Below are 144,179 nucleotides of genomic sequence, written 5' to 3' on the forward strand. Positions count from 1 at the left end.
GACTAATCAGCTCAGTGTCTGTGTCCAAACTCAGATGAAGCTGAGATGAAGATCTGAATGATACGAGGGTCAGGGATGATAATGATGGCTGGAGCGGCAGACACAATCTTCCTTATGCAGTGAATCCTGATTGAACAGTTATGAGACTGAAAGCATGTGTGCCTCTGTGGGTCTTAAGAGAGGGAAAAATCCCAACAATACCCCTGTTATACTGCAATTCCCGCGTAGATACCATCAGTGTGAGAACCAAGGTGTCAGACTTGATATCAAGTCTATTTCTTGAACAGTTGCTACAATACAGGTGATTTATTGTCCTTGTAAACACAAGCCAAAGACATTCCCTCGATACTGACCTTGTTGTACACTATATGTCTATATGTCCAATCTCAAGGTCATTTGATCCATTTTCTCCATCATCTAGCCCATTCTGTTGGCTGCCTGCTGAGGATAAAGCAGGCTTATTACGCAGCCAAACCTCTGGAGTTGAAGGCAGCTAAAGATAGACTTTTTATCAGTCTGGGAAGTTTAAAAAATGACTTATTAACTCTGGCAGAAGCTTTCATTTTAAGTGACGTTACAAATGCCATTGAGCATCTGGCCTGGAGGGAGAGAGACGAGGGCATTTGATATAATAATCCCTTTCAAAAGATCCTAACTGTATTTTTCATTCTTCAGCTCTTCAGCATTGTGTCGGGGCAAAAGAGGGCTGGTTTCCATCAAAAGTGACAATGCTTGGACTGCTCTTTGAGTAATGAGGAGCAAGGCTTTTTTTTTTTTTTTTTTTTACCCTGTCTGTTCAGTCTGGCTCACAGGAGCACACGCTGACTGATCAATACAGGCAGAGAGAGAGAGAGAGAGAGAGAGAGAGAGAGAGAGAGAGAGAGAGAGAGAGAGAGAGAGAGCAGCATGTATTGATCAGTCATGCATTGACTGTAATCCCTGCCAGTACAGAATCATTACACTTTCACACTGTCCGCTGCCGCAGCCATCATGGGTGAAGGTGAAGGCCAAGGTCATAAATAATGCAACAACATTTTCCTAGCCACGAACTGAAGCAGCCAGACGGAGGGGTTAAATGATCGTTGTAACTGTTGATTTCTCTTTCAGTCGATAGCTTGTAAAATACCGAACACTCGTTGACAAACGGAATCTAATCAACCCCAGGCAATTAATAAACCCTGATCAATGTATTGGATAATAAAAAGGAAACCCTGTCACAGAGAAATTACATACCAATTTATTTTGCTAAATTATGCATGTGTACTAGCAATAGTTTACGAGTTGTAGGGTGGTGGTCGTGCGGAGTACAAAACAAAGGACCTCTTTGTTTGTCCTGAGTGGTAAGCACTTAAGTTAACATTAGGAAATGACTGTGGTTCCAGTTCAGTGTTCATACAGTAAACACATGCATCAAGTCAGGGCTTTCTAAATATCCAACCATGACCATGATCTTTTTCCTCAATCTCAACAAGTGCTTTGAGTGCCTAAACATAACAAGACTGTACAAAGGTGTAACAAAGCTACGAGCTAAATGCTAACGTCAGTATGACTCACCATTATCAATGCTAACATACTTATGTTTCACAGGTGATAATAAAACGGATTCACCATCTTATCCTGCCAGCAAATTTCACAGCAATCCGTCCAATAGTCAAGATATCTTTTTAAATATCATGATGGCACTGAAGGAAACAGTCAGAGGATCACTAAAGACATTAGAATTCATCATCTGGGAACCATGAATGTCTACACAAGGGAAGATGTCAAGTTATCCCACTGAACAAGTGGTGGCACTAGAGTAAAGTCAGGGGATCACCACAGCTATTTCTGTAGGGACCACAAATATTAAATTTCATGCTGATAAATCTAATAGTCGTTGAGGCATATCCTCAACCCATTCTTCACACTAATCCAATCCGGTCGCAGATCTAGACACCTAGCCTGGAAATGGGAACGTTATGTGGTGACAGTTTCAGCTCGGTAAATGTCATTTCTGTACATGATATGAGTATGGAAGTATGGAATGCAAGTATAAATGTGATGTCTTTCTCACGGTTCTGTTGTGGTGTATAATGTATCTGTGTATTTATGTGAGACTCTGTACAGACTGTGGCAACAAATTTCCTTGAAAGGACAAAGAATGTATCAATATTTCACTCTGGACCAAAGTGGTTGACCAACAAACAAACCGACGTCCACCACAGAGGAATAAGAAAACGTCATGGATGCTTTGGTTGAGCAGATGTACCGAAACAATACTTAATTCAGCACAATAAGTCACAATTGGTATTACATATCAAATTACTTTCATGGGTTGGGGACACAGTAGTGGTTTTATGGGTATGGGTTGTAATATCTGTTATGTTTATGCTTGTCAAATCCAAAGATTTTGGATTGGACATGCTGTATGCCTCAGTAAGTCTCACCACCAAGGAAATGTGAGCAGCTGCTGCCACAGTGATGCATAAAATGAGTGTGGCACACATGGAGGACAACGTGGGAATTAAACTCAGAATCTCATCAAATTCTGTGTCTTAATGTTATGTTTGCACTTGAAAAACAAACACTAAACACAGACGGCACAGACATGACACTTACCAGCACATGCTTATGTATAGTGGATCCTTATGTCTGCACATGTCATACATACATACACAGAGGCAAAGGCCAGACAACACAGATGTTCCAAGACAAACAATCTTTTGCAAATGTGGACAGAGAGAAAACAAAAAAATGAAACCATTGTACTGAAACATAAATCCAATAACTGAATAATAAACACTTCCGATTAGCATCATCTGAACTTTAACAACACAGGCAGCATCAAGGATGAATTTTTAATCAGGGAACTCTCAAGTTGAGGCGGGTTCAAGTTGGCATTTGGGTCACAGTCGCGAGCAAGAGTCAAGCTATTCTCATGTGATGCAAGTATCAACATAACAGCGGCAGACATGGCCTGTGACGTGGTGCATGTGTCGTTGCTATTCCAAACGGCATCCCTGCAGTGAAATGTGAAGGTCGTTGGCAAGGAGGAGGGCGTATGTTAGGGGAAAGGATCCAGCCTCCTGGATTAGAGATTCCCTAGTGAGAGCAAGCTCCCTGGCCCCTGCATGACATGCTGTCACAGTATTAGATTGGTGGGGCTACACAGAAAGACCCCCGTGAGCACTGGACCGCTGCTTTATGTCTCACCTGAGAGGAGTTAGTCTTCAGTAGCACAGAGATCACAGGCAGGGGCTTGGGTGCCAATAAAGTCTCTTCAATTGATTGTGGACTGAGCTTGGCTGTATATTTTGTCCAAAGGTTGATGGGAAGGAAAAGATAGAGATAAAGAAAATCAATTAAAAAAAAGAAAATCGAAATTAGAATCAGAAGAGAGTTAAAACCTGAAGAACAAACATGAATTTTTATCACCGTGTCCATAGAAAATATTCAGGAATTAAACTAAACTTAGGCCTGCAGTTTGATTATTAATTAATATTCAGGTTCTGGCAGATAAAATATCAGAAACAATAAATAACAAGCCATCACAATTTCCCAGAACCCACAGAAATGCCAGCAAATTTAATTTATTATTATGCAAAACATGTAAAAGAAGCAAGTTCTCATATTTCAGAACCTGGAACAATCAACTGTTTGGCTTTTTTGACTGGAAAAATTACCAAAAGATTAATTTAATTATCAAAAGTGTTGCTTGTCATTCTCTGTGATGTACATATTTTACATACACTCAACAGGTAATATTCGTTAGTTACCGGCAGGGTAAACAGCGTCACTGTAGCCTGGAAGGATAAAGTAAAACAAATGTTATTCCTTTAACTTTTTTCCCCTACATTTCTTATAATCACCACCCCGCTGTATTATTTCTGCAAATTATCAGGCTCGCACCTTCCAGGGTAGCCGGCGCGAGAGACGTCTTTGAAGTGCGAACCACAGTTTGTAGGGAGCAGATGGGCTGACTAATGTAACTCCTGACTGGGGCTGTGTGCGTCTCACTGCCAAATCACAGTGAGAGGTGGCAGAACGGCTCATATGGGGAAAGTAGCAGGGCTGCAGGAGGAATCACCAGGATGGAGAAGAGCAAGAACTCAATTAAAATCACAATAACCGACACCGGGCATATGCTTATTTAATTTCGGCTGCTGATTCACTATGTGATAATTTGATGTTGTTATTGATTCACTGAGAGCGTGGAGAGGTAGAAGTCTCCAAGTACATTATCTCAGCACACAAATACAGATGCAAAATATGATTCAGCCATTGAGAAGATTTTTATTAAGAGTGTAGGAAGGGTTACATGTTAACTGAGATCTAAGAGTCTGACCAGTGTGACAGTTTCTGCCTGGACATTGTCAGTATGCATGTGGATACGAATACACTTATTATTCTGGCAAAAAATGTCAAACTGCCATTTAGAGAGAAATTATGTATTCCAGAGTTAAGTCCCCCTGAGGCACACTGACCTTTCCAGGAAAATTCAGAAAACAATGTGTGTTTACTGTGAGGGGTGTAGGGGAAGATATCTAATATTTAAAAGCAGGATTTCTAAATCTAACTTTTAAGTTGTCACCATTGATTTTGCAGTTACAATAATAGTTTTTAAGTGCTAGATAGAGATTTATCAGCTTAAATCCTAAGTAGTAATACTACCATTAATTCTATGCCTTATAAAGAGTAACACTGATAATCAAAATATATGTTACAGGTAAAAAAAGAAGAATTTCTATGTTGTATTATTTAATGTTATGTACAGGCCAAGCTGCAAGTGCCAAAAACTGCAGTTCCTCAAATGGCTACTCGAGGATGGCTCCAGAATAAGTCAATCTCCACAAGTCCTGTTATTAAAACAGCAAACTTAACAGCAGAAAGAAACATGTTTACAACCTGTTACAAAAAATAGTTTTGGTCTCAATTAATTCCTCGTTCATGACAACTGTACGGAGGGTGAATTTTTATAGAACTCATCTGTTCAAATTATATTATGGCTTAAAGTTATGCAGCTTGGACTAACAGGTGGGTGCCGTTACAGGTAGCTTGTTTGAGCAACCAGGTTTTATTCAGCCTACCTTTGGTTTTTACTGATGATCCACATCTTGCCAATTTTTAGATTAGCCGGGAGGACTGCCAAGATGGCAGGAGCCAGAGTCACCACACTCTGAGCTTCAAAACGGCTCTTCATGAACCTGTAACCTGTCATATTTATACTATCTAAGGTACAGGCACATACTTTGATTATAGTATTGTTTTTAAATTTCCTATGAATATAACAATTACAGTGTTGAAAGACTGAATGCTTTAAAAAAATTAAGATCTATCATACACTTAATTTGCTGAAAAATCAACTGAGAAAAATGGAAAACTAGACTGGAATGTTTGTTTTTGGCCAATCCTGCAAACACGCTCATAGTATTAAGCAAGTATGATGTTTTCCTTGTTAATGATCTTAGTTTAGTGTGTTAGCTGTTAGCTGGGTTAATTTAAGCATGTTAATATTGCAAATTAGCACTTGTAGTACAGCTGAGGCTGATGGGAATGTCATTACTTTTGCAGGTGTTTGGTGATAACCGAAAGTATTGGACACAATACATACAATAGTTATAAATAAATTTCAGTCACAATGTTGTGCCAATCAAGTGCTGAATAATGCAAAGTACTCAACCAACAATGGGACAACTAGTATGACTAAAAAAAACAACGACTGAATGTAGGTATAAATACACAAGTATAAATGGAAAAGCAAGATTTAGAACATCTGACAGGGTACTGCCACAGCATACATCAGCACACTGCACAGAGACCTGATATTTTTTGTGCTGTTTGTTGCTTGTTTTTGTCTTCACTGAAGGACAGTCAAAGAGAGGAGGGAAAAGAGTGGAGAGAGAAGAAAAGGAAGGAAATGAAGAAAAAAAAAACAGCAGTCCAGTTGTCGATCAAGACTGTATACTGTATATTGTATATTGGCCAAGTTAAACCAATATCAGTGTGCAGACAGATGGTAGCATCACTTTGATGGTATTTTGGCATGGAGCTGGTAACCATGGTAACCATAGAAAAAAAAAAGAAAAGAAAAAAAAAGGCGGGCGGGGGTCTCCATGATGCAAGGGGAATTTCCTCACCAGTATTCCAGGCTGTGAAATTAACACTTTGAGATTAAATTTCACATGTTCACAGCAGATGTGTGTGTGTGTATATATATATATATACAGTATATATATGCATAACATGTTTCTATGCAATATATGTAAAGCAGGATTAGAGATATCTGAATTATTTGGCTTTCATTTCTTGCCATAGGAGGGAAAATCTTACCACAGTGTGAAAACATACAGCACACGTGTTTGCTCGCGTGCATATATGCAAATTTCACCCACATACTTCCATGCATGGACAGACACACATATGCAGAACAACCAGGCACTATGCCCAAGTTTCACACACACAAAAAAAAAAAACAATTACACAACTGCAGTTAATGATGTGTCTGTTTGTTAGCGATGCTGTTTTCCAATCAAATGCTCATCTGCAGCCCCAGGTAGTTTCTTATTACGGCTCCTGCCACTTGTAATTCACTGTCTCAGCATCAGCACAGTGACAGGAGCATCAATTAATAGTCCAATTATTCCACCTTAACACCTGCTGGAGATTGTAGGACGGTTGTACAGAGTTATCACAAATTGAGGTCTCATTTTCTTATAGTTTTGTCCATCAGTAACGTTAGCATGTACTCACCAATTTGATTACAGAGATCAGGGAACATGGCAGAAACTATAAACAAAATAAGTCTGAGACAGACCTAGATATTGGCTTTGAAACTATAAAATTATGACCCAAACTGTCTATCGCAACTCCTGGTTTAACTTCAGTGTGACATTGTATGTGTTCACTTTCAGTTTTATCTCCAAAAAGTGGTCTGTTGGCTTCTTAACAACCTGTGTGAACATCTGACTTCTTGTGTACAAGTGTGTACAAATACAAAACAGTAATATAAAATATCTCATTTGTACCAGACCAGAATACTCCTTTAAAAAAAAAGTGTTAGATTTAGGGATCTCTATTTAAAGAAAATTAACTATATTATTCATAACTATGTTTTGATTAGTGCATAATCACCTGAAAATAAGTTATTTATATATATATATCATTATGTTTTTCTTACCTTAGAGCCTTTTATATCTACAGACACCACGGATCCTCTTCCACATTGTCCACCATGTTGAACCATCATGTTTCTACAATAGACAGTAAACTAAACACTGCCTCTAGATAGGGCATTTGATTTGGCATTTTTCACCCATTTGACGGCCATCATAGTTTCTTTTACGCATTGGACACGAGAGGTTGAGGCAACACGGTTGCAATCACTAACTAAATCTCTAGATGCCACTAAATCCCTCAGACCCTTCCTTTAACTCACAGGGTCTTATATTAGAGTAGGAGTCTGGTGAACAGAAATATTGTTGTGAATGTGATGTCAGCTATAAATGGAAGCTCAGGGTGGACAAGATGAGATAATCCTGACAGTTCATGACAGTATTCAGTGGACTGATCAATGTTGCAGTCCACTACACTTAATGTCATGAAATGTCCAATAATTTTCATCTGCACTGACTATTAAAAAGGAAATAACTGCTTCCTATTTACAGCACACTTGCTCGGGGTGACAGATACGAAACCACAACCACATATCGGTGACAACAGCGACAGCATCCTTGCATGACTCTGTGTCACAGGACCGGCATCAGTTCGCATTGAAATATTTACTGATAGTGCTGTGAGGCTCTGACTGAGGTAATGATCCAGGTCAGTGGAGATGAGAGAGAGAGGCTGGGCACAGCTGTGGGAAAAGACCCAGTGAAAGCCCATCCTGTGTTAGCTCACAGATACAGAGGAGAGTGTTTAGTGCAGATTCAGTCAGAATAATTAGTATTAATTTCTTGCCTATAACAATGATACAATAGTCAAATACTTAAAGGATTTTTCTCTGGTATTTCCCAGAAGGACGACAAAAAAAGGGACACGTCATGTATCTGCTGTACGGGTGCTTCATCTTACTGTATTGCATAACGAGTTCACCGGGCAGGCAGTGTGTAAGGGGCTGTCGTCCTCCATTAACCATACAGTGTAATTTAAAGGGGGGTTATTACCATTAACAAGCCATAACGATCAAATCCAATCATCTAACAATGAGGTAGCCTATGGTTCCCCTTCATTTCTTTTTAATGTTAATGGCTGAGCAATTCATCTTTTCTGAAAATCCAAACAAAAGCAAACAGACCAGAAAGCTCTATGAGAACAGACTTCAAAGCGCAAGTCCTCATTAGAAAACCCTTTGAAGAGATCCTCAGTGCTAAATCACAGATGGATCCCTCTAAAAGCTCTCTTTTCTTCCCATTGGGGTCCCTATGATTATGAACACATTAGCTGAATGTATTATTTTCACTTTAAATGTGCAGGATATCTGGAGCAAAGTGGTATTGTGAATGTTATCAATGTGATCAATTGCTCGGATGGGGGGGGGTGTACCAATAAATCCTGTGGAAGTTTACTGCCTCGATTAAGAGAGTTTGGTGCTTGGGTCATCAAATGTGATAGAAATTAGTTCAATTACTGTATAAACCATTTACAGAAATGGTTTGTAAATGACCTGTTTGTGGGCTTGACTTCAGAGTTGTTATAAAAGGAATGAAAATAGTAAAATGTGCCATGTTTGCATGTTCCAAGATTCCAGTACTAATCGTAGATCCAACAGTGGCACAAAATTTAAAATCTGTGCACCTCACCACATGGAAATCCTTTTCTATTTAAGGTACTTTGAGTTCTGGGATTGCTGTGGAACTAAAGACCGAGTCCGTGTCCTGCTGTGAAAATGTGAATTTAATACCGATGCTGTATTTAATCTGGATTGGTCACGTCTTGTCCAAGATCTGATGCACTTAATAAGCTTGGGATGGCCACTAATACTGATACGGCGTATCGAATCAGTGTATTCTGAAGAGCAAGCTCTCTACGAAAAACACAAGTCACATGTTTTATAGTTGTCCAACCAGAAGAAGACAGCAGGGGTGAAGGATGAAAGAATATAATAAGCATCATATAATAAGCAATAAAACAAATCACATAATGATCAAGGCTATAGCTAAAATATCTATATACAACTGTGCACATGAAGATCTGTGGCTTCCAGTCAAATTCTGTATTAGCATAATCCAGCTCTCCAGTGAAATATCCAAAACAAAGATTTCCATTTTTTTCTGGCTGCACCATTCAATCAAATCAAAAAGGCTTAGAAGAATGGCTTTGGACTGAAACACATTCGTCGTACGTTCATGGGAGAATCATCTAGTGTGCTGACTATCTTTATGTTTTTACATAGTAATATGTAGTATTTATCGGATTTGGATATGCATGCTTTTGTAAACTTTTTCCAATAGCTGGGTTTCAACCAGGAAAGGGAGGTCGCTATGCATATTTATAGGTCGATAAGTAGAAAACTTTGGACTAGAACGTCAAGATGTCAACATGACTTAATACCATTATACATCATTTTTCTTCTTCTAAAAAATAACAGGTGGTTTGGGGCTTCAGTTACACTTTTAAATGAAGTTCTGTAGATTTGAACAATATCTGGCTGCGTGGTGAGTTTGAAATGACTGACCAACTGGCAGCTCAGTGAGCCTCAACAGGGTAATTAAATACAAAATGCCAGCTCAAAATATTTAAATATAAAGTTTGAACTGAAAAAAATAATATTTTTCAAATTCAACACCTTTCCTGAAGAGTCCATGATCCTGTGACAAATGCAACATGACAAAAATACATTTTTAACACATCAAAATAGAAAAATATTTAAAAGCTTTCCACGACCAAAACACTCACAGACACAGGCAATCACACACACACACACAGAGCATTATCCAAAGCCTTCAACAGTGTTTGTTATCTTGAGCGAACATATTTGTGCTAATGTGATAAAATATGAGGCATGCTCGGCTCGTTTACTGGAGCGAGCGGTGCTTGTAAAGCACGCGCACAGATACAGTGATTCATGCACACAATGAAGACAGCAGAAAGTGACAGATTTATTCAAAAACATCCGCTCAGACTTCAAATGTGTCATGTTTAATACCGCTCTTGTTCTTTCGGCACATCTCACTAAACAAACAAGTGAGAGATATTGGGCACAGTGGCTGCTCTTGCCACACCAAGGGGAGGTCTCACTTCTTCCTGCTTGTGCAATTGCCTTAGCTCAATGATTTATGAAAAGGAGAACAATCTATGCGCAGATGGGACATGAATATAAATATTCTGACCTGTCACAAGGAGGCCAGACTACTCTAGCCAGCTTCTGGCTTTAGGTGATCTATGACAAGGCACACACAGAGGACTGGGGCTGTGCTGGAATGAGGTGCCAAAATGACTCTAATAAAGCGTTGACAAATGGGAGAAACTCAATGAACGAATCTGGAGTTGTGTTTGTTTTCTTGTTCCTGTTCCAAATGGTCAAGGCACAAAAGTCTTGGTTGTTCCTGTTCTCATCTTTAATACGACAAACAACTTCAAACAGAGCTGTTTTATAATGATGGATAACCACATGTTTTATACAGTACTTTGCGTATGATTTAATGTGTGGTCATTCAGGACAGCCACAGTTGTTTACAACCTACACCTGATCCAGCCGGCAGATTGCCAAGCCAACACATCAGTACTTTATTTATTTATTTATTTTTCTATCAACAGTTCCCCAGGAGAGTCAAAGGCAATTTTCTGTGATGAACACTCCCTAAAGCAACTGCTCATTTCACACTTCCATTGATTTTGGGCAGTAAAGTCGAGTCTGCTCAGATTATAAATCAAAGCATTATGATTTAATTGGACGGTGCTATGAGAGCCCAACATACTGGATGGCTGATTTGAGCAAAGTATTGGTGTTAGTGTATGTCTGAAGTATGTAGTGAGATATGTTTGAGGTAAACAGTGCTCTATTGTTTTTATAACTACAAAATCATCATATCAATCTCACAAATTCAGCACTGAGCAGGATCTAGTTATTCAATCAATGTTTACGTTCGCATTGCATCCTACATACATCCTACACTACATTACACCCCTCTAAGGATCTATGCAGCATGAAATGCATGTTGCTGTCTATATATAGTCATCATTATTATGCAGGAATACCTTATGGATGAGCATGGATAAAGCATTCGTTCTTAAGTAGTTTTCTGTGAAGCTTTTGTCTATTCCTGAACAATCAGTCAGTGTGATCTGATACAGTCCTATACCATATCTACATCAGCAAGGCGATAATGCATTCCAGTCTTGAACTGTCACAAGGATGAAGTCACTCATGCCTTGGGGGCTTTATCAGTATAGCAGTATAGCATAGCATGCTGCTGCTGCTGCTGCTCACATTTTACCTACTTTCATGGTACAACCTGAGAAAACCTTCCTTCACAAAGAAAGCTAAATTATCCAATAATTTAGAGTTTTCCAAGAGTCAGTTTGTGTATCTGTTGTTGTCGGTCTTGCATCGTGAAAAGATCCCCAAGAGGGTTAATTTGCTTGTTCTTCTAATGAGCAGTTGGACAGGCATACCTGCCCTGTCACCGCTCCTCTGAGGATATAGGCATCAAAACAGGATGTGTTGTGCTATACATCTACTGGCAGGGAACAGAGGAGAGACACATGAGCAGAAGAAGAAGAAAAAAAGCAGTGGTAATGCTTTGAGCGTCTAAATACCAAAATGTGTTTTAAATAAGTTAACTATTCTAAAATGACAACTTGTATGTATGTAAACATTAAAAAAAAGGTTCAACCACAATACAAAACAACACTGATGTATAAGAATGTCGGGTCAGTAATACAAAATTGGATGGATAACATGAATTGACTCTGTGAGAGTAGGATAACTCAATTAAACCATTTTTACTCAACAACACAATCTATAAATATGAAAGCTATTTTTTTAATGAGCTATAATGTGACATAACACCAACAGTGTCACTGTGACTCCACAGGAGGGCAGCAGATAGATTTTGCCAATTCAACACTGCTCACACTCGTGGCAGAGACTGTGAGGTGTGTTTTTATCCATCTTGTTTCAATTTTGGGGACATTCAGGAGCAGCACTCCTGGCCTGAAACAGACACCAGACGAATTAATTGAAAATGACAGCGAAAGCTTAGTAATGCTGTTTTTCTTAACCCTCTCATGTGGCCGGCTGACTCACCAACTCAAGTGTGGATTAAGGATGTTTAAACTGAAAATCACATGCGCACTGCAACCTCACAGCCTGAGGTCTCAGAAGCCAAGGACACGGAGTTAAGTGTGGTGCACTGTGTTTAGTCTTGAGGTTAAATCATCCCTGAAGGTCACAAACTGGATACTGAACATATTGTTATATAACATATTCAATCAATATGCAGTGAGTGGTAGCACCTGTTAGAATGTTATTTATGTTCAACAGATTATACTGTCGAAAAACATCCATACATGTATGACCACTGGGACGCTATAAATTCCATACGAAGTACAACAGTAAGTGATTACACATTAATCATCTACTTTTTGAGGACATATTATAATTCAGGCTGCGTTTGAGCGTAGCCGTGTTGGGAATTATGTTGATATAGATTGGACACATCTGGCCTCCAGATTGCCAAATATGCTGCGTGTAAGTTTTCATGCCACAAGTGGGTCTAATTAAGTTTAGTTGTGTGAGATCAGGTCAAGTGATTATGGGAGAATTACATTTCAATATACATGAAGAGTTTTGATGCTTATCAGGGCTGTATATCTAAAATAAAATCCCTAGATATAAAGAAATAGAAATATAAAATATTGTATCATTACTGTGTTTCATACTGGCTAAAGTAAAATAACACCCAAAGTGCCAAAACCAGTTTCATTTTTCATGCTGCATAAATATGAATATTCATAACAGCTAGTTTTTTTTCACACTGTAGATGCTGTGACTTATTTTTAAATTACTTAGAAGTGGTGACATTTCTGGCTTATAAATATTCACTGGTATCACAGCCATCAACTATACTGTCATGCAATGGTGTTATTTATTTTAGTGCTGCTTCAAAATGTTACAGAAAGTGCTATAGCATGGCTAAGAACCATTTTAACACAGCTGTACTTGTTGAGAGTATTCTGTGGATTATTACACGTTTCACTGCTTCCACAGGTAATTCACAGAGACGATGTATACTTTTTTAAAACTTATTATTTTTAAGTACGGACATGTGGGAGTAGTGAAATATTGGTGAGGACAGGAAATCTCTGCTCAGTGAGGCATGCTGCAAAAATAACTGGTCATTGCAAGAGGGAGAACAACATCATGACTGGAAAAAGGCCAGAACAGTCACATACAAATCTGAATGCAGCATTAAAGAGTCAGCGGATATCTAGAACCAGGCCCAGGGGACAGTAAACAGTCACTAAAGGGGCATACACGGTGTTCAACTTGCCCTAAAGACAGTTGCCAGATACAAATGATACCGATGATTGCCACACAGTGCAATACAGATTTCAAGTTCGGGGAAAAGAGAGCAGGATGACTGGATGTGTGGGTAAAAAAGAAAAAGTTGGATCGTTGCTCGTTGATATTGGAAGGTTCTTCAAAACTTTGGATTGGATTCAATACCAATATTTATTTGTTTTTTTATGTCCAATACAAACTTTTCTCACATTTCCACTTTCTACAATATCTACACACAGTAACTGCGACATGGTTGAGGGCAAGATCTTTCACCCATCTTCTTCCACTTATCCCAGGGTCAGGCAGCAGTGGAAGCAAGTTTAGCAGGGTGCTCTAGATGGTTAAAGCTAGGGAAAGATCGTATTTTGGCAAAATTAAACTATGGTTAAGGTATGTTTGGGTAAGGCAACTAAAACACTCATAGTTGCTGTTTGAAACCCCTTGCCTCACCCTAGCCTTCCTAGTGTGATGGAGAAACTACAGTGCCCATGAAAAATGTAGATGGCCCTAACTAGAGCCTTGTCTGTTGTGGGCTACTGTAGAAACATGGTGGACCCTGCAAAAGAGGACCCGTGACATCTGTATATATCAGACATGGGCAAACTACAGCCCACGGGCCGTATACCTTACAAAATCTTACAAAGATATGTGTCTCATCACTGTGCGATGAAAACTCAGCGAGCTAGCCCACAAAGAGTAGCAACAAAACCCACAAAACGATACAGTATGTCTTATCTTTGCTGTTTCGTGTCAAAAGTTCTATTCCAGCATGAGAAACGCTGCTAATGTCTCCTGCTAATGTCTCCTGCTAATGTCTCTGCTTTAGTTTGAATCAATCACGAAGCTCCTGGTTGTTACATAAAGACAAAGAGGCTTTGACAGTGAAGTGTGACCTCTTGGTGTATATGTATATATCTATACCACCTTTGGGTTTACTTCATTCTGGATCGTCATTGGTGGGTCAAAGGTGAATGTGGGTGGTACTAATCGATTCTCCTGACTCTGATTGGTCGACAGGTGACAGGTGTCAATCATCCACACTTTGTGTTGTTTTAACCTTAGCAGCACCGCTAGCTGCTACCTGCTGCTTCATATTCTTGTAATACCGCTTGTTTCAAACATCGCCCAAACAGGCTTGTGTCCTGCCAATAAGGCGCGATAACTTTTGGGGATACTCGGTCTGCAAACGTCGGATGATGAACATGTTTAAAAAATCAGCCGAAAAGTTAAATTGTGTGAAGTTCAAAAGTGAAGATTCAAATGTGTTTAAAAACACACAAAGATGTTAAAATGTGTTTTAAAAAGACATTAATAACATACACAAAGATTGTGTTGTACATTCAAAGCAACATCAATAACAGCAATATAATAATACTAATTGTGTGTGTAACAAAAACACAAAATGTCTTATTTTCAGCTGATTATACACTAATGCAGACATAGTTATGCATATATTCCATTTCTGTCATACAGACAGCTCCCGAATTCTTAGACACCAGACATTTAAGGAAAATTCTCACACTGCTTGCATTGGCACTGTATGTTGGTGTTGGACTCAAGTGAAGTGCAGATTCATCCAGTATTAACATAATTTCCAGGATTTGACTGTCAGAGAAAGGAAACGGTGCAATACAAAGTGCTTAAACAAAGAAAGTTTGTCAATCTGTTGCACAATGAACCTTTTGACCAATCCAAGACGTGTCCAGAGATGGAGAAGGATATTTACACAGACTCTCCCGACAGCAAACAGAACAATAAGCAAACAAGAGATGGACTTAAATTGTTTAAGAGTAAACATGTTTTATGTTTTAAGATATCAGATTTATTTTTGTTACTGCTAAAACAATAGTTTTTTTTTTCTTTAAGCAAAGATAAAAAAACAGGGACAGACATTGTTGGCCCTAAACTTACAGTATTTATTGCATTCACCCCATCCAAGTATCTGTAACCGCAACACGACCAGAGAGAAAAATTCCCTGTAAAAGAGACACAGGCCTGTGTTTCACTCAATGTGTCCTTAGTAAGGGCGGAAGGTTTGATCGCATACACTGTTTCAAAGGTTGGAGGGTCACCTGATCCTCTGGGTGTGTGTGGTAGTGGTGGTGGTGGGGGGTGTTCAATGCCTTGGAGCAATAGTATAATAGGCACCAACCCACCCCCGGGGTCAAACCTCTCCAGCCATTGGACAAAGTGTCCCGCCTCCGCCATATTTGATTTCAAGGGCCAATCTTTGAATTGATGGGTCCTGGACAGGTACGAAAGAGACGGAGGGAGTGGGTTGTGCTCTTTTGATTTGCTACTCCACACTTTTCACTGTCAGACTAATATAGTGCTCTGTCTTTTTTCTGTCAGCCACATCCATGTCAATAAAAGGAATTGGTAAAAAAAAAAGAGGAAATGAGAGTTGATAGAAGATTAAAACATTATAATGTTGTATTTCTTGTGGTTTACATTTGGTTTATAATCCTTTATAGCCTTGTAAGCCACATGAAACGTCCTTGCAGAAGTCATCTCTGGTTCATGCATTTGTTAACCACTTGAAAGGATTTGTCATTGCTTATAAACCATTGTGCAGTTTATAAATGAAACAGAACTATGTGTCTGATCTGGCTAAGCAGGCTGAAAACAAATACATGTAACATTATCATTTATAGATTAAAGACATAAAACATTAATCAAAAACAATACTTTACCAAAAATAGACATTTTGTGGGTCTAATGACAACACATTTTACAACTGAGAATAGAAACCAGAGGTTTCTACTTAGAAAATTGGTACTTGAGTTTTTACAAACAAAGATGAGGAAATGGTTCTGAATACAGGCAATTTACCACGAGTACATTTGATATAGGGAAACATTCCAACTGAATGACAGACAAACATTCATGGAAAAATCTTGTATAATCTTGGTGTATGTGACAGCAGACTCCTCTGTCAAACTCTGTTTTCCACTGATTCAGTATATTAACCTCCAGGACAAAACTGCTAGGCAGTGGCCTTGAATCAATGCCGCGGGGCATCAGTGGTGGGAAGAGAGCCAACCCGGAGATATAGTGGCTTGTAGAGAATGGCAGACTATATCACAAACCCTTATTGTGGCAGAATGCCACGTTGACTGACGTACATACTCTGGCATTGAGATCACAATCATCATCATCAATGATTCTTGAAATTACATGAAAACGTATGCACACACTAACTGCATATAGGGTATGTTCAGTAAAATATAGCTGGCTTAGGTTTAAAAAGGACCATGATTGAAAAATTACACTTAATACTCGTCTAACTGTTACAGTTTTAAGACTCATTTTCTTTCTCAATGCAAACCATATGTTTATGTTTAATGTCAACTTGCTTGAGTTATTCAAACCATCAATGTTAATCATTTTTGGCCATTATTTATTTACATAATTATACAATTATTATTGAAAAGGTTATTTGGATCACTATATATGCATCCACAAGATATGAAGATCAATCAATAAAGGTAACAGGCAAACATGAATGTCATGAAAATTTTTTTTTTTACTGTTATGGCAAATCTGAGAAATTAAAAAGTCAGATTGTCCCTGACTGTATCAACATGTAGTATTTAAAATAGTCTCTACTGGGGGGCAAAATTATGCAAAACCCACCACAGCCTTTAAAGTCTGTGTAAAGTAAGAATACATATGTGTTCTGAGTTTGTCAGACCAAAGAAGAAAGTGTTAACCACCCAGCCAAATTTTAATGATTAAAAAAGTTTATGAAATTAGGCGTCGAAATGAGCAGTATTCTCAGCTCCTAATGCTAACCAGCAGTTTTGAAGGGACTGAAACGTGTCAGATGAGTTCAGAAAATGACACGACTCACTCAGAGTGAGATGAATTAATCTCTATCTCTCTGCTCAGGGTGCAGGGGTATACTCAGGGTGGCCTCAGTGTGTCATCAAGCCACCCTTTAGGACTGCCCACAAAGTCCTTGACTGAAAACTGGTGAAAAACTGTTTTAACCTCTAACATCTTTACTGAAAACTGGTGAAAAACTGTTTTAACCTCTAACATCTTTTCACCTTTTTAGCAACTATTTTCCAACATATTTAATGTATTTTGAAAGGGATCGCAGAATTGCCTTTACACAGACTTTAAAGTAAAATATTGGACCTAAGATAAAGATGGCGATATGCAGACAAAAGTGTATACTGTACACAACAAAAACAAAAAAAAGAGTAAATCGACACAAGTCATTTATCATGTATAAGTATAAGAGAGGTTGGTGATTCTACCTTTAGTGAAAAAACCAAGCAGCAGGAAGTGAAACACTGTCCCGATGTGATAGCTGATAGTATGAACCATCAGCACATTCATGTGACAAGTGTGGTAAATGAGATCTGATCTGCCAGCAGTCAGTCCTCACAGAGCGACACAACCTCCCACCAGCCGCATACAGACTGAGGGCTTTGTAAACAAACACTAGCTAGAGAGAATAGATCCCTCGATCATCATCATCATCACAGCTGTAAACACAGATGTGCTGAGAATCATGTCATGTAACAGAAACAGACACGGCTGAGCAGGAAGTACAGTAGGCTCGGAACAAATCATTTGCACATTTGAAGAAAGTGGCGTAGCCTGAGAGATATGAAGCCAAATATATTTCTAAATAAGAAGTACCAGCGGAGAGATATTGGGTGCAGATATGGATTCAGATGAACATGTTGGTGGAGAACAATAAGATTTCAGGATAGTAAAGACTCAAGCAGTCTGACGTGAAATTACACAATGGTGGTGAAATTTTTTGAATTCTTCTGTTCTCTAAGAAATTGAATCCAATGCAGAAATGGTCCTTTCTGTTAAAGACAATACAGCCATTGTCCTCCAGAGTAGGAGAGCCTTTTCCTGAAAGGCTATCTGCCTGGTGGCCCCGGGCTAATCTGGGCTGTGTGGAGTGGAGGTCACAGGGCACATGCTTAGCCTGGTTTTGACTGGTGGTCTGAGCAAAGATTCTTCAGATCACTACTTAGGTCAGGTGTTCAATTTGCTTGAGATAATCTGACAAAAGAGCTTACATACCTTTTCTTTTTTTGTTCCCCCGGTACTTTTGTTTCAGAAGAATCAGCCCACCACTTTGTGAGACTTAGTTTAAGATTGATGGTTGAACTCAAACCAGATTAAACAAGCTGAGGTCAAGAGTCAAAAACAAGAGTCTCCTCACATGCACACCGATACTGTGACTAAAACAAAGTTTGAATAAATTCCCACTAACATAATTTGTTACAATTGATTTGAATACAACCCATGTGGTTTATCCTAAAATAAGCTACGGTCACACCAGATTCACTCCCAGAGTTTAAGACATGATGCTCAGGGTTCAGCGTCATGTCATGCAAGCACATTAATAATGATAATGTGTTAAACTGATAAAACACTGTATAATTTTCTACTTGTTGAATACGAACCACACTAGCTCCAACAGATAACGTTCACAACCATATACATGCTTTTTTCCTGTTATGTCTGCTTATTTGCTTCAGGCATGCATGCACCTCCTTAGGATGTGCCTGTGCCATATCATATTGTTCGTGATAATATTAGCATATATTTTCTTGATGCGCAATGTGGTAAGAAATTGTCATAATATGATAAACAGCATTGGGACACTGTGCTAATTTCGTGACTACATTCAGCAGTAACAAGCTTCAAAAAAGGTAGAAACCTGGAGAGATTTTTTTTAAAAAGTGCAATTGTGAGTGCAATTAATGTACAAAGTAGCTTTATTGTTTTTTTTTTTTTACTGTACAATTTTAAAGGTATTTTACTTTTTCGTTTCCAATTTTTGCTACTTTATCTTCCGCTACATTTTGGTAGCTACATTTCTTTGACAGCTTTAGTTACTAGTTATTTCACAGAATAAGATGAATAATACAGACTATCATCAATAAACAAATTCTGATGCATTATTATAGATTAATCTACCCAGTCATATGTAAAGTGATTAAATTAACCCCACCTTTAACAACTGAAATATAGTAATATAGATTACTCTAAAAAAAGTCACTCTGCATAATGAACAGCCGACTGTTACTCCTGGCACTTTAAGTATATTAATGCAAATACTTTTACTTAAGATTTTGAATGCAATGCTCGAAACAGTATCTTTTACTGTAGTATTACTGTTACTCAAGTTAAATATCTGAATACTTCTTTTACACACTTGGTGCAGTAAAACAAACTAATTTCACCACATTTCATCAAGTTTACTGCCAAGAGAGCACAAAATCTCAGAGGAGAGCACAACAGTGCATTTTAAGTCCAAACAGCCAGACAGACCTTGTCTTCAGCTGGAATGCAATGTTTTTTTAAGGATTTTGCCATGAAGCCATAGCTATAATTATCACAAAACTATTCTGGCATATTCTGGTATTATTTTAAGGCAATATGGCCCGCACATACCATTTTTTCATCAGCGAGTCCGCAAACAGACAGACAGTGTGGACAGTAGACAGCACAGTTTGTTGTGCTAATTTTAAGAAGTGATTACGGATCAGTTATGCCTGTTTGGACTATTTTTTAAATTTCTAATAAAAAGTACTGACCCTACATTATTATTTAAAATGTTCACTGATGAGTTTAAGTTTAAAGTTTCACACACAGAACACCTAGCATGAATAATGAAGCAGGTGAAACAATGAATAGTGAGCAATATTTTTTGTTAATTTTATGTTGCATATGATCTACTTCTCTGAATATGACCTCATGTCAGGTCTTTGCAATCTAGCATCCTAAAGCAGCAGCACAACCACTGTTGACCAGAAAAGGTAAGCTGGCTGAGAAAGATGACCTTGCTCTGCTGTGTCTTTGTGGTAATCAGATCTGAATGTTTCATAGAATGAAGATTAAGCCCTTACTTCCTGCTCAGTTCCACGAAGTCAGCTGTCTTTTCAAACGGTCGGTCTGAGTTGATGTGGCTGATGAAGGCCAGATGTGGATCACCACAGAGCATACAATTTCTTTCTTCGGAGAAATTGTTAAAGTGTTGCTTTACATGACTAACAGATCTGTCGTCCTCTATGAAATACAATTCGTGGGACTGGTAGTTCGTAATGTATTAAGCAACACCTTAGTTTAGTTTTGGAAGGCATTTGTTAGTTTAATAACAAATCCCTTCCAATCCCTATATTATTTTTCCCGTGTCTGGTTTATATTGCTTTATTTAGTTAGTTATTATAAAGCGTCGGTGTAACAACATGAGGTTAGTTTCTGCATTTATTTTTGTGCTATTTGGCTCTCCTTGCTGTTGCCAGCAACCTAGATTTAAACTTTTTCATGCTTTTCCAGTAAAATCATCCCACATAAGACATTTTTTCATGCTTTTCCAGTAAAATCATCCCACATAAGACATTTTGTAACAAGAAAATAATACATGTTCTATTCCTCTCAATTTCAATTTTATTATCGAAATAGAAGTTGAAATAATCACTTCACTATCACTTCCTTTTCACTAGTCGTCCCCCTGCCATCTCCCCACTGGATGTAAACATGTAACTGTAAACATGAGCCATAACACTCTTCCTGTCATCTACTGTGCACACATTGAAAAGCTTATCCTCCCAATAAGACAGTGTTTCATTGCATGACTGGCCTTCATTATATAAGAACAGATCTGTATGCTTAAATTACATTGATTATAAGATAAAGACCTTGAGGTACTGGAATAAGAAAGGCGCATAAAACCCGATAAAATGCAAACACATAGTTTCCCATGGTCGAGGAGTGGCTGCGTGCTACTGCTAAATTAAAATTTCAGAGCCAATTTTTGCTTACACACGATGCTACAATACAAAACAAAAAATAAAATGACCTTCCCGTATTTTCTTTCCCCTCAAGGAACCTGTTTGTTTAAATACTGCACATAAAAGGCATCTGCGAGCTACAAGTACACATCCGAGTACTGGAAACATTGATCAAATGTTATCCGTACCCGATAACAAGCACTTCTGACTTATGTTTCCTCCACAGTTACTTTTATTCCTGGCCATATTTCCTCCTCTGTTACGTTCATTCCCGGCCATGTGTAAAGATGTCAGAAATCTGTGATAAACAGCAGAAGAGTCTGGTCTGGCCTGAGTGACTAAATGGATTCCTGCAAATTAGTTTTACAGGAGATCAGTAGGAGGCCAGGTTTCAAATCCCTAAAGCAGGAAGAAGCCACTGATCTAACTTGTCTCTCAGGGGTGTCTAGTCATTCACATTCCCTAAAGACAAGTCTAACTGTAACATTCATACATGACAAATTGAGTCTAATCCATTATAAAGCAGATCTACTCCAACTAGCTGAAAAAAAAGATCAGAAAACCAGGAGACAGCTTCTCAAAACATGGTCATGACCACTTTTAAAAATACCAGCCATGCCATGAAGAGTTCAGAGGTATAATCGAAGCCAGAGTGTGATCCTTGTGTAATATGGTAAGCACATTTTTGCTTCCATATGTTCTTATAAGGATCCAGATGTGTGAGACTGGTAGGGACATGAATATGAATACAGAGAAGCCCTTATTTAAAAAAAAACCTCAAATCTCAACCATTATCTAATTTATGAAGAAAGTTCAAACAGACTATCCAGTGACCTTGAGTCAAAACTACTTGTGGGGGGAGAGATTAAAGAGAAAGGACACAGAGATCCATACAAACACACTTACAGCCACATATGTACTTTTTCCACACCTGGATTAGTTTATGTTGTCTCACCACTAAGCTCAAGTCTAATATAAATATAAGCACTATTCACTCACACACAAAGTGCTTCAAAACACCAATACACTTCATCCTGACTAAGAGTTGGTGTCGACAAAAGTTGAACAATTTCACCAATTTAAGAAATAATTAAACCAAAGAATTCACAAGATGTTTTGGATCTCTTTTAATACAAAAAAAAAAGTATTGTGTTGAGTATTGTACATTTTTCATCTTATAAACATCTGTCTGTCCGAAACATCTGCTGCGACTCTTGAAGAAACCAAAATCAAAATGTGCTAAACATTTGAGACGTCAACACTTTTGGGAAATCATACAGAGACAGATAACATTCTGCCTTTTGAGCATTTCTTAATGTATTACATCATTATCAAAATATGGCTCTTCTGCAAGCAAATGATGGCCATGGAGCTGTCAAAGCTAATGAAAAGGGGGAAAAAACAGCTATGTTTAATTCTGTTGAGATCAGTGTCTGTTAAGTATAATTTAATAAGACAGAAACAAAAGCATTGAGATGTAGTGACAGCATCAAATCTGAAAAGACTTCATGAAGATTAGAACTTTATTAATTATGCCCCCTATGCCTAATACAATAAGTAAAAGAAGCGTGTTAGTATGTTCAAAGTTATAAGCAATGGGAAAAAAACTGTGAAGAAAGATTCAGGAATGAGTGAGTACATCATTATATGTTCCACCAAGTATCTGTACTGTGAACGGTAGGACTCTGAAAGAACCCGAAAGATGTACTACATCTGTTGCATGGACAGGTTTCATTTGGGTAACAGTCTGACACGGACCAGAAAACTGTCTGTGTCAAACTGTGCTTTAAACATAATTATTCAGATTGGCTTACATGACAAACTCAACCACGACGAACATCTTTTACCACCTAAGAATTGTGTTAAACAGTATGGGGAGCCTTAAGCCACAAAAATACTGTTGAGAGCTCAAAACAAACCCCAGGCTCATCATACGCCACAGACTCGCAAAGATGGAAGAAGACAATGGCTGCCAAGGGTAAAATGTAAAAAGAAAGAGGCCTTTCAGGATGCACAGGTAGCTCACCTGGCAGAGTGTGTACCATGTTTCAGGGCTGAGTCCTTACTGCAGTGGGTCTGATTGTAGCTGCTAGTCATCTCTCTCTCTCTCTCTCTCTCTCTCTCTGAATGAAAGAAAAATGGCCTTTCCAACAAAAAGCACAACAGAGACTGATGAGACATTTATCAGTTTTCCAGATATTTGGTCATAAAGTATTGGACCGACTAAAAATGTATGATGATGGTTTTTGACTTGAGTTAGGAAATCCCCAAACTGATCACAATTCATGCTGGGGACATAAATATCTAAACCAATTTTCTGAGAACAATGAATGAGAATCTTTTATGCCAATAAATCTTTCACGGGTTAAGTGACAGCTGGTGGTGATTTAAAGTCAAGGATCACTTATCATTAGGTAGAGCAGTTTTCCTAGTAATCTGAGGGTGGCCTCTTTGATTCCTGATTCCCCCAGTACAATCAAAGTGTCCTAGGGCAAGATACTGAAACCCAAATTGCTCCCAATGTTTAATATCCAGATTTCATTGCATTTCATCAAATGGTTGTTGACATATTTCAGTCTGGAGCTAAGTGGTGGACACAACTGATAGACTGAAATTGCAAACCCTAAAACCACACTGCAAAGCAAGGCTTAAGATGAGATCCAGAAGCTAACAGGAGCTAACAGCAGTGGACTGAGTTCAAGTTTGAGAAAGAAAAGAAGAAAAAATAAACAATAGTTTTCTTTGGAATGAGATTCATGTTAATGTTTATTCTTGTAAATCCACAGCAGTAGCTACAATAACAGTAGTAGCAGTTACTAATTTGGGTCATGGAAGCTTCTCTTAACGTGACCAATCCTAAAACCAAGTGAATTATCCACCCCTGCCGTCACACAGAAGCAGGCACTAGGACCTGCAGTGCTCTGCAGTCAGACAGAGCCTGCAGCCTCTGGGACGCTTCTCACTTACTTTGAGAACAGTTTTCAAACAAGTGCAAGACTCAGAAAGGACTGTTTGGGATAATTGACAAAGAATTTGTTCTTCCTCTCCACGGTATCTGGAATTGGACACAAACTGGAATATATTTCAGTGATCCTGGAGAGTCTTGCGTCAGTGGAGAAAAGAGAGAGCTTTGGCACAGGTAGAGGACTATTTTACCTTCATCTACTCTGCATGAATCTACAGCAACTTGCTTCTGGTATAAATTACCACCTGTATAGCAGTTATTGTAATACATGATTTACATTACATGATCAATCAATTTAAGGGCCTTTTTTTTAGAATACTGAATAGTTTTATATGTGCAGCTTTCAAGTTAAGAGTAAAACCTCTGCTAACTAGGTGAGAAACAAAGTGTTGAACAAGGTTATCTTCACATGCAGCACAATTTTATAGGTTGTTTCTATATTTTTATGATAGTTACCTGCTAAGAATTGTATTGAAATGGTTATATTTTAGACAGCTAATGTGGGTTTCGGGTTAAAGATCAGACCTAAAACTGATCATCTCCTCCATCCCCTCAGAAACTGCTGAAGCTTATCCTCGGGCTCATCAGGTTACAATAGCACTGATCAGACCTGCATTCGTCTCCTTGGGCTAGGTAATATTCTCAACACATTCCTGCAGTTGAGTTTTTGTATTTGTATGGCATGTTGGGTTGGAAACAAGGAGCTAGCTGCAGGGTAGTTTTCTGAAATTATGTGTGCCACAGAGTTAAGACAAATGATTGCATTCTTGACATAATAGCAGGTGATTATACTCGAGAAGACTTGCTGTGCTATTTTTAAAAAAAAGTGAGACTGTATATTTGTCATTTTGGTATAGCAACTCACTTTTAAATATGCATAGGATTTATTTTTGGCACGTTGGATTATATTTTCATGAACTCATTTATGAGCTCCTGTATTGAACACGTTCCAGTTTTGAGGAAAATCACTCACTCTTCTTCTAGAGGTTTCCAGGTATATGGTGAGATAGACAGAGAGCGGGTCTGCATTTAAGCTACATGCTGTCATAGTTAAGTAAATCATATAGCTGTTGGCATGAAAAATAAACTATCAATAGAGAGGCTTCTCTGCGCTCAAACAAAAGAGGCAGTAGTCAGTTTACAATGACAAAGCGTGATGAAGTCAGAGTGATGAAATCGGAGGGGGATGGGCTGAAGGTAGGATGTTGCTCTCATTGCTAAATTACGGTACCTTTGTAAAAGGAAATGACAAAAGTAGATTTCACTTTTTTTCTTCCAGTATCATCCCTGGTAGTATCTTTGGTTGGTCTTGTCATCTTCATCAATGGCAGCTTCACTTAAAGGCCAATTTTACTCTCTGCGACAAGGGTTGAGTTTGTCATCTCGTCTTTTGAGGCATCTTTCATGTGGTCACTTTTTCTGTACCGCTGATGCTCAACACTGCCTTCAAAGGGAACTTGAGCACTATTCATGGCAATTGTGGTTACACTTGCACTAGAAGCAACTGAAAAATGTCTCTTTCACTTTCTTTTCAATGGCAGGCCTAAATAAACCGTGTTTTTTTGCTTTTAAACTCAGCCACAGGATGCTCTGTGACAACTACACTGAAAACTCGTGAATTGCACTATAGTGGGTCATTCATATACACGCTATTAATAAAGATTAAATGAAATAATAAGTAGCAACCTTTTGTGAGAAGCAGCAACATTATACCTACTTTGAAGTTTTGTTTTTTTTTGCCAAAAACATGGCATAAATTTCACTACATGTCTGATTTATGCACCATGGCTCCCACCAAAGCTACATGTCTAGACTCATGCTTCTGAGTGTTCCTGATTACTCGAAAACTGAGCAATGAAGTATGTCTGGACCTCCCAAACTAAGGTGCTAATTAAGGTGGTGGAAATATGTTTTTCTGTGACTTGTCCTCAGCTGACATGTCTTTCTGAATCTTTAATTGTGAGAACACTGAGGTAGAAATTGGTGAAGTTTTATGGAGTCTCCAAATTAGGCCTGCAACATCATCACCAGTTAAAGTCTCTGTTATCTTTTTAATGAAATGATAAATGTTTAGTCTCTAAAATGTCAGGGGGAAAATGTCCATTTCAAGTTCCAAGAGCCCAAAATGAAGTGTTTAAATTGCTTGTTTTTCTAGCCAACAGTCAAAACAGAAAAATGTTTAATAAGCTGAAACAAATGATGACTAATGATTGAGACATTTGTGAAATTATGAAATGTTAAAACTCTTTTCACAAGCAAATCGCCAATTGCCTGACTGACTAATCCATTTTCAACACTACTCAAAACTACTCGTCTCCTTAATTCAGCAGTAACAGAAGTGCTGCCCAGCAGAAAAATGATTAATTAATATCTTCACTGACCTTTAAGTGACTAAATAAATTATCAACTTGGGCAACTTCTGTAACTGTAACTTCTTAGTGTAGTTTGTTCCATGTTGCCAAAATTCGTCATTTTTGGATCTGAGAGAAATGTTTAAAAAGCAGCGCAGGAAAGTATCCAGTGGAAATAACGTCGGACTGCCAGGTCTCATCCCATGACTGACTAAATGAAAATGAGACCACACACGTTGGGACTATTCCACAATTGTCTGTTTGGTTTTTTAACATTTTCATGAACAAAATGTGATGTATGTCTAAAGGTTCTGAGGTGGAAGATGGTAAAAATGTGGCGTTCATTTTTTTTTTTCTCCACTTTTGTCTTTTTCCATCTCTTCTGGTATGCAGGGCAACATTGTCCATCAGGGAAGCATTTCTACACAGCAGCATTCCTCATTGCTGAAAAATCTGTTCCACAGGTGGATGAAGAGGGTCTGACAGACCAGGCTTGGACTCTTAGACAGGTTGCAGATGGTTCATCTGAGTAGAACCTGGGTGTTAAGGCTTCTGCATGGATAAAAACAAACTTGTTCATGCAAAGAACCAGCTGTCTGCACTGAGTGACCATTGACGCCTTTTTTCTGAGTAGAAAATGAGGTGAATGGTGTGCATTGTAAAGAGGTGGCCTGATAAACATGCACATGCGTTCTGGGTCAATGTTGTGTTATATATACTGCAGCTTTTCCCTCCCTTGAATCTGTTTAAAAAGGCATCTGACTGTTTATCTTTAGCTCTGTTTTGCTTTGTTAGAGATGTAATGAGGTCCAGTCATACCTTACAAGATTTAAAAAAAATTAAACCAGTATAAAGCAATACATGGAACAGGAAAGGTAGGGGAGGGAGGGTGTTGTTATGTGGTGTGCACTCTACCAGATCAGCTACCTACTGTTCTAACCTGGTGGCCACACTCGGCACATGCTCAGCAGCTTCACAATAAATTCTTTTTAACATTGGTTTCATATAAAAGACACAAGAGTAATTTGTCCACGGGGTACTGCAAAGCAGTAAACAGGGATGTTACAGGCCTCATTGGAATGTTTTCTGCCATGTCGAGTATAGTTACACAACTCCAGTCATTCAGACATGAACAAAACTCTCTTCCTCCTCTTGTCAATGTCAGAATCCCATTGGACACACATTGAATAAGACAGCATATTTGGCCTCAATGCGCAAAGTTCAATCTAGTTGAACTCCTTCTGTCATTATGGCTCTATTGGCAAAGTGGCCTTGCTTTGCACAATGTCAAGCTTCAGAGTTTGGTGTTGAAGCACTGTAATATATATATATATATATATATATATATATATATAATATATATATATATTATATAATATATATATATATATATTTTTTTTTTTTTTTTTTTTTTTGACATGTGAAGGACATTTCGTGTCCTTCCACATGGCGTGAAAGCAGGCAGGAAATCAACACACAGTCAGCAACAAACAAGTCAACACAAACAAACATGTGGACAGCGAACGTCAGACAAAATGGGGTAATTCCGAACGGGTGAAGGGCGGCTTCTTCTGACACGTGTTCATGATTCTTTTGGGTATGTAAAGTCTGACATGGACCAGAAAATGCTGCAGACGTTCGTTAACAAGATTTGATAATAAATAGGCCTTTCCTTCTGGTCCTTTGGAGTGTCTAATTATCTAGTGATCTAGAGATTTTGGTCACATCCCATAGCCCTATGTAAATGTATAACAATAGTTTAGAGCAGAAATAAGACAATCAGCCAGGTTTGGCATGGGCATCTTCCACTTGTTGGTACATGCGCCCGTTTTAGTATAAATTGCCAGAACTAATATTCTGGTTTGTGTGTGTTCATGACGCAGAGGTGTGTGTGCTTGAAAGGTGCTGATTGCTACAATATGTTTCCATGTGACTGGTGGAGGCTATGCAGCCATCGGCCTTATCAAGTTTCCCCGATATTGATCGGTTGACTTCTATAACTACCTTTACTATATACACTTGATTTATGAGAGAACTAAAAGGAGGGTTTTTAGCTGTTGTGAAAGCTAATAATAAGGGATGTAGAGACTTTCCCACAGTAGAAGTACCTGGCCAATCACTGAATGACATGGAAGGTCTGAGTTAAAGTCAGATTCAGTGGCATCTGGCAGTGTAGTTGCTGATTGTATCCTCTCCTTCCTAGCAGGTCCAAGAATTAAGTGCCAATGTATGTGGATATAAAAGGCTCATTTTAAAAAGGTAACAAAAACATAATTATTATTTTCAGGTGATTATGAAAACATAGTTATGCATATTATATTTAATCTCAGCCACATCACTGTAAATAGAGCTAACTAAATCGTACACACTTGACTTTTAATCACCTAATCCTGAACATGTTTTGATGCCATAATACACAGGATGAATATTTTGATAATCTTCTCCTGTCCCAAAAAACAGCAGGCCTGTTAACAGCCTACAATTACAGAAACTTCTGTTATTCCTCCCCTCACTGACATCAAACCTGATTAGCCACCCTTCATATATAATTGCATCAGCATCTATCCTTCCTTCCATGCAGACATGTCCAATCATCTCTTGCAGCCTCAGGCACAGTTCAAGGAACATGGTACATGGCACTTACAAAACATGGAAAGAAAAAAAAAAGAAAGGTAACTGTGATAACTCAGGCCACCAGTCAAAATGAGAACGGATGACGGCAGATTAAAACAGCGCACAAAAAATGGTGAAAAAGGGAATATCTGTGGGGATAAACAGCAGATTTACACCAAGCCTGTGTCTGCGATTGACTTGTATGGCCTCTCTCCACTGAAGTGCCCTTGCAAGCAGGAATACCTCATCATCTCAGTAAAAATTACAATAAGGCCACACACACTGTGTGTGGACTGTGACTCACTCTTCATCCAGCACGCCAACTACAACTCAACCTTGACAAAGTCGACTTGACAGGGAAAGATTGTAAATTGTAAATGACGATTGTTGAAGATGAACTGCTCACACAACGATCTATGGGCTTCTTCAATATCCAAATTTGTATTCTGGCTCCACTTTTTCAAGCTTGTAATTTGCGAGAGTCATCCCAGTTATAGAGTATAGACTAATTGTGTAAACAAATCTTCTTTTTGATTTGAGCCACCAAAAACAAATAAGGCAAGAGCCCAGACGACCGCTAAAAGCAACGCGCTACAAACAGTGAAATTAGCTTGAAACAGAAAACGTCTAACAGAGCACCACGTATGCATTTATACACGCCACCGCTTCTGTGGTGTCACTTTATTTATGCTCCATAAAAGCGGGGGTGAATTTATTTGGAGAAGGTGGAACCATAATGTAGGGATACGGAAAATTGCAGTGAGGAAAACAATGGCTGCAGTGACGGAGCCGCAAAGGTGTCGGAGAGTATGTGAGGAGCTGTTTGATTGGTCATAAAGGTGCAGATATATCACACGCTCAGTGAACCGAGACTTTAAACAATCCATTTGGAAAGAGTTTACCACAAAATGTCAAAGCAAAGATGGAGACAAAGGCCAGAAAAAGACACTTTGGAGTGTCTCACATTTAAAGCTGCTGCAATATAATTTGAAATATTCTGGCTAAGGAGGGTCAGCACTTCTCTGCATAAGCCTCTTTGGCCCCTCTCCATCCTGGAAAAAAACAGCATTTAGGGCAAATGAGTGATACGCATAAGAAGAGTCACAGACCACAACACGATTTCTTACGAAACTACAAACTGGCTGCTTGATCGTTCAAATCCTGAGAATACATGTGGATAATGTTTTCAGACTAACATTGCCACTAAAAACCAACATGTGATCTAAATCTGTTTGAATTGGCGCTCCTCTGTGATACTGCTGACAGACACAAACATCAATAAACCCAAGTGTAAACAGAGGGCTCTTCTTCTTTCGAAAGCGAAATGGTAGGTCTGTTTTTTTAAGCAGCATTCCCAAAAATCGAAGATGTCGTCTCTGGCACCATTTTTAAATGATCTGCATGATTTTTTTTTTTTAAATTACAGTAATAGACTTAACACAAGCCAAGTGTGGATACAGGACGGTGAAAAGGGTGCTGGCCAAAACATTTCTTTAAGTGAGGGGAGAAATCACAGCAGCTATTCTGTCCAAGCACTGAGAGCCATATCTGATCTGGCATCTGCCACCGTAATGTCCTCCAATAATTGAATTGGCCATAATCCTGAGAACAAAAATCAGCGGGGATTACACTCCAAATCAGCATGAGAATTTGATGCTCTGGGTCACTGAGACCCAAGGCTCTCATCTGAGCCAAAGTTAATTCACATGTAGACTTGAATGATAATAAATAGTTAACCTCAGGAGACACAGGTCTGCCAAGATTTGATCACAAACTGCGTACACTAAACTTCCGCCGAATTGTTGGACGATGTATACTCCCACTCTCTTGAGTCATTATTGTAAGAGTTTATTTAGCTAATTTGAAGTACTCGAGCGGAGCCCTGTTTCTCTGCCGAGCCTGTTGTGTTTAGTCATGTTGTGTATAGAGACTTGGGTCAGCTGTGTTTCCTCAGCGCAGTGAGACCAAACACAGCCATCAGTGAGTAATGAAACTGTCCTTGTTAAATCCGCCATTTACCATTCTCATGTGGTTGTTTCTGTTGTCGTCAATGGTCGTATTTCATTGTTGGGTTTGGATACTATAAAGAAAGATGTTGTGCTCTTTATGACACATTCCTTCTCGAGCTGTTTTCACTTATCTTTGATGTCGTAAAGTTCGGCAGGTTTTCCTGCGTGACCTGCTGTATCATCCGAGGGGTCAACAGGAAGGATGTCCCTCTGCGGGAACTCCTTATCTTGTAAATACAAAATCACAAAGCTAAATTATAATTCAATCTGCTATTGATCATCCAGATGCTGCAATCTAAATATCTATTCCCAGTGATAACTCTGAAGTTGCATCACTAAAAGCTTTGGATGAAAAGCTGCTGCTGACTGACTCGTCCTCCCTGATCTGCTCTTTGGTTTGACTCAATTCGGTCCCAGTTTGGACCTGATGTGGTCTTTGGGTCTCAGCTCCAGGCAGACTTTTACACATCTGCCTTAAATCACAACCGACTGTCAGCAGAGGCCCCATTTCTTAACCAAAAGGTCATATTTTACTGAAAACTTGTTTCCCACATAGTTGTTTGATAACAGTAAAACAGAAAATTACCTCAACTAGATGCAACAGGACAGCAGTCAAGAAAAATGGGAAATTATGTGCGTCAACTGCACGCTATTATCCTTCTTAACATGTTTGCTTTGAATAGTTGCCAACAGACAAAATAAGACATTTCACTTCCCTAAAACTCGTGGACAAGCTGAGGCAGGTATACGCAAAGGCTCAAAACCTTACACGTATCTTAAATGTGTTGCATGCGAGTCTTTGAACGTAGCATGTTCACATTTATGTTGAAGGAAAGCATGTGTAAGCACGTCTGTTAACACGTGTGAAGTAATTGCAATAAAAGAAATGTAGATGTATCATATTATGGTGGGTTTTGATAGTATCCATAGTAACCTTAAGAAGTGGGCCTGTTTTCATCCTATAGTCAGTTTTTTATTCATTGTAATTAAAGAAAATAAACTCACATAACTCCAAGTTAGTCTAAAGCCCTGGGGTGAAGATGATATTTCCAATAATTCATCTTCATGTTAACTGGATATTCCTAAAATATACATTCATTGACCTCATTCTGATTTTATTCATTCCCTCGGTAAAGCAGTTCTCTCTTCTTCCGTCCACATTTCCCAGTATTTACTCTAAAACGGCACTTTTACAGATTTAACTTAACAAACGACCTTCAGTGACGGACACAACTCCCTGCAGTTTCATCTTCCACACAATTTCACTGTTGTGTCTTACTGTTTTTAGCCCGCTGCCAGCTCTCACCTGCTGCTGTTGCTGCTGTGTTGATGTGTTGATGTGTGGGTGTGCTTGGGTCTGTGTCAAACACACTCCTATTTGAATACACTGAGGGCTGCCTAATGCAACATCTGTATTCAGGGAGAAAACAATTTCTCCAATGACCCAAGGGGGGAGTATCAATGAGAGAACAAGAAGTGAACTATGGTTCACCTTTTTGTGCTGGACTTCAGTCAAGATGCATTTTATTAATCAGGAACACTGACTGTATTAAAGCCTTCCTCTTTAAAGCCACATATGAACTGTGTGCAACTTCCAATTGTTACTGAAAATCCCTTTTTTACGTCTCTGAAGCCTTTTTTTTTTTTTGGTATAATTTTAAGCTTACGTCTTCCTGTGTACCTATTCTTTGTGACTTGTAAAGAAAAATTGCCTCAGGAAGGAATATATTGTACAGTTGCCACAAAATTATGCCCATTTACCTCCGACTGAAAACACTATTCAAGGTACTGTAAGAGATGTTTATACACTATCTTTCCTGCGTCGTCCTGCCTGTCTTTGTGTATCTATGAAATCACCACAGCAGGCCTGCGTGCATGCTTAATTGATGGATTCCCATCCATCAATTAAGATGTGAGTGGCTCAAGAAACAGGACATAACAACTGCAGGGGCTGAAATGCTTTGCCAGTAACTAGAGCCTAATTATAGTGGCAAGAGGCAATATGGTGACAGTCTAGTAATTTAGTCACAAAGGAGATAAAATATATATTTTAAAAGAGTTTTTTCCAGAAGTTATAGTTAGGAAGTACATTTTTTTTTAATTCAGATGATTGCTATAGAGCTACCACCAACTACCATCTGCATCACTCTGGATAACATTAGACCATACTGTGAAGCTTTAAAGTTTCATTCACACTTGTAGAAAAAGACATTTTAAAGGGTCTTAGGGAGATGTAATACTGTAAAACTTCTGCTGTGTTAAAAATATTTCTTCTGTGATACATACTTCTAGAGAAGAATAAATTATTTGTCAAATTATGTGCACAGATTGGTGAAATCTAAATAAAGCATATACTGAGAAAAACTGGTTCTTGATAAGCGCTAATCCTTAAGAACCCTTTTTGCTGTTTGCTTTGGGTAACTAAATAAAAAAATATTTAAGTCACAATTGCAGCACTTTAGGTATAAACTATAATGTACAATAATCTATTTTTGTTCGTTTAAAAAGGTACTTTCGAGTACTGATTACTGGTTCTTTAAGTGGACCCTTTGCAGAAATGCAGCCTGGTAAACACTTGTTGAACCCTTTAACTAATGTCTGCTATTTGCCTAACCTATTGACCAACTTGTGACTGTTTGTAGAAATTATTGTTGTAGTGTAATTTCTAATTGTAAAGAGTAATATTCTACAACCTCTTTTTAAAGAGAGTGATTAGTAATAAGTCATTTTTTAAAGCAATTTACCCAATGCTGCATTTAAACAAATATTTTAATTCAAATTTTTATATATTGAACCTTGACTGACGTTAGAGAAATATACGATTTACACTAAATTTTGTGAAGATCCAGCAGGTAAAAGGTTCCTTGCAGAACCGTTTATGAAATATTCTCCTTTGGACATTTACCTCAACACTAAGGCACAAATGATTGTGATTTTTTAAAATATGAATATTCGCTGCAGCACCATTTGGAGAGCTGTCCCATTATTTGAATATACTGCACTACATGTTATTGAGGTGCAATGTAGTTTTAGAAAGAAGGAAAATAAAGAAAGCTTTAAAACATGTTTCTGTTATCAGTGTAAAGACGATAGTATTCACATATTTCATACAGATCACCCCCGTTTTACTCCAGGAACCTCTTAGTTTGAGGGCTTAAATTCAGGACACATCTACGCTTCAACCCGGTGAGCAGTTTTGCATGAATGACCACAGCAACGTAATGAGCAGCATATCATTCAAAGCTCGTTGGTGGCTTTCAGATAAAGTCACCTGCGCCTCCCTTCCTCTTTGAATGAGAGCCAGGCATGGTGGATCAGGTTACCAGACGGGCTATGTGACTTTTAGCATATGAATGAAGCCAGTGCCATTTTTTTTTTTTTTTAGGGGGAGGTAGATTGTTCAAGGCTGCAGACTGGATTGTGTGCCACCCCAGGCCGTGTGTCAGTCATCCCAGACGGGGCTCATTAAACTGACTCCATTAGAGCTAATGAGTTGTAGGTCAGTGGTTGCGGGTGGCCTCTCCATTCAGGGCTAACAGACCACATAACTGACTGGCTTGCTGATTCAGTTGATTCACACTGTGGGACGAACTGTTTTGTCTGCCTTCACTGCATACCTGCATCTACAGAAGCCTCAAACTATCCTGCATAAGACATTTCAACATAAGCCAGTCAGTCAGATCACTTAGAATAACTACTAATAACTACCACCAAAAGGCCAGTATCAGCCGATAATAAAAGCCGGCCGATATATGAGCTGTATCTATCTAAAAACAGAATTTTACCAGCACAGAAAGTCAGCAAATCTTCACATTGAGATGCTGGATCCAGAAAATGTTAAGTAATTTAGCTTGAAAAATAAATAACCAAAGTCTACCTATGATCCATAGACAGTACTTTGTAGCTAGTACAGGACAGTGTAAGTGTAGCAGTGCCTGCCTGAACTAGCATGCCCCCATTTCAGTAAATGACCTCACGTAAACTGGATTTATTATGTGTAGACAGAGTAGTGTAGACATTTGGTGACTGAGCTCTGATGTCATAACTTTCTCCAAGTGTGCACTGAGATCAAGCAGCACGAAAGGTAAACTTCATCTCCAAAAACCTTTTGAGATAAGGGAGCCGACAGACAAATTATGTGGAAGCTAATAAGCAGAGTCAGCAGGAGAACTCTGGGAACTCGGACTGCGAGAGGATTAAACAAATGACTCACTTTCTACATGTGAGCCAGGATCAGCTATCCTGCAGATATTCTCCATCAAAACACCTCCAGAAATATACTATCTTCTCTACTTAGATTGATAAACAGACACCCGGTGATAGGCCGTAACAAACATTGCTGCATTACATTTAGGTTTCTCAGCTCCAGGACTCCACTAATGTGCATGCCTGCTGATTGGCATGACTTACTGAGGCATTAAAATGGATCGAGCATCCTTAATGATATTATGTGTACTTTTGTTTTCCCCCCCTAATGTCTGCTGTGAAAAAAAAGGTCAGTTCACCTGAAACATAACAGACTAACAAACACAAGCCATGCAGCAAACAATAATATGAAGAATATTAAGGAAGTTGTCACATACACAAATAAGACGCAATTAATTCACAAGTAAAAACAATGCATATATGGGGCATTTATGTACATCATACAGCAGATTAGCAGCCATGAAATGCCAAAACAGCTAACCACAAACATATAAATATTAGGCATAGCTTTAAAAAAATAATAATAATTTTAAAAAAAGACCAGAAACAAGTAAACCAGCAAATTCAGCCCTATAATCAAGCACTACAATAAGCTGCCTTACTTCAAAAACAAAAAAAATTGATTAATGTGACAGACAGCATTGTTTAATATGAGTTAAATTAATGAACAGTATGCAGCATAACAGCCAACAAAAACCAAACTAAGAAACAAGAAGAAATAAATTCACACAAAAATAAAAAAAACAATGCAAATGAGGCATTTGAATACATGACATGGATACATGTTTTAGCGGATCTAAAACAGCAAACCTCTCAGCACACAAATGTCAGCTGAACAAAGCCAAAACATTAAGCCACCATACAGTATGTTAACACAAGCAGCAAGAAGTTACTTAGCTTTGAGAAGCGAAGCGGTGATTCTCGGTATCCCAGCTTTAAATATCCCTTTTGTGAATTTAGTTAAATTAGTTAGTTAGCCAGTTTAGAAACGACGTTTGAGGACCGCAGCTGAAAAACTAACGCAGTAAGTGAAGCGACATGTAACCTGACTTAAATGTTTGTAAACAAGTTTGTGAATGAGTAAAAATCAGCGTGCAGCTGCTCAAACAATCGTTTTTATGATACCCTCAACACAGAAACATAGAGGACTCTTCTGTATATTTATATAGCCGTACATTTATTTTAACAGCGTCTCTGAGAACTCTCCTTAGTTCAGTATGGTAAAATACTACGATACCCATAAGCCTCCGCTGCCTCTGCTGTGGAGAAGTCAGCTGTGAAAACATAAGCTTAAAAACTTGTAGCAAAGTCTTGAAAACAGGAGTTAACAAAGTCAAGATCCATTTAGTACTTGTTCTTAAACAGGAGTTAACAAAGTCAAGATCCATTTAGTACTTGTTCTTTGAGATTTTTTAAATTTGCATGTTAAATTTCTCATCAAGTTGATTTATAGAATATATCATATTATACAAAATCTATTGTTAAATGCACAGGATACTAAACAGGAACAAGTATATTGTATAGCCTACATTGTGTGTGTATTATATGAAGCATGGACATTTTTAAAAAGGCTAATAGGTTCATTATAATTTACAGAAAATATTAACTATGAAGTGTATTGGGAAACAATCACAAAGTGAAGATATACTGTATATAAATATTTCATTTGCCCTTAAAGGAGTAGAATTACATATTAAGTTGTCAGTGTTAGCATTATGAAACTTATCATCAAATAATTTTGCTGTACTTCTCAACTTCAGTTCAAAATAAAAGGGCAGAGCATGGCCACAGAACTGCCTGAATAGTCCAGAGCAGGGTTTTAATAAGATTTTAGATATAATATCCCACGAGTATTTTGCTGATGCTAATTCAAAAACTTATCCTGCTGTGTTATTATTATTGGCACACTGCAAACATCCTGTTTGACATCATCTCAGTCGTGTTTTATTGGGATAGGTCTGGGAAGTGACAGTTTCAGGAAGCCAAAGTCAAACATGACGCAGCGTCTGATCCATGCTATCGCACATTATCCTTCCGAAAGACACAGCGGGGTCTGCCAGGAAATAACCCTTCCTTCACTGTTGCACCATCACCATTAGGAAACAAGCAGAATTGTTTCCACTCTCCTGTCATCAGGTGGCTATGTGCTGCTGCAGCCCATCTGCTTCAAGGCCCAGTGAGTGGTGCGATGCGAGATGCCCCAGTGCACACTAATGTTGTACAGCACTGTTATGTGCATATTTGTAGCCCACCTAGTAGTTTGAATGAATAGACTGCTGCTGACTACATGTCTCTTAACCACAGAGCAGCTGGAACAGCTGTGTGTCGAGGGGCCTAATGTGATCATCAAAATGTCTTCTATTAGCACAATTGCTAGTTTTCATGATAATAATGTCGTTAAACATCTTCAAAGCAAAGCATGAAAATACTAAAAGCACAAATATTCACATCTCCCATGGTGCTCCTTTCACACATATTGACTTTAATAACACAATAGACATGCCACTATTTTCTTCTCTGTAATGCAGTTGATGTATGAGACAATCTCTGGCACTTCATAGTAAATATCATAAGGTTTTGTGATTCAGCTGCTGGTATTAACTAGCGATTTATAAATAATTTCAGGTCCTTTTTGTGAATCTACATGAATATCACGTTTAAAGAAAAGTCACCTGCATCTCTCTTCCAAGGAAAATTGCAAATCAAAAATATACACGACATTCAGTGAATTTTTGTTGTTTTTACTGGTGATACCTTTTTTTCACCTTCACCTTCTTATCCAACCTTTGCTCAGTTGCCATGTAGATGGATCTGTTAACATGCTCACTCAGTTTATGATATCATTGCTCACAGTTTCCCGACATCTCCTCCAGAAGAGATAACCTAAAAGTGCTACTGATCTCACATGTCAACAATGACTGCTAGGAGATTCTTTCCAAGAATGACCTGCCTATGCTTGGATGCTTTTTTAGAGGCAGTTTTGCAGTTATGATCCTAAAAGTACTTCAATGTCAAAAAAACAAACCTAAACCACACAGCTGGAAACATGCTTCTTGTTAGCATCAGGTTTTACTAGGTAATTTACAGGTAATTCTTCATCTTCTGTGTGACTCCAGCAGTTCACTGCTTTGCTTCCTGCAGAGAAGATGAAAAGGACTTGCAGTTAGACGTCATGACAGAGAGACACTATGACTGAGAAGGATTAGAGAACATAGACAGAGCACAAAAGCAGGATGGCTCGTTTGTCTAACAGCAAGACCTGTGGTTGAAAGGTCACAGGTTTAAATACCATGACAGCCAGAGACCACCGCTGTTGAGGTGCTGTAAAGCACGATCACTTCCTGTATAAATGTAGATTTTTTTTTTACAGGAATACACTGGTGTCATATAGATTTACAGCCCATTTACTCCTGTTTACATATATGCATGTATATACATTCCTTTCATTTTGCAAGCGTTCCTTAACCTACTCACTGTTTCTAACATCCCCAACCACGCTTGAAAGTACTAGAAAACATTGTGAATTTAAAACATGAATATAGGAGAACCTATTGTAAGGTAAGATGTTTTAATTTCTTAGCTTTTGACTTTATGTCTGTGGGCGTCAGATGATTGACACTAAGTAAGGTGTAACACAACACGCAGTCTGGTGACACTTAAGGACGGCGACATAACAATAAAATAAAATGACAAAACAAAATTAAGGCTTCTGGTTTACCGTGATGGATTATCTAGCCCAAACAGTAGCTGTGTTTCATCACCGCATAGAAATGAATCATGGCACTCTGAATGTAGGAAATCAAGGCTAATGGAATAATTTACCAGGGAGAGACAAAACAGACAATGAACAGCGATATCCTGATGGATGAAAATGAAAACGTTTAACTCCTCTGGTGTGTGCTCCAAACACGAAACACCAAATACCTAAACGTTCTGGTTTCTACTTGCTCCTCCAGTGAATATTAAACTTGTCTATATATCTGTCTTTTTTTATCTGTCTTTTAAGGTACAGGAGTGTTTAAGTCTCAACCAACCTGTCAAAACTCATATATTAAGGAATGCTGACAGTTTACGACACTAATATAAAAACTAAACTACATGTTTCCACTCTACATAATCTTCTACATTATGCAGGTCTGCTTCTTTATTGCGGTATGTTCAGTATGTGAGGAGCTGGTGAGCGGGAATAACATATTAACTTTCTCTTCCAGTATCAGTCTCACAAAGAATGTGTTTACAGTGGGTTTATGAGCTGGGCGAGACACTTTCTCTTCTTGTCTCTCAACAGGGATACCGAGTGGAGGCTAAAGAGGGCAGAGGCGTGTTGGATGGGGGCCACAGCCAGGCCTGATGGCAGGAGCCCAGAACACATCAAGCTCTGATCACGTCCTCTAGAAGCCACAGAGGTGCTACAGTTCACGTGGTGACACTGAAAAGGTACAGAGGATGGATGGATGGTGATCAGTTAGTCAAACCTGTGTCATAAACACAACATTTTATGTCATTTTGCCATGTTTAAAACAGAATTAGACTGCCCATGGTCACTGCATGATGACCAGGGCCGTAGTGAGAGGTGGCCCATGTCAGTGCAGTTTATCTATCTCTTCGAAATGAGAAATTATAAACAGTTAATGTTTTCACAAAAAAAATAAAATGAGGAAATCATTCATTTAGAAATTGTTGACCTCATTGTTCATTCTATATTTAAATCTTCCACATTTTACACAGTGATATGTTATTCTGACACAACTAAACAAGTTTTTATTACCAAGTGCTTGCACATGAAGGGAATTGTTGAGTCTTTGTAAGTAATATTATAAAGAGCACTGTCAAATACCTTCTCTTATGGAAAGTGATAACTTATGAACTTATGAAATTCAATTATATACACAAATTGCCCAGGTACTGCAGATGCAAATTCTTATTTCTTAAAGCTGATATATGACATATACATGGTCCCTTTTAAAAAATAAATACATATACAAATATGGGTAATATAATAGGAAACTGGCTGTAATTGAAACAACAAATCAAATAAGAGAGAGAGAGGAGAATTTAATAACCCACTTAAAATGCAATAAATAAATATAGCTTTGACTCATAACCGCGCGACAGCAGTGTTTTCCTCTTTATCTATCTGCTGTGGTGCATGTTGGCTCACCGGAGAGTCTAAAATGGAATGGGGCCTTAATTAGTATCATTGGAAACACCTTTCATGTCATGGCTGCTGTGAAAAAAGGTCTATTACACCTGCTTCATATCAAGTCTGACATGAAGGGGGACTAAGACATTTGTGCTCACCCAGATCTCCAGTGGTAGCAATTTAAGTGTTAATTTACTTAAAATTCAAATTAATACAAAAAACAACAACAACAAAAAACACCATAGACAAGATCATTTGATTAGTTTTTGTTGCATTTCTCAAAATTAAGACTTACTTCCTATTTCAAAGGACATGTTGTCACTAGGGACTTTTTATCAGCCTTGTGCTATTTCTCCACTGTTTCCTGACGTAAAGCGACCTTCCTGTGTGACCTGAAGCAATTTAAATCGACACAGTGTAATTTTGTTCGTGTCTAAATGTTGTACCGCACACAGGAAGAGAAAGCAGAAGGGCGTGATGTGAGAAGAGACACTAACCTGAATTGGACAGACCCCACAAGCATTTATTGGTGTAATCATACTGTAGTTCACATTATGTTCTTTTGTACAGTATGATTTTTTTTTGATTGGTTATGCCAACAATTCTAATCCAGGGGCATTCACCCCAACACCTGAGGCAAACATAGCATATAATAAAGCTACCTGACAGAGCCTGCCAGCAGAGCCATCACAGGTGTTAACACGCCTTTGATTGCTGTTGTACTCTGGTAAATACAGTACACAGCCTGTCAATTTATGCAAGACAGTGAAGACAGATGTTGTGTGGAGTCACGGTGTGATGAATGGTATCACACTGATGGGATGTCACAACAATGTCTTCTTACATTCCTGTGGATAACAAGATTTATAAACAATTTCCCTGCGGGGATTAATAAAGTACTTTGGATTCTGATTCTGATTTATTCACGTATGTGACATCCTTCACTGTCCCACAAAGGGAATTCAGCTCTGTTTATGGAGAATTATGCACATCTATTGCCTGCTTACCCAAAGACAAATCATGGATTCCCTTTACATGTCTGTGAATACAATGTGAAGATTGTATTAAACTGTGAGCTGAGCTCAAATCGTGGATATCTTTGGAATCAAGAAGCAAATGTCATGTGTGTGACACATGGTCTTGGCAGATGTCTTTATTACTAAATATTTCCACATCTTAGACAACCGAACAAAACCCACAGGTTTCCTCTATGGATGTTATTAGATTTTAGATTTCACTAAACCAAACATTCAACCACTTCCTGTGTACATGTTTAAATATAAAACCAGGGACTCTGTTGCCCTCTGCTGAGCCTCTCAGGCAGTGCTTTATCTCATTATCCTGCCTCTTTCTTCAAGACTCTTTACAATGCTCTAACCTTGATAAATTTGTGGTACAAATGGGTGGAAGGACACAGCCCCATAGAGTCCTGATGAATGTAAATCTGTATTGGAGACCTCCCTGTTAGGCAAGGTGTGTTTTGCACTTTAAAGAGGAGCTGCTACATGCACCTATTGGCTTAATCTTACAGTTCGACATGTTGTAGCCTACCTTGAAACTGGGAGGGAAAAATGTGGAGTATCCACTGGATTAAAGCTTCAGAAAAGCCGGTAGAATTAAATGAAACTGAAGCTTTAATCCAGTGTTCAAACACTCAATACTTCATTAAATCTGTTGCCCTGCACCTCTTTGTACCTTGAAACTGCACCAAAAAGTATCCATGATATCATCTTCCTAAGTAGAAAAAGTGGTAAAATTCCTGAAATGAAACAGCCAGCATACCAGTAAAAGTCACTAGGATAATATACTGAACTGAGTGCTCTCTGTGCTGGTTGACACCCTCAGGTTGTGTGCCCATGAGGTCGTCCATGCTGGTCCTGTTCCTCCTCTTTAGTGTGCAGGCTGTGGCCGCCATCGGAGGAGCAGCACAGCAGCAGTGTCCAGGCAACAACCCCAGCTCCCTCCCCACAGTGGACCCTAAACTCTTCACCAAACGGCGCTACCTCTCTCCCAGGGTGCTCTTCAGCGCTCAGCCCCCTGATGCAGAGCCGGCAGGGTCACAGAGTGCCGGCAGAAGGACCCGCAGGCGAGCAGGGCAGCCTCAGCACCGTGGAGTTTACTCAGTGTGTGAGAGCATCAGCGTCTGGGTGGGCAACAAGACCAAAGCCACAGACATCACAGGCAATGAGGTGACAGTGCTGCCAGACGTGAATATCAACAATGTCAACAAGAAGCAGTACTTCTTTGAGACGACGTGTCACAGCGCCCGCGCAGGCAGCTCTGGATGTTTGGGAATTGATGCCAGACACTGGAACTCCTACTGCACCAACTCCCACACTTTTGTACGAGCGCTGACTTCCTTTAAGAAAATCGTAGCGTGGAGGCTCATACGCATCAACGTGGCCTGCGTGTGCGTGCTGAGCCGCAAGTCATGGCGGCAGTGAAGACTTCAACACGCACATCACGCACACAGGATCTCACACACACACTCAGTGAAATACAGTACAAACACAGACATACTCATCACCAAAGACTTCTCACCTTCTGCACAAACTAAATTATTGGTATATGACAAAGTATCAGGACTGCATGTATATACACCAGGCCTGGGTCAAAGAGTATCTGAAGTTTGTAGATATTATTTTTTACATGTTAAGGAGAAACAAACATTAAGAGGTTGTTGCTGTCTTAGCTGTGGTTTGTAACAGGTTCTCCTTGCAGAGGAGCTGAGTTCAAAGTCTGTTTACAGGTCTCGGTGAGTACTACTGCATTCATAACAACATCTGTAGAAAGTATTTTGTGGCTCTGATAAACTGATGTCACTTGAGTCAGTGTCAGCTGAAGACTAGAAGTTTGAAAATAAAATATTTGGAGGTGTGGAGCTTACTAGACTTCTGTAGCCTGCTCTTTATCTCTGCTGGAGGCTCGCAGCTTGAGGCGACTTCAGCATAACACACCCAAATATTCACCCGAACTGTTGGCAGTTGAACTGTCGGTAATAAAGGCACCGGGTTTTCATAAGGGAACAATGCACTGAATAAAAAAGACAATATTTTATGAATACACAAACATCATGGGAAAGAAATCCTAAACCAGTGGAATACTCTCTTAAAAGTAAGCCAACTTGTAGTGTAGTGTAGTGAAGACTAAAACATACAAATGACTTGGCCCTAGTTCCAATAAAATATATGAGAAAACTTTAGCAGCAGGTCTGATTTGATATAATTGATCATATATATGATTAGAGCTAGAGCATCAGAGACAGGAATGCTGCATCTGCCAAAGTTTGTGGAAATTATGCATTATTCTGCAAAAACAACTTTTTAAAATTTTATTTTGTTTCATGTGAAAACATTAATATCTCCAGAAGCAATGACCATGTGAAATCACAACAATCTAATATATTTAATATGGATGAATATGGATTGATAAATATGGATTAAATAATTGGAAATTTGTGACAATAAAACATACAAAATAAGATCAAATTGCCAGCTACTGCCATACAAGATTAGACATGAAAATCATATCAGGAGAATTTAAACTCACATTGAAGAGTGGACAAATTGGATTGAAGGTGCATGAAATTATGGTTCCAACAAAACCAAAGAATGCAAAACATACAAAAGAAGTTGTGTCACATCTTCTCAAACGTTCAAATCATGTCCAAATAATAGGCTAAGGTTACCCTTCAAGCCAAAAAATTATTCATCATAGCTAATGACATTTTATACAATCATAAAAAATAAGAATGTGTTCTCATCTTAGTTTCTGAGCTGCAGTCATCTATCTCATTCTCTTTTCCAGTTTAAAAGACCTCTGGTACCCTGTTAAATGTAACCACCTCTTTAAGCAGAAAGACGTTTTTCTCTTAAGTTTAAAAGTGGAGGATTTTTACAGTGCCCCCGAACCACAACTAAACCGTAGCTTAGCCATAAGTATGATTAAGTTACCTTTAAAGTATCTGTTACACATGGCCACAGGTGAGTCAGACTAGTAAAACTGTAAGTGAGAAGAAATTAGTTTCAGCTCTTTGACTTTGACCATTATGATTAACAGCTAAGGAAGGAAATTAAATATAGCTCTAGAAACACAAACTGTGTGTATTTTGTCCTTTAAAGTCGAGCTTCTTGAACTTGATTTGAACATCAGATCTGATTACTTATTGTAACATTTAAGTGACCACCACAGGACTCAGGAACTGTTTTAAACTGACACAGCAATGGTGTTTTAAGAAACAACGTGATTTTGCTCAGGTTTAAACTTGTCATGAACCTTAAACCACTGTTAAGATAGTGACAGAGCAACAGGCCTGTAAGAGTTTTAGCAACACAACACAGTCCTGCTAAATTATAGTATTTTTCTGCCACCAATTATATTGTCCTAAAGCAGATAACACTCACTCCGACTGACACAACCCACAACATTTTGGAAATACAAATTGACCCAGGTCTGATATAAGTAAAACTTTTGTTAAAATGTTGTTGTTGTTATTGTTATTTATTAAACACTTACATACATGCACTGTGTGTTTCATGAGGTTTATTGTACGGATGGTAAGCCTGTTGTTCCTCCTGCAAAGTAAGCGGAGTAACCCTTCAACACAGAAGGAAAAATAGCAAAGATGGAAATGAAGAGAAAACCCATATGGCTTCATTTTACTGCCCCTAATTTGGTGCTTTGGCTTTGCTTTGTGTTTTTCTTCTGCTCTCCATTGTATGGTAGATATGAAAAAAAAGGACATAAACAAAAATAAGATTGACGCTGATTCATCAGACTAACTTTAACTGATATCATTAGGGCTTGTCTTTTTTTTTTGGCAGTAACATTTCACTGTCATCAGTGCACAACAAATTGTACTGGAGGCTGACAGTCAGTATCGGTGCTTTTGTGATTTTTTTTTTCTACTTTTTTTTGTAAGGCTCAGAGCCCAATTTTGTATCACATCTGACATTTCAGATGTCTGATGTAAGTTCAAAGAGCTTGGAGGTAAAGTGGAAACAGAAACAAAGAGGCTGCTTGAGATTATGTTTCAGGAAAACTGGACCTGGACTGGAGAAGTATTCCCATTTGACCTGTCTTATCTCTCAACTGTAAAACGCGATTTTAATATGACTTTATTGTTTATTTGATAGGGATGATGCAATTTAACACAGTTCCAATACAGACGATTAAACTTATGTGCTAAGCACTGATTTTATGGCTGCTGCTAAAGTTAAACTCTTGTTCATAGTTGGGTTTTTATCTTGGAAATGCAATAAAATACACATGCCACAACACACTGATTTGCTCTTAGCCAGCAGTTAAACTCTGTTGTAAAATAATTTCTATCTGGAATTAATCTAATTTGATTTGGTTATGTGTTCCAGGATTAAATAACCATTTATGATTGTCCAAATTGGGTTCACATTGTGGTATTTTACAGCTGCAACTCATGCTTTTAGTAACTTTGTTATTGTCTTTGAGATATTTCTGCTCTGGGGTTAGACTGATTTGCGAAAACAAGAATGAGTAAAAAGCTCTCAAAGCTACACAGATTGTATGTTTTAGTCTGAGACAGTGATGCCGCCGGGCAGGCTTTTTGTCCATTATTTTCAGTCTGGTTGCATAAGGATGTGAGGTGTGTCATTGTAGATGGTGCTTGGGGCCATACTGTCATACAATATGAAAAATGAGAGAAAATCATAGAGTGCATAAATAACTTCCTGAGTGGGTATGTAGGGCCAATTAAGGTTGGTCCTTACTGTTATTGAAATCTCCTTTACATGTTTATTGAATGTGAGTTGTGTAGGCTAGCCCAAATTATTCTCAATAGTTGAACTTGAGCTTGTTTAGTTTACTGCTGCTGCTTGTTTACCTCCAAGGAGCTCTGCCTCGACTTTAAACGCAGCAGCGCCATCTAGAGGTCAGACGGAGGAACACGTCCAATGTCTTCACATAAAACATGTATCAGCACCAATGATTAGCACTGAGGCAGGTGTTAACACGGTATATGAATACTTACGGTCATGGGCTGAGTTAGAAAGCTGAGAAAATGAATAATTCCCTACGCTGTCACCGAGAAACGTGATGTGGCAACGTGAAGGGCGTAAACTGATGCCAGTCAATGACTGTCTACTGCGCATGCGTCGTGTTGAGTTCACGGATACACCCATGATATCTACTCGGGGAAAAAACAGCACTGCCTCGTTTTTTGATCTGTTTTGTACTTGACATGAAGTAAATGCACGCAAACGCAGCTTGGAAGTAAAGACATATACACTCAGGCAAAGACATTAAACACAACCACCTTAAAACAGTCTTATGTCATCTTATTTTTATTTTATGTGAACATTATGTCATCAAAAGATTCAGTAATACAAATTATAATAATAATGATAATAATGAGAAGAAGAAGAAGAACAACAACAACAGCAACAAGCACAAGCAGAGCTTATTTTGGGACATATAGCCTAATGTGATTAATGCAACAACAATAAATAAATTAGCTTGATTCTTGACTTTGGATATAGACAAAATAACATTAGCTCTTGGAAGACCTGGGGATGTGATTAAAAGCTCCAGAAAAAGCTAGACCTGGAACTATATAGTAGAGATATAGATATATATATATATCTCATCAGGAAGAAGGAACATGAGAAACCTGAGAAGCATCAAGGATTGAAAGAGCAGCTGGAACGGATGTGGAACCTCAAGGGTAGTGTGGTTCCCGTGGTAGTGGGGGCACTTGGGGCAGTAACCCCCAAACTGGGAGAGTGGCTTCAACAAATCCCAGGAACAACATCTGAAGCCTCAGTCCAGAAGAGTGCAGTCCTAGGAACGTCGAAGATACTGCGCAGAACCGGACATAATAATAACTATTTCAATAAATATATAAGAATGGTGATGCTAAGAATAAGAATAATTTGGTATTAAGCTTTGGGTAAAGTGAAGTTAATACCAGCATAAGTGCCGAGAGTTTACAATAAAGCACCTTCCTTTGTAAGAGTACCAAACAACAGACAACTTCTCAGTCTGTCCACTAGATAGAGACAAAGATCTGACTGAATATTCAGTCCCATAATACTTCAGTGTGTCTGTGGTCCTTTCTCTGGTTTCCATGCAATTATTAAAAAAAATATATGTATAAATATATATATATATATATATATATTTTTATTTAAAGGGTCAATTATTTATAATTAATCGACTGTCTTCATATTCAAAAAATTATTTTGGTTTCACCAGATTGTCTGTTTCTTCACCTCTGACGTGTCCTAGATCATGAGGATGACTCATAGTTGCACCATATGGAGATCAGGTTACATTATTGCATCGGATTTACATATCAAGCACAGCAGAGGAGGGTGAGACGGGTGAGGATGGGGCAGCTATGGAGGGATAATGGGATTTTGACTCCATTAAACCCTGAGGATATAGTTTCAGTTTGGTTGTACTACCACTGTCACAATTACCGCTCTGAATTCATGACAGGATTGGATGACCAAAGTGATATTAGATTAATATTGATGCAGTTCAGTGAACTTATTTAGAGTTACATGGCAACTATTAATCATTTGTAATCTTATCTATCTATCTATCTATCTATCTATCTATCTATCTATCTATCTATCTATCTATCTATCTATCTATCTATCTATCTATCTATCTATCTATCTATCCATCTGTCTATCTATCTCTTCAATGGATCCTTGTATATTTTGCTGACTCTTGCTATAGATGTCATCTGATAAACAGAGGAGGTAGGCAGTGATGTGATGTGTCTCATGATCCACCCGGACTGATCCTCACAGATACTCTGGCAGACAAACAGGGGGTCGCTGTTTCCCTCCCACATCAGTGCAGCAAACAAAGGCAGCAGCACAAACATGAGAAGCTCGACTGTCAGAGCGGGTGAACCCGAGCTGACCCCCCTCCGGCCTGCAGAGAACGCACAGAAGAGCTTTGCTGACGCTCCATATGTGGTCTTCATTCACAGGAATTGTCTTATATTCAGTGAAAAGCAACACTACTGTGCATGCAAACAAATAACTGTCTTCATATAGGATACTAAGTACAATTTGTACACACACTTATACAAGGAAGTATAGCTTTTCATTGTGACTTGCAACAGTAATGGCAGTCAAATGATCCAAAAGAGCCAAAACAAGTTCACCATTTCCAATTTAATTATAGTTTCTGTGCATATTTTGAGAACACAAATTAGTTACTGTATATTTTGTTATTAATTTATGCGAAGGATAGGATAAATGACATGTAAGACTTCTCACAGATATTCAGCTCATTCGGAAATGGACCGGTAGTATTTGAATATTGTCACATAATTTCTGCTTATTGACTTCAGGGATTAATGAACATAATAAAATAAACCACAGAACAGGTGCAGAATGTGCAATAAATACTTGACCACAGACAGCTGCGTTGGTCTGAGATAGCTACATAATTTTGCATTTTGAAGTTCCTTATTTTTTACTCCATCTACTCATGAAAATTGGACAACTCTCTCAGACCTTCCCATCTTTCACAACATGACTGAATGATGCACATCAGAGGAGATTCAAAAGTTGGTATACCCAATGCAGAATGAAAAATAATACTCCATGTACCTGCGTATAAGGATGTACAATGCACATTTTTTTCCTGCACAGAGAGTTTATGTGTATGTTTTTCCTTTGTATATTTTTTATATGGTAGAACTCCATGTGGCTGTACTTTACAGCAGTGTTTTGAGCTAAAATTTAAACCACAACTGTAAAAACTCCAAATCCAATAGTTGGTGGGCCAACTGACTAATGCCTCTGTAGGATTCGGCTTTGTCTCCTTTACATGTCAGTCATGTTCTGTCAAGGTTAAGAAACCTTTCAAACTAAAATTACAATATTATTAAACTGTTAAGACTTCAAATAATTAAAACATTTGCAGACTTTTATTGTGCCTTGTAAGAATCTTCTGGGCTTGTGGGAGAGTATTATAGGTAGTTATGACTTCAGGATTTCAGGTCAGTTTTTGGTAAAACATCTTAAAACTGTGCCAATCAGTGACTTTATCTCAGGTCACAGGGTTTTAGTTGCATACTGTCCACAAGTTCCTGTATTTCTATAATAAACACAGATACCAGAGGCACAGTGTAGGGCGACATACAGGTTTAAAAGTGTCTCTGTGACTGAGGTGATAAACCTCTCATGTGGAAGTCAAGGAGGTGAAGCTGTATTAAAATTGTGTTAGTGGTTTCCTCTACAGTTTGAATTCACTATATTTAGTCTAAAATAGTACTGCAAACAGATGGCAGCTTTCTGCACCAGTTTCACATCCCACCCACAAGGATTGTTATATAATTTGGTTTACAAATGAGGATTATTGTGCAAAAAGTGACTCCTATTTGGAGAATTTTATCTTTTAAGATATCATTTACCAAACGATTCTCTTTGTTACCAACGTGATCGCCTAAGCAGTGATATCACACACTCAAATGAGCTGATTATGTTGTTGGCAGACATCCTGGAGACTCCCATGGGTCCCCACAGATCGTCCCTGAAGCCCACCTTTGAGCACCTCAGCGAACGTGCACACGCCGCGGATGGGCGGTGCAAGAGGCAGCGTGGAGGCAGCCAGCCTGCGCGGCTTGTGCGCATGTTTGGATGTAACGTTAATCGCGGTGCAGGTCCTTTCATCATTACATGGTTGATGCACAACTGTAAGAAGCGAGGGTTTGACACACATAAACAGCGCTTAGATCGGAGATATCGACAAATCAGGTGGCATCATGAGCAAAGTGCAGGGTGGGATGAAATGCGTGAAATATCTGCTTTTCGTTTTCAACTTCATCTTCTGGGTAAGTCTAACGGTTTGCATGGAAACAACGTTATTGCTGTTTTTGAACAGACTGCTCGTGTTTATTTTCTGTCTTGGCTTGTTTAATTGAAATGCTTATTAAGCTCTGTTTGCATGTAGAAAACCCGCCTTAATGTAGTGTTTACATACACTGCAGGATAACAGCATGGATATTAATATTGTTAGATATGGATTTTAATTAACCTGGTTTCATTATACGTTGGAGATCTGGGGAGTTTAGATTGCTTCTCTCCACCTGCTCGGTGCCAACTCCTCTCTGACTCTTAAACCAATCCTGCGTAATGTTATCAGTCACCTTCTTTCCATTTAAATTCATTATACAGCTCATTACAGCTCTTTTAGCCTCTTCTATCTATGAAATGCTTTAATAATTAAGGAGGAAATTACTTTAGAGCCTGTAAGCCACTTATCTCTTTTAGCACTCAAATGATTTATATAGTCATTAATGTTCTGTGGTCCGTCCTGCAGCATAAACATCAGAGCTGCAGGGTGTTGTTACTTTTCCAACACACCCACTTGTTCATGATTTTTGGCATTGTGCTGTGACTTTCCCGCTGCAGCTCTCTGGGAGTGTGTGTGTAGGGTGTTTCCTCGCAGACAGGGTTAATCTGTTTTGGGCATATCATGGAGTTTTGTTTTGATTTTTTATACTGCATTAGATCTGCTCAGATAAGGTTACCTGTGGCTCCGGCTGCTGTGTAGTCGCTTTCGATTTTTCTGTGCAGTTATCATTTAATATTATTATGTTAGGTCTCCTTATTAGTTGTAAAGATGGTGGGAATGGATATACACAAAAAAGTTTTGGCTTGTAAAACAAAGCTACTCCTTGTGATCCTTCAACGCGGGTTGTGGACTTACTGTTCAACTAAAGAGTGAAAGAAAGATTATTCCTTTTCAGTTTTATTTTAATAATTTAAGAACACCAAATATGTTAAATGACAACAAAAAATAAATAAATGAAAATCCAGCTTTAATGCCCTTTTATTCATCTCACAACTGCAGATTTGTTCTGCAGCCTACTGGGGGTCCAGAGAACCACATTACAGAACAACATCAGTGCCAAAGTCATGCTTTGCTTCCTGTTACTTGCAGGATCTGCATACATGATTTTGTTGTTTTATATTTTTTGGTTAATAAAAAGTCTAAAAATAGTCACAGTTTTCTGAAGCCAAAGCTGATGTCTGAAAACAGACTCTTGCACTTGTCATCATCGGATGTTTTTACTGCTGAATGATACAGTATATATGGATTTAAACAGCTGAATTGACTCATCTGTGCTCCGTAAGACCATCACTTGTGTCACCCGAACAGACAGCGGCTCCTTTGTTTGAGAGTTTCAGGACTGAGAAAGCAGAGCTGTTGTGGTCGGAGCCAAAAGGGGCGTACAGTACGCTGTCATTTTGGGGTGCAGAGCCAAAAAAGCTGCCAATGGCGGTGTGAGTTACATCACCAAGGCACTGTGAGGCTGGCACAGCCTGTGGCTGAAATACACCATGGGTGATGGACCATTAATGCTGTGATACTACCATTTAAATAATGTATTTTAATGGTCTATATGAGACGCTGGTAGAAAATGTTCAGGTCTTTCTTTTTGCAATCAAAGACTGTAATTTAGTTTTCAACCTGTCTGGATTTCCTGTTGTAAAACTGAATTTCTAATTTTTCTAATTTTGCTTTATCAATATGCATCAATACACAATATAATATTGGCAGTTTAAACCAAATAATACCAGTTAGATGTAGATAGAAGGTCAGAAGGATTCACTTTCTCAGGGTGACACCTGGTCGATCGATTAGTTTATTTCTGGTCATGCTTGTCCAGGGAGCAATGATATCCTCTTTATTGTTGTGACAACCCCATTAGGGACATAAAACCTGATATTTTGTTTTTCAGCTACCCTATACCTCAACATATGAACACTACAAACAGGTTTATTACATGGAATTTTAATTTAAGGAGAAAAATATGTGTCCCTTTAATTATGTGCAGGGAGGCGCTCAGTTTGAGAGTCTAAAAAATACTTTTCTTTGAGGTGCATTAACATTTCTGGCAGGAGCTTGTTTAGAATAAACAGAAAAAGAAAAAGAAAAAACAGCCAGTGAGCATCAAGAGCCACTTTACCGATGAGACAAAGACGAGAGCGCCACCTGCAGAATCTTAATCAACAGAAGAGAAAAGAGCACATGATGGGCCTCAATGTTTCACTGTGAACTGATTGAAAGTTTTACACCAAAGACATCACGATTCAAATCCTAAAAACAGTGACTGCATTTCGAGGAGGTTTTAAAAAATGTGCTCTGTTATTCTGCAGAAATGTGTAATTATGAGATGAATATTTATGATTTATCACTCCTCAGTTGTCGGGCCTGCTGGTGCTGGCTGTGGGACTTTGGCTCAGGTTTGACCCAGAAACAGTGAAGCTACTGACAGGAGATGGTGCCCCTGACACATTCTTCATAGGTACGTACAGCCTCTTCTCACATCTTACTTTACACCCACACATCATAAAATATGGTGCAAGATAACAAAAGGAGGATTATCTTGATTCAGGATAAGTCACTTGTGGATTTTATGAGCGGCAAAGCAACTTAAATTTGATTTATATTTGACATATCAAATGCTATGTTGCTGATTAATTACTTCTCAAATCATTTTGATGACATGATGATGTAACAAGAAGTGACAGTAAAAGCTGCTTAAAGACATCATTTTTGTTGACATGTCTTCTTCAGATTACACAGGGAAGAACCAGATTTTACGCCTGATGACATCAGGTTTTATGGTGCACTATAATAATAATTTAACAAACCCTCGAACTTCCCAGGGGACTCCCAGCCGGCAGTCTAACTTTCAGGGGCCGCAGGTGTTACTGAGCTGTAATGAACTCTTAAGCAGCACATTTTATCCTCAGTGCACTGTGATGTTTCATCGCTTCCTCTCTACACTGCAGTCTTGCAGTACTCAAGATTGTTTTTTTTTTGAAGATCACATTACACATTTTTACTCTTTTTTAAATATGTTATTTTATTTTATGACCAAAAACTGTGGGGATATCACCAAAAGGTTTTGTTGAGATCATTACTGTGGATTGGATGTAAGACTTCCTGCTTCAAATGCAATAACTCATTTCTAATTTGAAATTTTTGTTTCTGTTTGCAACCGTCACCCCTCCCCACCCGCCTTCACACTCATTCCAAAAAAGTGATTGTGTGAGAAGAAGGTGTCAGCCAAATCATCTGTAATAGAGATTTGGCTACTTAAACCACAAACAGTTCATTTGCAAAAGAAAACACACAGCAGTGTGTAAATCCGCCTCACCCAAAGGGATTCTTGACATGGTCTCGACCCCTCAAAGTCTCAATCTCAATACGGTCATGACTGAAGTGATCTTGACAACAATGCTGCCACACCACATGACTGAAACTCACTTTTCTGAGTGGTTCCCATCCTCACTGATGTGACATATGGTGCTTTGAGCTGAGGGGAGGAAAAATGCACCATTAGTGGTAGTGCTTTGATTTATGGGTGACGGAGAGAATTCCTCATGTATACAAATGTTGATTTGATTTTTCCTTTCACTGGAACAATAATAAAAAAAAATCAATCAGAGATGCTCAAACAGTGACAAATGAACCAGAGGCTGTTACTGATTAATGAACAGCTCCGTCTCATCGTTTAAATGTCTTGTAAGATCGTAGCACTTTGTACTCAAGTGGCCTTTGATCAATACTGAATGAGTTTCTTTGCAGAGCTCCAGAAGACAGTATGTGATTAAAACATACAGTACAACACTACTACATCCTTGAGTATGTAGTAGTGTTGCAGTACTCATACAATAGGCCCTCTCTCTCTCTCTCTCTCTCTCTCTCTCTGTCTCTCTCTGTCTCACTCTCTCTCTCTCTCGCTCTGCGTAGGAGCAGATGATTAGAATGAAGCCTATTCTTGTTACTCCCGTTTAGACCATGACCTAAAATGGTGACTTCACTTCATCAGCTCTCTGCTGTGCTTTCACGGAGCTGGCCGCCTCCCTCAGGACATGTGTGGGTTGGGCAGGTGACAGGAGTCATAATATTGCACCTTGCAGTTCATCCTTAAAATAAAAAAAAAGAAGAAGCAATGTTTCATCAGGTATCTTGTGCAAATGTGAGTAAATAAAGTGGACGTTAATGCCGTCATACAGCAAAGGGTATTGAAGATACTGAGGTAAAATACACTGATGTTCTCATAGCTGTCGGGTTATCTAAACTGCTGTAGGTGAGATAATTTTTCTTCAGTTTGGTTTAATTTGACATGCAAATATCATCTAAACTATGCTGGAGGATTCGAATCGAGGTGACAGTGCTAACTACCACCACCGCTGTGCAGAATAACACCCAGCAGAATAATGTCCATCCTGTCCAGCTACAACATTAAAAGGCAGCAATAAAAAAATAATCCAAAACATAAAATGAATCATTTAAAGGCGACAGTCTGCAATGGATACTTTCCACTGATGATACAAAAGCCCTATCCAGAGGCTGCAGTGTTTAGTTTAGTGTTTAGTCCATTCTGGGCTACTGTAGAAACATGGCAGACTCTATGGAAGAGGACCTACGGCATCTGTAGATATAAAAGGTTAACAAAAACTCAACAATTCTAATTTCCAGGTGATTAAACACTAATGAAAACATAGTTATGCATAGCTTATTACATTTACGACCACATTTTGCAAATAAATCTGAGACGCTGGACCTTTAAGGAAAAGTTTAAATGCGTACCTTTAATTTCTAATGGTGTATTTGTAATTTCTTGTGTTGCTGAAGGTCTGAAGTGTTGAACTGGTTGTTGCTACCCAGCAAAAGACTGCAGCAGATTACAGAGTACAAAGGTATCAATGCATCTAAATATCTGAAAGATCCTGCAGAGGATCGATCATCTTACAGAGGAGCCTTAGCAACAAAATCCATGGCATGAGCTTCCTAAGCAGTCTGGTGGAGCGATGCTTCATACATACATTCATACTTCATACATTCATCCTCCTGCAAGGGGACTAAACAGAGTATGATACCATAACAAGGCAAAGTGGCAGCATTCCCTATGGGTGAATCATTTTCCATTTTGTCACCTTTGTTGCTCAGGGCGCCAGTGTGTAAACAGTCATTATGTGCATATCCAAGATACTGACAGAGAGAAACTTCAGACACGGAGAGATGTTTACACTCACTAGTATGTATTGCTGCAAGCTACCTGCTACCAGCATTAACAAGGAGAAAGTATAGTTGGTAGCTGTCTGCTGGATATCACCAGCTACAGTAAAACAGTGCATATTTAAGTCAGTGATGGAAAACATCGCCAGCCAAGATAAGTTCTGTGTCGACACTTTGTATACACAGCAGAAGCTGTCTTGGCCCGTTATACTTTCCATTGCTAACTCTTTTCTTTGAGGCAGCATATCCGTTGCTTCCAGGAATCTGTTCATCTTGTCTTTACCTCCCCTTTTGTTCAACAGCAGGAAAACAACAGCTTGCAAGCCCCCCTTGTGGATTAATTAAATTGCTGCAGTGGTTGCTGTCTATGTCACTGATTAGACCCTTAGCATGGACCTCTGGGACCGGTCCGGTGTATGGTTACAGTGTAGAGGGCTCAGTAGTGAGGGCTGGGAGCAAGAGAGCAGATCGGGGAGGTGACGACATCCAGGCTCGTAGGGAGGTGGGATGGTGGGGGGTGTAGTCGAACTGCAGCAATCAGGGCAATTTGATTTTGCTTTTTACTGGACAGATGGCATCTGTTGCACTGGTTTACAGCCGAAGATGCACAATGTCTAAATAGAAATAACAATAACATAACAATCATGTATGAAAAGAGTAACACGTAGGCCTTCCTTCTCAGTAAACCCTACAGACTCAGCTTTATTTTACATCTATAGATGAGGAGATTCAGCTATCTGCAGCTTGCCCAGTATCTTGTTTTGTTTAACACGCTGACGGGGACAGACAGATGGTCACTGAAGATATTTATTTTAAGCAGTGGACTGTCACTGGACTGTCTCAACAAGCTCCAATATTTCCCTGCATACTTAGAGACGATGACCACTACACCAGGACACAGTTTATACACCAGTTCTAATCTGACAGATTAAATGAATTCATTTATCCCTCGTATCATACCAAATGACAAAGAAGTACTATTTTAGGCCAAGCGAGAAAAGCGCGACTTTGTGTCAAAGCTTCTCTTTGTGTTTCAGACTTCTTTCATCTAGATTCAAAGCTCTAAAATTCACAAGCGGCTGAACTGAAGGAGTAGGCTGATAATCAGACTGAATTGTGGGAGGCGATTCAGAAGATTTAGGCCACACCAAGAGTTTCCACCTACACTTTTCTGCTCGTAGTCAAACACAATAACAATCCTTTTTAAATATTCTGCTCCAACTCCCAACAAAGACATGGAAGCAGTTGGATCATGCTGCCATCCTCAGTTGAAGCTGTGAACTGCAGTCATGTGACAGAGCACTAACACAATGTGATTAGATTATTTGTCTGCTAAGGCTATAAATGACTATATTATGAACATTACACGATTGGTGCATTGTTAATCTATCTGCCTTTTTCTCTCCCACAGCTGTGTACATCCTTCTTGGTGCAGGAGCGTTGATGATGATCGTAGGGTTCTTTGGATGTTTTGGGGCTGTTCGTGAGTCTCAGTGTCTTCTTGCATCGGTGGGTTGAAGTGATGCCTTTGTGTTTTGATGAGATATGCTGTTTTATACTAAATGTGACACAATCCCTCTGATTCATATGGAATTTGGCATATGGCACTAATTATAGGAGAAACCAAACAAATCAAACCAATCAAACATTGCCATACTTTCAAATAATTAATTCCAATTAAATGCTAGGGTAACCAGAATATTTTAGTCAGTGCACAGCAGGTAAGAGAAATGTGAAATCTGTGTCCAGAAAGGCATATAACTAAACAAACATGGAGAATAAGGTTTAGAATAAAAAATGAATAATGGATAAATATTTATTTTGGTTTAAAACATTTTTTTTTTCATATTTTAATATATTTCATATATCCCTATTTTTGTATTTTCATTGTGAAGTAGCATAAATTGCGTACTTCTTTCCAGGAAAGTTTTAGGAAATTTACAAAAGAGTCTGTTCAATCAGCTGCTTTTTCCAGGGTCAGGATTGAACTTTTAATCTCAGACTGGCCCATAAAATTAAGTGCTATCTTATTAATAAATTACTGATATCAACTCTTTTTGTATAAAAAGTTGCATCGATAGAAGACGATAATAATCAGTCTCCTCTCTATTCTGCAGTTCTTTGTTTGCCTTCTGATAATCTTTGGAGCCGAGATTGCCGCTGGTGTGTTTGGATTCATAAACAAGGAGCAGGTAAAACACCGAAATGACAAGTGAAGGGATTTAATAATCAGATTGTAATACCTTTTAAATTCACATTTACTGTTTTATTTTATCAAAAATAGATTGTTGAAGAAGTCCAAAAGTTCTACAGTAGCTCCATCTCTGCTGACGTCTCCAATTCGAATGGCACCGCCATCGCACTCATTTACCACCAGACTGTGAGTGAACCTTCAGATCAGTCACCTCATTCATACAGTTTGTTGCAATAGATTACACATTTGTATCATTTTTTTTACATTTACAGCTGAACTGTTGTGGAGGCTCAGCATCAGACGCGACTAGCACACTTTGTGCAGACATTCCCGAGGAGACACAGGTAAACTCTTGTGCCTGCTATGACACTATACACCCACAGGGTGGCAGTAGAGCACAGCTGCAATTTAACAAAGGATCAGTCGTGTATCGTTTATCATCAATCAACAATGTGAATATTTCATGATGTTTTTAGGACTGTCTCAGTGCAATAACAGACTTCTTCAACGAGAGGCTTCATATCATTGGATATATTGGGATTGGTGTGGCAGGAGTAATGGTGAGAAGGAACAAGACCTTGATTTCACAAACACAAAATAACGATGATACTGGGTCGTTGAAGCTGCTTAAATGTTTTAACAGGTCTGGAAATGTGTCTGATTTCAGATCATAGGAATGATCTTCAGTATGGTTCTGTGCTGTGCCATCAGGAACAACAGGGAGGTCATATAGATGGTGAGTTTACACATTCACTGACTCCGTCTTAATCATTTACATAAGAGGGGAAACACCAAACTTACATCTCAATGTCATTTCTCCCAGTCCTGAGTGGAGGTTCACTGAATAATACAAAGAGAGAGTACAATACATCCCAGACGTCCCAGTTGTCCGCGGGCCAAATTCAACACGATACGCTGGATCGTTATTTTCACACCGTCTCCTCAACTCCACCAGCGCTGATAATTTATTTCTCTGTCCTTTTCCATAACACATGCTCTGCTTTTGGCACAACTCTGTGACACTTCTCGGTTTTAACATCTTTTTTCTTTTTTCATTGCTGTTGCTCCACAGGGGCGACAGTGCTGCACATGACGAAGCCTTCTTTGACACAGGAAATGTTGTGACTGAGGAGTATTTGCTGTAAATATGGACACCTTGCCGTTAACATTATTTATCGTGCCTATTCTAGCATCTTTTATGTAATTTCTAGGCCTTACGCCAATCATACTTTGTGTGCTTAAATGTTTTGAGGACTTGTCTACCTTTGCAAAGTCGATTTCCATTATGTGCCTATATCTAGTCACACAGACAAGCCTGCAGCTGCTGTGCTATTTATCTATTCCATGTGATTTGAATATGTACATAATGACTGTGCTTGCTCCCAGCCACCACTCTCAAGTATTTCTACTTTAAAGCACAATAGAAGAAGTGTAGATGTGATATCAACCCAAAGGGTTAGGAAAGGTCTGATGAAAAACTGCCACTCTGTGAATCTCCAAATTCATCTAAAAGGTCACGAGTAATACGACGTCTTGAGCTCTTCTGGAGCATGTGTGAACTGTAACAGTGAGCTAGTCTTTTGCATTTTGTGTGTGAATTATTTTGGATGTAAATTTTGTTGGTGTGCCAATAAGATGTGAATTATAGAATAATATAGTTTGTCATACCGTTAACCATAATTAAAAGAAGAAACTGGGTGCTTTTATTAGTGTGTTTGAGTGTTTTCTGTTCTCCCGCCTGAAGCGTGTGAGTCACAAGTTTGTTTCTTGTATGTGTGTGTGTCAGAAACAGAGCAGGGTCATAAATGTAAATTTTGTGGTCGGTGGAGTTCCTGAACACGTCAGAGCTTCGTGTAGAGTCACTGACATGAAATGGCTGCCATTCTGCCACGCTGGACCAGAGATAAGTAATCCTGTTTATTCAGACGATACTGATTAAAAAGTCAAGATTCATCTCTACAGGAGGCCACTTACACACTTATTACTGCTTAGACACAATTAGAAACTCTGAGGAAGGTCACAGAATGTTAGATTTCTTACCAAACTTATAAAGTAAGATGTAGATGTAGACTTTTGACTAGGGAAGTCTATTTTCACTTTTGTTATAGGGCCTGCACTGTTTTCAGCTTAACTGCAGTTTAAGTTTCGATTTGATTAAACACTAATAAAAAGTTTAAACAAAGTTTCTTCAAGTGGTGGAAAGTAGCTCACTCACTCTATTCTCCTCTTATATATTTGAAAAAGTATATATAAAGTCATTTCATCTCTTTATCCTTTTACCCTAAAGAACAGACCTGCCCCCACTATAAAAATACGAGCAACAAACTATCAAAGGTTGGCTGCTTAGCTATTCATAATAAAGTAATTAAAATCAGTCCTACCTTTACCTGCCAGCTACAACACTAGTGAGATAGTAATGCATCAATAATTATAATCTAGTAATATACTATAGATTACTACACTACATAAATTGTAGTACATTGTAACACAAGTGTGCCACATTTATCAAACAATAATTCACAATCATAATCTGAGCTAATTTTGCACCTATGGTAGAATCATTATAGATAGATATCATTATCTGATAGTATTAATCATGACTGCCTTCATATTGCATTAATAATTTTGTCCATGCCCTTCATATAAACTGATACAATCAATATAATCAATCCACACACACACAGAATCAATGTTTCACATTTTAATGTATATATAAAGGTATGTACAAAAATCCATCACAAACACAAAATACAGTAACAGTCGTCTTTCACAGTCACAGTAATAATGCTCTTTTTTTGTCCAAGAACCTTGTTCAGAGACGTGTCGATCTGCTCTGTAAAGGCATACACTAAAAATAATATATATACACACACTGGTGAGTGAAATAGGTAGGTATGCATATTTAAATGTAATTGAGGTTATGTGGACAAACACATACATATATAATGTGCATGCATCTCAAGTTTTTGCGGATATTAAGATACAACGACTGTAGTTCTAAATATCAAGTATATAACAGGTTACTGTTTATGGTTTGGCAAGTATATGGTCCCTTGTCTTTAGGAAGGTTCATGATCAGTCAAATTAAACATAACACTCACAATTATTGTCGAAATGCATGTAAAACAAAAAAAAATATCCCTTTACATTAAAGTGTGTAAATTGTGTCCCCCATTTGAGGCCTTGAAAACTTCCAGGCTTTGTAACATCAGACAGCAACAGGAAAGGAGAGGAAAACACAAAATACTGCAAGCTGCTGCATTTCAGCAAATTCAAAATAAAACTACAAATAGAAAATATGAAAAGTGATAGCATAGAAGAAAACACACAAAAAAATATAGGTCTGTCTCTTTGATGGAGTGTGCTTCCCTCCCTCACAGAGGGAAACAGAACAGGACTGTCCCGGGGACAAAGAAAGAATAACACTGCAAATCTGAGTCCCGCAGTCCAGCACAGCTAACAGCTTCAAGTGCAAACGTTGGCCCGTAGCCTACTGAATAAGTCACAAAAGTGTTTAAGTGCAACACAGCTGTTGGACCATACAGACGATGTAATCTTGGTCTTTACAGCCTGAAGGCTTTCTGACTCTGTCAGACAAGACTTGTAAACCGATGGTACGTAGCTGCCAGTTGTTCCACAATCCACACTCAGAAGGTCCTATGCATTAACCACTGAGTGGATACGCTCACGCAGACAGGAGGCTGAGGGGCGAGCTGTCCATGATGTATTCGCCAACGCCAACAAAGTACATAACCTGTGCAATGCCGAACAGAGGAGCGATGACCAGAGCTCGACAGCCGGCGCCTTTCAGGAAGGCAGAGGGTCCTTCCTTTCGCATTATTTTTCTGCGGAGAACCAGAGAGGTGGGTTTACTTACAAATGTGCACACACACAAAAGGAAGGTACTTACGTAACAATGAATGACTCAGTCTTACCTCACACAATCCACAACTCCATTGTAAGCCTCCTCATTGGAGCCTTTGTTCAGTGACTGCAGTCTAGTCTTCACGACTACAAAAAAAAAGAAATTTTAGGCAACGTTCTAGAAACATTACAGGGTGCTGTTATGACATTGTGGCTTTCAAAACTCACCATCACAGGGGTTTACAGCCACAGCGGCTGTAGATCCTGCTGCACAGCCTGAGAGGAAAGCCCAATAAAAGGGTGATGACTCCTCAGGGCCGGGTTTGCCCAGGCGGTTCAGGTTGGCAAACAACGGGAAGTAGACAATAGAAAAGGGAACATCCCTGAAAGGAAACAAAATAAGTTGAACCAGACTGAAAACATGACACAAAAGGTAACTGGTCTAACAAGTTAACATGGTTCCTCTTCAGGATCAGGGAGGAATAAGAGTTTTACCTCATCAGTGTTGCCCCCAGACCTCTGTAGAGCCCCTGGATGCCCTGAGTATGGAGAAGCTCCTTTGCGATCTGTGTGGCAGACACAGCTCGTGGTGCTGAAACCACTGTGCCAGAGTTGTAGGAGCGGCTGAGCATGGTGTTGGTGGCCACGAGCTTGGTGGGCGCCATCATGCCTGGTTTTTGCTGCTGGGCCGCTTTAAAACAAAACATAAAACATATTAGGACTGGCGCTAAGAAGCAGTTAATCAAGAGAAATTTCTACGTGGATAATAGTAGGTATAATATTTGTATTTGTCTCACCGAGCCTGCCTGCATCCTGGAGCTGTATCTTGAGCATTTCCATGGGGGTGGTGATAATGACCTGACACATCCCTGCACCACAACCTGCCAGCATCTCTTTGAACACTGTCAGCCCCTTTCTGTTGACAGACAGGAAAAATATTTAAGTAACACGGCCGGCTGAACACATTTCTTGAGCAGAGGTTTTCACAAGTTGATTTTGCTTACCCATCTTTGGAGAGGTGATGCCTGAAGAAGTCATTAGCAGCCAGCTTGATTGCTTTCTCGGGGGTGACCAGGGTCAAATTGACAGCGGCACCTGAGGAAAAACAAACACACAGTTAGCACTGAAGTCACAATCAAGTTTCCATTCAGCACATGTACAAAAAAAGAAAAAGAAAACATTCCCCGCCACTATCTTTATAACATTAAAATGTAATAAGTCCATTGTATAATCTAAACACAAGACAAATGCTGAATTTAAAGTAGCTTCAGTCATGATGATGGAGGGGGATTACATCAAGATAAAATTACAATATGTTTCAGAAGGAAAATGAGAAACAAGCCAAACACAAGACAAAGAGAAGAAATTAGGAAGGTAATGGATATCCAGAGGAAGATGCAAAGACTATGAAGGACAATGAGTCAGTTTACGATAACAGGGCCCACTTTGTGTGGAGAAAACTTTAAGAAAGGAAATCTGTGTCTATTGAAAGGCTCCAAGATAAGTCAGTTGGTTAATGACAACAACAGACAAGAGGAACACAGAGATGTTAGTGAAAGGACAGACCGAATCCTTTAGACATGGACTGTGTGTGCAGACTTTAGGCGAGCTGAAAACCTCATCTGTTAGGCTGCTGAAATAAACAGCGCCCCAGATTTATTTTCAAGATCAACCAAAGTCTGTAAAGACACAAATCATAGTCTAAAAAAAAAAAAAAAAGGATTCACGACAAGTCGACAGTGAAGAGACAGCCAAGTAGTTATTAAAAAAGTAGTCAGATAACAGAACATACAGATGGCAAAACAAAAACATGTGCCTATAGTTTTAAATAGAGCAATATTGTAAGAACCATTTAATGATTTGCCTCCAGCGTGGCTGCGCCTTATCGGCTAGCCTTCAATATCCCAGGGGGACCCAAGTCTGTAATATGAAAAACACAGATGCAAACAAACAGCATTCCTCACACAAGCAGAGACCCAGACTAAAAAAAAAAAAAGGTCTCAATTTTCCTCATATTTAACTTAGCCCACAAGATTGCACTTTTTTTTCTACAATTTTTTACATGCATATACAATTTTATTGATAATAACTGCATGAATGTTATTATAAACACCAGAGCTTAAAGCTGTAAAATCACTTTGCAAGAGAAGACCTTTGGCTGTCTCTCTTTCACAACTATATTTTTAAGTAATTCAAGCTTCCTGTGCACTCAGAATATACCTTATCTGAAGCTTCAGCACCATGTACCCAGTTGTAATCATGTAATTAATGTTTAGGCTACACTACATTAAATCCTCTTCACACATGTTACAGCCTATTGGTTAATATTCAGATGTGTGTAAATCTTACCTCTGTACATTCCAAAGTAACCCTCTGATCGAACTGTCTTGACAAGGCAGTCCATCCTACAAAATAAGAAAGCAGAAAATATATTAGTATGAACAAAACGAACATTTAAATATTGTGCAGAAGCTTAATTTTTTAATAGAAAACTGTCAATGCTGGTAATCTTTCACAACCAGTGGAAATGTAGGTGCCCATTGGGTAAATGGATTAGTAAATTTCCACAAGTCACAGACGACCTCATTCATGAGGCGTGAGATCATCACTAAGCATCAAGTGATGAATGATCCTAATTCGACATAACCACCTGACGCCCTGCATGTGTCACTGTGTGATTAGCAGGAACAGTCCTGGATTATACATGGACATAGTAGGTAGAGAGATTTGGCAAACAGTGTCGCTGTGTCATCTCGTGTACAACAACAGTCCAACTAAAAATACTTACATGCTCTTGTAGACGTGCTGACCGGGTCTCTGATTCTGCAACCTGGTCTTTGCCAAGTCAATGGGGAAGACACAAGTAACCCCAACAATGCCAGCAATACCGCCATTAATGAGCTTGGCTGGGAGGCTGAAATGAGACGACAAAGAAAAAAATGTCAACACTTAAAAGTGGAAATTAATCTTGTGTGAAAATCGCATTGAGGACCTATAATAAGTGTTAAAATAAGCTAATTCTCTCAGTTTAATAGGACTGTAAAGTCAATATGCCTGGGTTCTCATGTCATTTAGACACCGTAGCCTATTGGAAACAGTGCATCCATATTCATATTATAGATAAAATGATTTTTGGTTCATTAAAAACAAAACTGGATTCAAATGGAGAGTGAAAATAATCACCAGCTAAGGCTGCAAATAAGAACTGCCTTTATTTGCTGATCAATATACCATTTTTTTTTTTTTTAAATAAAACTATCTGTCTATGCAATAACTGTACTTTATGGAGAATGAATGAGAGACTCACCTGATCTGCTGCTGAGACATGATGACTTTGAATTAAGCGAAGAGAGCGAAGTAGAGAAGTAGATTCAAGTGTCCTTCAGTCTAATCAATGAGTAGAGTCCTAGACAGAGATAACGGAAGGAGTTACTTCCTAGTACATGAGCACAGAGTATAAGTACACACAGCTTATCCTTCTCACAGCGGCGGCTTTAGCTTATCTACGCACAACACATGGCCACGTGACCGCCTTGTAATATGAGTAGTAGTAGCAGCCGTGGGCGTGTTCTAACTCGCATAGCGGAACCCCATATAAGGGCATCACCGCCTTTCATACATTCCTGAACGTTATAGATCTGTATGAAAAGTTACATTAAAAAAGGAAAATACAAACACTGGCGTAAACTGCATTATAAAACGAAGCTTTATAGGATAGTGCCGATGCAAATAAATAATAGTGCAAATATAAACACTTTAAAAAAATATATATCTGCATTGATATGTCAAGTATATTATGTTGCAGACAATTTTAGGTGAATAAATAGTAATATTAAAAAAAAGGTAGAATCATTTCTATACAGATGTGTCTCGTCACGGAGCTGTTAACTCTCAGTTTCATGCATAAGATTAGCAGGCGGGCTTAGCTGAGGACCCCCCATTCAGAACAATACCGTCGTTTAAAGCGAACAAACCGACTTTCACGAACAAGCTACCGACTTTAAAACACGTACTATGTTACTTTTAAATAAATGAAAAAGCTTGAACTTACCAAAAGATTGTCTTGTAGCGTTTCTTCACGATTGTTTCGAGCTGTTAGCGCTTCCTTCTGACTGCTTCGCCGGTCTCTTCTGCTAATATAGCCCTGACACACTGACTGGAAATTTCCATTCAGCTTCAAGCGGAGGGGTGGATACGCCGGGTACTATCGTTGTATTCCAGCCAATGACGGATTAGCTAGCGCTCATACTCGGCGTTGATTGGCTGACTCTACCTCCCCTTTGTGTGATTGGACGATAGACTCATCAATCAAACTGTTCCACCAATCACAGATGGTTGTGGGTGTATGTTGAAAGAATCCATTGTTACACAGCATTCCTGCAGTATGTACCGCTAAAAGTTAAATAATAGGGTTAATGTTTAAAGTTTAAAGAGATTAGTGAAGTATAGGTGAAAAGGGGGGTCAGGGCACCATTTCCCAAAAGGATCTTAAGGTTAATATGATCTTGGTCACATTGTAAGTCTTTGGGCTAAGGTCATAATGACATTAAGACCACTCTGGTGAGCATATTGGTTACACCAGTGGGATGACATCATTCTAATCTATTCTATTCAGGTGTATACAGATTGCTCCAAGTGGTGACTAGGTTACTAAATATGTTACTGAATACACAATTTGTCATGTGTAGGTTAACACAGGGTCAACAATGCAATGTGTTGGACGAGAGGACAGCTCAGCATCATGAACACTAATAAAAATAAGCTAAAGAAGTTAAATACAATAAAAAAACAATAACCTAAAAACACAAAATATAAAATATTATATGAAATATATGTATAAGTGTGACAAGGTTGTGCCAAGTATTGTATAGTAACACTATTATTATGACACTACTTCACTAAATTACAAAGTTAACTACTGTAGTATACAGTAGTATACACTGTAGTATATAACAACCATAGCTGCTAGTTCTTTTAAATTTTTAGATGTAGTTAATATTTTACATACAAAATATATCACCACTTTATAAAATATGGTCCATTCTTATAGGCTAATTACCCAACTGTGCTTAATGCAGCAGTAATAACGATAAAATGAACAGAATTTTGTGGATAACGCTTCCAGACATTTTCTAAAGTAGGAGTTTTACTTGTAAATGGGTATTTTTAAATTGTGTTATGACAATTTTTATATAAAAGAATCTGAATACTTCTGCCACCACTAGCTGATCTTGACTTCTTCATGCCTTCAACAGCAGCAGGTCAGAAACCTAACTTCCATCCGTCTCTCATTGCCCACTTATTCTAAACTGTTGAGATTGTATGCAACCATGTGTATAGGAAGCAGGTTTCGATTAACAAGAGTGAAAACTGTCCTAGATAAATAAATGTTTTTTAAAAAAAGTTTTAATGTATTAAAACCAACATGGCCTATTTCTTGTCTGTGTTAAACAAGGAACAAAAGGCAGGATATTGAATTTCAACAGAAACAGAAAGTCTAGTAGATTCTGTTGGAAAGGTTGTACAATGCCAAGCTGAGCTGCAATTGCAGGGTTTATGCCAAAGACAAGAGGTTATGTTCATGGTTCATCTGAAATGTTTATGTCAAGTTCCAAGCAAGGGTGTGTCTTTTGCTGCTTATATATAACTGAGGCTAAAATGTTGCATAACAGTGTAGTATGTATGATATGCAAGTCAAATACAGTACTCAGCTTTACATCGGCAGCATCTGACCTACAGGACTAAGTCATCTATTGTATTTGATCTTTTCTATTTAACTGTCTGAACATTTAGTCATCCAGTTATCTTGAAATAATGAAATCTAATCAGGCAAGGCGCAACATAACAAGAACTCCCCAGGGCTTAAGTGAACATGTCTGTTTTGTAACTTGTCTTTGGATAAACATTGACAGTACTGATATGTATTATCTTGGTTTATTTTGCATTTTTTATTTTGTTATTATGAAACTACTATATGTGTTACAAACATACTTTTGTCTCTCCATTTTTTTCTTGGGTATGTGTAATTGAGCAATTATGACAAACTAAAACAAGCTAAATTATAAAGGCATTAGGAATTATAATGTCAATTTGTTATGTAAGCTTAAAGGCACAGTTACAGTTAGGCCTGCTGGTATGCTAGCAGCTCTGTTGCTGTACTCAGGCACAGTGGTCCTGGGAACAAAACACACTTAGTTTAACATGCTGTCATTTGCTAAGTAACAGTGAAGATGAAGCACAGCTGCAGATGCTGAGAATGTCATTAGTTTTGCAGGTATTTGATCATACACCAAAGAATCCAGTATATCTCTAACAAATTTCATAATAATCCATCCAACGGTTGTTGAGACATGCCACTAGAAACAAGAACATCAACCTGAAAGTGACACTGAGAAATGAAGGATGGCCAAGTTTCATGTTCGTGCTGAATTTAATCTCAATCCTCCCATGGCAACAACATTTCTCACATTTTTTCCAGTCGGATAAACACAACACAAACAAAAGTGTTTTGGTTTGTCTGAATGAAAGAGTGGTCGGTATGTGGACCTCATAGCTGGTTCTCTTGGAGTGCTGATGGAAGCAAATTCCATTTCATCCACTGCTTTATCCATTTGGGCATTAGGGTTTTCAAAACACCACCACACGGAGAATTTTAGCTAGGCAATTCAAACCATTGTACCATAACAGTCAGATGATCTTTGAGTCATATCAGGTCAACTGTTTTTTTTAAAAAGTATGCAACATAATAAACCTTCCAGTTATGTGAATTTATAATGCTGTGCTACACCTTATAGATCATTGTAATGTACTATATATATACTACTGAAGTAACTAAAATGACAGTATGGCACAATCTGTCTAATAAAATTAACCACATTTTCAACAGATATGAGTCGAAGGAAAAGAAGCAGCACAGAAAAATAAAAAAGGACTACAAATCCCAGAGTGGATACAATACACCACCATTTTGTCAGCTGACTGTTAAACTGCAAGGTTAAACTGAGGGTTGCGGGAAGTTGTACAAGCTTCCGCAAGGGTGTTGTTAGTGTTAAACTGTCTAACTATTTTTTCGACCAACAGGATTTCACTGTGTGTTCCATTTCTCCCCTCAAGGCTGCTTCAAGATTTGTAATTAAATGGAACAGAGGCAGAACCTGGGAATAATATCACTCCTATGATGCTTCTTGATAGTGACACTATCTCTTTCTGTAAGAGGATAATTCTTCTTGTCCACCGTGCAAACCAACTCTCAGTTCTATTTGATGTTTTAGACCCATGGGGCTCAGTTACATACAATAACTGTCTGAGCCAATGTTTTTCATCAACACAGACACTTTAATATTAAAAACTCATATGGAGATGAGAGAGCAATATTACAGAGTTCCACATGATGGACTTGTCATACTCTGACCCACTCTGAACTGCTGAGCTATTAATAAACTCCAGCTGTCTTCCCAGATTCCCTTTGTGAATGGGAAACTAAATACATAAACTCTGCTCTGGCTGTGATAAAATGACTCAACAGTTTAAAAAAAAGATCAGTTTAAATGTAGTGCTCTGCGTGCACTGTGCCTAATCTCTGTAGTCCGAGCTCTTTACTGATAATCCATTTAATTAGAGGCGTGTCAACAATCATGTGCCTTCCAGAATGACTCCTGAGGCAAATATAGTATCCTGAGGTGAAATTTTTTGAGTGTCATGGTCTCGTGTTTGTTATGTGGTAAACAGAATAGTCCGGCATAGGATGTCATCAACGTACAGTAAGCACCATTTAGTCAGAGACCTTTTTAGAGACTTCAGCTTTAATTGCGTTTCATTCATAATATCCCTTTCAGAGTGAACGTAATAAGTCTGAAAGTCACAATCATACGAGTGTACAGGAGGATACATAATGAAGCTAACAGAAATATGCCCCCAGATCAACCCCCCTGTTGTAAACAGAGAAGGAGAGCTTCAGCACGGACAGGTTGAGCAACAAAAGCACAATAAAGCCAGCTGGTACAATAAGTAACAGTACAAACAGTGCAGATATCACCATCTATCACAAGACAAAACATTCTCAAAACATTATTGAATCATGCAGTTTGAGCTTAGTCGTTTTGACAAGAAAAGACAACCTGAAAAAAACCACTTCAACAAGAAAAATCAGAAAGGGATCATGTAGTTGCTTTGGCCAGGATATGGGTAGAGTCGTTTGACTGGTTTGGTACACCTAGCACCATCCACACCGGCCCTGTGTGCGCACTCATCACTATCAGTCCTGCAGGCACCACAGTGACAGCTGAGAGCCACAGGGTAGGTGAAGACAGGGTTGGAGTCGATGGGACAGCCAGGGAGTATGGCTGTCCGGTATTCCACCTTGTCATAGGTGCAGCCTCTCTGGATAAGGAAGCGTCGGCCGACTATATCCCTCATGTTGCTGTCCTGCTCATCATACACAAACACATGAATGGATCAATGCCTGAGAATGCAATACTTTAAGTAGGGTGCTCGTTTTCAGCTGAAAATGTGGTAAAAAGGCTCCGAATAGTTAGATGTTTATGTGAGTTACTTAAGGTTGAACACAGCTATGAACTTTTCAATAAATGTTGCTCATGTTGTAGTTCATGTTACAGCAAAGTTTTGGGCAGATTTGAGACATTTTCAAAGTTACCAAGAGTTGAATGCTACTTTTTAGCCATTCGGAATTGAGAATGTTAATTGGTCATGGTATAAACTATGTTTTTACCTTAAAGGACATGCAGTACTTACTCTTGAGTAGCAAAATCCCATGCATATGGTTGTGTTGATGGCAACACAGAAGTCACACTCTGGCCTCTCCACATACAAGCTGAAGTCAGTGGGTAAACACATGGGAACAGCTGGACTGAACATCAGAAAAAGGAGCCAGCAGGTGAACACTGCAGTCTCCATGTTTTTTCCAATAACTTTGGAGCCTGCGTGGAAAGATAAAAAGACAAATTGACACCAGATAACAGAAATGATCAGAAAGTTTTGTATCTTAAATATGTTTGTTCCCCTCTGCATGTGAGTCACCTGCTCAAGAGTTGCCGGTGCCTGCAGGTCTAATGATGCTGTCTGAACATCCCAGATGACCAGTATTTATATGAACATTATATAATCCATCTTTATCCAAACTAGACGTTATCTTCTATCAGTGACGGAAAGGAAAAATTGAACTTTTGGTCCATTATGTGAATGACATGCATTAATGATTCATCCTTCATGAACAAACCAAGGTCATTTATGCAGTGGATTCTGCAGTAGATGAAAATCTCTGGGCGATACAATCTGATTCTGTCCAAAGTAGTGAAAATAGTGTCCACTAGATGTCACAAAGTGACCAAAGCTTCATTTCTGCTTGAAAACTTCACCTTAAGTCTCTTTCTGTTTCTTATTTGAAGAAAATGCACCTCTTGAAATAGGAAATCATTCAAAGCACTTACTGAATATGCATGTCCAAATGATGCTTGTACAATGTGGTTACATCTATACCATTGAGCAATGTACACAAGTCAATTTACAAGCTGTCACTGTCCGAACATGTACCAAACCTATGCAGAAATCGTTCTGAGGACGTTTAGCTAATCTGCTCTGATAGTAAGTCAATAAAAACTGCTACAGTATTGTTCTTTAAAAAACAAATCCTTCACACTGACAAGTCGGTACCTTGACTTAAAAAGCCTGACAGCCTAGTCGTTATCTATATTTAAGTTTAATGATTGTCAAGGTTAGCCAAAGTCTCTCTGACACATTCAGTAACAATAGTAAAGCACATGATTGTTTGTAATAACAGTGTTGTGCTTGCTTTTAGCTCCTATTTTTGTATTTTGCAATAACATTTTGAATTTCTCTTGGCAGTCCTGTCACTGTGTCATAAATTGGCCGATCTCACAAATACACATCTAATAACTGTTATTTCATACAATTCACAGGGCTAACTGGCTGCATGTTTGGCCCTTCTCCAGTATTGAAAATAAAACAATGCAGCACAGTAAAAAACGGTATAATTAAGTTCAATGTCCATCCTTCATTCATGAGTTCTGACTCATCTATATAAACATTAACACTAAGTGCCATTTTACATTAACTCACTGAATGCTGATGCTCTCCCCACAAGTAACTTGAATGTAATCAATCAAGTATTTTATTTATTAACTTAAAAATACATGAAGAGGTAATCACCGACATAAAGCTCCCTGTCAGCAGCTATTTCTTTCTCATCTGCAATATTTTTTATTGCTGTTGTCACATTTTCCCCTGATGTCTGTTTTTTTAGTTTACATCACTGGACTGATAAGCAAAGATATATCCAAATGTGCTAGGTAAAGCAACAGTAATCACATGTGGCTGTGCAACACATATGACAGCAGAAATTAAGATCCAGTGGAAATTCATCAAATAACCAACACCTACTGAGTAACCTGGAGTATAAAGACTCCTCCAAGACGTGTCACTATGTCACTTCATTATATAATGAATGGAGATATTTTGACAGCAGAAGGTCAGAGCACAGCATCAAACCAACAGGAAAACCACATTTTACGATCACGATATTATGGCTGACTACTGCATGTCCTTGATGGATTATTAACCAAAGTGAACTAATCTTTACAGCCTGTTGAAAGAATCAGAGTAGACCAGACCTCCTGAGGAGATGTAGCTGAAGTATCTCATTGTTGTACATTCAGTTGGAGTTGATTGTTGGGAAGACAAGAGAGGACTAAAACCTTAAACTTTCTGTTTTTTTCCCTATTCTTTGTTGAAGGGAAGTGCAGCTGATTTAAATACGTCTAACAGGTGACAGAGTCCGAAAGCATTGAAAAGTATTTTTCAAGCTGTCTTTAGTGTGCATGTTTGCTCTCTGTATTGGTATATGTGATTATTTCTGGATAATTTAGATGGAAGAACATTAACTTAAAATCCTTCTGAATCTAAGCAAGATCAGAGAGAAGTGTTGGTAAAAGGAAGCTTCTTGTGCTGAACTAACCATGGCTGGTACAGGTGGTCCTGTGGCCACTTTCTCTGTGTGGGATTATGTGGTGTTTGCTGGAACTATCTTGGCATCAGCCGCCATCGGCCTTTTCCAGGCCATCCGAGGCCGTAAGGAGACCAGCAGCAATGAATTTCTGCTGGGTGGACGTCAAATGACAGCTGTGCCTGTTGCCATGTCGCTCACTGCCAGCTTCATGTCTGGCATCACAGTCATTGGCACACCTACAGAGGCCTACCGGTTTGGAGCCGCCTTTTGGCTCTTTGGTTTTTCCTATGCCATCATGTCAGTCATCACTGCTGAGATCTTTGTCCCGCTTTTCTATAGACTGGGGATCACCAGCGCCTATGAGGTAAGAAAATCATAAGCACAGACTGTTACATATCATAATGGTACACATGCTGGGTGACGAATGAAGTAGGAAATAACTAAGATCAATAAAGTCAGCATGCTGTATTAGAAAGAATGCAACTGCTCTAAAAGTATTTCCTTCAAAGGCAGGTGGATATTTAAGATAAAAACTGAAAAAGAAAAAATAAAAGAAACAATCTGCTTTAACATTTTGTAAACCTGGATGTATATACTAAACCACTGTGTTTCATTTCTAGTACCTGGGACTGCGCTTCAGCCAGCACATTCGGATAATTGGGACCTCAATGTACATCGTACAGACGGTAACTAAACATGATTTTATTGAAAAAGAGGAATATTCAATTATTTTTCCTCTTTAGGTAATTAAAAACAAAAGTGGGAAAACATGAATAATGGAACAAACATCCATAATTAACTAACTAAGCTTTTTCTCTGTTTGATTTATTTATGTAATTTCAAGATTACTATGAATCACATGCTTGTTGTGTTTCCACTTAATCAGCTAATGGTGACCTTTTTTGTCAGGCCTTGTACACCGGTTTGGTCATCTATGCTCCAGCTCTGGCACTAAATCAAAGTAAGTCGATACAAAAAGTACTTTATATGATATATGATCCTCCACAAGTACCTGTTATTGTTTGGGACCTTTCTTCTTTTTCACCTGTCACAAACTTACCCATCTCCTTCTTCTGGACAGTAAACTTCTGGACAGACAATGATTTTTGTAGCCTGTAACTTAGTAAACTGCAACTGCAACCTGTTGATATAGCATTCTGTCGGATCTCTCTACAATTATTTATTTTGACCTGATAACAGAGTTTATATATTGATAATGGAGTTACATACATAAGATACAGATGTCGCTTTCTGTGGTGTTTATCTTAAACATGTCCACCCTAAAAACAAAAGTGGTGAACATGTGTGTTTTTGATTGAAATAGAAGGAAAATTCATTGTAAGTACCAAATTATTAAGATAAATGCAAAATGTCAGATGTTATGGAGATTCAGTCACATGATGTTGTGTCTTTAGATTATTGTGAGTATATAAATCATAATAGAGCTTTTCTGTTATTAGTCACAGGACTTGATCTATGGGGAGTGCTGGTGGCTACAGGAGTGGTGTGCATCATCTACTGCACTTTGGTTGGTACTGCGCAAGTCAAAAAGTATCATATATTGTATTGAATTAATGATCTGCAGAGCAAACAAAAAGTGCCCAATGCAATTATGCAATTATGTTTGTATTTTAAACTGTTTAACTAAAAGCAGTCTGGTTTGTTATGGTTCTCATGACCAGTTTTACACCTTGGTATAAACATCCACCTATGTTGTGGTTTATACCTAGTTTGTGGTTCATGGAACTGTCCAATCTGCTTGTGAAACCAGTGCAAATTATTCTCTATATGATCATTTTTACACATTTTAACATTACAGTTAGCCTTAACAATCACTAAATTGGAAGGACTTAAGTACAATAAGCTGGCTATAACATAGATTTTGTTTCAGGGCGGTCTTAAAGCAGTAATCTGGACAGATGTGATACAGATGGTGACCATGCTGGCCGGTTTTGTGGCTGTCATAGCTCGTGGAGCTGTACTGCAGGGAGGCCTGACAAAGATTTGGGAAGACGCCGGCCAAGGAGGCCGATTATATGCGTTTGAGTAAGTACACAAGCAGATTTGTGTCAAGCAGTTTTTTGTTATAAGTTTGAATTAAAGTAATTATGTAATTGACAGATGGATGGGGCTTCCTGATCATAGACATTTGCAGCCACAGCAAAACAAACTCAACTTTCCTGAATTTGACTGCTCTTGAATGCAGGAAACTTAAATGAAAACTGTTTGGCACACAATAACCAAAAAAATGTTTTATTGCCTCAAAAGTTTCATCCCACAATATTACAAGTTTGCACGTCACCAAATAATGACGATTGTGATGGTGTACCCATTACTGTCAGTTTTCTTTCACGTGTGCCTTTTTTTCAGTTTTGATCTAGATCCTCTGAAGCGACATACTTTTTGGACCATTACAGTCGGTGGCAGTGTGATGTGGACGTCTATCTATGCAATAAACCAGTCCCAGGTGCAGCGTTACATTTCCTGCAAAACCTTGGGACATGCCAAGATGTGAGTGCTCCTGCCGTGCAATGGACATAATATACTAAGAGCTGTGAGCCAAGGTTCATGCACCGACATGTCTTCTTACATCTCTCAGGTCTTTGTATGTCAACATGGTTGGCTTGTGGATAACTGTGAGTCTGGCTGTGTTTTCTGGCCTTACAATGTTCTCCATTTACAAGGACTGTGACCCACTTACAAACGGTGATATAAGCACACCTGACCAGGTAACTGCAGCTGCAATTTAATTACATTTGTTATGTAACAAAGTCCACAAATGACGCTATATTTAGCATGTTAAGGGAGAGCCCCACAGACTTTTCTCGTTTAGAGGTTGAAGCACAAAACTGCTGACAGACGAGACCTTTTCTATATTTTTATAACTTTCTACATTGTAGAATAATGCTGAAGACATCAAAATTATGAAATATCAAAAAAGGTAAAAAAGTATAAATATAGCAAAATGTTTTATGTTTTATATTTTTCAAATTTGCTTTGATGACCGTTGGCTTGCTCTCAATCACCTTAATGAGGTGCCACTTGCTTCATGGTGGGAACCACACATGCACAAGATCTGCGTCTCACAGAGATGCACTGGATAAAGTCTAACGTTTCAGATTTGGTCCGTTCTTTGTGTTTTCTGATCAGAGCAATTCTCCTCTTTTTCTTGGTCTCTCGCAGTAGTCGTTTCTATCACCACAAAAGCCTGATTCACACAGTTTGCTGCCTGAACTCTGTAAACTATTAATCTGAGGCACTTTTAATCGGTGATTTCTGATGAGTAGTAACTGTAATGAACTTACGTAACTTAAGCCAGTTTTGTCATAGGGTGTGATTTTACAGTATACTACTATAGTAAAGTGGTACAATAGTTACTGTATTACGGCTGTTTAATGTATGACAACACAAATGATTGATGAAGAAATCACACTATTATTAACTCTTTACAAGACATACAGCTTATTTGCAAAGCATTCCAGGTGACCTCATAAAGTTCACTGAGAGCCAAGAGTGTGCAAAGCTGTCATCCAAGCTTTGAAGAATCCTTTAGTTACTCCATGAGTCCATATGTGTTATTTTATAGTTTTGATGTCTTCAGCGTTAATCTGCAATGAAGAAAGTCACAAAAATAACCCAAAAAAACAAAACAATGAATCAGTGGGTGTCCAAACTTGTGGCTGTGTGTAAATCTGTGACTCTAAATTTGTTTCTTATCTTAGATAGTACTTCACCTGTTATAAATGTCTACTGTGGACATTAAAGAGTTAACTGTGAATATACTATATTTGTCCACCAGCTGCTGCCCTACCTTGTGATGGATATTCTGGCAGATTACCCTGGAATACCTGGCTTGTTTGTGGCTGCAGCATACAGTGGTACCCTTAGGTGAGCCATGACACAAACAAGGAAATGTTTTTTAATTTTTTTTATATCAGTCATAATGTGTTGATAAGGAAATGCTCTGGTAGACAAGAAACAGTTCTGAAGAAAGAATGATTTGTCGATACTCGGATTATGTTGCTTCTAGAGAAAAGTCCAGCTGCATGATACCTGAGACGAAACGAATCTGTAATCTAATCTGTCACTTAAATGCATCAGTCTGTTTGTTCTGTTCAGTGTCTAACGACTACATATTTTTCAGCACGGTGTCTTCCAGCATTAACGCTCTAGTTGCTGTGACTGTGGAAGACTTTCTTCAACCCGTGTGCAAAAACCTCACACAGAAACAGGTGACCTGGATGAACATGGGCCTGAGTAAGTTGAGATAAGAAGTACTTCAATAGTAGCTTAAGAATGAGCAGACATTAGAAAACCTTAAAGTTTAAAGCTTTAAAATCTTTGTGTATCTCATTTATTAAACACATATTTGGAAATATGAGCAAAACCCTCAACATAATTCAGTATTCATATAGAGTTCACAGTAATTGCTGACCATTGTGTGTTCACAGGATGCCAGTAGACACTAGATAACCATAATCTTATCTTGGTATTCTTAGCAGGTAATTAAACGATTTTACTGTGCATCTGAGTTTTGACATGATCATTATGTCGTAAAGATAGCTGTAAACAAATCAAATATTTATCCAAAAATAAAATAAAATTCTTATTCATGCACAGACTTTACAGAACACAAAGTAAAAGCCATGATCAATGCTATAATAATACAGTGTTTCAACACTAAATCTAAATGGTAGGAACATGTTGGTTTGAGAAACTTCTTCTCACAGGGTGAGATCATGGGTGTAGCTCCTCTTCTTCTGTGAGAGGAATTCTGCAGCAGCAACAATGCACTGCTCTCTTAAATATGATAAAAGTAGGTTAGTATGAGTCACAATATTCCTGATTATTACAATGCACGTACAGTATAGGAAACACAAAGAAAAGTGCAAGGTTTTTAGAATCTACACTACTGTCTTAAGCAGGCAAGAGAAAATTTAGGTACTTAAATCGAATGTAAGCTTTTTTTTATACCTAAGGACTTTTAAAGGAAATTGCATTGAAAGAGAAGAGCGAAGGAGTTCAAGTATCTTGGTCTCTTCACGAGTAATGTGAAAATAGAGTAATGTGAGATGGACCGGCGGACAAGGGAGCTGAGGGGGAAGGTCAAGCTCTCGCTTTTCCAGTCCATCAATGTTCAACCCTCACCCATGGTCATGAGCTTTGGGTAGTGATCGAAAGAAAAAGATTAGCCTGGGAATGCCTCAGGATCCTCCAGGCGCTGGAATGTGTTGCTGGGGAGAGGGACATCTGCAATGTCCTGTAGATATCCTGGACAATATAAATGTCTCTAACCATAACTCTATAAAATAAAGAGCCCCCGGAGCACTGATGTAATAGAAAAAAACAAACAGTTACATGAATCACAAAATTTTGATGAGTACATTTAAATATGTATAAAAAACATAAAAAGAATAAAGCATATTTCATTTAGGATCTGTAGTTTGGTGTGATACAATCCTTTCTTCTGTTTCGTAATGTTCATTGCAACATCTCCCAGGTGTATTCTTTGGTGCCCTTTGTATTGGAATGGCTGGAGTTGCTTCACTGATGGAAAGCATTTTGCAGGTAAACCACTTTCTGCACTAACACTACAGCACCACCAAGTGTTAAGTATGAATAACTACAAGCCTCCTCATTGTCTATTTTCAGGCAGCTCTGTCCATATTTGGCATGATCAGTGGGCCTCTTCTTGGTCTTTACTTATTAGGCATGCTATTCCGCACATCAAATTCAATAGTGAGTGTTTCCTTGAACTGGAGTATTCACTATCACAACTGCACCTTCTCAGAAAACTTGACAATGTGACGCATGCAACAAATATCTGACGGCAGTCATATTTACTTTGCAGGGTGGACTTGCAGGAATGATCATTGGTCTAGTGTTGACTTTGTGGGTGGGGATTGGAGGCCAGATTTACCCACCAACAGCTGAAAAGACAAATCTTCTCCTATTCTCCACTGCAGGCTGCAACAGTACAATGAGCCAAAACTACACGACGACAATCAGTCCCGTGACTCTGACCTCACAGCCTGAGTGAGTCATACATAATACATAAAATAAAGGTCCATTAAGCACATGATATGGTCACAAAAATAGGATTACTTGTTAGCATTTTAATGTAGTAAAATAACACAAAGCACAAAGATGGTTCAGTGCTTTAAACTGTCCTGAAGTGATTTAATTTGCCATGTAAGAACTGCAACAATCAGTTTATCAATCAATTAGTTAATCAACAGAAAATGACTGTTTTGATTGATTGATGCTAAACATTCTTTGGTTCAAGTTGATGACTGTTGGTCGGACAAAACAAAACAACATCATTTTGCATTCTGACATTTTATAGGCCAAATGATTAATCAATAAAATAATCCGGAGATTAATCCACAATAACGTTAACCATTACTCGCAGCCCCATCATGAAGAAGTGCCGATTCATGTTGGTGTAACAGGTGTTGAATGCAAGGAGGATGATGACTAAAATGTTTTCCTTTGTGCGTCAGTATCAGGCCTCCTCTGGCAGACTCATGGTACTCTCTGTCCTACGTCTACTTCGCCCTCTTGGGTACACTGACCACAATCGTGTCGGGTCTGCTCGTGAGCATGATGACTGGTGAGACATTATTTCCTCTACTTCCGCTGCAGAGTTACATCACTGTTTGTGTGGTCTAAATGTTAAATATTTTAATCTCAGTCTACAATAAAACAGTCATGGGAGTGCGTATCTGTTTCTTTTTAGGTGGATGCAAGCAGGAAACAAAGAACGCTGATCTGTTTGTGAAGAAGAGTGATCTGATCTGCTTCAGCTGGTGTAGTAAATCAGAGGTAGGACATTGACCTTTTTTGTTAGACAACTTGTAACAAACTGAAGATTTATTACCCATCACACTACACAACACTGTCGTGTTATGAATAGCTTGTTCAATGTTTTCTACAGGCATCAGACGTCACAGAAAAGGATGCAACTCACTTTCACATGGAAGCGGACAACCCAGCGTTCACAGAGTCTGATGAGACGAGTAAACATGCTGAAAAAGGCACCAAACTGTAAAACTACTATATCAATACACTGTTCCTTTATGAACACATTAATAAAGTGTCACAATTGTTTTGCTACCGCATCACCAAGGTGTGTTTGATTTGCAAAAACAAATTGTGTGTGCCTACTTATGTTCATTTGAATTATGATGGTGAACTTTAAAATACAAAATAAATCGGATCTCACATTGAGCAGCTGAACAGCTCAAAGTGAACTTTAAAAGGATGTAACTCAAACTCCCAAACTTGTCTGTTTATGTTGCTAAAACAAAAAAATCTATAGCAGGAAAATGTTATGCAACATTTGGTGGTATGGTCCTTTAAAAAAAGCAGGACGTCTCAGTTGTTGTAGTGTTTTTCAGAACAATAGGTGAAAAGCCATTTGAAATAACAAGGTCACTACATCTTTTGCCCTACACTCTTTGAGCTGCTCCCATTTCCTGTTTAGCAGTGATGTGGCAACACTGTTTTGCTTTTATTGCTCTTTGTACAATTGTTTTTCCTGATAATGGCTGCCAGCTCTACATTCTCTACTTGAACATTGTCCTCTTTTATTAATTCATGCTCACACAGTCCGGCACACTGGAATAATGTTTGTTATTTTACAGTATCTATACTAGCTTTTACTGTTTCGAAGAAAAACTAGGTTATTTGTTTTTGAGTTTTTTTTTGTGTATTGTATTATTATTTTATGCAGAAAATGTGCACACTTTATGAACTAACTGTATGAACTAGTCACAAATTATACTTGTTAATAAATATTTTGTACAAAGTTCAACCGTGTTTACTGAAAACACACACACATGCAAACGCTCAACTTCAGTGAGGGTATGACCTTCAAATGTATGAGAGAGAAGACGGTGCCAAGAAAGATACATTTACTGTGCAGTTAATTTGGCATTGCAGTTTCTATTCTACTCAGGGCTGGTAAATTTAACAAAGCAGGGGAGCGACAGACAAACAGAGAGATTGAGCTTTGGTCTAGGTAATAGCCCTACCCTTTGTTTCCCTGGCAACATGCAATAAAAGAAGTTTACAAAGCACTGACCTGCCCACTTCTACCTGCCACTATGCCAGCATATCAATCCTTCAGCCGTATCAGGTTTACAGGAAGTGGAGAGTCAGCTGTGATATGGAGGCAGACTCACTGCTAGGTACATGAACAAAGTTACTCTTTTCACTGATACTGAAAAAAACAACAACAACAAAAACAAGGTGAGTTTGATTTAATTCAGTCTACGAATTAAGTTTTGCAAAAGTAATTTAGTTCTTGATCAAAGTTTGGACTTCCTTGAGTCAAGCTCTCACAGGAGAGATTAGAAGATTTTCTATTGACGTAGCTACAAAAGATTACAGCTGCTCAGCAATTATGTTTTCGTAGTTCCGTACATTGTCATATTTAGTCCATATGAAGTGATTTATTGCTGCTGTAAGCACACGTAAATAAGCTTTGAAAATACATTGCATATGACGTACCTACAAAAGGTCATACACCATATTTACGGTATTGTTTTCACTATGTGGGGTTCAGACTTTAGGTCTAAACTCTCAAACTATTGCTAAGATGAATGTTTCTACAGTGTTTATTTCATTCAGGTGTCAGTTTCAGTCCATATTTTGTTTCCCAGTACAGGACTTAATAACCATGGATACCATCTTTCCTACCCTGGCTTGTTACCTTCTGGTCCTTTCTTTGGCTGTGGCACAAATAGATCATGGGAATACGACTGTCACACCTACAATAACAGCCCCAGACTTAAACCTGACACACACGACTACAATGGTAACTCTACCTAACTCGACTGTGCATGCAACTGTAATCTCAAACTTGACTGAGAACACGACTCCATTCACCAACATGACCCCTGGCAATGAAACATTTACCAATACTACAACAGCTGCAGCTGAGAGCACAAGTCAACCCCAGACTTCTCAGTCAACAACCATCATGACTCCTCTGACAAACAGTACGTCACCAAAGACCTCGGCACCTGGCACTCACACTCCAACATCGACTGCAATGACAACGTCAGCCATGCAGACCACAGGGGGTTTCACAAATACATCTGACAGTACGGTATTTACAACTGCAAATTCATCTCACACTGTCAACACAACCACAGAGTCACTGGACAGAACCACACAAGGTAAGCGTCACACCTCCTGATTTATTGAGGATTAACTGCTCGTTGCACGTTGATATTTAACCAATATGAATGGTATTAATTGCTTCCCTTTTTCCTGTTACTAGCTTTGCGACTAAACAGCTCAGAAAAGAATATGACCATTCTGTTCAGCGTTTTTCTTGGAGTGTTTGCGATGTCATTGGTTGTGCTCATGTTTTACAAATGCAAACACAAAATCCAATACTTGCATCAACCTCTTAACAACACTGATGACACGGGTAAGGACTTCCCCTTCATCATGCAATAATTATAAACTATTTTGTTTGTTTGTTATTAGCAGTTAAATATACCTGCTTAATTTTCAACAGATGCGTTTGTGGCAGATGATGACACGCTCGTAATTTCCGGAGGACTTTATGATGGCCATCCAATATACGACAATGTACCAACAGCCTCAGCAGACCAATCTCAATTCCGCCTCCAGTTCCTTCATTAAGGAGAGAGCGTTCCTACAATTTGAGATCACCTTTGGTGCTCAACAGGCATGAACAAAACCAATTTTCCACATCTGCCAATTAGGACAATTTCAAGACTGAAATTTCACCCTTGTGGAAATCAAATTCTTCATGAGAGGGTAATGGCAGAGAGACAATGAGCAGAACATCCAAACAAGGACAATGCTGTCAAATTTACTTCAATCACTTTCAATGCTAGGACACAGGAATACATTAATATACTGTATATTAAGATAGTAATACAGAAGAACTACACATTTACCACAACAACAACATAAGCTTATGCAGAACCATTGAGATTTCATGTGAACACCGGTAAAGACAAATTATTACATACAACAAAGTTCAAAGTGGAGAGGATAACATGACAATCACTTAAAATCTAATTCTAAATCCAAAATGAACTGGAACACGAACACCTAAATCTTTCTGGTAAGAACGATGTTTAACTGATCCACAGCAATACTTTCTATGCATGTTAAGAAATAAATGTGCCTCTTGCTAATACAATTATTGTCTATTTGATTCCTAACCGTGCGATGTATGCATGTTATGAACATTTAAACATGGACACCTAAAACTGTAACAGCACCATTTATGCAAAGATCTTCTCAATGGTCTTCTTTTTTTTCTTGTCACAGCCAATCACAGCAGTCCAACCAGCATCTCTCATCCTTTTTATTGCAGCTAGCTTCAAAGAGTTCCCTGGGGATTTGTGAGTGACAGGGCACTTGACCTGAAAAAAATGTTGATCCGTGTTTTTAATGAATTAATGGTTTCATTCTTCTTTGTCTAAGCATAAAATGCATAAATATAATTTTCAAAGAGCATCACAAGACAAGAAATTGCACTGCACTAGTTCCCTTCCTTGCTTTAAAAAAGGGATTTCTTGTCTAAGTTTCTTAAGATCTAAAATATTGGGAGGGAGAGGTGCCAACTTGAGAACCAATTGTATTGTACTGTACAGTATTCACTGTGCTTTGATCTGCCAGGATTTTAGCTTTCTAGCCTACGTCTTTGGCCTTCCTCATGTGATGTTTTGGTCATTTCAGTCATTGCACAGATTGATGCATATGTACTTTTTTTCTGCAAACTATCAAATTGTTTGTTTTCTTTTGTTCTACTTTGTCATGTTTGTTTTTTGTGTTGGAAAAAAAGGAAAAACAATCATAAATAAAGTCTATGAAAAGACAAAAAAAACAAAACTAACACAGATCGTGATGCTGTATATAAACATTAAGCAATAAAAATACTCACAAAGAGATCGGCTTGATCAGAGCTGTCAGACTTCGGGTCGAGCTCTATGACGCTCTTCTCCCAGTGTGCTGTCTGAGAAGGAGGGGGTGTCTTGATCCTATAGGACTATGAGGGATTTCAAAAAGTAAATGTCAGCAAAAGTCATTAATACTTTTTATTCATTTTGGAAAATGTCACAATGATACAGTATATTACTTTGATCTTTGATGCTCCTTCCACCCTGTTTTTTTTGTTTTTTGCGATTTTCAGGTCTTCAATGTGAATTTCCTATGATGAAAGTCACTGTCACGGTTAGAGTTTATACGAATGATACAATAGTACATGGACTAACATACACCGAGTGAACTCTTATGGTATACTCATTTCTATAATTGCCAGTCAACATTACATTTTTTGAATTTCCTACCTTGATCTTTGGTGATATTCCACTTCTTTTGGATTCAGAGTCAAATTCTTTAACCTTAAAAGACATAAAATGTTATCACAGTTACATTTTTCAGTATGACTCAGCAACAGTCTAGTGACATGTTCACACAGCATTCATTAACTGCTGACACACAGTGTACGTTAAGAATGACATTACACAAAACATGAACTTTAACTTCATTTCCATCTCACCTCAACAATAACTAGAATATGCCTCACATGAGGAAATCTGTCTACAAACTCTTGGATTAAACTCACAGATTTCTTCATAAATGCTGCACTTCCATCTTGGCTGCAGGACAGAGTTTTCCTGCTCTTGGAGAAGTCAAACACCTTTGAAGAACTCTCTTTTGGGGTCCCTGAACATCTCACTTGTTTACTGTTCACAGCAGGTGACTAGAATTTAGAAAATGAATTATTGGTTAAGAACAAGTCATGACGCCATCAGTGGTAACCAGTTATGTAATGTACAGATGTTGTACCTGCTTGTTTTTTACTGCTGACAGCTGAGTCATTTTCAATGATGTAATTTCTTTCTTCAGATCAGTTAGCTCCTTCTGCAGGTTTTCCTAAGTGTTCAAAGAACTTACTGTCTCAACCTGTGTCAGTACAAAGCCTAATATAAACAGGTTCAAACTAGGACATACCTTCTCTGTCACTTCTGTCTTCAGCTGCTCCTTCAGCTGATCGTTATCCACCCTCTGCTTCAAGATATCCAACTCCTGGAAATTAGAATTTAATTTTGGCAATGTTATAATATATAACCTGATATGTTGTAATATCTGTATTATATAACTGTTTTATACTTTCATTAAAATAAATTCATGAATTTTCCACATCATACCAGTGATTTCTGACAAGCAATAGCCTCCATCACTTTCTTCTTGTTCTCATCATGTTCTACATCCTTTTCTTCAGCCATCCGGTCATACTGACTCTAATAATAACAAGTCAATTTCCTCAAATGCCTCATGGGTTTGGGATTGACAGTCATGAAAAAAACTTTCACAGCAGCAAAACCTACTCCATGACCTTACCTTGTATTTTTCCATCAGGGCGACCATATCTGCTATCTTGCGTTGACACTTCAGTTCTGTGTCTTCTTTGTTCTTGATGGCATCTGCTGCTGTTAATCTGAGCTTCTGTACCTGTGAGACAAAGTGGATTTATTACGTTTTTTGTTTTGTTTTTTTTAATCTGAGGAGTTTAAAATGTGGAAAGGAACATAACGTTATATAAGAGACCTCATTCTCAAGCTCTGCTGCAATGACTGATTTGGACTTGAACTGTTCCTGCAGCTCATGCACTTTGATCTGAGGAAATATAAAAAATAAAATGCAATGCAGTGAAGCTACGATATATATGCTGATTATAAAAACAATTTCCCAAAAAAGAGTAAGAAATGATGAATGCAAGAAAAACAAAAAACAAAAAAGAATTACCAGTTCATCTTCAAAGATTTTGATCTGCCCATCTTTCTTTGCACTCTGCTCCATGGTCTCTCCTGTTGATTAAAACATTTTTTTCCAGCCTGACATAGAAGCAAATAAAAATATCTCCATACTCAACTCAGTGAGGCTTACCTAAAAGTGTGTTTGTCCTTTCAAGTTCCTGGTTGTTTGACATGAGTTTATCCTCAAGTTCACTGGCTCTTGAAAATGAGTCACAACATGAACAGCATGAGAAAAGATTGCATTCGCTGAGGACGGTGCTATGAATTTTCAGGAGTTAATTATACCTCTGTATCTCTAAGGCAAGTGAATTCTGTAGCTCCTGATTAGTTGTCTGGATCTGCTCCATCTTCTCTGCTTGCTGATCTTTAACTCTGGTGAGCTCTTCCAAGTTTAAGTCTCTGCTTTGAATCGTCCTTGCATACTCTTCTTTATTCTGTTCCAGCTTTGCCGCAATAGCTTCATATTTTTTCTAAGGTAAGGAAAACATTTAAGTCAAAGTGGACAGAGATAGCCCAGTGTCACTGAAAATGATCTCAACACACTGACCTCAGCTTCTTCATAGCACTGCTCTGCGTTGAGCAGTTGTTGAAGAAGGGACTCCTGTTCGGTTTTTGAGCTTTTGAGAAGTTCCTGTTGCTCATCTGAAAAAACATTTAATGATATAATTTCTGCTAATGTTTTCTAGTCTTGCTTCAAATTACAAAGGTGCCTAATACCGCTCACTGAACATGCACTGGAGAAAAAAATACATTTTATAGTTTTATAGTAAGGCCTGTTTTTTCCACTTTTGATGTGTTTTCATAAGCAGTGAGTAGTGAGACAAAACTTCAATAATTCAAAGTTCAGTTATTTAATGGTTGATGTCACAGTCAAAGCTGCTATAAAATTTCCATGGAAATGTTTATCCAAACCTTCAGACAAAACACAGAATGTTGCTCAACAAAAAACAGAAGATAAAACTGTTTGTGATAAACAGAACAATGTTTTCAAAACAAAGTTTATCACAATGCTCTTTACTCAGTCAAATCTAAAAATCTCGAAATCTAATCATGATCTTACTTGTTGCCTCTTGAAGCTGTTTGCACTGCGTCTGGGCTTCATGGAAGTCGAGCAGGATTTTTTGCAGTTCATTCTCAGTGTCCTTGAGTTTTGTTTGAAGCACAGAAACCTGTGAATGCAATACACGTACTTTAAGACTTTAAGCTTGTGGTTACATTATGTTCCCGAATAAAGTCATCTGAAGAGAGCTGTACTTGACTAACCTCTTTTTCTTTCAGGTTATATTCCTGATGGTATTTCTCTTTTAGATCTTCAAACTGCAGCAAGGCCTCTTTGACTGGAAGAAGATTAAATAGTTAATTATCTATTTATAATTCACCCTATACTGTCAATGCTTGTGTTATTTTCAGATTTGAAATTTCTGTAGAAATAGTCATCCAAAAAACGAAAACCAAAAACCTTTCTGCATCTCTTGTTGATCAGCTTCTGCTTGAATACGAAGGCTTTCGAATGCTGCAATTAGTTTCTACAAAAAAAAAAGTGAGTTATTTACTGAACATCAAACTTTCTGTCCAGTTTGACTCACTCCTGAACAACAATTTTACCTGAACATTTTCACTGTTATCCATAAAGAGATGATGTGTTTCTTCTCTTTCAGATTCAACTAGAAATGGTAAAGATTTGATATTAAACATTCATCAATCTGTAATTCTTTTCTACACATTCATAAAATAACTTACTTACATAAATGTATGTTCGCAGCTGTCCGCTGAAAAGTATCGTTGAGGAGATTACACAAGTTCCTTGTTGCGTTGTTCCTGTATTTCAAATAGGGACACAAAATATTTTATATCTAATATATATATATATATATATATATATATGTTATTTGTCATGTTTATCTGGTGTTAATATAACACATCTAATGTGTCCCGGATCACTTTGAAACAAACAAAACCCATACTTGTTTCTCAAATCCTCATTTTCACTGATCTGTTCCTCCAGCTTCACACTGAGACTTTCGTTTCCAAACTGTAAAGACAGCACACACACACACAATAGATACCACTATAGCTATCAAAGTGTGTCAGAGTATGCTGTTCCTCTATTATCAATCAGAAGATTACTGTGTTTAGAGAGAGAGCGAGAGGGAGTTACACTCGTTACTGTGGCACACACCTGCAATTCATGAATGGCTTTGCGCTGAGTTTCAATTGTTCTTTTGTTTTCTTGGAGTCTCCTTTCCTTTTGCGCGGTGTCAGCGTCAGCTTTGATCTTCCAACACTTAATTTTCTCAACTTCATCTAACAGCTTGGAATAAAGCTGTCCAGGATTGCAATTATTCTGGGGGGAAAGTCACAATGGTGGGAAGTAAACCGATATGCTTTAGAATAACCACATTGCAAATGCCAAATCTATCCTATTCATGCTTCATGGTTTTGTACAATGGAAATATTACCTCGTCTTGTTCCATTGGTGGCACGACTTTCATCTTGGGGAAGTCTGTAAAGGGAAGACAATCATTAATTAATCATAAGGTCTATAAGATTTGTTTTTTGCTGAAACTGTGACCAGTGTTGTTTAATAGAAAATACCTTGTCTGGTTGGTTTAGTTGGTGCAACCATGCTTATATTGGGGGAAGGTATGCGCTGCTCTTTGTCAGAACATTTACTGTAACCCTAGGGGAAAACAGCAATTATGCTAGTTATCATATGTAATAAATACTGTTCATGAATGCTTTCAGCTTATAGCACATAGTAAAAGACGTTGTTTGTGTCTAATCCTTTATTTTATTCAGTACTGTTGTTTAACTACTGGATAATTTAATGCACTCCTGAAATCACTCAATGATATCACGAGTATGAACAGTAGATACCTGTCTGTTACTTACTCTCGGAGGTACCCACAGTTTGAAGTTAAAACCCCTGTCTCTCTCCATCCTGAAATGACCACATAGATACTATATTAGTGCAAAGTACAGTCAAAACTAACAACATCACACACTGGAAATACTGCACTAAGGAGTCTTACTAAAGTAATCACATGTAAGTGACTCAAAAGCAACATTTTCTCAAAGTATCAAAAGTATTCATGATGCAGGAAAAACTGCCCCTGTCAGTGCTCTGCTATATTATTTTATGTGTTTAAGTGTGTGCTTCTTTGAACTGTGAACAGTGTTGGCAGCTGGTGACAGAAGTTCATCATCATTTTGTCTGTAGCTTTGCTGTCCTGTGAAAACTGCCACTTCTTTCTGAAAAAAACTCAGAAAACAGCCCTTTTCCAGTTAACCCAAGAAGGGTTTCAGTAGTTTATCTTAAAAAGAAAGTAACGTTAAGGAGTACTCTTTATGGGTTTCTCACCTCATAAAACAACACTTAATCCTTCAGTTCATCAGAAAAAATAAAACTGGAGCTGCATGTACAGTAGGTAAGTAAAAAAGACTATTAGGCTCAGAGATGTAACAGTAGTAGTATGAAGTTGCATAGAATGGAAATATTCAAGTACAAGTACATTGGCATTTGACATTGACAATTTTTGCTTCAGTACCTGAGTAGTTAAATGTAACTTCCAGCACTGAGTAACGCTACAAACTTATTTTAAGTTACCCAGTGACCAAACGTTACTGTCCGGCTAGGTTAGCCGATTAGCTTGCTAATAAAAGTTCAGTTTAAGTTTAAGTCAAGTTAACTAGCTAACCTAAACTCAACAGCGAAGCAGTAACAACACGGATAAGGCGAAAACATTTGTCGTCACGACGTTATTTATCTCTTCACTTACAATAGTCGGGTAGTTACTTACCTCTTATTGCTAACGTTAAAAGCTGTTTACTACCGTTGGTTACCGCTAAAACGTTAACGGTTTAAATCTCACCGCCATACGGGGGCGCGAGCAGGAATTCGCCTGTTCTATGTCTCGAGACATTAACGGTAAGTTTCAAACTTTGTGTAACGGTCATCAGGACATTAAACTACACATCCAGTATATGACAACAGGCATATATATATATATATGTATGCATATGTATGTATATACAGATTCAACCACGTGGGGGTTTATTCCTGCTTTGCTTGCATATTATAATTATACAAGCCGTAGTACTTGTTACTTGATGTTTAAGGCAAAAAGCACTGATGCTGTCACGTTGTCTGTCTGTCCATGAACGCACCACCGCTGATGAAATGTATGGGCGTATTTTTATTATTTCCAAATATATTATTTAACACAATATGTAAGATTAAGATGGTAAAAGGGACACACCTCTGGACTGTCATAATCATAGTTCACAAGACTCTTCTGAAGCTTATCAAATCCGAAATTAACCAATAAAGCCTAAAAAAGAAAAAGAAGGGGGGGGGGAAGCCTTGTTGTTTCTTTCGTTTATATAAGCAGGCTAGTTTTATTCAAGGAAAAATAAAATGAAAACAAGTGCAAACCTTTTTTTTTCTCTCTCCATAATTTTGAACATTTCACTGATCAAAAAGCCTGACTGAACATGCTGTTTTGTACAGATTGCTCAGATCCCTTCACAGCACTTCAAAACTGTCCAAAGCAAGAAGACTACTATAAAATTATCATACCAACCAATATTAGCATGTTTAAAAGTGGAATACAAATGTGAGTCTTCCCCATCGTTTTGTATAATTACTAGTACTCAGCACCCACAGGGCTATTCTGCAAAGTACTTTTCTTAAACCTTTTTATTTTATTTCCCTCTTCTCTGTTTAATGAAAGGTACAGTATACTCATTTGTATCTTTGAAACTATCAACAATACATAATTAGTTTTGCACATGTTGGGATTACAATGTTCAGCCAGTGAAAAATGACCTCAGAGATTATTATCGTCTAGCCAATATTCCATTAAGCCAACTCTGTGTGAAGATGCCTGTTTCTTTTGTGTTTGTGTGTTTACTGTGGTTGTTATAAAATGAGAAGAGCACATTTTGATAAGTGAGTTTAATAAAGGATACACTACATGATACCAAAGCAGCTTTTAAGAAAAACAGTAAGTGCATCTCTAAAGAACATTTTTTAAATCTTAGAAACAAAGAGTTGACTTTTGTGTTCTTGTCAAATGACGGTTTATTCAACTCAATGATTTTCATATACAGTAACTTGCAAACAATGTCACATTTTCCCATCATGTGAATACACAAAACTATGCAACAAGTTTAATGCACTTGAAAAATGCTTAAAAGATAAGTAGATAATTAGTATGAATGAACAGTGGTCTAGTATCAGGTCCTGGTAACCAGGAAAAAGTACTTATAAATGTGTTTGAGAGATCATGTGGCAAGAAAAGCAAAGGTGAACACTATAATTATGCATTTTCAAATAGAACATTTGAGATTCCTTTGAAAAAATACAGTGCAGCACTTTGCATGTTCCTCATCGAAAAATAACTTGATTGTACATTTTAGAAGGTTAAAATACTATAAATGGTGTGCTGCAGAATAGGTTACAAAGAGGTTATGGTGATACAAACTAAGATTTCAAACATACCATAATATCCTAGCAATATATGTGACAAAGGCTAAACAGTTGCTATAAGAATATTAGAGGTATTTTATGTGGATTGTTCATTAGAGTTTAAAGCCCTTTAATGGTGTGTAAATATTTCATGTGGAATTGCAAGTGAGGTTATGAGGCTATGATTTCTGTGGTGGTCTTCAAAAGCAATTAATTATGAAACAGAAAAATGTTCATCTGCTGTTCTGTTTCACTCAAGTATCTGTTTTTCAGATATTTGATCCTCAAATAAATTGAACAAAAATGTAACTTAACATAGTAGAGTATTAGACAGTGTCTTCTGAGTTTCTAGCTTCTGCCATCTCCTTGGCAGCATTGGCCCTGTTGGATTTTTGTTCTCTACCTCCCACCCTAGCCATCCTCTCCTCCTCTTTTTTCTCTTTGTCTAGCAGTCGATAGTTGAGTCCCATGCCTGCAAACAGGAAGACACTGGAGACGATGAGGAGGATCCCACAGCCCTGGTACGTGTACTTGTAATCGTGATAGATGTCTTTGAATTTCCCTGTGAAAAGAGAGTGTACGTTGCATAATTTTAGTCAATATTATTAAGCTATGGAAAACTACACAGAGATAAATTTAAATAAATGAACTCACCGAGCAAAGGGGGCCCCAACAATACAGGACCACACTCCACAATAGTGACCAGCCCAACGGCACTGGAGAAGCGCTGGGCTCCCACCAGGTCCATCAAGGTCTCAAAGAGCACTGAGCTCAGCCATCCAAAAGCAAACCCAAAGAAGATGGCATAAATCACAAAGCCTTTGTAATCTACTGATATAGGTGCTAGTACATGGCAAACACCATTGTACAGCACAGAGGCGGCAAAGAAGTACTGTATTCTGGGCCGGACCCACTTGGTGTTAGCCACCATGCCCATTGAGGGCCGGGCAAACATGTCAACAAAAGCCAACACAGACAGCAAGAAAGCTGCCTTCTCTTTAGGGATGTCTTTACTCTTTGCATAATTACTGAGGAACACCAGTGGTGCAAAGAGACCAAAGAACATCACAATATTGCCCATGATATAAAGCAAAAAGCCACGATGCTTGAACAAAGAGAGGTCAATGATGCTGTTGATTCTCTGCGCTACAGTCCTCCTCTCTGTGGACCTCTCTGCAGGTTTGGGTTTTGGTCCTATAGGCCTCATGAGGGAACCGGCGACACAGCAATTAAAGAGCAAGCCACCCAGGATCAAGAAACTTCCTCTCCAGCCAAACTTGTCAAACAGCCAGGTGTTTATAGGAGCCATGGTGGAAAGAAAGACGGGGCTGCCAGCCATGGCAATTCCATTGGCGATAGGGCGCCTATTGTAGAAGTATTTTCCAATCATAGTGAGGGCGGGGTTGAGGTTGAAGGCCAATCCCAAACCTAAAATAACCAGTTTTGAAAGATATGAGTTGAAAAATAAAAGTATATACTTAGTAAGTAAGTATTTAAGCATTAAACAGTGTTTAGAGATTCAAAGGCATTATTTTTGAAGAACACTAGATGGCAACAGTGCGCAGTTAAAAGAATTGGTGACTCATGACCAAACTTAAAAACATAGAAAGTTAAAATTAGGTACCTCCCACCACACCAATACAAAAGTACAGTGCTTGAACAGAGTTGCAGAAAGATGCAGCAATAAGGCCGAGTCCAGACAGACATCCACCTGCCATCATAACAGGACGACTTCCATATTTATTAACCAGTATGCTGCTGATAGGACCTGAAAAAGAGAAAAATAAACAAACAAACAAAACAGTGCACAGACACACATTATAAACTGTCGGACGGTGATTTCTAACCAATCATCAATGCACAGTACTATATTTGACCACCAGAGAGCTCCAGTGCCACAGCTGTGGCTCAGCAAATTCAAACAACTTCTGCAATCATTTTTGTCAGTGCTGCACTGCAGTAGATGTGTTCTCATGCCATTAATAATGCGATCTGTCAGAAAAACCATGAAAGCTGTAATGAAATAAGCATTTATTTGGTTCAGGGATTCATAAAAATTGACAGAGGAATAATTTGTTTGTGGATTCTTTTTAAATGGACTCTAAATGCATTTGAAATGATTATTGGAAATACCTCAGTTCAGACAAGTCAGTGGGTGGATGAGTTTTGAGTGGGAGTTGTGTATAAGACTGTATGCATATAGGATTAAAACAACTGGTATCTTCTTAAATACATTTTTTTTTTTTTTTGCAATTTTGGCACCTGGTGCACTAGTGTTAAAGAAAGTATGACAGAATGAAGTAGCAGTAAATCAACATGTTAATATGCTTGCACCTTGGATACAACATGAATTTAAGAAAATCCCTATGACTTGTAAACAAATGACTAAAATGCACAGAGGATTCAGGTCACAAAACACTATCTCCATCTATGGCTTATAACAACCATCCTAAATGAGTATGAGGACCCACATGGAAGACACTTCTGCCTTCCTGCCAAATCCCTGCACTATCCAATGAACCTAAATAGAAACTGACAGTTTTTGTTTAGAGGTTGTCCAGACTCATTTGCCAGCACGGTGGAAGACAAAGGGTTTTTAAATTGTAATGCAGGCAGTCTCCACGCTGGCAATGAGTTCTTTCCTTCCGTCTTGCAGGGAGAGTTGGTTAGGATAAAAAGGTTGGAGACAAACCAATGTAGAATATTATGAATGTAATGAATCAAAAATTGAAGCAGTACAGAGGTACGCAACAGTAGGTTGTTAATGAACTTCTCCTGCCGATGTGCTCAAAATGTTTATCACACATATACATTATACATTAACAGACTCAGCTGTCATCCACTCACAGCACTGACAAACATTTCCGCACTTGCTTACTTTCAATTACCATACAGAACATGTTCTCATCTGTGTATATATTTACATCGAAACATTTGCATTAATTAATAATGTTAAACCTCAACTTGCAATTTTCATGTGGATCATAACTTGTTTGCATAGGTGCATCTCTCACCTTTTTAGCTATGAGAAAAGGTGGCAAACTTAGTCAAGAGAACAGCAATGTTACTCCTACTGTAAAACACATTAAATAATAAAATAAGTAAAATACAAATGAAGAATAATCGGATGTTCTCGCAGTGTAAAGAAGTTTTGCACGTCTTTGACACGTAACACTGTTTAAGTTAATAGCAGACATTTGGCTACTTGCTTTTATGGATGTTATGCGGCAAAAATATAATACACAGTAAAGCTAAAATGTAATATCTTCAACACTATGCAGGGAGTAAAATGGATGCAATGCTGCCCTAACAAAAAAATAAATAAAAAAATACCATGTCCACTTTTATTTTATTGTTGCAGATCTTGCAAATAAATTTTATATTCAGCCCAGAATAGAAAATTTGATACAAAGTAGTTTTATGTGGTGTAATATTTTCCACTTCACATCAGTTTGGCACACTAAAGCAACTTTCCTGAAACTTCCCTAAGATTAAAAAAAGATGCCTTAGTCATCATTTTCCCAGTTTATCACACGTTAGAGTAAAGAGAACAGTAGTGTTTTGATTTCAGAGCATAGACAGTCCTTGAGGGACGACGAGAGCTCCTTTGAACTCTTGTTCTCTCCATGTTGAATATCACGCACACGAATAGAGCCTTATCATCACCTGACTGGCCAGACCTCTGTGACATCACCCAGCGTCTCTAATCAGCACAGGAACACAACCAAAGCCCCCGGTGGTCTTCCACTCTCAAAGCACAAGGGAAAACAATAAGCGGGTATACAAGACCAAAACCTATTCATGTGCTCATGAGACAGATAATGTTTCACTTTCATGAACAACACTTCAATAGAAGACTTAACAATATTGTTTCATCTCAGTATGAGAGTTTGATGTAAGCTGCCTTGTAATTCTGAGAACCTATGGCCTATTTGTGGACAAACCAAAGCTGAAAGGACAAATGCATTGCATGTGTTTGATAAAAAGGCAACACATTGGCTTTTAATGGAGCACTCCAGGAATAAATCTTTCAAAGTTGTGCTAAGAGCCAGAAATTGATTCAATCTATAAATTGTCTTGATGTGTTAAATGTCAAGTGTTAACAAACCCATGTTTGGCATGTTGTGTTATTGATCATAACTCACCTCCGCCGTACATTACTGCTAACATGATGGAAGAGATCCAGGACACTTGGCTGCTGGACACATTGAAGATGGCCTCTATCTCTTTAAAGAAGACAGTGATGGACTTGGGGAATGCATAGGAGAAGCCAATAGAGATGAAGGCCCCAGCTACCACCATCCACCCCCAGCCACCCTCAGGTGGTGTGTAGCCTACAGGACCACCGACAGCAGGTGCCATCTTCACTCACAGAACTCCTCTTCAATTTCAACACGCTTTACAGATATGAGGACCTGTTCAGGAGAGAATAAAACATCAACGGATTATGAATTGTTTCTTGAAATATTTCTTCTGATTTTTGTTTATTTATTTATTTATTGAAAACAGTTCATTGATCCAAGAGGTCATTGAACTTTTGACTGTTTTGTCCTCAGCTTTGAAACATCTGACAGCTCTGAGCAATTTTGTATCAAAAATATCAGCAACAGCAACCTTTTTAGAGGTTTCAAAAAGGAAAGTCAAACCAGTATTTCTGTTGCAAAAGTTTAATATTGTTACTAAAGTCTTTGTTGGGTATATAGCAGGAACTTCACCTTCATACCTCAAGTTCCACAACTTTAATATTATAACCTTGGGTTTCCATGGTGGTGAACTAATTCATGTATTTATTTAGGTATAGTTTACTTTATACATTTATACATTTGTTGTTGTTGCTGTAACTTAAATTCCTCCTACAAGGGCATCTAGTTAAGTTAAATATTTTACCATGAATGTGGGAAGGCGATGCATACCAGTTTAACTTGAGCTGAAGGTTTTCATTTTCAAATCTGATGCAAAACTGTTCGGAGCTGCTGATGTCAAATGTTTCAAAACTGAAGACAAAACGCTGTGTTCACATCAAACAGACAATGAAAGAGAATGAAAGCAATGAATAACAAAATTACTTTTGCAGAAGCGTAGCCATTCTCACCCTTTAATTATACAGTTTTTATCTTTTTAACCCCCAGTCAGTGCTTGTCACATCTATTGAAAACTACTTTACCTCCTATGTGGAAGAGATCTGTGTTGATGACAGTATTGATTTTTGTCTTTTCCCATCTATCTCATACCCTCTGACCTCTGTTTTCTCTCGTGTGTCTCATCTTACCTACTAACTGACTGAACTGGCCTTCCTACTCTCTGTTGATAGTGGGCTTTTTACTTATTTCACTGTATAAATTCACCAACATCTGCTACAGTGTTCTGTATACTGACCTGTAAGTACTGCTGAGTCCCTCTGGTTTGCTGGTACCCCATGTGTATTTGGGAAATGATTAGATTTGTCAAACATTATTTCCCTAACCTGATAAGAGTTTAAGGAAGGGTTTTTGCCTTGCTTTCCTTTGCTTTGCTCCCTGCATGTGTTCACTGAGCTCCTATCCGCTGATCTCCCACAGTTTCACTTTAGAGGTGATGAATAAGAGTCCATCTGCAGAGTCAAACAACTTACTGTATTGTTTACACAGGGGAGACTATCCAGAGAAAACATCGATCAGACCATGAACACAGGTTGAATTCACACTGCTCAATAGCTTAGGGCTATATGCTCAGGAGTGGGTGATGATATAGTGTTTTTCAGCCAAGGAGGACTTGATGTGGTTGATGAATTGGTTTAGTGCTCTGAAAACTTATTGAATAAGCCAGTTGTGTTCAGCAAGTAGTGAATATTTAATGTGTTAAAGAACTTTTGTTATTGAGCTGGGATTTAAGCTGCTGCTATGCAGCTGTAAATGTTCCTCTTGCATTATTCTATAGATGTGATCGGTAATGGTGGTGAAATAAGAACTTAAGTTTCTTATTTATTTAACAGACATTAAGAGTCACTTGGAATAATTGCATAGGAAACACTTGGGTGTTTTACATTGGATTTACACCGGATTTGTCAGCACAGGATGAAGATTATAGTAACTCTAAACAATAACATGCCTGCATGTTTTTCACTTTTACGCTAACACCATCACAAAAATGAGGCGGAATTGTTAGGAACAGCTAACACATACCATGTGTGCTTCCTCACTGTTAAGTATTGTAATAGTATCACAGACCCATAGACTGGTGATTTGTAAGATAGACCAGCACATATCAAAGATTAACAACTATAGGATGGTAGAAACTTTCAGGCCACTATTCAAGAAAAGTTTATACCTATAAAACATAAAACAAAACATCTTGGGAAATGGATCATTTGCTTTCTTCAGGACCTGCATGGGTTCAGATCCATGTGTTATCCTGATCCTGGGTCTGTAATAGCCACGTGGCAACTTCTGTTGTGAAATGAAGCCAACACGAAGAAACTGCAGTTCCTGAAACGGCCACTTCAGGCTGGCTACAGAACAAGTCAATCTCCATAAGTGTCTTCTCCATATTAAAATGCCCAACTTCTGAACAGAAACAATCATGTTTGCAGCCTGGTACAAAAAACACTTTTAGTCTCTATAGCTAATTTCCCCATCCATGACAACTGTACCAAAGCTGAATTTCAGACACTCTACCAACTGAGCTAAACGACACTTCTGTGCCTGTTGTTTTAATATGCATATGCAACTGTTGCCACTTTGGATGAATAGGGAAGTTGGATGTTCTGGATGGCGTCACTCACTCATTCAAATTATATTAAGGCTTAAAGTTATGCATAATTAACAGTGTGGCTAATCACAGGTGACTTGTTGAAGCATCCAGGCTTCAATTAGCCTGCCTCAGCTCCACATCTTTGCACTGCCTACGACAGCCAGAGCCACCACACTCTGAGCTTAACAACGGCTCTTCAGAGACCTATGGGTGACATCACGGATGCTACGTCCATGTTTTATGCTGATCAGGTCTGAGAAGACCCAGCCATGATCAGATTGATCAGGATGGAAGTGCTGAGTTTGCATATGTGACCACAAGGTGATACCAAATGATCTGCATGGTTGAGTGTCCCTGTTCAGGAGGTGAATTGTCAGAGCGCAGAGGTCAGATTTGTCTCATTATCTTTATTAGGCTAGATGCATCAAAACTGCAAGGCTGATTCTAAATGAGTTGAGTTTGTCACCTGTTACAATGACTTTCAAGCTGAAAGCTGTAACAACGAGAAATATGGATGTATTTACCAACTTTATAGCTTGTAAATGAATGCTGAACTATTTTCAGTAATTGTTCTGGCTCTTTTTTTTTTTGGTTGTCTCCTGTTTTTTTATTTGATAGAGACAGCTGAAGAGGGACAGAGAGATGGGAGATGAAATGCAGGAAAGAGCCACAGGTTGGATTTGAACCCTGGGGTGCCACAGCAAAGGCTTTGTACATGGGGCAGACACTCTACCAACTGAGCTATGCATATGCAACTGTTGCCACTTTGGATGAATAGGGAAGTTGGATGTTCTGGATGGCGTCACTTTTCCCCTGAACTCTAAGACTACTGAAGGTCTGCACAACTTCAAGAAAGGTCAGCTGAAAGATTTTCTCTGTCTGAAAATAGTCACCAAACATCCACCAGACGGCCTCTCAAATAGGACAGTATGCTGGGGAAATGTTCTTTGCTGGCAGCTGAGACAGCGTTGTCTGTATTTTTATATAATAAAAAATTCAGTGGTTGACATTAGATGATGAATGGAGGAACGCCTTAAGACAGACAGGACTCCAGATAAAATGGCAAAACTGCCAAAAGAATGAATAAAATGGATAATTTCATACTAAGGATTGATCGCTTGGCTCTAAAATGGAAAGAAAAGTGTAAAACAATTCAGTGAAAACTGCAGAGTCGATCATTTAAACTGGGTATAGGAGAATGAAATAAGTAGACAAATGGGCTGAGACATTAACGCAAACCTTCCTCACACTGTAAAGGACTAAATAAAGGAGTCAAAGTGGGCGGCCTGAAAGTGCCACTGGACAACCCATACCTACCCTGAACAGGGCCCGCTCAGCAGAGGACATTAGTACAAATAGGATTTGGTGTCACTGCTTAAAGGATACAAGACTGATTTTTTCTTGGAAATAGTTTAACTAACATGGGTCACTTATTCACAGCACTTCACATGCTGAAATCCTGATGTTGGATTTGACCATTATTAGAAGGACAACAGATGCAAAGCACCCTTTTTCATAGAAATGCCATCCATGTGCTGCATTCAGGGACGCCACTTCTACACATTCTGTCTAAGAGGTCTTTAGTTTATTGAATTTGGATTTTGTTGTTTTATTTATTGTGAGCCAAACTGAAATAAGCAGGTTGATAATAGATGGCAAAGTTAAATTTGCAAAAAAATCTTTGGTTACATTTTTCAGCTTCAAGCAAAAGAATTCTCATCCATTGTCCCTGTAGCCATGCTCTGGGCCTCTTACGAAACTAGATTTTTAATACCACCTATTAGATGTAGTGAATTTGTCTGGGAATTATAAATGTGAATCACACACTAAATATTTGCTCAAGGAAATTGCACACTCACATAATAGGAATTGTTACAACACTGACAAAGCAATACATCTTTCATGAATAACTAGCTGAAAAATAGACTACTTATGCAAGTAATTATATTATTATTATGCAAGTGATGTCTGGCAAATATTAAATGTGCATAGTATGTGTGTGTATGTGTCAAGCCTCTTACCTTGGCAGGAGCTCTTGAATGGGGTCAGAAGAGCTCTGCAGATAAACAGCAGTCTCGGAGGCACGTTAACACTCTGCAGACATCATTGAATTGGACTGAGTGTCTCTGAATATGTATAAAATAAAAAGTAAAATCACTGCATATGTTTCACAGATACTCCAGAAGTGATCTGTGAATCTATATCCACTGTGACAGTCCAAAAGTTGCCGGTGGCACCTCGACTGCAGACCTCATCTGTTTCCAGTGACTAAAGTGGTGCTGAAAAGTTCTATTCATTCAGTGCCCAGATCAAACAGCTGGAAGATCTGGACACTATGGTGCTAAATGTTGAGGTCAGTCAACTTCTTATTGGCTGTGGGAGGTTTAGTGCCATGCCCCTCAAGGTTTTCCCCACCCCTCTGTCATGTGCTGGGCTCACACACAAGGCTAGAGTAATGACTGCCACTGCATGGCCCTGTTGTATGTGTGACCTAGGAGGATATCAAATAATGTCTGCACTCTAGGAGATAAGATGCTTTCTAAGAATCTGTTTTCCTGCATTAGCTGATTTATCAGTGCTATTCAGCTGAATACTGGATGGAGCTGCCATAAGAAATCCGGTTTACTTAAACAACAGACATTGTTGACCTCAAGCACCTGAAATAAAATTTCTTAACACTTTGGGGGTCAGTCAGTTGAGCCTTTCTTCCAAACTCCCAGAGGAGCTATTAATGAGTTTGTATGAGTGCTTGGGAAAGGAAAAGCCAGAGTACATGAGGTTATTGAAACACTGTGGATTTGCAAAGTGCCTTCAAATTCTTGACACCCTTAAAACATTAATTCTCTTTGTTACGTTGTTTTATGTTGTTCCCACCCAATAAAGCCTTTTTATTGCCTTTCAAACAGAGGATGCAGTGGAGCACCACCCCACCCAGAATTCAGAGTTTTCTTCTGGGCAGAGTGTGAAAAATGGAAAAGGATGTGAGACAAAGTGTTCATATTTACACATTCTTATAGGCATATATTCATGCATATCTTTACATGCTTAAAAAAAATCTTGCTTATTTTAATGCTCTAGGGATGGTAATGTTACCAACATTGTCAGTTGGTTGTTTGTCCCATCATTTTGATCTAGACTGAAATTTCTCAACAACTACTGGATGGATTACCATTAAATTTTCTACAAGGATTCAATTTCTTGTATTAAATTTGGTGATCCTTTGTTTTTTTCCCCTCTAGTGCCACTATAAGGGCGATATTTTGTATTTGTTAAAATACCTCAACAATTATTGAATGGACTATTATGAAGTTTGGTACAGACATTTATGGTCTTCTCAGGGTGAATTGGTATAACTTTGATCCAATTTTCTTAATCTAGCGCCATCATCAGGTTAGCCCAAACTGTCCAATACTTTGGTTTGGACCAAAAACCTGCAAATCTTCCCATCACCCTCAGCTGTACTGTTTAGTGTTAATTCACAAATATTAGCATGCTAACAGGCTAAACTAAGATGTTGGACAGCAGTCATTCAAAAATTGATCTGGGAAAATAAAAAATTAATATTTGGATGGCCACTGGACTGAAAGTTGTCAATGTAGAATTGCAAGAGAGTTACAATTCAAAAGCACTCTGGCACACACTCTGATGCAAATACAGCAAGAAGATGAATCTCAACGGTGACTGCGTAATGTGCAGTGACTGAATAATTTTACAACTGGGACAGCCATTTTTTACTTTGGGACATTGGTGAAAAATAGTTATGTTAAGATCTCTATTCCTACTATACCTGCTTAATATCATCATGCAGCATTTTTACTGTAAGCATGTTTATACTGGTGTAAGCATACAGCTCAAAGAACCACTGTGCATTTAGTACAATCTCACAAAGCCTCCATGCAGGCTGTAAACTCTTAGTCTTGTTTACTCATGTTAGCCACCTGGTTGCAAGAATATGGAAGCACACAGAGATCGAATTAGTTGGATGAAGACAGGCTGACCTATTTTAGTTGAAAATGAGTTTCTTCTTGTGTGCATGACAGCGAGTTCTAAGTAAAGACAGAGGCCTATAAAGTTAAAGAATTATCATTCAACTTTTTCATGAATCATAATATTTTCTCTGCTGGCAGCAAATGTTCTGAGGTCTGGTACAGTATACAGCTCAGTGGTTAGGAACCACCGCTGTAAATGACCTTATAGCATTGTCAGAGGGATTAAAATTGATTAGCTAAGCTATGTGAAACACAGCTCCTATACAGTATAATAAGCTGCAGTAAAACTGCTATACGTGCTCAATCAAACTAGGACATTCTCAGTCACCACACACCACCATCTTTGTTCATTACTGTGACTGATTTTCCACCTTGTTCTCGATGCTTTTTTGTACTGTATACCCCGCCTCATCAAGTGTACGGCGTGCACCTCTTCTTTTACTCACATATTACAAAATAAATCTGATCTGCCATATAATAAGAGCATGAGGTGTCTCATAAAAGCTGCTTATTTTACAAAAACAATATCCGCAGTACAACCAGGTACCAAATAAACATTGCACCACCTACAGAGTCGACTGGACTGAATATAATTGCACAGTGGCTCACAGAATTGACACTCACAGGTCAAAAGTCAGTGGCAATTACCTTTTGAGCAGACGAGGTGGTGCAGATGAAAGTGGAGTAAATCCTGAATTGCTGAACCGAGAGAGAGTAGGGTCTTCATAAGGCTTGGGGTCGAGGGCAGAGTGTTGCAAAAGGCAATTAGCCCACACATACCAGTAGAAAAACATCTATTCCATATAGTGGATGCACTAGTTTTCACCTGGTATAATGTATTATGTGGCCTATAAGGCCTTACTGCACTTACCACTCAAACACACGTTGACATAAGGTATTTCTTTCTACTCTTCTCAGGACAGAGAAGCTGCTTTTGGCTAGCATTTTTCTTGCTGTGGAACAAGGCCAGGCAACAGTCTCGACACTGAGCCTGAAAGTGACTGAAGGTCTGTCCAGCTCTGGCTTCGACAGCAATGCATCATTTGCTCAGGAAAGCAGTTCAGGGGACATTAGTCTCTTACTAAAGGATATAATGCACTTATTCCTTGAGACTTGAGGCAATACACTCATCACACTGAAATACAACATACTTTTTGGACCCTAAAGATGAAACCTGTTTTATCTCTGAGTCAGACACAGAACTATGGCTGGGTACCAAAGTACCTAAGTTCATTGATTTAAAACTCTACAAAGTACAAGTGCTTTGTCAGGTCTTGTTTACATATTGACATGTTCCCTGATTTACATAGCCAGAACTCCAAAGGAAGGTGCCCAGGAGGCATCTTAATCACATAAACAAACCACTTCAGCTGGCTCCTTGTGACGTGAAGGAGCAGTGGTCTAGCTCCCTCTGAATGTCCGAGCTCTTCACCCCATCTCTAAGGCTGGGCTCAGCCACCTTGTGGAGGAAACTCATTTTAATTGTTTGTGTCCACGATCTCATGTTTTTTTCAGTCACTACCCAAAGCTCATGAACATAGGTGGGGGATGAAGCGTGCTTTTAGCTCTTTTTTGTTCTGCACCAACTCCTGAGGAAAACATCTGCCACTTTAAACTGCCAAATGTTACACATATGCTTCTATATTTACCAGCTTGTCACTAACTTTGTCTGCTGTTTTGGTGCTAAGCAGGTTGCATACTGTCGATTTAACAGAGCTGCAAACAGCTGAGCTGCCTGCTGCAGTCCAAAATGACGAAGATAAAAGGTGTGATTGAATCTAAACAGCAAAGGCTGTAAAACTAAAAGCTCCACAAAGCTGTGGAGAACAATTAGAGAAAAATTGAGTGATCCCTTTTACATACATGTAGTCATAGGCCTCTTTGTTAATATAAAAAATATTGATAATATCCAATTTAAGTCAATTTAAAGAGCTTTAGGAGGCTTGCACTGCTTGCTCCTATATTGAATGCAGTATTAGCATGAACCACAACAACCACAATTATGAGAATAAGACCAGGTTTAAAGTGTTACCTTTCCTCAAAGTCAGGTATTCATACTAACAATGCAGAACCTGATTCCTCATTATTTATTTTCAGTTTCATACATCAAATTTCCCGTAAAGATTAAAAACCTGGTGCAATTTTATAATGAACCTGATCATGCGTCAGCCAAACTGTGTCAACTTTTAATAGTGGGTGCATCCTGGATAATGATTACAACAGCTACAACATAAAGATATCTTCACCTGAGTGCAATAACACTGTTACACAATTTAATCTTTCTAAATTGCACCGTGTTGTGTGGCTAAACCAAACGGTGACTGTGCATCCTAATGTGACCAGCATACAGTGCTGAGTTATTTTATCACATTATAAAAGTTTCCTGAAAATCTTGTTACACGTCAGAGCACTTTTCAATGTTATCACACATATTCTAGGACACACATGGGGGGTAATCATACACACCAATGGGCGCCACAAGTGGTGACTGCTGAAATGATCGGAAACTTCTTTCTGACAGATATCTCCATCACACGAGGGTTGTTTTGATCTTTTGTTTGTTTATAAGCCTCCTCCCCTACCAACAAACGCACACACACAGTGCACACTTTCCTATGGAGCACTTCAAGCACTCCTTTGTGTTGACGATATCCTGCTGTACAATACTCTACTCGCCATAAATTCCTTAGCCTCAACTCAATAGAAGTTGTGCTGAGCCGACAGCACGTGCACTTCTACAGGCCTGGACTGATCCCCCCCGCCCCCTCCTCTCTATTGTGCAGCTCTCAAGTTCAGTTTTCTACATGCTGGCATGTTTTTATGAATGTAAACATATTAGGATACTAATTTTAAAACACAATCTGACAACACATATCGCAGACATAATTTTGCAAATGTTGTTTTCACTTGGATGCACTTTCACTTGGAGTTTTAGCTGCAGTGGCTCAGGAAAAAAAATCACAGCGAATTGAGCCAGAACTGATGTCTGCAACCTGATGTCAGGCACGCTGCAGTGGTCAATCCACTGATCAGACCGGTCAAACCTCTCCACAGTAAGTCTTAAATGTCACTGAAACTGAAGCTATGCGGGCGGAATTTATGAACTAAACTATGATACTCCACCTGTTGTGTCCTGGTTTTGTTTATTTCATGTAGCCAACTTCTCATCTGTGTCTATGTCTGGCTTACAGTCTATGCTAAAAGATAGTGAGACAAAGAAGTTTCCTTAGTAGTACTGAGTATTGGTCAAGGTTAAGTGACATAGACAGTCAATGAAGGTAAGGGAACACTGGTATTGAGAAAACGGGCAAATCAGCTAAATAAAATTGTCATCCCCACAATTTCCTTAGTGAATAATCACCTGAAAATGACAATCGTTTGTAATGTTCTAATGTTTTTGTCACATTAGAAAGATCCTTTTATATCTACAGATGCCGTGGGTGCCTTTCATGTTGAACCGTCATGTTTCAGTAAAAGCCCAGAATGGACAAACTAAACACTTGCTGGATGCTTGAAATCAGAAACTAGATGTCACTAAATCAAACACTGTTTCTTACTATTATTCTTGTAGGGTTTCAACATGCAGCATACTCTGGAGCTTTTGATCATATCAAACAATCATCTTCAGAATGAGCTTTTCAGCCAACATGGTCAAGAAGTTTTCAAAAAAATGGAAATGTGATCTGCTGAGGAAGATCATGCACTACAACTGAAAGATCAGGCAGCTACTACATAAAGGTTTGAAGTACTTTGAATCTCAATTTATCTTTTAATTTACATTCCAACAGCAAAACATTACTTGTGTACATAAAAATGATCATGTCAGTATCTTGCTTTGCAGATTTGCTTGAATGAAATCAAATGTCTCAAGCAATTTAAAATACAATTATCTGTGTAGTGAAAAACCTCCAGCAGCACAGGTCTGGCAGTTCATTTGTGTCTTTTCATGCATATACACAAGAGGGATAGCTGTTAATATTTAGTATGCAAATGTCTCTTGGCGTTACCTCTCTAGTTCTCAAGAAGTAAAACAGTGTATAGGATAATGTGAAAGAACGTGAACACATGTTAAATAAGAGATAGAAATGCTTCGACTTCAATATTATTCAAGCGGTATCATGGACAGAAGTGCCAGGCTAACAGAAAACACACATGTTGGATGACTGCATTCCCGGCCGATAAGAGCCGAGCACATCTTTCAAACATGTTTAAAATGCATAATTGGACTCCTCCTTGGAGTGCCTATTTTCATTCTATGATGACCTTTATGAAAGACTTGTGTCAGGTGAGGAAGGGGGTTAAAAAAAAATGAGCGATGATTTACTGTGTCAGCACAGGATGGTATCACTTTACTTGCCTTTTCTTACCCACACAGATGAACAGAGAGGTGGTGAAGTTTACCACCACCAGCCTCATGACCTTCTTGAATGCACGTCTGCAGAAACTCATCAGCCACATGAGGTTATGTGTGGATTGTTGTACAGTGTTTCTAAATCTGTATCTGCCCTATGAAGTACAGTGAATATGTATTTATATATACCATGTATCTATAATCAGCCCGCCTCAGGAAGCAAGAAGACGAAGAAGAAGAAATCAAGCAGCTAATTTATGTAAATAAAAGTAACTTTATTTTTGCTGTAGTGGAATTTTGGTTCATGCCAAAAAAAATCAATTAATAAATAAAGGTACTTTTACAAGGACAATAATAACACTAATTGTAATTCTTCCTCGTAATGTTTATGGTCATTATATAATGATAAAGCAATAAAGTGTTACTGTTGGCAATGTTCTGCTGCTAAAACTTCTGGGATGTGTTTTAGTTGTATTACTGCATTTTGGAAGTGAGATTAACTGCTGAGCTGCAAGTCCATAAAAAGAAAGATTTTTACGTACTCTTCCTAACCTTTACCTGCAAAAAACACCAAGTATCTTTACTTAGTAACTAAAAGTTTTATCTTCTTCTTTCTATCTTCTTTTGTTGTAGTTATTGTCACTGATTTCCTGCAGCTCCAACAGCCCAATTTTCCTGGAGGATCTAATCTAATATAAATTACAGAAAAAAAAGCTCCACACCAGCCTACACAGATCACACAGATTTGTCTGGAGATAAAAATTAATGTTAACTAGAGTTAGGATATGTTTATTTAACATGTGGGGAATGTGCAGCCTACACATCAAACACTCATAGTAGCGGTAGAGTAGGTTCCTGTGTAAACAGATAAAATACTTATGGTGGGGCATGTTCCGTCATCACAGGGGTCCTATTGTTTAATGAAGAAACATTTTAGGAAATGATGCGAGGACCGCAGCAATAGGTGGGCCATAGTGTACATTGAACAAGTGGGAGAGGGCAACAAAGTCCCTTTTGAGTTTTGTTTCCTGCTCCTTTTAACACTTCAGTGAAATTATTGGCTTTTGTCTTGGAACAATAACAACTACACATTCTGGCCTGACCATAAATCTTTAAATACATCCTCTCTCTTACAAACGAAAAGCCAAGTTTGTGAGATAAAGCAATCTTGTTTAATTTAAATTTAAATTTAATTTCTAAGAGGCTTGACTAGGGAATGTTTTGCTTTTTTCATATTTTTTCAAAAGAACTTAAAACAGTTATTATAGCAATTTTGCCTGACTTACTGTACCAATTTATCGACCATCATTCATACTCTAGCTATAAGTTACATTACATTACAAAGCGGCTATGAGATTTCACCCATGTATTTATTTTTATGATGTTTGTTGAGACCTTTATACGGGTGCTTTATGCAGTTTGTTATGCAGTTTTGCCCAACAGGGAGAAAAAATTGTTGGATAAAAAAACGTTTGTGGAATTGCTCTTTATGTATTTTACTCTGTTTTAATGATTATATGTTATTACAACAGTGTGTAACCTGATCAGCAGGAGTCCATGGTGCATGAGTGTACAAAGCAGTCAACAACAATAACATTTGTTTCATTCTTTCTTAAACCCCAAGTATACATTTTAATGTAACTAAACCTGGTATAAAAAATGCTCCACTCACTCCTTAGTTCAGAGGAGAACATACTGTGTCCACAAAATATTTGAAAGGGCCAATCTAGAGCCAGTGTTTAGTTTGTCTAGTCTGGGCTACTGTGGGTCAACATGGCGGACTCAAGACCCACGGCACCTTTAGATATAAAATACTCATTCTAAAGGTCACAAAAACATAACAGTTCTTATTTGTATATTATTATACACCAATAAAAACACAGTTATGAATATTATATTATATTTCTGTCACATTCTGTAAAATCTGACTCTTACACACTTGACCTTTTAGTTGTAGGACTTGTTGGGGCTGAAACAAATATTCAATTAATTAGTCAATAGTAGTCAGTAATTATCAAGCAACAGTTTGCTGTTTTCCTTCGGTTTTATATTACTGTTGAATTACTCATTCATTCTCAAATCATTCTACAACCTCACTAAAACTGATTTCTCAATTATTAAAGTAGGTTTATGGATTTTTTTTAGAATATCCATAGAATCAAAGTGCATCTGAGGCATTGTGTGTAGTCTGGAGATAGTTGAACTACTTTAGGGCTTAATAGTATTTCTAAACCCTGTGTCTTCTTGATTTGAAGCCATTTTGTGCTGTCAACATGTTCTTTCCCCTCCAACCCCTGTGGTGCTGTAAGAAGGTGGTTGTAATCATCAGCGTAACTGAATTGTGATTGGAGCACAGGGGCAGAGAAGGTGGAGGCACGGGTTTGGAGAGCTGGATGTGAGGTAGGCAGGCAGTAACAGAAGAGCTGTTCTGCTACTTTGTCCAACAGCACGGAGAGCTGACCTTGAGGGGAATGGGGAAAATTGACAGGGGGGAGAGCGGTAACAAGGGCCAGCTATATATCAGGGAGGCAATTTGGAGCGGTTTATCCGATGAGGGTCAATTCCTGCTGCAGTACCATAGATCAGAGTTTTCGAGCCTGAGTGTGACTTCATGGGGAGAGGTTGGGATAGATCCATTTTTGAATGACTGAGCCGCTGATCAAGCCTGAGCAAATCATTCACACAAAACACAGAGGAGTGGGGTAATCATGAGGATTTGTGATGCAGGAAAACGTGCATCAGCAGATTTATCTTCTGCTATTTGTGGCCTTGCTGATATGGCTCTGGTCCAAATCAAATCCTTTTTAAAAGGCAATTTCACAATGTTCTTTTCAATTATTTTACAAATCAAGGACATGGAACAGGTTATTATCATGAGGATATAGGCATTAATGTTATTATTATTACCAGCTCTTAAAATGAATGCCATCATATGTGACCAAAGCATATTGCTTTGTATAGAAAAGACATCAAAGATACTGTACTAAATCTGTGTTGCGCTTAATGCCAACAGAGAATAATTTTACAGATGCCTTTACTCTGTGTCTGACCCCTTCTGTTGCTGCTTCTATTTTGGATCGCTGTCTCTCTACACCTCTGAGACTGGCCAGATGGCAGGTCTATTGAGTGATAAAATTTGAGAGACAAGAGCAGTGTTACACCACGAGACTCTTTGGCTCTGACCCCAGTTTTAGTGGAGGCTGGAATGAGCAAAGAACTCACGCACAACATTTGAATTTCCCTTCATTATCTTCTCCTCCTGCATGGCCAACAGACTGAGCCCAGTTCATATGCTCTGCAGGCAAGTCAGTATAATGAAGGTGGTTAAGTTATATAGGACTTCCGCCTGCAAACTGCTATGGACTGAATGGACTATTGTGTAGGATCTGAGATAAAGCTCATTGTAAAGTCTAATTATGAGACTTATGATATTAATATATTAATAAGTGGGGACATCTTGTGGGCAAAGTTTATTTTGCACCATGCACATGCTCCAAACATGAAACTAGAGGACTCAAAAGGAAAAGAAAATTTACAATTTACAATTATGATCTGCAACACATGCTTTGCACACACAATTAATTCATAGATTGTACTCCCCCTTGGATGTTTATTTGAAATAAATGATCTTCAGCATCGTAATTTTGTTGAAATGGCAAGCCATAAAATTTACAGTATTTTATTTTGTTTGATAACAAAACTTTGCAATGCAGAGAATAACATCAAGACAGAGTTCACAGCCATGTCTCGGACACGTCTGTCTCGTACATGCTGATGTTTAGCAGGAATAATATTTACCATTTTTACTATCTTAGTGTGTTGTGTTAGCATGCTAACATTTGCTAATTAGCACTAAATACAAAGTTTTTGGTCATAAACCAACGTGTTGGCATTCAAGCTGGGTTCTGCTTGAGGTTTCTGGCTGTTAAAAGGAAGCTTTTCCTCACCACCGTTGCCGAGCGCTTGCTCATGGTGGGAATTGTTGAGTCTCTGTAAATAATATTATAATAGACCGCTCTATATTGAAAGTGTCATGAGATAACCTCTGTTATGATTTGGTGCTATATGAATAAAATCGAATATCAGAGAACATTATTACAAATCATGCTGATGGGAACATGGATGTATTTACTAAAATTCATGTCAATCCAGCCAATAGCTGTGAAGACATTTCATTAATTAAAAAACAAAAAAGTCAGATTACAGAAGGCAGCAGATAAAAGGTCAGGTAATTACCAACCAATGCTAAATTGAGCTAAATTCTTTGACAGCTCATGGTCTGACATTGCTATCCTTAAAAGCCTTGCCACAAGCATGGCTAAATGGTTGAGATTTTCAAACCATGTGCCCATGTCTTAGATTTTGCAGCAGCTATTTTAGTGGTGAAGTTCCTATCCAAGCACCGTACAGTTTTAAGCCCCTTTCTATCTTATTATAATTCAAATCTCATCATTGTGTGACTGCTTGGGTCAATGACTCATTCATTCCGGTTAGGTGTTGGATTAAATGCATCCATTAGTGTCTTTGCAATGCCATGGCTGCATCACAAGCATTTATCCTGAGTTTAGTAAATCCATTTATCCATGAATTCATAACTATATAGCTTTGTCAGCTTGAAGACTGATTTATACATACGAGCTAATACCTAACGAAAGCACAAAACAGAATCAGAGCCAGAAATGGTTGGATGAACCAGGTGCTTTACTGGAGAATATTTATGCAATGTGCTTCGAGTTACATTTGGTTCCCTGCTTGGAGTCTACAGGAATTATCACTGTATGCCATCATAAAGCAGATATACTACACAGTCGACAATGCATTTTCGCATCTTATCTTTGCTCTGCTCATTTTCCGCTTGAGGAAGTTGGGAAAATTGACTTAGAATTGCTCCATGCAAAGTAGCTGCACTTTCCGCTCACATGGTTAGACACAGGGCATCAGAGTGTGGCGCTGGTATGCATGGTTTTCAACTACATAAGAGACCCAGAGCGTCTGTGTTGCAAATAAAAACCCATCAGCACTCATGCACGCTCTCATTAATGTACCAAGGTGTGTAGAGGAATTTAGGATGCAGCTTCTTTCCTGTCGAGACACATAAAAATGCTGTGTATGCCAGAGTAAAATAATGGATTATGCTGCCAAAGTGCTAACTTGGTCTCCCTGCGAAACACAATTTGTTGACTATTTAGAAAGGACGACAGGCTGTCCTTTTCTTGTGCATGTAGGTGTACTTCTGTTGATATAAAACATAATCTTTATACACACAGCAAATTCCCATGCTGCACTTTATTTGAACAGCCCAGTCTTCACACTCTACACTGCAGCGGTCAGCACAGTAATTTGATTAAAACTTGAATACATCCACACTCTACTGTATCATTATGTACCAGTTTTTTGTGTAATGTGTTCATTTCCTCTTTTGCTCAAGAGTTGTAGCATACAATACAACCACATCCATCATTTTACATTTTTCATAGAATGAAAATGGTAATTTAGAGACGAACATGAAGTAAACAAAGTTCTATGGGAGCGAAGAAGTGTTTAATACAATAAAATTTGCATTTCATACATCTGTTTCTATGACAGGTACATACAATCCTTTATTCACGCCGTGTAGAACTTTAGCTGAATGCTAATTCTGCCTTGCCATCAGAAGCTTTGTCAGAAAAGGTATGTCGACCTCGACTGTTTGAAAAGCTCCTAATGAATAATTAATTGGTGCCACCACAGTTAAAGCATAATTTACATCACCATTTCACAGTGATTTTATTAAGCACCTGGGCTTGGCTGGCCAGTCAAGTTGGAATTCATTAATTATTAATCAGAGGAAAGATACATGGGACAACAGCTCATAGCCTGAGGATTTATTTAGAAAAAACAACAATGACATCAACAAATCCCACCCTCGTGTAGAAGTCTGGCATGCTTCATAGCTCTTCCAGCCTAAGTGTGGCGGATTTGTGGCAACCTTTCTGCAGAAAGCCAAATGGCTTGAGAGGAGCTGTTCTCATACCTTATAATGCCACGGCGGCCTTCAGGGAATAAGGCAGCAGAATGGTGTAGCAGGACAGAGGGGGAGCGGTGAATGCACCACCATGCTGTCCTGTATGTGCAGTACAGTTACCAGTTATTTACAGATTTTTTTTTACACATTCAGGACTGGAATGTTACTTACTGCTATTGCTGAGAGGTAGAAAAAAATCTGTTATATTCAAATCATTATTTTGAGTAAAACTAGGATTACCACACCGTAAGAATACTACGTTACAAGTAAAAGTCATCTTTTAAATTCAAGTTAAAACAAGTATTGGCAACAAAGTGTACTGTGTGTAAAGTGTAAAGTATTACAAGTAAATATTATATTATATTGTATCATTATTATTATTATTGGATCATATAAATAATGTAGCAGAAACAAGAAAGAAAGCAACTGATTTGGTTGTAGTAGATGAAACAACATCAACACGACATGAAGGCAAAACGAGCTTATGGTAAGTGTTTTATAGGGTAATTTTGACGTACTTTAATGAGTATGAGGGAGATTATTATAGAAGGAGAAAACAAGTATTATATTTATGTTTTTAAGTTGTGTCTCTCCTTTTGGCAATATTGCTCTTAAAATGAGAGACAATAAATCTGAGCAAAGCCTAAATTAGGCGTTACATTCTGTACAGCTAATGGATATTTTGGGGTTTTTGGATGATGTTATTTCAAATTGAAGAGCAAGTTGTCAAATTAAACTGCTTCTGTCTCACATGGGTGCTTGTCTGACAAACATACCATACTTTTATACTAATTAAAGCTTGGGAAGTTGCAATATTTATTGTGTAGACTGTTTCTGCATTTTATGATAAAATGCACAATATGCAATAATATGCCTTACAGAATTGTTTTAATTTCTTAGCTCCACTCTAATAACATAAATGATACATAATACAACAGCAATATCTTTTATGATGCTTCCTCAACCGAATCCAGCTGTAGTTATCTTATTGCAGATTTTTTCAATACAAAATCTGTGGTGATCCACTGAATAAAAAACGTATTTATTCTTTTGTTTAATGAATTTGAAACCATCATTTTATTTTGTGACACAAATAAAAGACCAAATGCAGCTTTATGACTGACTTGCACTGGTGAACAATCCAAACTCTCTATACAGGAAACACCACAGGCCAGAACAGTGTTTTAATGCAGTGAACATCTGTATGCAGGCAGGTAAGGTTTGGTAGGCAGGAGAGATGAAATATTCATTAGTTGCTGTCTTTTGACAATGACGCTACATGACAATGGTCTCACTTTCAAATGTCTGAGGTGCACAAATCCAAAAGGGAACTTACCTTACATCATTTCTGCTTGTTTCATTCAGAGCTCAAGTGCCAAAGCAAAGTAGAGATTCAAAATTCAACAGCACAATTAAATGAGAGGTTACCGAATTGCTGTGATAAAAACAATGTCCTTGAAAAAGGCTCACCTACAGAGAAAAAAAAAAACATATTGTATGTAAATATGGAGAAAGCATCTTATGAATATTTAATTTTCAAGCAATGTAGCATAGAAGATAAAAATAATGTTCCCTTCAAGTGAGGACCCACTTTATGAAATTGGGGTAAAAGCTATTCTGTGTTATCAGATTTTCTATGAAGCCTGGCATTTCTTTTGAATTGCATCATCTTTTATTTAAATGTCAGGATCTGGCTTTCTGTGCTGGTGTTAGATGATGACTCCTGCTTTTCACTGCTTGCTGAGATCAGGTGGATGAGGAGGGCCCACGAATTTGATTGAACTTGGGACACAAAAGGTCACTGTAAAAAAAAGAAAAAAGAAAAATGCAGATTCTACACATTTGTCATATAGAGGATTTTCTCTCTCTTAGATATACCATATGGGACTGTTTCCTTCCAGCAATAAACATTATGATATTCTGAACTTAAATCCAAATATACTCATATACTACTGACCTTAAATCCATTTAATATCTGATGTCAACAAACAATGGAATGGATGGATCGAAAAATTACTGACAGTCTCGATAGACCGTCTGGTATGATGCCTCCAAGCGTCATATCTTGCATATACATTTTTAAAGGTCAAAAAAATATAAATTGTTTAGAGAAACTAATGGATGTGAACATGTGAGATAAACGTAGACAGTATAAATATGGACATTGTTGCCACCATCTTGGTGGTTCTGCCTCTGCTGCCTCTTGGCTAATATAAATATCGACAAAGACGTGGATCATCGGTGGACCTGAGGTGGACTGAATGGTGACTGGTTGCTCAAAAAGGTAACCTGTAACCACACCTACCTGTCAGTTAAAGCAGCCACGCTGCTAATTATGCATAACTTTAAGCCTTAATATAATTTGAATAGGTGAGTTGTATAAAAATTCAGTACTCTAGCAATCTCTAGGGGAGTATTTCAGTACTCTAGTAATCTCAGTACAGTTGTCATGAACGGGGAAATTGGCTATGACCAAAAGAGATTGATGGATATTGACCCAATTATGGAGCCAGCCTGAAGTGGCCGTTTGAGGAACTGCAGTTTTTGACTGCCACGGCTGTCGCATGGAGATAAACTTTATCCTGTTAGGAAATATCCTTTGACTTGAAATAAAAAAATGAAATTTTCATTATTGATTTATCTTTTGATAATTTTCTAGTTGTTTGATCTATAAAAAAATGCTGAATAATGTTTCTCAAAGTCAAAAGTGACATCTTCAAATGTCTTGTTTTGTCCACAACCCAACAATATTCAATTTACTGTCAAAGAGGATGAAAGAAACAGAACGTTAATTTTTTTTTATTGACTCGATGACTATTTTTTCAGTTGACAACTGATCATTTAATTAATTAATTGAAAAATTAAGCCAGGCAGGTCATTCTCAATGTTGGAAACCATTTCTTGATTAAAACAATCCCAACTCAAGGTCCACTTATTAATTTCTTTTGAGGTGTCTCAACCGTATTGCAAATCTGTCATCAGCAGATGGAGTTTTCTCAGTTTTCACAGACATTCGAAAAGTTTGTATCTCATGCAGGTGGCTGGTGCTCTTAAAATATCTAAATGAGTCAATAACTCACACTACTTCGACTGAAAAGAGAGAGAAATCCACAAGGATATAATAAAGTATTTCTGGCACGGCCACATTACTTTGCCACATATGGGATGTTGTTATTAAAAAAGCCCTTTCTGAGACCCACTATTGCTTTTAAATTGTCTTTTTTGAGAGTTTTGGGAGGAAAGTGAAGATGATTCCAGTCTTTATAACATTTCTAAAAATGTATAAACGATGAAACTGTTACCTTTGCAAAAAATGGAGCATTGCTGTGGAAAGATTGCATTGCATTTAAGACCTTTGTGATACATTTGACATCTTCTATGGGCAATCTTCCACTCATGGCTTTGTTTTAGGAGCAAAGACGCTTCTATAAAAAAGGTCATGTGCTCCTGGCCGGAGATGTCAGTGCTGATGCAAAACTTGCATGTTGTCTTGCAACCGCTGTTCCCATGAGTCCACTTCAAACAAGTGCTGCTTGGTCAGTACAAGAAAGTTCTTTCTCCACAAATCACTAATGATGACAAGCGTGGAACAATTATGGCTTTGTTTAATAAGGATGACGGTTGGGAGCACATATTAAGTAGTTTATGGACTGCAAAAATAAATGGTTCCACGACACAGCATGCTGAAAGTTAATGTGTTGTTCATTATAGAGGCCAGTAGATCATGAGATGCTCTCTAGTGTGCACACATGCATGTGAGATTTTAATGCAGAGAAATTAACTCAATAAAGTAAATATTTTATTTAAAGCAGCACTAGGCAAGATCACATAGTTCAGCTGTGAAACTCCTTTCTAGCATGACAGAGAAATTAGGCTGTACTTACCAAACTGGCAGAAACATATGTTTTTCTAATGATTTGAGTAGGGCTAGTGCATTTTGGTTGCTGCTGCGGGTGCGTGAAAAAAAACACAGTGACCTGCAGTAGATAATTTAAGTCAGATTCAGCTTTTGCTGTAACCTTGGTCAAACTCCTCATGGACTAAATTACGATTCTCTACCTATTGTGTTTTGGCTTGGTGTAGTTTCCAATGGTTTGTGTCCGATGGTTTGAGAGAGAGAGAGAGAGAGAGAGAGAGAGAGAGAGAGAGAGAGAGAGAGAGAGAGAGAGGGGAATGCGAGAGGCTGGTTGAGCGACATAGACAGTGAACGAAAGTGAGGGAATCGTGAAAGCCAGTGAATCAGCAAAGAAAAAAGTTAGTTTATCATTGTTTCATAGTGGTTACGCCCCCATATTTTTTGTATAAACAATGTTCATGTTTACGGTTAACACTCTGTCCCCCTCTTGTGGCACTGATGTCTCTTGTGCTGCAATGCACTTCAGGCCACAGTTCTCATAACAGTTGACACAAGCATTTGTCACTTGCCCCCACACGGTGTCTTTCTTATCAGACCATCCACTTAGAAAAATACAAAATTTCATGTTTTTGTTTGACTGACAGTCAATTTTGGACTAACCTTTAAAAAGAGATGTTCTTTATGATATGATTTGAGAGAACTTCTGTTCTCACTCAGCAAACCAAACACACTTCAAGTAAAAGTTGTAGACAGCAGCAAGTTTTGGCTAGAAGCAATTGTCAAAAAACCAAAAAAATCAAATTTGATTATTAAAAATCCTAAAACAATTACGGCTATTTTATCCCTGAACCAAAAAATGCTTGAAGATGAACTATTAATGGATTAATGGAATCAAAATAGCTTAACCCTTTTTTCAGCTCTAAAATATTTTGTTTGTTGAAAGCAGCAACGGTCCTAGAATCGAACCTTGGTGAACACCTGACTCATCATGGAGAAGGAGCTGCCATTTCGGTTTGTACAAATCGCTCTCGTGTCAATTCTTTGCCCAGTAAAATGGAGCAACCATCAAAGGCACTGAAAAGATCAAGAGTGATTAAAATAGAAAAACACTAGTAGCTGCTAGTAGATCATTAGTGAGTGTATGAGTAGCTGTTTTGGTGCTTTAAAGTCAGATTGATTTTTTTCTTTCTAAGAATATGCTTATTATTCTTCAAAGCAGTTACACTTTAGGGACAGCCACTTTTGAGAAAACTTTTGATAAAAGAACTATGTATAAGATTGTTAGATTGTTTGATAGAGTAAGTGGACACAAGATGCTTAAATGGTATACAGGTGATCATATAGGCTTTCGGTGTGATACAGAAACATGCATAAAAGTAAAGAAAAAGAAAAAAAAAGAAACCTCAGCCTTGATATAATACATGCTCCGTGTCATACAAGGTCTTTCATGGCCTGTCACACAAGACTTTCTGCACAGACCTGTGTGACTGAGATACAGCACATCCAACCAACTACAGCTGCTTGGTCTCTGCTAAGTTTATAAGATATGCTGCCAACAGAGAGAGATTGATGATAGCATCTAATGCAATTTACTTCATTCCCAGGGTTGCTGGTTCACATTCTGTGGTTAATGTTGAAAGTACAGGTTGCAAAGAAAATCTCCTCTGAATCTGTCAGCTGAAATTGAACTCTGGGCTTAAACAGCAAAGCCTCTGGATTGGATTTCTTGTTTATCTGCAAATGCAGATGGGAAATTTGTATAGGATTTTTGTATGGTGTGTAAATGAAGACTGCAGGGTTAGGGTACTTTAAATAATTATTCTGGTCAGAAAACATTGAACACACAAACAAATGAATGAGTTACATTTTAGAAAAGGTGTTTGGAAGCTGTCTCTTCCTGATTCAATGCACTAAGAAGAGGAACCATTTGTATTTCAACACAATCAACGTGGCTGGCTCTCTCATCTAGAAGAAGTAGTGCCCATGGACAGGACATTGTTGAGGAAATGAATCGTTAAAATCTGAAAAATTACCATGTTAACTAGATTAGGCAGGGCAACTTATCAAGTAATCTCTTGATAGGGCATCCGAACAGTGTGATGGATTGTGTGCTGTCCTTTTTTCCTTAAATTGTATTCTTAATTGCTCGTTTGCAATTACGTATGCCAACAGAAAAGACATATTAGTAGATGTTCTGTTTCCCCACAGATATGTTTTATTTGAATTTGTTTTAAGGTTCCCAGTAGTGCATACCACTCATTATGCATATCAGATGTGGTATATATGTAGATCATCTAATAAAAACCACATTGAACCATACCCTGAAAGTGTTTTCTTTTTAAATTGCTGTGCTTAATTACAAAGGGGTTTTATATTGTAAACAACATCCCTGCTAAATTTGCATTGTTTTTGCATTAGAGTTACACTAAATTGGTCAATACATTGGTACATGAATGTCAGTGGATGTCAGCTGGATGTAGCACATAGTTTATTCTATAGAGATATTTTTTAAATGTATGGTGGGGGTATTAGATAGCTGTCCAACATCAAAACCACTTCCTATTCTAGCCAGAGGAGGTAAACCTCTAAACAAATTCTGTCTCCTGTGATAACAGCAGCAAGGCTGAAATTAGCCTCCATTGTCCTCCTCTTTATAGTGACAGGAAAAACAGCTTCAGCAATTTCGACACATATTATAGAGCATTTATCGGATTCCTGATCAGTTTGACCACTGATTAATGTGGGTGAGGCATGAAAAGGACCCTGTGAAGACAACAATTGTCATTTTGTCAGTCATTGTAATTGTACAATATGTTTGTGTTGATTTGTCCTGTACACGTGACATCCATTGCACGTCTGTCCGTCCTGGGAGAGGGATCCCTCCTCTGTGGCTCTTTCTGAGGTTTCTTCCACCTTTTTTCCCTGTTAAAAAGGTTTTTTGTGGGCAAGTTTTTCCTCACTCGAACCGAGGGTCTAAGGACAGAGGGTGTCACTCCCTGTACAGAAGCCCTCCAAGGCAAATGTACTTTGTGACTTTGGGCTTTACAAATAAAATTTAATTGAAAATTGAATTGAATAACAATTTTGTCACATTTGTCGATTCACTTGGATAAATAGTCGTAGTTTAAGAACAACATTTCTCAACCTGCAATTGTAAAAAACAAACAAACAAACAAAAAGAAAACAGTACAATGTGATTAAAAGATTTAATGAATTGGCCAAAAAACCAACAATGAATGTCTGTAACCTTTGACCCATCATGACCCGTCTTTGCCCATTTTTGGAGAGTGTCACAGACAAGTTTAAATGCAGACTTGGTTGAAATAGTATGAAAAATTGCATTTAATTAACATCTGAAGTCAAATATCTAGTGTCAGTGAAGATGTTATCTAGCTTTTTCAGAAAAATCCTCTGCATTTGATCTAAATGACAAAAGTTGCAACTGTGTAGCCCGGAGATGTGGTTTGAGAAGAAGCAAGCAGAGAATAAAGGAAGCTCTCCCCACCAGACATTTGTCCATGTGCTGACATGTATGTTGGACAGAGATTGGATCTTTGTTCTGAGGGGGAATTAGATTTCAAGAGAACCTGAGAGAGCTAAAGATGTGCGCGTGTGTGCATGTGCATGTGTGTCTCTCTCTGACTGAATGAAAGAATAAAATGGTACAGAGATAACGGTGTACGCCTGGCTGCCTCTTTGAGTGGAGGACTCTGCTTCTTAAATACCACTTATTTTAGGTGCATTAATTTAATGTCAGTCCTAGTTTCTGAAAATGAGAATGAATTACACTGACCTCCTCCTAAGTTAATTAACATGGGTGATTGTGGATGTAATTGCTAATTAGCATGACTCACTGATTCTACAGTCTCACAGGTGGACCGTTTTTACTCTCAGAGGAAACCTCATGAACAAGGCCATTAGATTAATACCAACTTTTCCTGAATGTTCGAGCCACTGTTCCTCTTTTGGGAGGTAGCTTCTTTTCAATGAAATGAAAAATGAATCCTGATACCACGCCGTGCACAGAAGTATAGTAAGTCTGCGCCAGACAGAACAAAACATTCAATTCCTATCACAAAAGGTTAAGGGAATCATTTTTCTTTTGACAGTGTGGCCAGCAACCCTATTTTTCTTAATATTTGGCAGCACACACCATCTCTGCGGCTATCAAATACTTCAGAGACAATATCATAATGGGAGACACAAACAACCCTCTTGCCCCTTGACCTCATGATCTCATAAAAAAGGCAAAAGCTCAAAGCTCCAAGCTCCACTGCTTGTACAGTACTCTTTCCAGTGGTTGAAGTAGGTGAGCACCTTTGTTTACTTAAATCAAAATCCAATACACTGCTCTGGCACTTTCTCTCCCATTTTTTGCTTCCCCAGCATTCAGCTGTGGCATGGCCACAAACAGATGCCCTTGACTGTTCATTAGGTTATTAACCTTTCGGGAGCTGAGCTATGATTCAGGGGTGGGCCTGGAGTCCCTGGAGGTTGTGCTGCAACACTACCAGATGACTCAGGCAAAAAGAATAGAGGAGACATAGCAACTGAGAGAGAGAAGGGTGGATGAGAGGAGAGCAGGTAGGGCAGGTGTTTCTGACAAATGGAAAACAACAGATGTTTAAAAAGTCTTGTTGTGTTGAGTCCCAGTATCACTGCCTGAATGCATAAAGCCTGAAACTATTGCTCACAGAGAAATGAAAAACAACAAATGTGCCATTTTGTCAGGATAGATATTAGTATCATATATCACTGGTTGGATATCAGTCTTGTACGGGAAGCTGCAAGAGCTTGTACACTTTACCAGGAGGTTTAGTGGTGCTTTGTCAAGTCTACATCCCAGGTTATATGTCTGTGATAGACACAGGAACTCTCATGAGGGCTGAATAACAGAGCAACAGGTTGTGCTCTCAGATGGCTTTTACAACAAAGCTTCAGTGCATGGTTAAAAGACATCTACCTTTCTTTATTTTCCTGTTGTTTATTATATTTTTTAATTTTTCAATGCATTTGTATTCTTAAAAAATGGCAGATAGCTGTAGTTTACAGCAAATGTTACTCCAGCGGGAGTAAATAAACATTGTAGAGCAGCAATGGAGGTCTATGGAACAGGGAACAAGCCACATTATACCTACTGCTTTTGTCACATCATGCATGAACTACTGCAATCTGATCCTGGCTGGCATCCCCCAGGAAAACTCATTTACTGACTTCAGCTCATCCAGCACTCCATTGAACATGTCACATCTTCTTTGCTGATACATTTAGAATGTATAAGAACGGATCAACTTTAAAATACTTACTGTTAACATTACATCACCTCATATCCCTTTGCTTTTTTCACAGACCTCCTTCAAATGTATACACTCTTTCTACTGGCACCACTTGGTGCCTTCACACTTTCATCCGTAAGTATATATATATATATATATCTAACTTGCCCTGTTGCTTATTGCATGTCTTATTGTTGATCGTTGTGATGTTTTATGGTGCCTGGTTTGGTTGAAAAGTTGAAAAGCTTCCTTACCTTTTTTAAACATTTGAACATTGACTATATTTGAATTTAAAGCAGCTCCTAACTGCAAAAATATACTAGATGACATGTGTTTGATAGAGTTATATGTAACTTGTCTAAAACACTATCTATTGATTTGAAGTTAAAATCTCAAATTCTAGATGTCTTTATATGCCCGTCACCAATTCAATGTATCCTGGTAGATGTTTGTAAACTCTACATTTTTTAGTTAGATCTGTCTTTGCTTCCACAAAGGTAAAGGTAGAGCAGTTCGAAGTCTAGATGTCTTCCTTGAGTTAGCCAGATGATGTACAGCGAGTGGACTGTGGCAAATAAAGCTCTTGCTACAGAAAATGCAGGTAAGTGGCATCTATTTAAATCCCTATGAGCTCAACGGAAAACACATGTGACGAGTTTTGAATGTAGAAGAAGGTTGGGGGGAATTACGTGCCACATTTTGTATGTGTGTATTCAATGGTATGACTCAGTTATTCCTCAAGGTATCTTTGTCAATCCTGGAGAATTCAAAACGCAGCCCAAACTCATTATAGAAGCCTGCTTTACACATTCACCCTGTGATGACAAATAATAGTGAAAGCCAGCCATGATCCATAAATCCACAACAAAAGTCTATTCATAATCATTTAACCTTCATGCCCAATTTCATGCATATATAAAATAAGAACTTGACTCCTTTCTTTTGCCTCTACACCTGTATTACGCGCGCACCGGCTCCCCTGGAGCTTCAGGGAGCAACAAAGGAGAGTTCCACATTAAATAAAAAATGAGCAAAGCGAGGGAAGTTTCATTATTCATCTCACACTGGCATGCCCAACTCCCCAGCTTCCCGAAGGGAACACTATGAAATTTCAATTGGCATCATTCTATGTGTTGAGTTTTAATGTCAATATCGTAGACAGTCTTCAACAGCCTCGCAGCCTCCCTTCTGACTCCAACAAGACACTTCAAAGGAGCACTTCTCTGAATCCCTCAGTCTTGCATCAAAAATGTTAACCTTGGAGACATGCTAACTACCCGGCCGTGTATGTTCCCGAATTCCAATGAAGATTCAGATCACTCAAGACAAGGAAGAAAAGAGGAGTCAACCATGCCCTCTGCTCGTCGATCTGTCCATCTTCCCATCTGACCACCGCTCTACTTCTCTCCTTGAATCTCCAACTTAGATGCTGTCGTCTTCATTCTTAAAAAGACTGCTAAATCAAGGGAAGCTTTTAAAAAATGAAAAAGCTTAAGTTAAACCACTCCTGCCATTTACTGTAAGAAATCAGCAGAGACGTACACTAAGCTTGTTGTTCTGAGAAACTGGTAACCTTATGAATAAGAAAGAACCTCTCATTCGGTGTTGTCTCAAGGCAAAAACAACAACAACAACATAGTAAATCTTAGCCCAACCGGTTCTTTTGGGGCTTGTGTGACTGCTGCTCACTTAGCCTCAGGTGTGGAGCTCTAATGGTTGGCAGCGAGGACTTCACCTGAGTGCCAGTGTGCTCATACTGGTAATATTGCCAGCACTTTGGAGGTAGTATCAGAGGTACACTGGCAGGAATATTTGTGCAGGTGCTGTAGTTACACTTTGGTGTATAGTGACTGACATGCTATCCTCCAGCAACATTGCGTGACAAGAGATGAAATCCCTCAAGACACAAAGAAAACTTTTTAAAAATCCTGAAGGTTTCAATATTTGCAGGGATTTTCTTTAACCCTCCACCCCCCAATATGTAATGTCAAATTCCCCTGCACACATTACTTGTCAATATTAACTTTAATTTTGTATTCATGTCCTATTTGTGATTTGACCTGATTTGACACTATGATGTGATGTAAATACAGCACAGCCCAATTCACAAACAAACTGTGTAACATTTTTTTAAAAACTCTGCAGTATTTGATCCCAGTATGATCACTGTAAAGACAGCTTTCCAGGATCTAATTATCAGTGTGATACCCTGAGGGTTTTGAAAGTCTTAATAGCTGTATGGCCATGAATTATTCATCACTTAAAACACAGTGAACATTTTTTATTCAAGGAAAAAAAAAAGAAGTAAATTGTAATGACTAAGAACAAAATTGCAATGGTTAAAACAGCTGACATTGTGAAAAAGTTCAGTTTCTTTGTAATATTAAAAATATTTTGAGGAGTGGGCGAGTTACATCTACAGAGACCGACATGAAACTGACAGAACTCGCCCCATCTGCTACAGCTGATGAAGGGCCCTGTAATTGTAAATAAAAATCTCTCTGGATGTCAGACAGCCTTCATTTTCTTTGAATTAAAATCCTTGTGACAGGAGAGAGAGAGAGAGAGAGGGAGAGAGAGAGAGAGAGAAAGAGAGAGAATCCTCATCTCCTCTTGGCCTCACTTAATATATGGAGAGGTTTAAATAATCCTTATAAAGTTCATCTCATGCAGCAGAGACTCTCAAGAAATGCATTTATACATAATGTGAGCTGTCCATCTGATAGACCTGTAAGGAATAGATAGTTATCATCATTCCTGCACATTTGGTACACCCACACAGTCTCTCAATCGTCTCATTTAAAGAGGGCATGAATGGGAAGGAAAATGTCATTAGTGAGATAGGTAATCTGTTTCTGGAGAGGAATCAAAGATCATAATTGGATTTTCTTCAAGGCTGTTCAAAGCTTTTCAGAGTCTCAGCCCACTATCATATTAATGATTGTAAGCTGACGGAGCTTGAGAGGGGAAAATAGCCATCTCTACAGGTGCCCGCCTATAACTTAAGTCAGATTACAGCGACTGTGCTATCATAGAAATCCCTCCTTAAGAGTTGTAATAATTTAAATGGCTTCACAGTATGTTCACTGAGTATTGTGTGAAAGAGGAAAAATAAGAAGGGAGGAGCAGAAACATGATTTTACTACAAAGTGAAAAATCTGTCAATGGTTTCCCTGTTAATCAGTCAACTAATTTTCATACACATATTTCACTAGCTGCTGTGTCCTGTCCAGTTTAGTAGGAGCACAATGCTGTACCACATTAAGAACAAGTTGCCGTGTCCAAGGATGGCTCGCAGCCAAAAGATCACATCGCTGCTAGCCGGGGGGAAAAAATGTGATGCCCACCAGGCCGAAATGTTGCCAATTAGTGTTGTAAAGGGTGCTAGAGGGCGAGTAATCTCTATAAACAGATATCTATGGGCAAGGGACCAGGATTCTCATTTCTGATTGTCGTCCAAGTAGCATTGACCCATTACGTTTAAATGGGCTTTGGTTGTAACGGTCCATGGAGAAGGGGCAGAAGGCTTTGGGCAAGGGAACTATTGTTAGTTTTGTACCTGGAGCCTGTGTATGTTATGCAGACAAGGACTACTGTGACTAACTTAAATGTATTTTTAAGGGTGAGCTCAAAGTCAAGCAAGCCAGGTCAGACAAACTAGCTCTGTCCAAAGACAAACTCCAAAGGACAGTGACAGTTTTTTTCCCGCCTTAACTTTCAGGTCAGTTTGTCAGAGCTGACTGGGAGATACACTCCAGCGTATACATCCTGTCCTCTCATGTAAATGTCATAGCAGTCTCCTTCAGTAGATAATCATAAGCAAGTGTGTATGCATGTGCCATAGTTTAAATTTAAAGACATTGGACAGTGGTGTTGTCTTTGTTTTAGCCTTTTAAATCACTGAGTCTAGGATAACATTAGCAACTCTTAATCTGCTTTTTATTGTATTTGGGGAAGTTGCACTCAAACAACCCCAACCAATGTTACACAAGATATAGCCTCACTTCACATCAGTTAGTTCTAAAAAGCCTTTAATCTTATAACGTTGAAAGTGAAAACAGGATTTAAGATCCAATCAAGCATGTAAGCTAAGCAGTCAAACATCGTGTCATAATACAAATCACTTATTTTAAGGATCAAAAGCTCTACACCATAATACTAATAATAAGAATGTACTGCTTTTGTATTTTCCTATTTCCTGTTGTAGCCCTAACCAATTTGGCGCCCTAAGCTAGATTTAAGGTGGTGCCCCCTTTGCATCGCAACACTGCTAATTTACATACAAACACAAGAAAGTGAATAGCTTTGCCTTTGACATTTTATTTTTTACAAAACAAATTGCCCAATCAAAACAGTACACATGAAGATAATAAAAATACAAATAAAAACAAACAAACAACTATATTTCATATAAATAGCCTACACAGAGTATAAGATTTAACTACCCACAAAATAAAGACAGTAAACAAGAGGTGGAGGCAACAGGAGGGTCGCTTGATGTTGCTGAAGTGGAGATAACTGGTGACCGCCCAAGACTGGCAGGGGTGGGATTCAGATATCTCAACAACACATCTGATGAGAGAAGGGAGCGTCTGAAACCATTAGGTGTTACAGTCTAACCATAAAAAAAAACAAAAAAACATGATACCAAGAATAATAAAAATTCCTAAGAGATGACAGACCTGGACACAAAGAGGACTCAGATGCAATGTAATAATAGTCCAGGCAGACTTGATTTAAATACTTGAACCTCTCAGACAGAGTGACAAACAAACAGGCTATGAAAACAACAAACAACAAAAGGGAGGGAAGAAGTCACTAATTAAAGAGAAAATAAACCAACAGAAAATCTCTCCACTAGGAGGAAAAGATAGGCTATGAATAAAAATGTAGACAGATGTATAACACCTGCTCAACAGGTCTAATCTTTACAAATGACCCTGAGAAATGTAAGGTTGGAGTACTTACCTACATTATTATTTTCCATAACATTATTTTTATCCTCCATCACATTTACTGACGTAAAAAACAAGATAACACTATATATTGATTATCAAACCGTGTTAAGCTGGAAGTTACTATCGTTCAGCAACGGATAAATAAATACATGATATCATCTTTACTGTACCTCTGTCTTTGTCCATTTTTCCTCCTCTTCTTTTCCTTTCTTCCTTCCCCGGCACCAGAGAGTTTTTGTTGTTTTCACGTTATTATTGTCAATAACGAGGTGACGTCAGAAAACTAAGAGCAGGTACAGTCTAATCAGTCAGAGGAGGGGGGGGGCTTTTCTATGCAGTTAAATTAACGTGGGCTTATTTTTTCATATCAAGAAATAATAGTACCAACGAGTTTTAGTATGAGAAAAGTGATAGTTACTCTTTTTTTTTCTTCCCACATTTGTGGCGCCCCCTGGATGGACGGCGCCCTTAACATTTGCCTATACTGCCTATGCCACAGGCCGGCTCTGTGTTGTATCATCGACTGCTAACAAATGTAACATGTTGTAGAAGCATCACAGGTTGTATCAAACCTTGTGTGAAGTTAACACCTATAGTAATCCACAGTAGGAAAAGGTGACACTTCCACAGAACACATCCTGCTAATAATCTCCATTTCATTTCTAACATGCATTGAAAGGTTCACAGCTGGAGCTCTTCACAGAACATTCAGTTTTAGTATAAGGAATAATTTAGTAACATGTGGACACTGACAGCTGTTTTAATCAAGCTGTTGGATGACATGAAAATGCATTAAAGATGAAAGCTGCTTTTAGGATAAATGTATTCATGTATAATGCCTACTTTTTGTATGTTGTAGTTTATTCATGCATGAAAAGAGTTCTGTATCCTTAGACAATTTGGCTAGTAACAAAGCAGGATCACGTGTGCAACATATTGATTTCATCTCATTACTGGTATACTGATTCCATCAATTTCACTTTAACACTCAACCACCTTAGTGACTCATTAGTAAGTCATCTTTTCAAAGGTCTGATGCATGTTCATGTAACGAGATGGTGTGTAAAGCTGTTTATCTCTGCTAAAGTGAGCTGATGTCTCAGCAGATGGTTGTTCTGCAGTTATGGAAGAAGGTAGCTGTAATCTAAAGTGCTACCAATCTGAAGTGGTTTGAAAACTGCATTTCAAAATGGTGCAACACATGGCGCACTATTACAGCAATGGCATTTCTCACACACTTGTAGTTTCTCAATCTCAAACAGTTTTTTTGACAATTATACACAGAGCCTCTGAATTAACCTCAGGGACGGCAGCAGAGGCGTGAATTTTGAAGATAACAGGCCAAAGACATGAAATTTACCTCTGCCAATGGTAAACATGTTTTCATGTCAGTGTCTGTCATGTCTGTCTCTCCTTTTAAGTAAAACTGTAAAATCCAGAGAGGAGCAGATGGATTTGGCAGTCTCTGCTGATGTAAAATCTCTGAGTGGGAAGGTTGTTTAAAAATGGCGTTTCTTCCAGTTCATCATCTTTTTTCTCCCACTTGAGCTCAAATCCCGTTGGCTGTTGGCAAGACGTGTCTTTGATTGCACTCTTGCCAAATCTTGGACAGCTTCACCTTACGCAAGCCTGCATTGCCAGACGAGAACTGACAAAATCACAACACCTTTAAAAAGTTGTACTTCGGCTCAGGCCGGTGTAATGTCATCTTGCCAAAGTGCTTGGGGAGATGGAAAGAGTCAGCTGAAAGTGAGATGAAGAACAGGATCCAACAGATGACAAAGAAAACCAAGGAGATTTAAGAAAGATCCTTTTAGCTTTGGCAGACCTGTGACAGCACATGAGCCAGGGCTAAGTTTAAACAAAGAGATGCAAAAAGACGACAGGCATGAATTAAGATGAACTTTTCTGTACTACCAAAACATCCCTCTGACTGACTCAACTGACAGAAGATCCATGGTATTCAACATGATTATGGCTTATGAACAGAATACCTCTTTACATAAACACAGTGGCAGAAATTACAGAAATAATCACGGATAGCAGCTAGCCTGGCTCTCTCCAAAAGTACGCCTTCCGGCACCTCTAAACTCACTCAAATCTAACAGAAATATAAAAATGACAGTTTGTTGTTTTACATGGAGTTACCTTTCCATGAACAGTTTGTTCATCTGTTCACCACTTTTTTGCCACGTCTATGAAAGTAACCTGGCAAACCCAATGTGACGACAAGACCGCAGGAAGTCACTGTGCTTCACTGACTGGGCACCAAGAAATAGTTCAAGCACTTCAACACTCCGAAAAAAACAATTAAGGTGTAGACATTGAACAAACTTGATGGAACATGATGCACATTGGACAGAGTTAGAGAAGGGTCTATCTGCATGTTGTTACCTTTTCCTGACAAAACACACCCCCAAGATGACCATTTTAATCCAAATCAGACATTTTTCTGATTTGACAGAAAAAAGCTAAGTAGTTTTAGTGTCTAGACCTAACCAAACCGCAACCGTTTAGAGAGGATGTGTCATGAAGTAGGCTTGTACTGATAGACTGCTTGCAGAGCCATGGTCCCCCTGATTCCAGTCCTTGCTAAGCTAAGATAACCATTGTCTGTCTCCTCTAATAAAGTCGGGTACATTTTATTAAAGGAGGTGGAACAGAACCTTGTCTATCTCATAAGAGTATCCAAAGCTTCTTCAGGTTGCACTCCCTTTCCTCTATAGTAGAACGGTGCAATAATATTATCCCATTTAAAGTTTGTTGTTTTAGGAAATTGCAGTCATTTTCTTGCTGAGTTACATGAGAAGGTCCATACAAATCTCTTGGTTGTAGGCTAATGTGAAGCTGCATAACATAGCTTAGGATAAAGACTGGAAACAGCTAGTGTTGCTCTGTCCAAAATAACAAAATCCAGCTACCACCACCTCTAAAGCTAACTGATGAACACAGTATATGTCTGATGTAAAATGTTAATGTTTTTTTATTTCAAACAATTGTTCAGGCTGTATGTGTATTGTTGTATATCAGCCATTTAACAGTGTGGAAACAAACCATGCCTGTCTATTTGCCTGAAGCTAGAGAGACCCTCACAGCTGATGTGAAATGACCACAGGGAGCACCGGGCAGACTTTAATACCTCAGAGGGATTTCTCTGTCAGGTTGCATTTTTGTTACATCATGTCTGTCTTCACTCTCTGGTGATAGGCTGCTTGTGCTGACCCATCCTCTCCACTGCATTAGAACTCAATAAGAAGAAGTCATTAACAATTTCAAAGCCGATGAAGACTGAAGAGACATTAAACCCCTTGTTTTCTCAAAGGGCCATGGCTTTCAGTGTGAATACCAACAAGGGTTTCCTGTTACCACAAAGCTGAACGTGTTTGCTGACCCTCAGGCCATATTCAGACATAAAACAGACATTGCATTGATTAGCACAGGGTTGTGCACCCCCAACGCTTTCCCTCCTCATTCATCCTCGATGTTGCTCGACCACAATTATCTCTTTCTCGCTTCTTGGTTTCGCTATTTTGAAACACAAACTGCAAGCTGGACACAGAAGTCGAAGCTGGTATAGAAAATAAACCAAGCAAGGACACAACTATTAGTTTGGTCTATGAACTCCACCTGGATACCACCTGATTTCACTGATAGGCTGACAGTGAAACAGTATGACTGGTCGATAGCTGGATTGGCCACTGCTGCATGACGCCAGGTTGCATTTCCCCAGAAGTTGATTCTGTTTCAACTTCTCTGCCGCAGGTTGCTCCTTTTTTATCCAGCATCCCTTGCAGCCCTCACTGCTGCAGCCTAAACAGACTATTAAAGTGAACAGTTGTTAACTCTGTTGCAGTTTGTGCAGGCCAATTCGGTCTAAATGGAGGATCTAGCCCAGTACCTAAGGAATTACTTACATATAGGGCAATTCTGCACCTAGTAGTGTTCCCCATAGTGCTTGCCTTACCTCACTACTCTTTTACTTACCGTAATCCTCTTTGTCACCTGTGGGTCACAATGAGCTCTCTCCATCTCTCCCTGACCATGGCAACATGTTGAGCCGTCCCCCTGAAGCTTGGTTCATTTGACTTGCTCGTCATAGTTCTGTGCCAGGTCAGTTTTGGTCTTACAGGTTTTCGTTTGCCTCTCAGCACAACTTTTGGGAGAAAATCTGCCTCCATCCAAGACACATTGCTCAGTTATCACTGCCGCCTTGGCCTTATTTCAGTGATAGTGTGCTTGCTTTTAGTTATTTTGTATAATTCCAGGGTACCTGCAGGCCCTAGAAAGTTTAAAAAAGTCTTGAATTGTTTTTATATCCTGCTGGAGACCATCACTTACTTTTTTTGTTTCTGGGCTGTGGGGAGATATTGTGCAAAAATAAACTACAAGTGAGACTGATGCGAGAGTGGATTGTGTCACTACTGAACGCTACAGTAGATACAAGTTTGATTGACTCACAATGAGCTCAAGTGTTTAAACACTTAAATGGTCTTGAATTATTTATTTTGTGACAGGTTAATCCATCCATGAATTTTCTGCCACTTATCTGGATCCAGGTCATGTTAATTGATTAATCATGTTATTAGGAATCAATTTCATATCCAGCTGGGAAGAGCTGAAAAAAAGGTGATATAAATGTCAATAAATTCATGAATACAATAAATAACTGTAGGCCTTAAATTCCTGACTGGTTTTCCACCATTATTGTGACTGTGTAAAAGTGTTCTATTGCCTTCTGTGCGGTATTAAAATGTCTTTAACTTTAATACATTTAACTTGAACTATGCAGAAACTCTCTATGTGAAAGAATGTGATCTTGTAGAAGAAGCCACAGGGCACTCTCAGGCATCCATTGCGCCAGCATACAGAATTACAACTAAGAAACTACAACATAGTCTATGTGCCATAACTATGTTATTACCCTAACCCTGAACATATTATAATTTCAATGCACAGATACTGAAGAAAGAAAGTGAGAATTTAAAAAATGTTGGCATTGAATGTTGCCTTGGGTTTTGCAGAATTGTCTGAATGCCACAAGCACACTGAGCCAGGCAAACTTTAGATTGTGTGTGTACTGTCTACATCCAGATAAAAAATTCAGAAATCACAAATACAAGCTGAGATTTTAACCACATTTTTCTCTCAGACACCCCTTTGTGACCACTGTATCCAACACAAAGGGGAGAAAATGCTAATTCCTATTCTAAAATCTCAAACAGAGCCGTGTTTGACTCAAGTCTTTAATCACATCCAGGTAGACAAAATCACCTGTAGTGGTGTATTAGCCGGGGCCATTTATATTCAAGGTTGATTACAAGTAGTGAGTCATTTGCATTATCAGAGACTCAGCACTAATGAGACTCCTGGTTTTAGGCCTTAATTGGATTGCTTCACCACAGTCCCTTATTGATATTTGCATGCCACAGTTCATCATGATAAGTAATGAGAAGATTATTCACTGGGGGTATCCAATTGCAAACTCCATCTGTGAAGTAGAGGGAGCATTGTCCAACCTATGGATCCCATGGGGGCTGAGAGGGCACAATGGCACACAGTGACAAACATACATGATGACCACACTTAGACAGCAGATACTGAACTGTGTATTCCAGTCTGACTACTGATCCGCCTTTAGACCCTTTATCAGCCGGTGTTTACCATTTCACAAAGAGGCAGTTTTGTTTACCTGCTTTGTGCTATTAAGGCTTCTACAAGAAATAAATTACTACCATGCAAGCCAAAATTAAGCAAACATCTGCCAGGGAGCAAGGTAAGGGGATTTAAAAAATGTAGCAATCTTAGAGAAACATAATCCAAAAAGAAGCATCTGCAAAATAAAAGGCTAAGGATTGAAGAAGCTTGGGTTCCTACAAGGAGAAAAGACCTTCACTCCATAATCAGACAATGTAAAACATTCACAAAGCCATCAATCACACTCCCAGAAGGCCCCACGGCGTCATTATAATTTATATATTTTTCCACTACAAAGCAGAACCAACAGCTCGCTAGGAACATGTCAATAAAGCTATGCAACAAAACCTTTGACTCATTAAAGCAGATAATGAAACAAAACCTGCTCATCAAGAACGCATTTGTCTAAAAACGAAAATGGCAAAATGTTTATGGAATGCGGTACAGATGGTGATTTTCCTAGAGCATCAGAGCGTGGAAGCACTTTGGCTGGAATTCAGAGAAATAACTTTCTATCATTATAACTTGTCAATTAGCTCGGAAATGGCTGCACATCTGCGTAACAAATGTTGTTTTTCAGAAATTGTCCTCATATTGTGCATTTACACGTACCGTGGTTCGTATCTGCACATGTTTTTCCAGGAGGATTATTCACCTGGTTATCCATTTTTCATGAATCTTTGAGGGGGAAAAAGGCAAAAAAGGAGACAGAAAAAAGAAAAAAACATTGCATTCTTATATTTTTCATTCTTACATTTCCCATAAGCTTCTTTTCTCCAAGAAAATTCTTGACTTCTCGTATTGTATCTTCTCACAAGACAGAGGATTTTGCATACATCTGGGTTCTGACATTGCACAGTGCGGTAACATTTTCTGTATTCATGTGTCTATTTATTTGAACTGAAACCATCTGATAAGGAAGAGAGGAATCCTGTGAGTGCTGCCTCATCGCAGAGCTTTCACTGTGGACAACTCCGAGGTCCATGGCTGCTGGTTTGAATCGCATTAAAAGCAGTCATCTCCACTTGATAGTCAGCTCTCAGGAAAATAAAACAGGGCTCGCAACAGAACCACATCCTGTTGTTATTTCACAGGACCCCCCACCCAACGCATTTCAGCACCCGGGGGTTTGATTTAATGGATGAGAAATAACGTGGTATAAATGGATTCATGTGCATAGGAAAATATGTCTCTTTTAAATCAGAGGGCGTTTTCAGATTATTCAGGTGTTGCTGTGTAGAAAAAGGCCATACTGTTTTGGTGCAGCATTTTCAAACATCGCTGTCATGTCAGACATGATATGGCTACATCTGCAACTGTCGAAGCATTGGTCTCTTCTGACCTGAACTGGGAGCTGGTAATACGCCCAGAGCAGTATTTGACACCTCAGTGAATCTCATTACCATAAAGCAGGGTAGAGAAAAAAGCCACACTTACGCAGCATGAAATATATAACAGTGCCCCCCTCCCCTCCCACTGTTATACCTCATGGTTGAAGCCTGACAAGTGCCATAAATGAGCAAAAATGTTTTGCTTTGGAGGATTAATCAGTACTGAAAAGGCTTACACGAATCACACGGCCACTTGCAGCGTTGATTTCCTTTAAAAGGTGTTGTGAATTAATAAAAGCAGTGCCAGCCTCCTGCCGTGCTCGCCAATGTGATGTCGGTCACCAAGTGGCCAGTGCAGCATAAACTTGGCTATGGCTCCCACCACTTGGCCTCTCCTGCTTTATCTAATCACTCAGACATGGCCAGGCCTCAGGCATGCTGCCCTAACTCTACACTAGCTCCGGGCAAGGTTGAGGCAGAGGGTACATTGGCTAAAAGCACATCCACAATCATATCCCCAAGATTATCTATGGTAACACTCAGACATCCTCCGCACCTCTCATCTCAACTCACTTTTTTTTATTGTGGTGAGGTTAGTTTTATACTCAAGTGAAAATTTTTGTTGCTCAGTAAAACTTTAGTGAATGAAATATGAGAGCAGCAGAATGGCTGATTAAAGGTGCATAATGAATGAAATATCTAGTGAAAAGCTCCAAATTCTGCTCATTACCAATTTAAAAAAAAATCTCCTAATAACCTTGTTCATAAAAGACAAATAAAAGCACACATTAGCCTTTAAAAAATCTCAATAGACTGCATGTACTTGCAAATTAAATGCTTTGAGGGATATTTTACCAAGTAGTTTTAATATATTTGAGTCCACCAAATATTACCTGAGCAAAATTGAATTCCCTTTGTACTGGCCAGTTTTGTCGTATTATATTGCAAGGGAGTTATGATTCAACTAATAAACAATGAAAGGTCACAGATGTAAACAGAAAAAGTAGAAAGAAAAAACATCTCACCACTGCCACCAATTTGAAGAATAAATGTAAGATACAAACTTGCGGTTGTGTGTGAAACTGCTTCTCCAGGCCAGAGTGTCTGACTTTTCTCCTGTGCCCTGAAGGGCCTCATCTAGCTACAAACTCAGATATGTTGCATCAGTAATCTCTCCACCTCTCTTTGTGTCTTATTGGCCGCAGGTTTAATGAGGCATCAAAGCAGCGAGGGATCTCAGAGAAGAGAGGCCTGCTCGGCACGCTTCCTCTGATGGTCTGGCAGATGCAGCACTTTCAAAGCATGAAGAAGTGGGAATGGATGAACTGACTGTTGAAGGCTTCAAAATAGAACTGGTTGCTAATATGAAGAAATATTTTAGAAATACATCTGGTGTTACATTTCTATAGAAAATAAATGTCCTTTTCTAAGTTTACCCCACAGGGAGGTCAGCAACATTATATAAACATGGTATCCGTAGTGAGACAGGAACAGCATTACTGCATGAAGAATGTAGCAGAGTAGTAAATATATGAATATGTTTAAGCGTATTATTAGGGTATTTGTGTTTTGAATTAAGTTATGCAGGTAGTGAGGTTTGTCTTTAACCTGCATTCTTTCCAATGACCAGTAGGGGGCAGCGTCATTGGCTGCAAAACAAAAACAAGTTGGATTGTATTGAGCTTTCAGGGGTAAATGACCCTACTTCTCACTTGCTAATTACATCAGTAAACAGTTTCTTTGTGAGTTTATGGTCTCAGTTGTTAATTTCAAGTCTTCTAAACAACATGTAGTTCATTTTGTAACGCAGGATACACTTTGGGGCATGGCTCATTCTCAGCGAGTCTGTCCAGTGCAACCAGCCTTATTACAATCAGATCAAATTAGGCAATACTAATCAAATATGAAACCAAGTTTCTCTGGTTTCATTTATGTTTCAACACCATTCTTGGCCATCAGGTTGGTGGATCTCAGAAACTTGTTTTAGCTGACCTCCAGTGGTTTAAAGGAATAGTTTTACATTTACATCTCTAAAAGTAGTTTTTCATTCTTACCAAGAGTTAGATGTGAAGTATGCTTAGTAAAAAGGAAGTTAGGTTTTTACACACTTAATTACCATATAATATTGTGCCAGGCTAGCTTATGCTAGAAAAGCAGTGGAGAGTTCAGACTTTTTTTCTGGTTTCGTAGCAATTGGTTGGCATAATTTCTTTTACCTATTGACAGAACAGGCCTAGCTGTGTCATGCAAAGCTAAGCTATTTCCCAAAAATGTTGCAATCTTCATCTTAATTCCAATAAAAACTGCATCAATTAATCACAGTCATATACTTTTGGTAGGACATTGAGGTCAATTTTGGGATGAATTAGTTGTTTTGAGTTTAGCACATACACATCAGGCTGCAAGCCCCAACTATTATTTCAGTACCCACAGCAGAGGCTGTAATTAAACCCATACCGAAATATTTATATTATTTCTTTAGACAGCACAGAATCCTGTGGCAAATTGTGTGCTGCCAACTACAGTATGTGGGGTCAGCCTCTCCGGCGTGTTTAGCTGGGCTGCCTTATCCCCTGTTCAATCTTGCCTTTTGTTTTCCTTCATGAAAATAAATGAAACAGTGCAGTCATCTGCAGAGGCGAGCAGAGCCCTCTTGACTGAGGAGGCCTTCGGGCTTCGTCAGGCTTTTCCAGCACGTTGTCATGGCAGTTCAGAGAGAGTGAGGGAGAACATTGCAGCCCAGCACTGCTGTGGAATGACAATAGGAAAAGGGCTAGGGAGGGGATTGCTAATGTAGAATGCCAATCATAGCAATGTTGTTGTAATGTGCTGTATGAAAGACAAGTAATGGAAGCTTGAGACCACGATGCTCCTGAAGGACAAAGAAGTTATTTGGAAAGAAAAGCTGACAGAGGTGGATTGTGGGGTTTAAAATATGCACACAAAAAATGTAAAAAATAAAAAAACTAACTAATCAATCTTCGCAGTCTCAAAGCTCTTAAGTATATTTGTCGAATTATATTTCATTAAGTTGTTCGAGACCTGAGCGTTATAATTTAGTGCTTGTAATTAAAAACATTCCCAACCATGTGTTACTATTTCCTGTATGACTGTTAATCTATACTGCACAGGATGGGAATAACACTGCTGATTAGCAAGCAGAACAATGGGTATAATGATGCTTAATGACACAGTTCAAATGGGCTGCCCTCAAGTTGAATTCAAGCTGTTAAATCAGAAAGTTTTACAGAGTTTGTGGGTGTCTTATATTTCAACCCTCTTATATGGCTTTATTTGCTCAAAGGCTGCGAGTTTAGAGGGATGAGGAGCCAACCCTGGAGAGAGCAGTGAGGTCTTAATGAGTTACATAACTTCCCCGGCACCGCACATCCTCTGATGTAGCACCAGCCCAAGATTTTGGAGGACTTAAAACTAATCCACAGATGGAGGGAGATTTGCAGGTAGACAGGCTGGAATTCTTATTTGATGGCTTTCTTTTTCCAGGCAGAGAGAGATGTCAGCAGCCGCCTTTGCACAGTGACAGATTGTGTTTTAATTCGATTCAATTTTTCCAATTCAGTTTTATTTATATCATAACAGAGCTATCTGTGTGAGAGTTTATTATAGCTCAAACATGCACTTGTCATGACAAGTGCATGGTCCATAACATACCAGAAAATACAAACAAAAAACGTTCATCAGCATTTGCAAGAACACAAAATGACACAAAGTCAAATGTCTTTGTCTGTCCCACAAAGAAAGGTATTCTCACATTTAAGATCTGCATCCATCCTTTAGGTGTGAGTAGAACCTGACACCCATTGTTTCTAAAATGCATACCATCAGGAGATCATGTTACTCAATCAAATCTTAATTCATTATTTTTTTTATTCAATTATGCACATGTCCCTGTGATCCCTCAAACATTTCTGCATTTGTAATTTCGTTGGATGAAAAGCCTAAAGAGCTATAATAAGACTGTTGTTTTTTTTATTTACAATATGTACATAGCAGGTAATTTTTTGTTTTGCGGTTTGCACTCTTGTGACACTGATACTATAAATGAATGCATACAAAAGGATGAAAAGGTTTATTTATATTAGCGTACTGTCATGACGGCACAGCACTATCTTTGATACTGAAGGGTTTTGATGACAGTTTCTCTGAAAATTAAGACATGTCTGACACAACTGATCATTGGAATAGAAATGTGTTGCCATGCGATTTATCAGATAATTCAGACACAGGATTAGAACAGGTATGGAAATGCTAGTTCAGTGGTCATGATCTGTAAAGCTCTGAAAACACATTTTTACTTCTTAGTGTGATGATGTTGTTCTGCATCTGCAGAGTTTGGAACAGTTATTTCAAATGAGACTACATGTAAAAGTGCGAGAGTTTATTATAGCTAAAACTATGTTCCAAAAAGGTTTACAAGCAATAGTATTTTAAATTATAGCTCAGACCGTGACACCATAGGTCTCCAAGCTATATAGAAATGTTTGACAAAGCACCCATCCATTTAAAAGAAGCAGTGTGAAAGATTTGGTGACTTTGTGGCCCTACCCTCTCCTTCCTGGCGTGAAGGAAAAACTACGACTACAGTGCAAAAAACACTGAAAGGCTCTAAATCGAGCCAGTGTTTAGTTTGTCTGTTTTGGGCTACTGTAGAAACATGAGAGACTCTTAAAATAGAGCAAATCCAAGTCTTACACATTTCAAAGTTTAAATAAAAAACAGTCAGCATCAAGTCTAAAACATAAAGTGTGTAAAACCAATTAAAAACACATAAAAAGGCACTCCTGTAATCATTCCCCAAATTTCAGACTGCCTCTTTGAAATCAGTTCAATGATTTTAGAGAATGCATGCCCACTTGGAAAATGTGCACTTTTGATGTAATTACTGATTAATCTTGAAATTAGTTCATATTATTTCATTTTGTCCTAAAACATAGTGTTTTTACCGCCACCGCTTACACTGACTGGCAGCGCTGCAGCAGGTAAAGGGATTGGCACAGTTCTTACATTTGCAATCCAAAATCCTGTGGATCCTGTTTAACACTCAGAGGTCTGTATGATAAAATAAAATATGCAGACTTTAGTATTAGTGATAATAATAATGATCTAATAATATTACTACTATACTAATAATAGAATGCTTACATTAATAGCACTAACATCTGTACACTGTAGCTCAGTACCAGTGGAAGGAAGTAATTAAGTACTTTAGTTATTTTGCAGAGTGGCATTAATAACACAACATATAATCAACAAACAAATGATTATGTATTATTTTAAGTTAATGTGACTTTAATAATCTGCAAATTTAAGATTTTCTGGTGTCTTTAGTTCTCTAAGACAGTAAACTAAAAACCAGACATTTGCTGAGGTTGGGCTCTGAGAAACAGTGATCAACATTTACCACCATCTTCTGACCTTTTATGAACCAACCATCTAATCCGTTAATCTAGAAAATGATCATCATATTACTGATGATGAATGTAATCATTAGTTGCAGCCCTAATATGAAGTGATTAAAATTAGCCCATCCTTTACCAGCTGAAGTACTGAAGTCAAAATCACATGGAGGCATCATTAACTGTCATCCATAAACATGCATTATTCTGAAATGGACTATTCTGCATAATGAGCGCTTTTATTTTTGGTACATGCTAATACCTTTTTTGTTTTTCTACACTGTGATATTGCTACTTGTACTGTAAGATCTGAGTACTTCTTTCACTCCTGCTTAGTACACTGGAGAGGAGCATGGATCAGAGTTTTAATGCTTCTATCTAGGATGCCACTCCAAAAGTGTTTATTTTTTCATTTTCATTTTCAAAAGGTGTTACAGGATCTCCATCATCAAATTGAATAAATCATAACCCCTCAGGTATTATTCACACACGTATATGGTGTTAATGGAGGAGATGGAGAATCTGTCGGAGGTGGAGAGCGCATCTGTGAATGGCCACCGAGCTGAAGCATGCATTGCACGTTGGGCCTGCCAGGGAAAATAAAGTTCCCCAGATCACAGTTCACTCCGGCCCTGTATGTAATCAGTCAGTGGTGGGGCCTGTCTGTCAGCCCCCTGACAGCTGCCTGTGCCGTTAAATGTGCAGAGATCAGTGGTCGTCAGAGCCCTTCGTGTGACAGCCTCTAAACGAGGACTTTAAATTAGTTCCATGGGTGGTGGAGCATTTCGCTTGAGGTAAGCTCTCTCTCTCTCTTCACACACATACACCACACAAACCTCCATTTCCATCACAACATCCCGGTCCTCTGCTCTGACTGCCACCGCCAACCAGACTCTGTGATTACATATCATTAATGGTCCCTTCTCCTGATATTCCATTTGATCTGTCACAGTGCTCTTCTTGTACCACTGTGGACATAGATGCTCTGCTCACTGGAGATCCACAAACATATTTATTATCAAAAAGGCATCTGGATTTTATCATCTAGTAGATATCTTCTTTTGAGATCAGATAGTTAAGTGTAAATGCATTTGGGAAGAAGTGTGTGTACATGTAATCTTTACTCTTTAATAGTATAGTATAACTGTCAGTAAGCAGTCTGTGGAAATGCACTTTTTTGTGAGACATCCCTGTTCTTCTCATTACAGCAACAATAAAAACAGCCCCAGTGATGGCTCCACATACAATCAAATACAATGTGCACATAGCTGCTGTGGTGTTAATCTGGTTCCTGATCAGTTAAATTACTGAATAATCTCTGTCGGTCAGAGTGTGAGTTATGTGTCTTTGGTGTTTCTGTTTAGTCTACTCTCTTTTGTATAAATATGATAATAGCTGTCAGTATAATGCAATAAAATCAACAACTCCATAAACTGCAGTCGACAAAATTATCATCATTATCAAGTGGAATCAACTAACTATTTCAACTTTTAAAATTTCAAATTAATTCAACCAAATTTTTTTTCAGACCACTTCAGCAGTTCAACTTATAAACTTGAGTTGTTGTGACTTAATAACTTGAATGAATGCGCTGCAGTGAGTTCACTCAACTCATTAAATTAGATTTCTAAAGAAACATGATTAGCATATTAGCAGACTTTCCCAGCAGGCATCCTTTTACAAGTGAACAATCTGCATTTTCTTTTTTATAGTTTGAAGAAAATATTTATTATGGAAATTTGCTATGTCTCTAATACATATTAAACTAAGTAATGGTTGTTTGTCCTCATAATAATGAAAACAATAAGAATTGCGATAAAGGCTATCAAGTTCAGTCCCGTCTCTCATACACTAACAAGGTCACTGGGAGCAGTTTGTTTGTTGTCATTGCACTAACTCTAAAGTGGCTCTGTAAGGAGCAGCCACAGTTTAAACTCTTTATGTAAGAACTGAAATGGAAAGCAGGTCTGTCTGTAACGTTTGCTCGCATCACTGAATAGTTTTTGATTCAGTTCTATATTTTAAGTTTATTGAACTCTTTATCTCAACTTCAGTTAACTATTATTCAACCCAATGTGTGACTAGTTAAATTATTTTTTCAAAGCAAGAGACAAACTTACAGTTTTTAGTTGAACCAGTTTAAAAGATACAAGAGTGTTATTGATTTTCTCATCTGGCTCTTGGCAAAAAAGTAAATAGGTGCATCAGGTTAAACTATTTCTTTGATATTAGATATCCTGTATGTACAGGACTGTACTAATCTTGGCAGAACTAGTTTCAGGTATTTTAGGTATTACATCTTTTAAGTGGAATAAACTGCCCGAAAGCCAAATTCTTTCATTCCCTATGTGGATTTTAACGTTTTAAAATCTGAAGCTTTTAATAAATGATGAACTGTCACTTGACCAAATTAAACAGTTACTTATTACCAACAAATGCAATGTAAGAGTAGCACAAAGTAGGGAGCAAAAAAGAAAAACATTACTTCCACTAGTGTGTTGTGTTTAGTAACATAACTGACCTTTAACAGAAAGGAGTATGAGAACCTAAAAAAGTATCTTTTGCTGTGACAACAACAGTAAAACAATCTTAAGAATGGATTCCCCATCACCATTAATCCTGTGCAAATGTCTTTAAAATCTAACCCCAAAGTGGTTTCCATAATCTAGGATTACATCTGGTAGAAAAGGAAAAAGAGGCAATCAATCTTCTTTAAAAGGTTTTAATCCTTTATAAAATAGACTGGATTATTTCCTTGGGTTAGGCTTTATGACCAAGGTTTAATTCCCTTGGAGTTTCAATGCCAGCTCTATGCATTTCCCTTGCTCCACCAGCTCCCTCTCACTCTCCGCCAGGGGATCCTTGATTTATAGATATCATTTGACCTGTTAAGGCAACAGTCTGCCAAAAGTCCAAGATTAAGTGCCAATGTCTGGGCTGACAGCAGTTCCTGCTGCTAATTTTACATGATCTATGGGGCTAATACCTGTTCTCCATCCACCCCTCTACATTCTGTAGGGGGTCAGTAAGAAACTGCCTATACTTCAAACCATCAAGCAATTATTAGAGCCAGTTTTGGCACTCAGCTTGAAAACCTAAAAAGAGAATTTTAGTCAATGTTATAGATGCCCTCCAAGAATGACTTTGCAGGGGGATATAAGCAGTGTAGCTCCTCCACAAACGTCCCAGTGTCTCCTGCACATTCTTCAAACTGTCTCCATACATTTCTGTGGACTGCTACAGCCTATCCATGTATGTGGTGTCACTGAAATACAGTGTGAGAGCGGATATGTGCGAGAGAGAGTGGAACAGTGTTCCAATTTAGGACCTGTCTCCTTCGAAATTCACATATTAAGATAGAATATGCCGTAATGAGCGACAGGGTTGTCCTATTTGAAACTCTTACTCAAATGTGGTTGCAGCCAAACTTGGTGGACAAACTGCAGGCTACTTATTTAATAGTGCTTTTCAGACTGTCCATGTCAACTGGGAAAATCAGGGCATGGCATTAAGTAGACCAATTAAAAAAAACACTGCTGTCAATGAACTCAATGAACTCTCACCCACTTCTTGTTAAATCGAGGCTGGATTTGTCATTAAACTGTGACACACACTAATAATATATATTCTAAACCATAATCTATTTATGTCTACTTTAAGTTTGACTTTTAAAAGTTTTGTCAGTACAGTAACAGTTCAGCTGTAGCATCGTTGACTTAGCTAGGTTAGGCATATATGTATATTGTCCACACATATGGGTTTACACAGGGTCACGCATATGTCTTGAGGTCACTGTGGGACAGTGTTAGGTGTTATCTTGGGTTTTGAGAGACAATAACTTTAACCTGAGACACAGAGCACCATTCTGATTCCTAGGAACAACGGATAGGTAAATAACAAGAAACCTCTTCAGAGTCAGATAACAATGTTGGACTACTAAAGTGTAAACATATTTCCTTGTTTCTAGACTATCAACCAATAGGTCCTTATACTGTAGATGCAGTGAGTATGGCCATCTATGGGAAAAGAGTAGTTGGGATGAATTTGCAAAATCCCATTATTTTTGTGTTTAGCCTACAAAGAGCATGACCCTGATCAGAAAGCTCTGATAGAGGCCCGTACTGTGTGGAGGGAGGCAAGACAAATGTGCTCCATAGAAACCGAATGTGCTCACTTAAAGATTACAGTTTCTCACCAAGTGTGTTATTGTTTGTGTTTGAGAAGCTGCTACAGCTCTCAGTAGTTGTCACTGAGCCACCATGCTCACAGGTTGTTCTGGTTCACAGCCAGGAGTAACAGTGACATGTGGAAATTATTATTTTTTCATTCAATAATTTGCCCTGTGAATTAGATGGTTCGATTGGTATAGTGGAGAACTAGCTCAATGCTATATGACATGTTAATGTCTGGCAAAATCTGGCAATAAAAAAAAAGAAAATCAACCGTGCATTGCAAGAACCACTTTATTATCAAAGAGGGTTTAAAAATAAGCTCTTTGGCGTTCAGAGAATAGTTGCATGCACTTTACAAATCTCTTTCCATGAGGTTGATTGGACTTTTATCAGATACCAGTAAAAGTGCTGCACTGTTTTTCATATGAAGTCTTTTGTGATAGCAGTTCTGTATACTGGAAATGCCTACAGTGGTGACGAAGTTAGACATCAGTGTACATATGCTCCAAGGCTTTTACAGTGGAGATCGCTGCTCCAACATATTTTTATTATTAACCTGCATGGGCTGAAGTCTAGAAAGTTGAATTGTTTCTGCTTAAATGGGACATTTTTTCGCTGTTCCTGCTCCCCTATGGCTTCCCCATGCCTAATTATGATATGCGGCCTGCAAAGTTGCTTTCTTCTCACTACAGGCTCAGTCCTTGCACTATGGTCTGTGTTAGACAACCCCTCTGTGGTCTCCTGTATCTGATTTGGACTTGCTTCTCTTACTGCTGTCCTCTAACACACTTGATTTCACTTCTGTCTTAAGACAAAGGGGAAATCTGACTGTGTCCCTTTATGCTTTCTATTTTCTTCTCACTGGTCTGGCAGCTCGCTCTGCTAATTCTTCCGGCTTTCTGTTCCTCCCGCTTTAAGTAGAAAAAAATTCTCATCTGCTTCTACCTGTGCTAAATTGGTTTTCTGAGTTATTTTTACAGGTTTAAAGGGTTTTTTACTTGACATCTTTTCACTGTCATGTGGTTTTGGAGGTGACAATTCAACATCTTTGAAAAACAGTCAACAAATCACCATATTATAAGCCTGCCATTGCTTTATTCTCAGCATTTGTAGCTCTTGTTTGTGATGTTGTCTCCAGACTGGGCATGTCACATGCAGCTACACACTTAGCACAAAGCTCTCAACTCATCAGAGCCCAATCTGCAGCTTTTCTCACTTGCATCCACTTCACATATCTCTCTTGATGCACAGTAAATCACACATGCATTCCTGTTTTTCATGGAACAGCCTGATTATTGTTTATTCACACATGAAAAAAAATGGAAACAAAATTGTCCAACCTAGCTGGCATGTGTGGGTCTGATACTATGTGTGTGCTTGCCATTGTGTGTTGCTCATCAACAGCAGGTTGACCTTTTGGTCCAACATTTTTCTTCATTTCTCTTGCTGGTTGAGGAGGATTTTTTTCATTTAACTCTCAGTGATTCAAGTAAT

The 144,179-nt window shown here is 38.4% G+C and overlaps 8 protein-coding genes and 1 long non-coding RNA gene across 20 annotated transcripts; 5 read left to right on the forward strand and 4 right to left on the reverse strand.

The window, feature by feature from the left end:
- The first annotated feature begins 24,199 nt into the window (after window positions 1–24,199).
- Window positions 24,200–45,066, forward strand: ngfb (nerve growth factor b (beta polypeptide)). 3 transcript variants are annotated; one of them, XM_027279881.1, is made up of 4 exons: window positions 24,200–24,397; window positions 24,780–24,856; window positions 39,691–39,839; window positions 42,391–45,066. In XM_027279881.1, exon 4 carries the CDS (start codon window positions 42,402–42,404, stop codon window positions 42,987–42,989), a length of 588 nt encoding a protein of 195 aa, XP_027135682.1. In that variant the 5' UTR covers window positions 24,200–24,397; window positions 24,780–24,856; window positions 39,691–39,839; window positions 42,391–42,401; the 3' UTR covers window positions 42,990–45,066. The 3 variants fall into 3 exon arrangements, with proteins under 3 accessions (XP_027135682.1, XP_027135683.1, XP_027135684.1); XM_027279882.1 differs by lacking the exon at window positions 24,780–24,856; XM_027279883.1 differs by lacking the exons at window positions 24,200–24,397; window positions 24,780–24,856 and adding an exon at window positions 36,049–36,426.
- A 5,066-nt stretch (window positions 45,067–50,132) lies between these two features.
- Window positions 50,133–59,484, forward strand: tspan2a (tetraspanin 2a). Of its 2 annotated transcripts, none has more exons than XM_010730101.3 (9): window positions 50,133–50,377; window positions 52,756–52,858; window positions 56,996–57,093; window positions 57,702–57,776; window positions 57,869–57,964; window positions 58,051–58,122; window positions 58,255–58,338; window positions 58,446–58,514; window positions 58,851–59,484. In XM_010730101.3, exons 1-8 carry the CDS (start codon window positions 50,309–50,311, stop codon window positions 58,509–58,511), a joined length of 663 nt encoding a protein of 220 aa, XP_010728403.3. In that variant the 5' UTR covers window positions 50,133–50,308; the 3' UTR covers window positions 58,512–58,514; window positions 58,851–59,484. The 2 variants fall into 2 exon arrangements, with proteins under 2 accessions (XP_010728403.3, XP_010728404.3); XM_010730102.3 differs by having other exon boundaries at window positions 50,134–50,377; window positions 58,602–59,484.
- A 980-nt stretch (window positions 59,485–60,464) lies between these two features.
- slc25a55a (solute carrier family 25 member 55a) lies at window positions 60,465–65,824 on the reverse strand. The gene is made up of 10 exons (XM_010730100.3): window positions 65,694–65,824; window positions 64,950–65,048; window positions 64,431–64,556; window positions 63,992–64,047; window positions 62,647–62,737; window positions 62,440–62,558; window positions 62,138–62,333; window positions 61,871–62,025; window positions 61,714–61,789; window positions 60,465–61,623 (listed from the first exon to the last, which is right to left on the reverse strand). Exons 2-10 carry the CDS (start codon window positions 64,967–64,969, stop codon window positions 61,464–61,466), a joined length of 999 nt encoding a protein of 332 aa, XP_010728402.1. The 5' UTR covers window positions 64,970–65,048; window positions 65,694–65,824; the 3' UTR covers window positions 60,465–61,463.
- A 3,436-nt stretch (window positions 65,825–69,260) lies between these two features.
- Window positions 69,261–72,685, reverse strand: tshba (thyroid stimulating hormone subunit beta a). 2 transcript variants are annotated; one of them, XM_027279605.1, is made up of 3 exons: window positions 72,633–72,685; window positions 70,394–70,578; window positions 69,261–70,066 (listed from the first exon to the last, which is right to left on the reverse strand). In XM_027279605.1, exons 2-3 carry the CDS (start codon window positions 70,553–70,555, stop codon window positions 69,788–69,790), a joined length of 441 nt encoding a protein of 146 aa, XP_027135406.1. In that variant the 5' UTR covers window positions 70,556–70,578; window positions 72,633–72,685; the 3' UTR covers window positions 69,261–69,787. The 2 variants fall into 2 exon arrangements, with proteins under 2 accessions (XP_027135406.1, XP_027135407.1); XM_027279606.1 differs by lacking the exon at window positions 72,633–72,685 and adding an exon at window positions 70,679–71,321.
- On the forward strand, window positions 71,405–80,433 carry slc5a8l (solute carrier family 5 member 8, like). Its single transcript, XM_010730097.3, has 15 exons — window positions 71,405–72,987; window positions 73,244–73,309; window positions 73,533–73,584; window positions 74,084–74,151; window positions 74,515–74,669; window positions 74,994–75,134; window positions 75,223–75,352; window positions 76,423–76,511; window positions 76,768–76,880; window positions 78,124–78,191; window positions 78,276–78,362; window positions 78,475–78,659; window positions 79,127–79,236; window positions 79,363–79,448; window positions 79,561–80,433. The coding sequence occupies exons 1-15, from the start codon at window positions 72,634–72,636 to the stop codon at window positions 79,672–79,674; spliced, it is 1,818 nt and encodes a 605-aa protein (XP_010728399.2). The 5' UTR covers window positions 71,405–72,633; the 3' UTR covers window positions 79,675–80,433.
- A 99-nt stretch (window positions 80,434–80,532) lies between these two features.
- On the forward strand, window positions 80,533–82,330 carry si:ch211-105j21.9 (integumentary mucin A.1). Of its 5 annotated transcripts, none has more exons than XM_019258160.2 (4): window positions 80,533–80,876; window positions 81,290–81,808; window positions 81,913–82,065; window positions 82,156–82,330. In XM_019258160.2, the coding sequence occupies exons 2-4, from the start codon at window positions 81,307–81,309 to the stop codon at window positions 82,281–82,283; spliced, it is 783 nt and encodes a 260-aa protein (XP_019113705.2). In that variant the 5' UTR covers window positions 80,533–80,876; window positions 81,290–81,306; the 3' UTR covers window positions 82,284–82,330. The 5 variants fall into 5 exon arrangements, with proteins under 5 accessions (XP_019113705.2, XP_010728397.3, XP_010728396.3 ...); XM_010730095.3 differs by having other exon boundaries at window positions 81,295–81,808; XM_010730094.3 differs by having other exon boundaries at window positions 80,533–80,815.
- Window positions 82,331–82,456: 126 nt separating this feature from the next.
- sycp1 (synaptonemal complex protein 1) lies at window positions 82,457–89,349 on the reverse strand. Of its 3 annotated transcripts, none has more exons than XM_010730090.3 (25): window positions 89,239–89,349; window positions 88,316–88,379; window positions 88,034–88,118; window positions 87,898–87,941; window positions 87,618–87,782; window positions 87,403–87,470; window positions 87,183–87,256; window positions 87,044–87,102; window positions 86,898–86,964; window positions 86,702–86,775; window positions 86,499–86,607; window positions 85,986–86,080; window positions 85,724–85,908; window positions 85,569–85,636; window positions 85,428–85,489; window positions 85,230–85,298; window positions 85,023–85,133; window positions 84,830–84,922; window positions 84,633–84,707; window positions 84,468–84,554; window positions 84,244–84,381; window positions 83,966–84,019; window positions 83,755–83,826; window positions 83,560–83,664; window positions 82,457–83,038 (listed from the first exon to the last, which is right to left on the reverse strand). In XM_010730090.3, the coding sequence occupies exons 2-25, from the start codon at window positions 88,376–88,378 to the stop codon at window positions 82,898–82,900; spliced, it is 2,163 nt and encodes a 720-aa protein (XP_010728392.3). In that variant the 5' UTR covers window position 88,379; window positions 89,239–89,349; the 3' UTR covers window positions 82,457–82,897. The 3 variants fall into 3 exon arrangements, with proteins under 3 accessions (XP_010728392.3, XP_010728393.3, XP_027135403.1); XM_010730091.3 differs by having other exon boundaries at window positions 88,331–88,379; window positions 89,239–89,348; XM_027279602.1 differs by lacking the exon at window positions 89,239–89,349 and adding an exon at window positions 88,987–89,059 and having other exon boundaries at window positions 88,331–88,379.
- LOC113745915 (uncharacterized) lies at window positions 89,253–106,218 on the forward strand. 2 transcript variants are annotated; one of them, XR_003462484.1, is made up of 4 exons: window positions 89,253–89,366; window positions 91,358–91,429; window positions 105,198–105,364; window positions 106,002–106,218. It is a non-coding gene; the product is annotated as an uncharacterized LOC113745915 (long non-coding RNA). The 2 variants fall into 2 exon arrangements; XR_003462483.1 differs by lacking the exons at window positions 105,198–105,364; window positions 106,002–106,218 and adding an exon at window positions 92,088–92,200.
- On the reverse strand, window positions 90,404–100,056 carry LOC104918366 (monocarboxylate transporter 1-like). Its single transcript, XM_010730089.3, has 5 exons — window positions 99,659–100,056; window positions 95,054–95,323; window positions 92,533–92,676; window positions 91,563–92,336; window positions 90,404–91,470 (listed from the first exon to the last, which is right to left on the reverse strand). The coding sequence occupies exons 2-5, from the start codon at window positions 95,268–95,270 to the stop codon at window positions 91,235–91,237; spliced, it is 1,371 nt and encodes a 456-aa protein (XP_010728391.1). The 5' UTR covers window positions 95,271–95,323; window positions 99,659–100,056; the 3' UTR covers window positions 90,404–91,234.
- Window positions 106,219–144,179: the final 37,961 nt, after the last annotated feature.

This window comes from Larimichthys crocea, chromosome VI (genome assembly GCF_000972845.2).
Source record: "Larimichthys crocea isolate SSNF chromosome VI, L_crocea_2.0, whole genome shotgun sequence".
NCBI lineage: Eukaryota > Metazoa > Chordata > Actinopteri > Sciaenidae > Larimichthys > Larimichthys crocea.

Bases quoted from the DNA above. Each gene is read 5' to 3' on its own strand.
- tshba (XM_027279605.1), bottom strand. From the start codon at position 70,555: ATGGAGACTGCAGTGTTCACCTGCTGGCTCCTTTTTCTGATGTTCAGT. The intron at 70,067-70,393 runs GTAAGTACTGCA...TATGATGAGCAG, and splicing joins TGGGATTTTGCTACTCAAGA to GACAGCAACATGAGGGATAT.
- si:ch211-105j21.9 (XM_027279603.1), top strand. From the start codon at position 81,226: ATGAATGTTTCTACAGTGTTTATTTCATTCAGGTGTCAGTTTCAGTCC. The intron at 81,809-81,912 runs GTAAGCGTCACA...TCCTGTTACTAG, and splicing joins ACTGGACAGAACCACACAAG to CTTTGCGACTAAACAGCTCA. The intron at 82,066-82,155 runs GTAAGGACTTCC...AATTTTCAACAG, and splicing joins TAACAACACTGATGACACGG to ATGCGTTTGTGGCAGATGAT.
- LOC104918366 (XM_010730089.3), bottom strand. From the start codon at position 95,270: ATGGCACCTGCTGTCGGTGGTCCTGTAGGCTACACACCACCTGAGGGT. The intron at 92,677-95,053 runs GTGAGTTATGAT...TCTCTTTTTCAG, and splicing joins AGCAGTAATGTACGGCGGAG to GTCCTATCAGCAGCATACTG. The intron at 91,471-91,562 runs GTGAGTTCATTT...CTCTTTTCACAG, and splicing joins GTTGGGGCCCCCTTTGCTCG to GGAAATTCAAAGACATCTAT.
- slc25a55a (XM_010730100.3), bottom strand. From the start codon at position 64,969: ATGTCTCAGCAGCAGATCAG. The intron at 62,738-63,991 runs GTAAGATTTACA...GTTTTTCCTCAG, and splicing joins TTACTTTGGAATGTACAGAG to GTGCCGCTGTCAATTTGACC. The intron at 61,790-61,870 runs GTGAGTTTTGAA...TTTTTTTTGTAG, and splicing joins GGCTGTAAACCCCTGTGATG to TCGTGAAGACTAGACTGCAG.
- ngfb (XM_027279881.1), top strand. From the start codon at position 42,402: ATGAGGTCGTCCATGCTGGTCCTGTTCCTCCTCTTTAGTGTGCAGGCT.
- slc5a8l (XM_010730097.3), top strand. From the start codon at position 72,634: ATGGCTGGTACAGGTGGTCCTGTGGCCACTTTCTCTGTGTGGGATTAT. The intron at 73,585-74,083 runs GTAAGTCGATAC...TTCTGTTATTAG, and splicing joins AGCTCTGGCACTAAATCAAA to TCACAGGACTTGATCTATGG. The intron at 74,152-74,514 runs GTTGGTACTGCG...ATTTTGTTTCAG, and splicing joins GCATCATCTACTGCACTTTG to GGCGGTCTTAAAGCAGTAAT.
- sycp1 (XM_010730090.3), bottom strand. From the start codon at position 88,378: ATGGAGAGAGACAGGGGTTTTAACTTCAAACTGTGGGTACCTCCGAGA. The intron at 87,471-87,617 runs GTGTGTGCCACA...CTGTCTTTACAG, and splicing joins AAGCCATTCATGAATTGCAG to TTTGGAAACGAAAGTCTCAG. The intron at 84,923-85,022 runs GTAAGGTCATGG...TGTTATTATTAG, and splicing joins CCCTGATGGAAAAATACAAG to AGTCAGTATGACCGGATGGC.
- tspan2a (XM_010730101.3), top strand. From the start codon at position 50,309: ATGAGCAAAGTGCAGGGTGGGATGAAATGCGTGAAATATCTGCTTTTC. The intron at 58,123-58,254 runs GTAAACTCTTGT...TGATGTTTTTAG, and splicing joins ACATTCCCGAGGAGACACAG to GACTGTCTCAGTGCAATAAC. The intron at 58,339-58,445 runs GTGAGAAGGAAC...GTCTGATTTCAG, and splicing joins TTGGTGTGGCAGGAGTAATG to ATCATAGGAATGATCTTCAG.